Source organism: Sus scrofa, chromosome 2 (genome assembly GCF_054392235.1).
Source record: "Sus scrofa isolate SSC_HxYL_T2T_F1_AM1 chromosome 2, Sscrofa_HxYL_maternal_Yorkshire_Landrace_v2.0, whole genome shotgun sequence".
Taxonomy (NCBI): domain Eukaryota; kingdom Metazoa; phylum Chordata; class Mammalia; order Artiodactyla; family Suidae; genus Sus; species Sus scrofa.
This window is the reverse complement of record NC_139384.1, coordinates 161,804,372-161,925,585: the sequence shown is the minus strand read 5'-3', so window position 1 is coordinate 161,925,585 and position 121,214 is coordinate 161,804,372. Positions and strand designations below refer to the sequence as shown.

General features: G+C 60.4%; 3 protein-coding genes and 1 long non-coding RNA gene across 9 annotated transcripts; 2 read left to right on the top strand and 2 right to left on the bottom strand.

The window, feature by feature from the left end:
• Positions 1-8,266: 8,266 nt before the first annotated feature.
• Positions 8,267-97,286, bottom strand: NDST1 (N-deacetylase and N-sulfotransferase 1). Of its 4 annotated transcripts, none has more exons than XM_021085025.2 (15): positions 97,229-97,286; positions 40,611-41,449; positions 34,504-34,998; positions 31,241-31,328; positions 30,133-30,287; positions 29,320-29,505; positions 28,061-28,189; positions 27,143-27,325; positions 25,881-25,977; positions 24,565-24,688; positions 22,290-22,464; positions 20,389-20,559; positions 19,442-19,551; positions 17,712-17,814; positions 8,267-9,292 (listed from the first exon to the last, which is right to left on the bottom strand). In XM_021085025.2, the coding sequence occupies exons 2-15, from the start codon at positions 41,121-41,123 to the stop codon at positions 9,173-9,175; spliced, it is 2,649 nt and encodes an 882-aa protein (XP_020940684.1). In that variant the 5' UTR covers positions 41,124-41,449; positions 97,229-97,286; the 3' UTR covers positions 8,267-9,172. The 4 variants fall into 4 exon arrangements, 3 of the variants coding, with proteins under 3 accessions (XP_020940684.1, XP_020940682.1, XP_084871215.1); XM_021085023.2 differs by lacking the exon at positions 97,229-97,286 and adding an exon at positions 68,207-68,400; XM_085015089.1 differs by lacking the exons at positions 31,241-31,328; positions 34,504-34,998; positions 40,611-41,449; positions 97,229-97,286 and having other exon boundaries at positions 8,827-9,292; positions 30,129-30,269.
• Positions 69,042-78,790, top strand: LOC146405840 (uncharacterized). Its single transcript, XM_085015120.1, has 2 exons — positions 69,042-69,235; positions 78,288-78,790. The coding sequence occupies exons 1-2, from the start codon at positions 69,190-69,192 to the stop codon at positions 78,650-78,652; spliced, it is 411 nt and encodes a 136-aa protein (XP_084871246.1). The 5' UTR covers positions 69,042-69,189; the 3' UTR covers positions 78,653-78,790.
• A 105-nt stretch (positions 97,287-97,391) lies between the features above and the next one.
• On the top strand, positions 97,392-101,184 carry RPS14 (ribosomal protein S14). Of its 3 annotated transcripts, none has more exons than XM_021085027.2 (5): positions 97,392-97,425; positions 98,002-98,152; positions 98,649-98,810; positions 100,166-100,242; positions 101,067-101,184. In XM_021085027.2, the coding sequence occupies exons 2-5, from the start codon at positions 98,004-98,006 to the stop codon at positions 101,132-101,134; spliced, it is 456 nt and encodes a 151-aa protein (XP_020940686.1). In that variant the 5' UTR covers positions 97,392-97,425; positions 98,002-98,003; the 3' UTR covers positions 101,135-101,184. The 3 variants fall into 3 exon arrangements, with proteins under 3 accessions (XP_020940686.1, XP_020940685.1, XP_020940687.1); XM_021085026.2 differs by having other exon boundaries at positions 97,979-98,152; XM_021085028.2 differs by having other exon boundaries at positions 97,392-97,527.
• On the bottom strand, positions 99,401-106,379 carry LOC146405839 (uncharacterized). The gene is made up of 2 exons (XR_014839181.1): positions 103,690-106,379; positions 99,401-103,233 (listed from the first exon to the last, which is right to left on the bottom strand). It is a non-coding gene; the product is annotated as an uncharacterized LOC146405839 (long non-coding RNA).
• Between the last annotated feature and the right edge of the window lie 14,835 nt (positions 106,380-121,214).

Genomic DNA, 121,214 nt, shown 5'->3' with positions numbered 1-121,214 from the left:
TTGATTTGCTAGTATTTTGTTGAGGATTTTTGCATCTATGTTCATCAGTGATATTGGCCTGTAATTTTCTTTTTTTTTCTGGTATCTTTGTCTGGTTTTGGTATCAGGGTGATCGTGGCTTCATAGAATGAGCTTGGGAGTGTTCTTTCCTCCGTGATTTTTTGGAATAGTTTCAGAAGGATAGGTGTTAAACTCTTCTCTAAATGTGTGAAGCCATGTGGTCCTGGACTTTTGTTTGTTGCAAGTTGTTTAATCACAGTTTCGGTTTCAGTACTTGTGATTGGTCTGTTCGTCTTTTCTGTCTCTCCTTGCTTTAGTCTTGGAAGATGGTACCTTTCTAAGAATGTGTCTATTTCTTCCAGGTTGCCCAATTTATTGGCATATAGTTGCTTGTAGTAGTCTCATGATCTTTTGTATTTCTGTGATGCCCGTTGTAACTTTCCTTTATCATTTCTAATTTTATTGATTTGAGTCCTCTCTCTCTTTTTCTTGATGAGTCTGGCAGAGGGCTTATCAATTTTGTTGATCTTTTCAAAGAACCAGATTTTAGTTTCATTGATCTTTTCTGGGGTTTTCTTTGTTTCTATTTCATTGATTTCTGCTTTGATCTTTATTTCTTTCCTTCTGCTAACTTTGGGTTTTGTCTGTTCTTCTTTCTCTTGTTGCTTTAGGTATACAGTTAGGTTGTTTATTTGAGATTTTTGTTTCCTGAGGTAGGCTTCTATTGTTTAAACTTCTCTCTTAGAACTGCTTTTGCTGCATCCCAAGGTTTTGGAGTGTTGTGTCCTTGTTGTCATTTGCTTCTAGATATTTTTTAGTTTCCTCTGATTTCTTCAGTGATCCATTGGTTGTTTAGTAGTATGTTGTTTAGTCTCCACATGTTTGTGTGGGGTTTTTTTCTCGTTGATTTCCAGTCGTATAGTGTTGTGACCAGAAAAGATGCTTCATATGATATATCAGTTTTCTTAAATTTACTGAGGCTTGATTTGTGGCCCAGAATGTGATCTATCCTAGAGAATGTTCAGTGTGCACTTGAGAAGAATGTGTATTCTGCTGATTTTGGATGGAATAGTCTAAAAATATCTATTTTTTGGTATCACTGTGGCATGTGGAAGTTCCTGGGCCAGGTATTGAATCCTAGCTGCAGCTGCAAACTACACCATAACCGAGGCAATTCTGGAACCTAGCCCACTGTTCCAGGCTGGGGATCAAACCTGCACTGCCACAGAGACAGTGCTGGGTCATTACCCACCGTGCCACATTGGGAACTCCCTCCATATTGTGAGGGGTCATTATCAGTGTGCTAGATTATTGAACCAATGAGATTTTAGGGTTCCAGAGTGAGTGATCACATGCAGTGATTTTCCACTTTGGCGGTGCCTCCTGACCCATCAGCCTCATCCTCATCAGCTTCGGGACAAAGATGCCAGTGCCATCTCCAAGCTCAGGCATGGAAGCTGCAGGAGACTGATGCCAAGAACAGATTCCGGGCTTTACCGAGCACTTGGTGGGAGGTGGGCTCATGCAAGGGCTTTTCAAGCACTGTCTTCTTACTCTTCACAACAGCCACGGCACCTGCTACCCATTACTGCTCCCATTTCACAGATGAAACAATAGCCTCAGCCATGACTTACTTGCCCAAGGTCACACAACCAACATGGACCTATTTGAAATCAGGTTTGCCTCTCTGTGTGTATTTCAACAACCGTCCTATACAGCTTCCTTCCCTCGCAGCAGACAGCTGCCCGGATGGGCCAAAGGCTGGAGAACCTAAGCTCCAGCTCATCCCTCCCTCCCTACAACGGAGCCCCCCGCCCCCGTGTCCCCAGCAGAGGAGCAGCTCCACCTGCTCCTACGCAAAACAGCAAACAGCCTCCACCCGGTGCCCGGAGGTATTAGTGAGAAAGCCCCCCCTCTGCCTCATGACAGGGGGCAGGACCACCCGCTGGGCTTTAGGCTGTGGCGTCTCACAGACCAGGAACTAGAGCTGGCTCTGTGCCCCTGGCAGGATTACTGAACCTCTCTGAGCCCCAGAGTCACCATCTACACAATGGGAATGATGATAATATCTACCTCAGAGGTTGTTGCAAGGACTGAAAGAGAAAACACTTGATAAGCAGAAGAGCTGGGAGTTCCCATCACAGCTCAGCGGTAACAAACCAAACTAGTAATCATGAGGACACAGGTTCAATCCCTGGCCTCACTCAGTGGGTTAAGGATCCGGTGTTGCCATGAGCTGTGGTGTGGGTCACAGACGCATCTCAGATTCTCTATGGCTGTGTCTGTGGCCAGCAGCTACAGCTCTAATTTGACCCCTGGCACCTCCATATGGCACAGGTGCGACCCTAAAAAGCAAAAAAAAAAAAAAAAAAAAAAAAGGCAGAAGGGCTTCCTGACAATGTGAGAAATAGTTCATTATTCATGTCATTGAGTGATCTATAGTATATTTCTTCAGCACCATTAACCACCAAGCCAGTCTCTTGCGGGGAGGGTCACGCTATCTAGCCTGAGAGGCTGGGCTGACAGTGCCCCCTGGTGGACACGTCTTGAACTGCACCAGATAATTTTGACCTAACAGAGAAAGAGCATGAGTCAAAATTCAGCTTTATTTCTTCCATTTTAGGCACCAGTATTTCAGCATATACCACTTAAGAGCAATGATATACTCTTGCATAACAGTCCAACAATGAAAATCAGGAAACATAGCATCGATACAATGCCATGAGCCAGTCCACACAATCCATTCACAATTTGCAGTTAGCAGCATGGTGCTCTTTCTAGGCAACTGCTTCCCTCCAGGGTCCCAAAAGAAGTGTGACTGCTGGGTCTCTTCGGTCTCCCTTCATCTTGAACCACTTCTCAGCCTTTGTCTTCTGCGACCTTGACGCTTAGAGCTCAGGCCAGTTACCGCGCAACCTGTCCCAGCGCGCGGACGAGCCGCTGCTCCTCTCGGCTGGATTCCTGTTGCGTGTTTGTCGGGAATTTCACGGGCATCAGTTATGTCCTTCTCGGGCGTGCCATGTTTGTCCCAGCCCTGGTGGTCACTGCGCATGTGTCTGCGAGCGTGTGGGAGCCGAGCAGCGCGCCGTCACACTGCCAGTCGGGCTCCTCAGCTCGGGCTCCGTCAGAGCTCGGGGCGCTGCCGCAAAGCAAGACCCCTAGGCAGGGGCATCCTTGGACCCTGCGGTCTGGCTGCCCACGGGTGGCGGCCGGGTCGCCTTCATGGCACAGCAGTCCAGCTGCCCAGACCCCCCCCAAACCCCACTCTTTCTGCTTCACCCTTTTCTAGCTACTTTTTTTTAAAAACCGTTTTCATTCCACAGAGGACACGTCATCTGTGCTTTAACTCAAACATTTCAGCCGAAGCTCAAGTCCTCTGTGACATCCACTGCTCCCCTTTCCCTCCCCCTCTTTCAGAAGGAGCCAGTTCTCAGTTTGGTGAAAGGGGGGGGAGGGAGGGAGGGAGAGAGAGGGGGGGAGAGAGAGAGGGAGGGAGAGGGGGGAGAGAGAGGGAGGGGGAGGGGGGAGAGAGAGGGAGGGGGAGGGGGGAGAGAGAGGGAGGGGGAGGGGGGAGAGAGAGGGAGGGGGAGGGGGAGGGGGGGAGGGGGGAGAGAGACGGAGGAAGAGAGAGAGGTGGGGGGAGAGAGAGGGAGAGAGGAGGCGAGGGAGAGGTGGGGGGGGGGAGAGAGCGGGAGAGGGAGGGAGAGCGCGTGCTTCACTGCTGGGGTTGTAAGTACCATGGCGCGAGTTCTCTTTCTACAAATGGTCACTGTAAGTCCGTCTTGGAGAAACGTAGCGGCAGGACGCAGACACTGGGCTCAGTATTCTCGACCGCGTCACCACCTTCCAGCAGGCGGCCACACGAGTGGCTGTGGAGCTGACCCCTGTGGCTGGACACCTTGCTTTGCTATTACGAACCTCGCTGCGGGGCACCCCATCAAGGACTCTTCCAGGGAAAGGGGCACTTCCCGGATGTGGGGCCACTCCTGGGGCGCCACGTCCCCCGAGGGGCTGCCTCACGGGGATGGGGAGGGCCCAGGGGCCCTGAGATCTGCAGGCCGCCTGGGACCTCGGGGAGCACCTGGGCTGGGCCTTCAGTGTTTCTGGGGCTCTCAGGGTTCTGGGGCCGTGGGGAGTTCCCGCTCTGGCGCAATAGGTTGAGGGGCATGTCGGCAGTACCAGGGTGCAGGTCTGATGCCCAGCCTTGCCACAGAGGGTTGAGGGATCCGGTGCTGTGGCACAGGTCCCAGCTGCAGCTTGGATCTGAACTAACTCCATGCGCCGCAGGGCGGCCGAGGGGAGGGGAGGTTTTCAAGTGGAAACTCCTCAGGTTTCCTGAGGGCTCCCTGGGCAGAGACGCCCGTCTGTGTCTCCCAGATCCCCTGCGCCCATCAAGGCGGCCTCCACACGGGTTCTGTGGTGGCCTCATGACCCCTGCCCCTTTGGGAACGGGTGTCTGCAGGAGCCGCCCTTGTGTGCGCAGCTGTGTCCCGGCTGCGTCCCGGCGCACCCACGGCAGCCGCCACGTCGTGGCCCTTCTCTGGTTCGCACTCGAGGGCCTGATTCACTGCTCCCCCCACTCACGGTGCAGCAGCGAGCCTGCTGAGAAGCCGCAGCTCTGGGTCGCCCTCGCAGAGGTTCCGACTGAGTGGACGGGGCCGGGGAGCCTGGGCGTGTGCAGCTTGGAGAGTTCTGCTGGGGACTCTGCCGGAGCAGCTCCGACCCCCTCGCTGCTCCCTGCCTCTGCGTCTGCCTCTCCCTCCATCAGGCTGGACGGGCAGGAAGTCGCTTGTTTTTCCCAAAGTTGTTCTCTGCACGCTCCTCTGCAGGAGAACCCGCGGGAACCACGCAGCCACGCGGGGGTTGCGTGGAGTGGGGTGTCTCGCGATGCGGGGGGCTGTGCCAGGGCAGGTGCACGGGTCGCACCCCACTGGGCTGTCCCGGCTCAGGCCTCTGCCACCCTGACCCGCTTGGTTCCGATCCACGGGGTGGACCTCTGGTTTTTGACAGTCCCCAGACGGGCCGTCTGTGCGAACACCGCCCTCTCCGACCCCCCCTGCGGCCTTGCAAAGACCTCAGACAGACAGACAGACGGACAGACAGACGTGAGTGACCACTGCGTACAAACAGAACGCCGCTTTATTAGCAGTTAGTGCGAGGTGGTACATGAGCGGAGGAAGGTTCCCACTTTGAGCTCAACCCCAAACGGCTGGTTTAAGGGGCCTGGCAGGCGAGCAGGTAGCACCTCCCCACCCCTCCCCTGCGTACCCACCCTCTGAGGTCAGCCCTCTCCTCTCCCCCGAGACGACCTGGACTTCATGCACAAGCTACCAAGGAGCCCTCTTGCTGCTCAGAAACCGGCACAGTCAGACCCCCCAGCCCGCACTCAGAGTGGGAGGGAGGGACTGGCGAGGAGGAAACACAGCTGCGTCTCCCCTGGCCTTCACCTCGGACCCCACCCCAGCCCACACCTGCCCCCTGGGTGCAGCTCAGGCAGCCGGGGCCGGGGACAGGGACCTCAGCCTTACGCAGCTGGAGCTACCCGCCTCCCTCTCTGCCGCCTGGGCATCTGCCGTAGCCCCGGCCACTCGCTGTCTCGGTGGGCATCAAAGAGGCCGCTAGGCGCCTGCGTGTCCTGGGATGCGATTCATGTCTCCTGCCTCCAGCCCAGCGCTCTGCTCACACCACAGCCGGGAGGGCAGCCTGCGTGCGGGGCAGCCCGGGGCGGGCCCGGCTCCCGAGCACAGACCACGGGCCCCACCGCAGAGACAGGGGGAGGGGCTGCTTGGTGCCCAGTGGCCATCACAGGACCCAGGAGGGCACCACGTGATGCAGCCGCCACCCCCCGGAGCTGCCTCTTCCCAGACCCATCTGCGCTGCTGGGCGCTCGGCCGACCTGGCACGTGGTACGAGTGACAGCAGAGGGCATCTTGGGTGGGGCGGACGTTCTCAAGCCCGCACAGAAGGTGACAGCCCCCACAGCCCAGCCTGGGGTGGGAGGGACGCTCCGCGACACCACCCAGAAACTGGACGATCCAGGACGCGGGTCTGTAAGCCAGCAGCTGCCAGCCTCTGAAATCGCTTTGTCATTTAAAAAACCACAGTGAGCAGATGGGAAAGTCGGGCTTCAAAGCGACCTTAGGAAACAGGCCCGAGGGCACCGCGTGTACCTCTGCTAGTTCCTGATGCCAACGCCAGGAGGGAGTTACCGGGGAAAGAGGAGCATGGACCGAATGGCGGGGGTTGGGGACACCTCTGTTGTCTCGGGTGTGACCTTGGCCCAGGGCCAGAGCGCGTCCTCACGCTTAGGAGACGCAGGCGGAGGCGTCTGGGGTGGAGTCGCGGGATAGACCTGCAGCTTCCCAACTCGTTTGGGAAAGATACTCTGGTCCCGAGAGGGACAGGGTCAGAGGGACTGCGGGACAGAGGGAGGTTTTTAAAAACGGGGCGAGTGTGGGCTTTGAAGTCCAAGTGGAGGAGGAGGGGATTCCCTAGCAAAGTCCTGGTACAGACTGAACTGTACCTGCTCCCATCCAGCCCGTGGGGCGGCCCTGGCGGGGAGCCTCAGTCTCTGGGGGTCTGCCCCGTTTTCTTCGACAGGGGACAGACCTCTGGCCCCCCGCTGGCACCGGGGCACTGGCTGTTCCTACTCAGGGACGTGGCAGAGACGCGTCTTTGAACCTCTGCCTCTTCCTCCACGCGCCAGCTGCCCCCACCGTGGGCAGCGCTGGAGCCCCAAGTGACAGACGGCAGCACGCGATGCCCCCACCAGCGCCGGCCCTGGGCAGAGGCACGGTTGGGTCATGGATGCAACTTCAGCTCGTGCCCTCTTTCTCATTCAGACAGTGACTTGGTGACAGGGAAGCCGCTGGGGCTGCGCTGCACTGCGCTCCGCTCTCCGCCGGGGCTGAGGGGCTGTGTGCTCACAGCGGAGGGCACCCCCGCCCCACCGCTCACCCCCGTGGGCAGTGGGTCCTCTAGAGGTTTGTTAGCAGGAAGGGAAAAAGGGGCAGGGACAAGACAGACCGGGGACACGTGACAGGCCGAGTCCCGGGATCCTGGAAGGGCCTGGATAAAACCTCCACTGTTTCCTCTGCTCCCTGAGGGCCGCGAACCTGCCTGTCCCCTCGTCAGGCCAGGGGCTGGGGACGCGGGCCCGCCTGCCCGCCCATCGAGCAGGGCACCGGCAGCCGGAGGAGGCCTGTGAGCCCCCGATGCGGGCGGGCGGCCGCGCCCCGGCACTGCGGGGCAACTGCTGCTGGGGGCGCTTCTTGGGACGATGGCAGCACACGCAGGCCCCGACCTCTCCCTTCTTCCCTCCCCCGGAGAACCTGGTGCCTCAGCCGGACACGGGCTCCCGCGCTGGGGAAGGCGCTTTGGGGGCAGCAGGCCCGAGATACAGATGCAGGTGTGGACTGGAGAAGGCTCGAAGGCACCCTGGCTGGGAAGGAGTGGTTTGTCCCCACATCCTGGAATGACCACCAGTTACAGAGGCAGGGACAGGGACCTGGCACAGAGGAGGGCCCAGGATGGGCTCAGAGACAGTGTGGCATTGGGAGAAGAGCCCTGGGCTCGGACTCCAGTGCCTCTGGTCATTGCTCGGCCCTGCTGGTGACCAGGTCTGTGACATCAGCCCAGGAGGCCACCTCCCCTTCTGGACCTGGGCTCACACCTGCTAAGCACCCTCACCCCACATGCTCGAGGCTCCTGAGTTGGCCCAGGCTCTCCAGAAGGGCTGTCCCAGGAGAACTGAACTGGCAGCGGGAGGGCCGGGGAGGACCCCCAGCCCCCCAGCCGGAGTCGCTTCACATTGTCAAAGGGGGAGGGGCAGGACTCCCCCCCTCCACCGAGGAAGCCCAGAGACCCCCTTGTTGGCAGGGGCCCGAGACAGCGCTCTGGGTCCCAGGGGCCTCCCGGGACGGCTCCCAACTAGCACCGTGGGGGGGGACAGGCCTGCCTCTGGCGCCAGGGTCTCCTACCCCAGCTCGGCTGTTTGCTCTGGCCACTGCACTTCCGGAAGCCAGTTCCCGGACAGGGGGGGTCTTCCCTCTGCATCTCACCAGCCCCGTCCGCCGAGCGTGGCCCGGGCCGGCCCCAGCCCTTGACCTCAGCAGGGGCACTTCCATCCTGTGTCCTGGAGGCCCCGACGCGTGAAGACACGCCCTCCCCCCAACCCGTTCTCGGCACTGAGATACGACAGCCTTTGGGACTGGGGCTTGCCACTGCTTTGTACAACTTAATTAAAAACAAACCCAACCAAAAAAAATATAATATAATATATATATATATACACGTTATATGTATATATGTAACACAGTGCGACCCCAGCACCCAGGGTATAAACTCTGGCACCAAAAAAAAAAATAGTCAGATCCTTTAGCGTCTTAGTACTGGGGAGGTTAAGGGCCACAGGAGGCTGAGGCCCCGCAGGGCGGGGGTCGCCCCAAGCCCGCCCGGCGCCTGCCAGCGCGGGGCCGGGCAGAGGGGCACGTCTGCACAGGGGGGTGCGGGGGGCAGACTCCCGCCACCTCAGCCTTTCACCACAGGAGAGACACCACGCCTGTCAGTCCCGTCCCTGGGAGAGGGGGCTGGCTCTTGGGCTCCGCGTGGCCTGGCAGTGCCCCGGGCCCTGGAGGAGGCCGAGGACGGGGTGGAGATGCCCGCAACCCGTTCTCTCCCCGGGACAGAAGGCGAGAGGCCACCCCGCCTGGTTGGGCAGGGTCCCCGTGCTCGGAGCCGGCTGCGCCCGTCCAGGCGAGGGGCTGCCGCCGCCGGATGCCCAGCGGGGACCGCTGAAGAGCCTGGCTCGAGACCTCCGGGAAGCGGCCCGTCTCCCCCGGGGTTGGCAGAAGGCCCCGCGGGGCCCCTCCTGCCTCCCGTCTGGAGGGCCGGGAACACGCAGCAGCTGATGCCAGCGCGTGGGCGCCGGGCCGCGGGCCGAGCGAGCGTCTGGCGGCCCCTTCCAGTGGGCAGCGGCCTCCCCTTCGGAGACGCAGCGGAGGGACCCCTGGGGCGGCGCGGGCCTGCGGCCACAGACCCGGCGGCTGCGCGGCCGCTCGCGGGGCTGGGTGCGGCCGAGGGCTGCTCCCAGCCCCGGCTCCGCAGGTGCGTCGGGCTCGGCGTGGGGCGGGCGGGCCCTGGCGTCACAGTCGGTCTGGCGGGGCGGCCGCGGCTACCTGGTGTTCTGGAGCTCCTCCCGCAGCCAGGTGGGCAGCGTCTGGCCCATCTTGTAGAGCAGCTTGGAAAGCTCGATGTTGTGGTCCCGGTAATAGTCCCTCAGGAAGGCGCGGGACTGCAACGGGAAGCGGGGCTCAGGGCGGGCCGCGGGCGGGCGGCCCTCCTCCTCCAAGCCCGCAGCCTCCGCCACTAGCGTCACGCACGGGCTGCTGCCACACGGAAGCCCTCCAGAGAAAACATGTAAGAGGAGCAAAACCATAGCGCCCACAGGGTCAAAAATCTTGTGATAGGAGAAAAGAGAGCATTCGTCAAAACCAGGGGCCGCACGCAAAGGGGGGCACGTAGCAGCCTCCCTACGGCACCCGGGAAACGCAACCGGCGCAACGCCCTGGGCGCAGGCGGTGACACCGCAGGACTTCCAGGAGAGAGCACGGGTCTACAGCCTCTGACGGAGATCACAGGAGGGCTTTCTGACGCCTTTCTCCCAAGGCAAAAGAAGTAAAAGCAAAAATAAGAGATCCTGTCGTGGCTCCAAGGAAACAAATCGGACCAGCGTCCACGAGGACACAGGCTTGATCCCTGGCGCACTCGGTTGGGGATCCAGCATTGCTGTGAGCTGTGGTGTAGGCCAGCAGCTACAGCCCCAGTTCAACCCCTACCCTGGGAGCGTCCAATGCCTCGGGTGTGGCCCTAAAAGGTGGTAAAATAAAATAAATGGGATCAAACTGCAAAGCTTCTGCAGAGCAAAGAAAACCATCAACAAAATGGACAGACAGGTACTGAATGAGAGAAGATACTTGCAACGGATGCAACCAACAGGAAGCTGCTTTCCAAAACATATGAACCCAGTATCAAAAACACAACCCAATCAGAGTTCCCGTTGTGGCGCCGTGGTCAACGAAGCTGACTAGGAACCATGAGGTTGCGGGTTCAGTCCCTGGCCTCGCTCAGTGGGTGAAGGATCCTGTGTGGCTGTGGCTGTGGGGTAGGCCGGCGGCCACAGCTCCGATTCAACCCCTAGCTTGGGAACCTCCATATGCTGTGGGCGCGGCCCTAAAAAGACAAAAAACAAAAAACAAAACCCACAACCCAATCAAAAAATGGGCAGAAGATCTAAACAGACATTTTTCCAAAGAAGGCCTACCTGGAAAAGACGACCCTTGGATCATGTCCTAAACGACGCTCCACATAGAATAGGAGCTTCTGGCCTTCTCTCATAAAAGCAAAGCAACTACAACCAACTGCCGCATAAGCTTCAACACAATGGACTGGAAACTGTCATGAAAGACATCCCACTTGAGAGGACAGAGAGGAGGCCGTGTTGAGAAGTGGGGAGAGGCAATTACGCCCTATAGGCAACACCATACCCGCCGGGTGGGCAGCCCGCAGACTGGAAAGAAACTGTGTCACAGAGGCTCCACCACAGGAGAGAGAGCTCTGAGCCCCACCTCAGGTCCCCACGCCTGGGGATCTGGCACTGGGGAAGAGGAGCCCCCAGAGCATCTGGCACTGAAGGCCAGTGGGGCTTGTGCACAGGAGCTCCAGGGGACTGGGGGAAACGGAGACCCCACTCTTGAAAGGTGCACACAGACTTTCCTGTGCCCTGGGTCCCAGGGCAATGAAGAGACTCCACAGGAATCTGGCTTGGACCTGACTGCAGCTCTTGCAGGATCTCCTGGGAAAATGGGGGGTGAATGGGGCTTGTTGTGGGGGTGGAAGGACATTGGAGGCAAAGCTCTCGGGAATATTCATCAGTGTTTCTCTGGAGGTGGCCGTTCTGGGAAAATCCGGCCCCATCCATCAGCACTGAGAAGCCCCAGGCCGAACAGTAATCCAGGTGGGAACACAGCCCCACCCATCAGCAAACAGCCTGCCGCAAGACTCTGCAGGCACAGAGCCGCCTCCAATCTCACCCAGAGACAAAGCCCCACCCACTGGAGGACTAAGAATCACCTCCACCCACCAGTGGGCAGACACCAGTCCCTCCCATCAGGAAGCCTACAGCAAACCACTGTATCCACTGCAGCCCAAGGGGCAGACATCAGAAGCAAGAGAGGCTTCAACCCTCCTGTCTGCAAAAAGGAGACCACACCAAAAATCTACACAAAATGAAAAGGCAGAGAATGACGACCCAGATAAAGCGACAAGAAAAAACCCCAGAAAAACAGCTCAGTGATGGGGAGATGACCAGCCTCCACGAAGACAACTAGATGAATGATAATAAAGGTGATTCAAGATCTGGGAAGTAAACTGGAGCCAGAGACTGATAAATTGCAAGAAACACTGAACAAAGAATTAGAAGACTTAGAGAGTAAACAAGCAGAGATGTGAAAGACGACAACTGAAATAGAGCAACTCACTGGAAAGAGCCGACAGCAGACAGCAGGAAGCGGAAGAACGAATAAGCGAAGTGAAAGACAGACTGGAGGAATCACTGATGCAGAACAGGAAGGAGAAAAAAGACTGAAAAGGAGCAGACCATCTAAAGGGATTCTGGATCAACACTAAACACACCACTCTCCACGATGCAGGGGGGCCAGAGGGAGACAAGAGCAAAAAAGGGCCAGAGAAAATATCTGAAGAGCTAATAGCTGCTAACTCCCTAACGTGGGAAAGGCCCTGCTCACTCAAATCCAGGAGGCCCGAGGACCATATGAAATAAACCCCAAGAGGAACACCCCGAGACACATACGTTAATCAAACGGACCAAAATGAAAGACAGAAAAATCTGGAAAGCAGCTAAGGAAAAGAAACAAATAACAGACAAGAGAACCACAACAGGGTTATCAGCTGATTTTTCAGCAGAAACCCTGCAGGCCAGAAGGGAGCGGCCTGATATACTTAACATGATGAAAGGAAAAAACCTCCAACCAAGGCTACTCTCCCCAGCAGGGCTCTCATTCAGATCTGCAGGAGAAATCAAAAGCTTTACAGACAAGCAAAAGAGCCAAGAGGATTCAGCACCACTAAACCAACTTTACAACAAATACTAAAGGAACTTCTCTAGGCAGAAAAGAAACGGCCACAACTCAAAACAAAAATACCGCAAATGACAAGGCTGACCAGTAAAGGCATGTATACAGTAAAGGCAGGAAGTCCCCCCCACACAGATATGCCACCAAAACCAGAAACTGTGAGAAGAGGAGGGTACAAGTGCGGGACACTGGAGATGCACCTGCAATAAGAGACCAACAACGTGAAACAATCTTGTCTATACCTAGACTCCTACATCCCAACTTCATGGAAACCGCAAATCGCAAGTCTACAGTAGATACACAAACAAGAAAAAGCAACCCAAACACAACACTAAAGATAGTCATCAAACCACCAGAGAAGACAACAAGAGAAGAAGGGAAGAAAAAAGAACAAGAAAAACAAATTCAAAACAATGAATAAAATAGCAGCAAGAACATACATATCAATAATTACCTTAAATGTCAATGGACTAAATGCCCCAACCAAAAGACACAGGCTGGCTGAAGGGATACAGAAACAAGACCCATACATACGCTGTCTTCAAGAGACCCCTTCACTTCTAGGGACACATACAAATTGAAAGTGAGAGGATGGAATACCCCATGCAAAAGGGAATCAAAAGAAAGCTGGAGTAGCAATACTCATATAGACAAAATAGACCTTAAAGAGCATTATACGAGACCAAGGAGGACATTACATAATGATGGAGAGACCAATCCAAGAAACAGATACAACTATTGTGAATACATACGCACCCAACACAGGATCACCTCAATATATAAGGCAACTGCCAACAACCTTAAAAGGGAAATTGACACTAACACAATAATAGTGGGCGACTTTAACACCCCATTACAGCAATGGAGAGATCATCCAGAGAGAAAATCAGGTCTTACACGGTGCATTACACTGGATGGACTTAAGAGGTATTTTTAGACTATTCCATCCACAAGCAGCAGAACACACCTTCCTCTCAAGTGCACACAGAACAGGCTCCAGGACAGATCACATTCTGGGCTACAAAATCAAGCCTTGGTAAATTTAAGAAAACTGAAATCATATCGAGCATCTTTTCTGGCTACAACGTTCTAGGACCGGAAATCAACAACAAGAAAAAAACTGCCAAAACCCACAAAAACGTGGAGACTAAACAACATGCTACTGAACAACCAATGGATCACTGAAGAGATCAAAGAGGAAAATACCTAGAAGCAAATGACAACAACAACGCAACACTCCAAAACCATGGGATGCAGCAAAAGCAGTTCTAAGAGGAAAGTTTAAACACTATGAGCCTACCTCGGGAAACAAGAAAAATCTCCAACAACCTAACTGTATACTTCAAGCAACAAGAGAAAGAAGAACGACAAAACCCAAAGTTGACAGAAGGAAAGAAATCATAAAGAGCAGAGCAGAAATCAATGAAATAGAAACAAAACCGCAGAAAAGATGAATGAAACTCAAAGCTGGTTCTTTGAAAAGATCAACAAAATCAATAAGCCCTCAGCCAGAGTCACCAAGAAAAAGAGAGAGGACTCAAATCAATAAAATTCGAATGAGAAAGGAGAAGTTACAACAGACGTCACGAAAGGATCGTGCAAAGGAAAATAAGAGAGTACTACAGGCAACTACATGCCAATAAAGTGGACAACCTAGAAGACATGGACACATTCTTAGAAAAATACAATCTTCCAAGGCGCAACCAACGTGAAATAGAGAAGATGAACAGACCAATCCCAAGTACTGAAACTGAAACTGATTAAACAACTGGCAACAGGGAGTTCCCGTCATGGCACAGTGGTGAACGAATCTGTCTAGGAACCATGAGGCTGCAGGTTCGATCCCTGGCCTTGCTCAGTGGGTTAAGGATCCGGCGTTGCCGTGAGCTGTGGTGTAGGTCACAGACTCGGCTCAGATCCTGTGTTGCTGTGGCTCTGGCGTAGGCTGGCGGCTACAGCTCCGATTCCACCCCTAACCTGGGAACCTCCATATGCCATGGGAGCAGCCATAGAAAAGGCAAAAAGACAAAAACAAACAAAAAAACCCCCAGAAAACTTGCAACAAACAAAAGTCCAGGACCACATGGCTTCACAGGCAAATTCTATCAAACATTTAGAGAAGAGCTAACACCTATCCTTCTGAAACTATTCCAAAAAATTTCAGAGGAAGGAACACTCCTGAACTCATTCTGTGAGGTCACCATCACCCTGATTCCAAAACCAGACAAAGATAGGAGAATAAAAGAAAATTACAGGCCAATATCACTGATGAACATAGATGCAAAAATCCTCAACAAAACACTGGCAAATCGAATCAGCAATTCCTTAAAAGGACTGTGCACCATGACCAAGTGGGATTTATCCCAGGGATGCAGGGATTTTTCACCATCTACAAATCAGTGTGATCCAGCACATGAACAAACTGAAGCGTAAAAACCCTATGATCCTCTCGACAGATGCACAAAAAGCTTCTGACAAAATCCAACACCCATTTCTGACTTTTAAAAGCCCTTCAGAAGGTGGGCATATAGATCCACGTAGTAAAGGCCACGTATGACAAACCTACAGCGACCATCATCCTCAGTGGCGACAGCTGGGAGAATTCCCGCTGAGATGGACCCAACGAGGAGGTCCACTCACCACTGCTTTTCAACACGGTTCTGGAAGTCTTAGCCACGACAATCAGAGAAGAAAAAGAAAGAAAAGGAATCTACACTGGAAACGAAGAAGCAAAACCATCACTGTTTGCAGATGACATCACACTGCACCTAGAAAATCCTAAAGAAGCTACCAGAAAACTGTTAGAGCTCATCCACGAATTTGGTAAAGTTGCAAGATACAAAATTAATACACAGAAATCGACGGCATTTCTCTATACCAACAATGAAAGAAAGAGAAATTACGGAAACAATCCCATTTACCATCACATCAAAAAGAACAAAATACTTAGGAATAAACCTACCTAAAGAGTCAAAAGACCTGTACTCTGAAAACTGATGACGCTGATGAAAGAAATGAAAAATGACACAAATGGATGGAAAAATATACCATGCTCTTGGACTGAAAGAGTCAATATTATCGAAATGACTATACTACCTAAGACAATCTACAGATTCAATGCAATCCCTATCAAATTACCAAGGACATTTTTCACAGAACTAGAACAAAATATTTTAGTTTGTTTGGAAGCACAAAAGACCATGAATAGCCAAGGCCATCCTGAAAGAAAAAGAAGAAAAAACAACGGAGCTGGAAGAATCAGGCTCCCTGACTTCAGACTATACTACAAAGCTACAGTCATCAAAACCATATGGTACTGACACAAAAACAAAACTAGAGATCAGCGGAACAGGAGAGAAAGGCCAGACATAAACCCACACACCTATGGTCAACTCATCTATGACAAAGGAGGCAAGAATATACAGTGGAGAAAAGACAGTCCCTTCAATAAGTGGCGCTGGGAAAACCAGACAGCCACATGGCAAAGAATGAAATTAGAACACTTCCTAACTCCACACACAAAAATAAACTCAAAATAGATTAAACACCTAAATATAAGACCAGATACTACAACATTTTTAGAGGAAAGCATAGGCTGAACACTCTGTGACATAAGCCACAGCAGTATCTTCTCAGATCCACCTCCTAGAGCAATGACAATAAAAACAAAACTAAACAAATGGGACGTAACCAAACTCAAAAGTTTTTGCACAGCAAAGGAAACCCTAAACAAAACCCACCAAATGGGAGAAAATATTTGCAAATGAGGTGACTGACAAGGGGTTAAGCTCCAAAACATACACACACCTCCGGAAGCTCAACACCAAAAAGCAAACAATCCCATCGAAAAATGGGCAGAGCGTCTAAACAGACAGTTCTCCAAAGAAGACACACAGCTGGCCAAATACACATGAAAGAAATGCTTATCACCACTAATTATTAGAGAGATGCAAATCAGAGCTACCAGGAGGTACCACCTCACACTCGCCAGAATGGCCATCATTAGTAAGTCCACAAATAACAAATGCTGGAGAGGGTGTGGAGAAAAGGCAACCCCTCCCCGGTGTTGGTGGGAATGGAAACTGGTGCAGCCACTTGGGAGAACAATATGGAGATTCCTCAAAAAACTAAAACCAGAACTACCGTATGATGCAGCAATCCCGCTCCTGGGCATCTACCTAGAGGAGACACAGCACCCCAACGCTCACAGCGGCACTCCTGACGACAGCAAAGGCCGAGAAGCCACCCGAGTGTCCATCAGCGATGGATGGACCACGAAGACGGGGTACGCACACAAGGGAATCTCTGTCAGCCCCGAAAATTCCCATCTTGGCATTCGCAGCAGCATGCAGGGCCGAGGGCCATCGCGCCAAGGGAAGCAAGGGAAAGGCAGGTTCACGTGCTGTCGCTTAACACGTGGGACCCCAGAAACAGAGCGCATCATTCCTGAAGCAGAGACAGCTTTGGAGAACAAACCCATGTTACCAAAGAGCAAAGGACGGGAGAGGGACAAATTCGGAGGGTGGAATGAGCAGACGTGCACCAGGCCACCAAAAAAGATAAGCCTTAACTTCCTGTCCCACACAGGTGGCTGGTCGCGGTATCTAATAATAACCTATAATGGAAGATAATCCGAAAATATACATCTATCTCATTGAATAACTGCCACATGCCTCAAACTATTGATCAATTATACTTCAATTTTTTTTTAAAAAAAGAGCAAAAGGTAAGGAAAAAAGGGGAACCAACACTCGAGTCACAGCGTTTGTCTTTCCCTGCACTGGCTGTGCAAATGCTGTTCTCTCCCGCAAAAATGCCTGATCCTGGAGCTCCCCTCGTGGCTCAGTATCTCTGAAGATGCGGGTTCGATCCCTGGCCCCGCTCAGAGGGTTAAGGATCTGGCACTGTGAGCTGTGGTGAAGTTGCAAGACGCAGCGCAGATCCCGCATGGCTGTGGCTGTGGTGCAGGCCGGCAGCTGCAGCTCCGATTGGACCCCTGGCCTGGGAACCTCCACATGCCGCGGGTGCGGCCCTAAAAAGACAAAAAACGGAGAAAAAAGAATGCCTTATCCTTCCACTCCGGAGGTCTAAAGGCCAGCCCATCCTTCCAGCCCCACCTCGAGACCCCCGGCTCCTTCGAAGAGCCTTCTTTACCGGTCCAGCTTCAGTGGCACGTCCTGCTTCTGACGCCCCCACAGCACCTGGGCACACACCTCCCTAAATCGAGCACTTCCTGCCGTGTGTTCTGCTCCCTGGCACATGGGCCCCGGTTCCCGCCCAGTCTAGGTGCTCCTTGAGGGCAAAGCCCACGTCTGATTCGTTCTCAAAGCCCCACAGCATCGAGCTCGTCAGCTTTGATCAGAAGGAACTACTCCCTGGACCAAATCATTTGACCCACCACATCCCGGCCCCATCCCCTCCTCCTAAGAATACCCTCCAAGGAATGCCAAGGCCACCGGGTGCTGGGTGTCAGGTAAGGAGAAGGCTTCCCCGCCCCTGCCCCTGGCATGGGACCCCCACCACTCATGCTCCTGCCACAGGCAGCAGGTCTGCACTTACATCCGGGTCCATGTCTGGGTACTTGCGGCCCTTGCTTCTGCCCAGACACTTGGTCTTTCCTCCTTCAAGCAGCTGGCACCAAAATCCTTTCTTGGGATCAAACCTGTGGAGGTGGGAAGCCTGCGGATGCGAGCTGGCCCCACCAGCCCCTTCCCACTCAAGGCCAAGCACCGGGACCTCAGGAGTGGCAGGGCCTGGACGGCCCGGGGTCCCCCCCGACCCCGCCGCCCGCCCCAGGACCGCAGAGGTGGGGTGGTGCTTGCACCTGTTCTGCCTCTGGGCTCCACTAATGGCGCCCCCGCAGAAGGCAGCCCGTGAGCTCGGAGCCCTCTCTTCTCCCGGCTGCGCGGGCTCAGTCCCTGCAGCAAATGCCAAGAGGGACGCTTCCCGCCCTCCCTCTCCCGGGAATCTTCCTGGCGCTCAAGGGCACGTTCTTTCCAACCCGAGCGCCCAGGAGCGGGGGTGGGGAGTTGAGTGGAGGACCCTTTGCTTTTTAACAAATTCACCTCTCATCAGAGAACTCTATCTACTGCTGCGTTTGAGCATGCGCATCACTGCAAAGCCTTTTTCTTTCTTTAGCACATTTCAGAAGGGACAGAGCAAGCCTGCCTTCAGGATACGGAGTCACGCTGGGCCTCGTGGGTGTTCTGGGGAGAGGAGAGCGGATGCTCTCGGGGCGGGGTGGGGACCACAGCAGCATCCGAATTCCGTCCCAGGCCGGGCACCACTCAGACGCTGGGGCGTGAGGGCAGCAGGAAAAGAGAGGGAGGGGAGAGGGAGACGGGACTCCGAAGGGGGCACAGAGCAGCTGCAGGTGCGGATGAGGGCAGCTGTCACTTCCTGGGATCAGCGGACGCCAGGCACAGAGCCACGGGCTCCCGTGCAGTGGCCCCGGGAGGCAGGAATTGTGACCTTTATGCCCAGCACATGGGGAGGAGAGTGAGGCTTGAAGGAACTCAGGCACATGTCCAAGGTCACAGAACTAAGGAAGTAACGGACCTGGGACCGTCACCCAGGCCTCGCTGCTGCCACAGCCGTACCCACGGCAGCTGCCTCTTCCTCCCTCAGAGCAAAGGCCCGCCTGCCCTTTGCCCCTTCGCCTTCCAAGGTAGGGAAGACAGAACATTCTTACGGCAAGACTTTCCTCAGAAGGTCGCTGGGGAAGGTGGCTTTACCTCCCCTCCTCTCGAGACCCCTTCCTCCAGCTGAGTGTGTGACCTGCCTGTGATACACACGAGGGGACAGGCTCTCCCCGCCCTGAGCCCCTCAACACCAGCTGGCACGCACTTACTTTGGGGGCATTCGCAGTGCACCGGCAGTGAGTTCTGAGCGATGGGGATTATTAGCCATCGACGGTACTTACGTGGTGTTTTTCATGAAACTGTAGGTAAATTATAAGCTGATGCTAAGAACCCTTGTGGGAGTTGGAGTTGCCCACTGTGGATCTAACCTACTGGACAAAGCCCTCGGAAAGTGTTTAGCCCAGACCGCAGAGCACACGTCGGGGAAGGACTGACCAGAGAACAGAGTTATCACCTCCCGTTCTCCTGAGTCAGCACCTTTACCAGCACGACTCCAGCCGTCGTTACTTTTCTGCTGGACTGCCGTCAGGGACACGCGCACTTCCTCACACGTGCGGCTCTAACTACTGTGCGGCACTCCCGCGACCACGCGAGCTGTCGGCTTTTGGGCCCCCGGGGGAGGGGAGTGCTGGGCCGCCCCGCACTTACGCCAGGGTTTTGTGGTAGTCGATCGTGTTGGTCACCCCGAGAAACTTCTGCACTGTGTCCATCACTCTGGCAGGTTCTGTGCGCAGCAGCTTGCCATCCAAGACGAGAATCTGGCATTTTGAAAAGGGAGAACGTCAGCTGAACCTACTGTTTGTCTGTTTGGTTTTGGTTTTTTTAGGGCTGCGGGTGTTCCCAGGCTGGGGGTCGAATCGGAACTGGAGCTTCAGGCCTGGACCCCAGCCACGGCAACGTGGGATCCGAGCCGCGTCTGTGACCCACACCAGCGCTCACAGCAACACCGGATCCTTAACCCACGAGCAGGGCCAGGGACTGAACCTGCGTCCTCACAGATACTAGTCTGGTTCGTTCCCACTGCGCCATGATGGGGACTCCTGCTGAACCTGTTTTTGCCCCGGTGGCAAAGAGGGCCCCAGGCTTCTGGGCCCCCAGCCATGGTTGTAAGGCTACAAGGCGGGAAGCCAGCCCTGGGCACTGCCTGCCCTCCCCCTTTGGACGGGAGGGGTCCTGGGCAGTCTCAGAGTTCAGGCTGTCACCAAAACGCTGGCTCCCCTTGCGTCCCCACCGCGCCCCTCCCCGCCTCTGCCCAGCACCCGGCCCACACGTCCCCGCTGCCTAATCCTGCCAGGGGCTGCCCTCGACCGCTCAGCGATCCGGCCCTGCCCGCCACTTCCTCCATCACTCGCCCCTGCCCCCGCCCCTGCCCCAGGGGCCTATTCCAGGGCTTTCTGGGTCCCCTTAGGGGTACAGAGCCTGTTGTGAGGGGCTAAGGGCTCGGGATGAACAAGACTGAAACCTCTGAGGACCCCAAAGATCTACCTCTTCAGTACGTCTGGCTTTGTAACGGGTAAAACGGATTCTGAGCTTCTCTGCTAAGGGCCCTAAGCTGGGGCCGGACGGCCCTCCTGAGGCCAGGGGCAGGCAGCTACCTGGTTGGCGTGAAAGGCGCCGAGCCAGCGCTCGAGGTGGGTGGCGTACCAGCCGGGGACCAGGCAGCGGTTCTGGAGGGCACGCAGCTTCAAGGACGCATCAGGCCCGGCGGTGATGACCTCGTGGAAGGTGTACCTCAGCGCTGCGGGGTCATCGTGGGCGCGCTGGTGCTGCGGGTGAGGGCAGAGAGGCCCAGCATGTCACACGGAGGACGGGGCTCCTGGGGGACGGCCACCGCGAGGCAGCCAGGAGACGCTGGGCTCGCGGCGGCTGGCTGACAGCCCAAGGCGAGCTCTCGCCACCAACCAAGTCAGCTGGCACCTTGACCCTGGACTTAGAGCGCTAGGCTCCGGGACTGAGAAATGGCCTCTGTGCTCAAGGCCCCTGTCTCTGTTTTGTTCGGGCGCCCCGACTAAGACGGGGGCTAGGGAAGGACTGGAAAGGGGAGAGCACCTGGCCTGAAGCACCTGAAACACTGCCACGGACCGCCGGCACCTGCAGAACCCCAGTCCAGAGGTCAAGAACCCGAGCACCGGGGGGGAACCCTCAGGAGCCCACCAGGATCACGCGCAGCCGGGGGGCTCCATCAGGGGGCCCAACGACCCTCCTCTTGGCCCCCTCGGAGGCCCCCTGTCCTTCCTCCCTTCCTGCATCCTCGTGGACCGTCCGGTGGCGCTCAGCCCCTCTCCGGCCTCTACTGCGGACAGAAGCAAGAACGGGGCCTTAGACTTGGAGGCCCTGGGTTAAAAGGCCAGCAGGTGGACCTGAGCTGGTCATCGGGCTGTTGCTGAACCTGGTTCTCATGTGTGAGGAGGGGACGCGCAAAGCCCCCTCCCCTCTAGAAAACCGCAGTGATGCTGCAGGGGTGGGGCGGGGCGGGGGCGGGGCGTCAGGGCAGATTGACAACGGCTTCTCCCCGAGCCGGCTTTCCCTCTGCAGCGCCCCCTCTCCGGATCAAAGCAGCCAGCCAGGCTCCGCTCAGTGCAGGAGCTGGTGTGTGTGTGCGCTCGGCAGGTCGGGGGGCTCGGCCGAGCACAGAAGAGAAGTGGCCTTTCTTGCCCCGAAGACAAAGGCCAGAGGTAGGGAAACTGCGGGTATCTGCAGCAATTCCTACCCAAACAGGAAGAGCGGGGCGGGCCTCCGGACGCGCCAGGCCCCCAGGCTCGGGAGGGAGGGTCCGAGGGAGCAGGCAGGGTCTGCACCTGCCTCCCGCCGGCCTACGGTCACAGCGAGGCCCCAGAGAGGCAGGGGGCCTTGAAAGCGTCCCGGGGAGCAGGCTCAGAGGGTGGGTGGCCAGGCCTCTCGACCAGGAAGCCCCCACCCGGGTGCTGCAGCATCCCGAAGACTGGCAGGCGGGCCGAAACCCCGAAAGGCCGGAGCCCAAGCTCTTCTGTGAGCGCGGTGGAGGGGTGCTCAGGAGACGTTCAAGAATGTTCTGGCTCCTACACAGTCAGCGGGACCTGGGAGTCACGCTCTCGCACCCGCCGCGGTCCAGGCTACGTCCGTACCTGACCAGGCCGTGCAGCCTCCATGAGGCACGGCCACTCCGTGTCCAGTCCTCCTCTGAATTCCCACCCCCCCCCCCGCCCGGCCCAGCCAGCGCCCAGTGTGAGCCCAGATCACCGGACAACCCATCCCGCTTCATCAGCGGGGACCCGGCCTCCCCTCCTGTTGGTGCCTGAATCAGAGGCGAATCCCCAGACAAAGCTGGAAACGGGAGCAGGCAACTCGGCCGGCCGTGCAGACGATGAACTCTCCGCCAGGCTGGAAGCGCAGTGGAGACGGGCCCCTGTCCCCACCCACGCCCGCACTCCTGGCGCCGGGCCGAGGTCTGGCCCGCGGGAGACGCGCGGGCCGGGCCGGCCGGCAGGTGTCGCCGCGGGGCCGGGGCCCGGCTCACCTGGTACCAGGAGTAGGCGCGGTCGGCGGGGTTGATGAGGATGGTCAGGACCTTGGCCTTGGGCAGCAGGGCGGCGGCCCGCCGGGGCGCCACGTCAGAGTCGAAGTAGTTGGCGCTCTTCTCAAAGTAGAAGTCGGAGGTGGTGTTGGAGGGGATGGGGAAGAAGTCCATGTACCTGCAGGAAGCCCAGGGCGGCTCACGGGCTGGGCGCACGAGGGCGCGGCGGGGACGCAGCCCGGGGGGCGCGGCTCCCGGGGGCGTCCGGGAAGCAAGACGGCACCACCACCGCCCCGCGGCCCCCGCAAGGGTCCTAGGCGCAGGCCGCCAGGCGGTCTCCCTTCGGTGAATTCACTCCTCTCCAGGGAGAGCCCGGGGTCAGGAGGAAGCTGCAGCCCGGGAGGGAGGGCGGGCGGGCGGGCGGTGTGGGGGGTGGGCCCGGGCAGGGCCGCGGCTCCATCCCGAGCAGGATGCCGTCACTCTCACTGCCACTGGGGGGCGAGAGGGGCCGCCTCTGACTCAGGACCGCCAGCACCGTGGGGAAGGGCCCCCTGGCTGACCCCAGAGCCAGGCTGGCTCTCCACCTGCCAGGGCTCTTGCTAAGCTGTTCCTGTGGGACCGCGAGACAAGGCGGGAAGCCACCCGCCCCCACCCCGGCTCACAGGGTGAGCCTGCCAGCTTTCCAGATGGACGTGCCACAGCCGTCCAGAGTAGCTGTCACACCAGTCCCTGGAGACCACCTGTGGGCTGAGGACCCCTGGGAAAACTAAAAGACCACTCCAGACCCCCCAGAGGCAACCACTCCTGCAAGACAGAGGTATGACCTCAGGGGTCGTGGAGCCGAAGCCCATGAGGCCCACCGTAGTTAAGGGGGCAGGATTGCCACCCGTCCCGGGTCAGCGTTCCTCCAGGGGGGTCCCAGGGACCCTCTATCAGAATTGCCTGGGGCCTGTGAGGCCTCTGCACCACCAGATATAAAATTCCAAGATTTATGTTGGAAACCAGGCCGAGACAGTGCTAGCCCTCTCGTATTCCAAATTTTCTTTACAAAGCAGCATCTGGGAGCTCCCCGTGCCGATCAGTGGTAACCAACCCAACTAGTATCCGTGAGGACGTGGGTTAAAGATCTGGCGTGGCTGAGGCTGAGGCTGTGCTGTAGGCTGGCAGCTGTAGCTCTGATTCAACCTCAGATGGCTGATTCAACCTCTGGCGTGGCTGTGGCTGTGGCTAAGGCTGAGGCTGTGCCGTAGGCCGGCGGCTGTAGCTCTGATTCAACCTCTAACCTGGGAACTTCCATAGGCTGAGGGTGCGGCCCTAAAAAGTATTAAAAAAACAAAAAACAAAAAACAGCACCTGTATGTCCACAGTTCATTGCTTGTTATACCTAAATGGAGGAAGCTCTCCGAAAGAAGCTCTTTACCTAAGTTTGGAGCCAAGTCATTTGGCAGCAAGCCTGACTTACGAACCTTACTTGGCATAAATATTCACACACTTGTCTACAGACACGTTCGTGGATTTGCTAACGGCTGCTGCCCCTGAACTTGAGAAAGGTGCTGCTAAATGTAAGGGGATGCCTTCCACAACGCATCTGGCTACCGTGGGCTTTAGCTGAGAGACTGTGGCACTGCGGCGGCCACAAACAGGTGGGCAGGTAGACAGACAAACGACTGACAGACAAATGAATGCGAGAAAAACACCAAAATGCAAACAGCAGAATGCCTGTGCTGTTTCTACCCAGGTAAACCACTGCCACAAAAGTAAACAAGACTAACACAAGTGTACGTTTAGAAAAAAACAAGTAGGAGAGAGAGGCGACCTGAAAAATCCGTGTGTAAAACCACCCCACCGGCGCCCACCCCCGAGGGAACCTCCGGAGACGGTGCTGGCGGGAAGCTGTGATTCCAGCCACCTCCCCAGGAGACTCCCTGAGGCTGGCGAGCCACCTGTGAAGGGCTCCCAAGGACGTCTCCTGCTCCACAGCCTTAGTCCCTGCTCTGCCCCCAGGTCTCTTCTCCTCTGGGAACCGGGATGCTTCTGGGCCTATGCGGACTCTCCGAGCCCAGGCGTGACATAAGGAGCAGAGGGGGTCCCCATCCCGGGTCCCATCTGTGACAAGGCTCCTAGAGCCTGACTCAAGGGGCGCCACGCGCTGCCCCTATTTACAGGAACTTGGGCTGCGTGGGAGCAGAAGCGCCAGCTGCTTCCTGCTGTGGCCGCCCTCCCGCCGGGCGGCCACCCAACATCCATCCCGTCCCGCCGTGGCAGAAAAGCCACTTACCAGTCGATGCCTTTGTGGTAGTTGTGGCCGTTGAAAAACTGGATCTCCTCAAAGGTCTCCGAGCTGGGGTAGTTGCTGCTGAGATCGGGGTGCAGGCCCAGGAACAGGTAGAGGGCGGTGGTGCCTGCGGGAGGGAGGGCGGCTGAGACCCGGGCCCAGCCCCCAACACGCCGGGGACCCTGCAGCCCCGGGGCTGGTCCTGGCGCCGCTGCTCCCTGGGAGACACTGGAAAAGCTCCCCCTCGTCTCAGTTCAGCTTCCTCCCTCCGGGGAAGGAGTCCCAGGGGAACTCAGGGCGGGCGAAGACGTGGCCTGCATGTGGCCCCCCAAGCCCACAGCCGCTGCAGATGCCGCCAGCTCATCACAGCATGCTCTGCGTCACTGAACAGGGACTTGGCCTCGGGGTCACGTCACTGTACCCCAGCAGTCACGCGCACTCAATGGCTGGCTGCTCAGAATCCAGCAATCAGGTGGCTTCTGCCAGTTCCCTGTGGCTCCGGGCCTCAGGCCTCTCCAGCACTTGGGGGGAGCTCGGGGAAGGGGGGGGCATGCTCTCCAGCCTGATGGGAAATTCCTGAAGGGCCAGGAAGCCCGGCTCGATGCCTCCTCCGTGGGGACCCTGCGCTCGTCCACCCCCCACTGCCTGAAGCGCAGGCCTGCCCCCCAGAGAGGCCCTTCCTTCCTCCGTGCGCGTCCACAGCTCATGTCCTGCGGTGGGAGCTTCCAGCAGAGCTGCTCGGTGATTAAGGGTGTAAGTTTTGAGGTCACAGAGACCAGGGTTCCAGACCGGCACCGGCCGTTTCCTGAGTGTGTCAGGGAAAGAGACTCGGGGCTCCGAGTTGTGCGTGCTTTGTCTGCAAGGCAGGAGGAGGGCCCATCGATGCCCCACGGGGGCGTGAGCCACCAAGACCTGGCCATTCTGTCGCCACTTCTCCCTCCGCACCTCCTGGCAGCCGGGACTAGCTGCTCGCTCTCCTTACTGCCCTGAACCAAGTCTGCCTGGCACTGCTCAGACGTGCAGAGCCGCTGATCTGGGCTGATCTGCTTTGACCAGAGACTCCCGGGAGGACACAGGGAGAGCCCCCTGAGGCTGTGGTTCAGGACAGACGGGAGAACTCAGCGCCCAGCCTCTGCCCGCTACCCACGTCCACCCGGAAGGGCAATTCCCCTTCACCCCAGCTTCGCTCCAACTTCCTGCGAAAGAGGGGGCAGGGCAGGTGGCCTGGGGAGTGGGAGCAGGGCAAGGTGGTCCCCAGAATTCTGTGGCTGGGACAGCAGGCAGCTGGGGGAGGGCTGGTCCAGAGGGGAGAGACCTGCCTGTTTTCTGGGGGCCGATGATGAGAAGCTTGGGGAAGCGGTCACATGTCTTCTCCTTGGACCAGATATCTTTGTGACGCTTGTCCTCGCAGGGATCCTGCAATGACAGAGGGTGGTGTCGGGGGGCCTGGACCTCAGTGAACGGCTCCCCTGCGCACAGGACTACGTGGCTCTCACAGCCCCAAAGGACACGCCTAACGACAGGTGCACTCGTCACACCTCCACCTTGGGACGTGGGGATGCTGGCAGGCAGGGGCCATTTCTGGTCAGTTTCACGCTCCCAGACAGAAGCTGGCGCATCACAGCAGCGCGTGAGCTCCTACTGCTGAACGTGGAAGTTCAGCAAGGGGTCAACAGGCTTTTCCTACAAAGTGCAGTAAATCTTTTGACATGTTTAGTAAATATTTTAGGTTTGGCTACCATCTGGTCCATTTTAACTTTCCCTTCTTTTTTGACTTTCCTGGGCCACGCCTGCAGCATACGGAGGTTCCCAGGCTAGGGGTCGAATCAGAGCTGCAGCTGCCGGCCTACACCACAGTCACAGCCACGCGGGATCTGAGCTGTGTCTGCAACCTACACCACAGCTCACGGCAACGCTGGATCCTTAACCCACTGAGTGAGTCCAGGGATCGAACCCGCATCCTCAGGGACACTGGTCAGATCCGTTTCCACTGAGCCATGACAGGATCCCCTGTTGTAACTTTTCAATTGTGCTGTTGCAGCTTGAGAGCAGCCACAGGCACTACGCACAAGCATGAGCACGGCCATGTTCCAATGAAACTATCCACCGAAACAGACCGCAGGCCAGGTCGGCCCACGAGCCACAGTTGGTGGACCCCTGGTCTGAACTATGAGACCAGTACCTTCCAGCTGCTCCTTCCGGTTTGTGACAACTCCCTGGGGCAAACTTCCCCAAGAACTGTCCCCCAAAGCCTGCCATCTGTCCCCCTCCCCAGGCTCAGCGCTGCAGTGAGCAGGGGACAGAGGAAGGCCGCGTGTCCACCCAGCTGGGCTGCTTCCACACTCGCTTATGCCGCGGTCACTGCACCGCCGGGATACCGCTTCGCGGAGGCTGGGCGAATGCGTGTGTGCGGGAGTGAGCGAGCGTGCCCACGCTGGCGAGCAAGCCTGCCCCTGAGCTTGCACTCAGGACAGGCAGAGGGCACGAGGGCCGCGTCCCTGAGCCCCTGCCTGGAGCGCCCGCTGTGTGGGGCGGGCCGTCCATCCCTGCAACGAGGCGCCCAGGCCACCCACCCACCTACCTGCCAGAGCGGGTCCTTCTCCTCGGAGAAGATCTGGAAGTACTTCTGGGCCAGCTGCACGGGTGGCAGCGTCTGCAGGCGCAGGTTGGTCCAGGAGTGCAGGAAGCGCGCCAGGTGCTTGAAGGTGTACAGGCCCAGGCGGTCGTTCCCGTAGTTGGACAGGTGCGTCATGAAGATGCTGATCTGCTCGGGGCGGGGGGGGGGTGGGGGGTGGGGGGGTCAGTTCTGAGCCGCCCTCAATCCCGTGGCCCCCGCCGCCGACCCTCTGGTCTTGCTTCGGCTCGCGGGGCCGCCCGATGAGCAGTTCAAGGCTCGCCGGGGCCACCAATGACCTCGCTGTGTGACCCTGGGGTCGGCACGGCCCGGTGAACCCCGTCTGAGCGACACCGACCATGGCAGCCCCGCACGGGGAAGCTGGCCCTGGGCAATCGTGCAGGGGCTCGTGTGCGTCTGTGGCAAGAGGGTGCGGGGGTGCGCGGAAGAGGAGGGGTACACAGTTACCCCGAAGAGCTGAACAGCCTCGCCCTCGATACTTTGGATGACACCGGTATCGTCAAAGCGTGATGCCCGTTTCCCTTCTCGGGATTCGGAAAGAGAGGCCCGAAAGCCTCAGAACAGCTTTAAGGGCCTTACCCACACGCGTGGGTCCCTGCTCTGGGCGTATCCACGGCTTGTGTGGACACTTTAACACTCACACCGTGAAGGTCCCCATGTAACATGCACGGGCGCACACACACACACAAGGACCAGACCGAGCACAGACACACGGCCTCCTGCCGTGAAGGGCAGTAAGGCTCCACGAGGGAAACGGAAGCGCCCTCGGGCTCCGTGACGAGGTCATGCGGCCGGGCGGAGACCAGCCAGGGCTGGGCGGCCGCCACGTCCCGGCCCCCGCCCCCGGGGCCGAGGGGCACTCACGGGGTTGAGAAGCACCGTGAGGAAGAGCTCGCCCCCGTGGATGATCTTGTCCAGCTCGCCGGAGCCGCCGGGGTACTCGTTGTGGAAGATGGTGTGTGTGAAGAGGCCGCAGGTCTGCCGCGGGAGGACCTGGGGGGAGATGGGGCTGTGGCTCCCCTGGCAGGGTGGCGGCCGGAGGGCCCCGCCTCGGACGAACACCGTGGCGCCTCCTCCGGACCGTGGCTCCGCCTGCGGGTCCGCTCCCCAGGGGCCTGCACAGCCTGGACGGTCCCCAGGCGCGAATGTACCGCATTGCTACGTGGGGCCTCCCTGGATTTCTCTGCACAAAACGCACGGATCCCCAGCAAACAGAGGCAGGCACGGGGGACCGCTGGTCCCGCGAGGGCCCGGCCATCCCCAGGGCAGCCGTCTGGGGCACAGCTCTGCGACCTCTCCCTCGGCTTCGGAACCGCCTCCAGTGCGGGTCCACGGGCTCATTTTGCCCAGAGAGCAGGGAGCCCACGTGTCAGGCCCAGAGTCGGGGGACGCCTGGGGTGCGGGAGGCCAGTAGAGGCAGGGAGGCTCGTGTCCGGCCTCCCCAAGGGACTCTGGGAGCCCGCGGCTCGGCAGCATCCCGGAGTCGCCCCCGAGGGGCCCCTCTGCCAGGCCCCGCGTCCTGCTCCCCAGCAGCCCCTGAGCCCAGGGTCTGACCAGGTGCCGCCCTGGTCTCCCACAGCCCCCTGTCCCTGTAGGCGCTGCCACTCACGGCAGCCCAAGCGTGGAAACCCCTGGGGCGTGGGAGTCGGGTCACAGCAGCACTCTGTTCAAAAGCTCCCCTCACAGCCTCAACGCTGAGGTCCGTCGGGAGGCCAGTCCACCGTCACCTCTGCGACCTCCCCCGCCGGCTCCCCTCCCGTCCGTCACCCCCAAGCGGGGCCTTGTTCTTGTTCCCTGCCGCGCGCTCTTCCCCGGGGCAGCGGGGCCCACTCCTGGGGGGGCTGCCGCGCCACGGGGGTTCAGCTCCTCCTGTCCTGCCCCCACCCCCCCATGCGCCCCGCTGGTCCCCTCCCTGGTGCGCCGCCCAGTGGCCACCCCGAACGTCACATGGGGACCCGCCGCCTCCTGCCTCTGGAGCGTCAGGTCCGCAGAGGCCGTGCAGGTCAGCACCCGGCGGGCAGAAAAGGGGCAGACGCGCACCTCGGCCCGAGGCCCCTCGCCAGCTCCCAAAGCCCTGCTCCCCGGGCCGGCGGGTGCACACGCCCCGGCTCGCGGCCGCTCACCATGATGCCGTCGTGGATGAAGCCGCGGCGGTGGCGGGCCGGCTTCAGGTGGGGGTACTCCTCCGTGCTGGTCACGCGGATGCTCCACACCTGCTTCCAGGCCTCGTACAGCTGCACGTGCACGGGGTACACGCCCGAGTGGTGGGGCGCCACCGCGTACCCCATGTCTGTGGGGATGCCGTGCTCCTGGGGAGGGAGGCCGGGAGGGTGAGCACCTGGCGCCCCCTCGGGCCTCAGCTCGCCCTTTGCACAACAGGGAGAGGAAGCCGAGGCTGGAATGCAAGGCCCTGGGCTTGGGCCCTCGGCTGGGCAAGGCCCCTGGGGGAGGAGGGACCAGCCGGGCGGGACGCCAACCTCGGCCCGGCCTCCACTTCCTCCGGCACCGGCACCAGCACCGGGAGTGAGGAGCAAGGCTGGGCCGCGCCTGCCTCTCTCGGCCTCTGACCGGCAGGTGCGCGCGGGCTGAGCCGGCACCCGGGCCTCCTGCCTCCTTGCTGGGCACTTCCTCCTCCAGCTTCTCGGGGCTCCCGCTCCAGCCGGAAGATGAGAGCTCGGGCCAGGAGACAAGCAGGCCTGGGTCTCACTCCCGGCCGGATCTCTCATCAGTGGGTGGCGGCCTCGCTGAGCTTCAGGTTCTGCCTGAAACGAGGCTGCTGAGACATGCCTCTTGGGGTCTCGGGGAGGCGTCCGTGACGCAGTGTCAGTAAGATGCCGTCTGACGGAGCTGCGAGAGCAGCAGCGCAGGCCAGCAGTTCCAAGCCCGCCCCCAGCCCCAGGCCTGCCCGGCCCGGCCCCGGAGGGCATCTTACTCACGACAGCGAACTTCTTGTTCAGGGCCATCTGCTCGGCCAGCACGGACTGGTTGTGGAACAGGTGAGGCTGCATGTGGCTCCACATGTGGGGGAACCACCAGAACTCCTCCACGTACGACAGCAGCAGGTCGTCCCCCGCATCCTCGGCATCCGTGCCTGCGGCCCAGCGCCGGCGGCTCAGCCCCAGGCCCGCAACGGGCGTGCAGGCCGCGGCCCCGAGCCACGGCGTGAGCAGAGCCCCAGGCCAGGGCCCCGGATTCAGGTGTGGCCTCGAGTCAGCGGCTGACTCTGCTGACTCTGCCGGGGCCAAGGCCCCGAGGGGTCCCTCCAGCTCAGACCTGCCTGCTCTGATCCTCCTGTTTTTCTACCGAGTCGCGTCTTTCACTGACTGACTCGAAGATGCTCTTTGCGTCCAGACGCGACCTGGGCGCCCGTCCTGTGTGATCGCCACAGGCACCGCCGACGCATAGGGGTCAGGGACACGGAGACACGCACAGACGACCCCGTGCTGCTCTCCCTCGGCTCGGGGGCTGAGTGGCACCCTGACTGGGTTTTGCCCAGGCTTCTAGAATCTGTCCTCACTGCAGCCCGAGGCTGAGGCAGCTCCAGGGAACACTCAGTGCAGCTAACAGCTCAGGGGCTGTTCCCTCCTGCTCCGTCCCAGAGGGCGGCATGTGGGGAGCTTGGTCAGGTCCCCAAGGGGAAGGCAGGCAACCCTCGGCCTTCGGCCTCAACCGTTCAGACTCGGGGTGGGTACAACTTCAGGGCAGTTCCACCTTTTCTGCTACATGCTCTGTAACGTTCTCAAAATGCACCCCATTCCTGCTTGAAGCACAAGCAGTACAAATCACATCCAAAGGTGGGGCGAGCAGGAGACAAGAGGGAGAAGCGCCCACCCTCAGGACGGCAGCGCCTGAAGGCTGGGGACGGGTGAGTGGCAGCCATCGTCACGTCACTGCTGGGGCTGTGACTGTCCCGGGAGCTGTCTGGGGGTCACATGCGGCCCGACGTGGGCCCAGGGTCCCGCGGGCTGACCCTCCGGCACGGCGCCCGAGGGTCTGGATGTTGAGGCCCGGAGGCGGGGGTGGGGCAGAGCTGGGCCCACTTACCTGTGTGGAAGAATTTCCCCGAGTAGCCCAGGTTGAAGGTGAAGTTTGGGATGTGTGTGCGGAGTTCGTTCTGCGTCTCAAACAGGGCCTGGGACAGGCAGGGTGGGAGAAGGGGTGAGGGGAGGCCGGGCGCCCCCTGCCCCTCCCGTGAAGGCCCACGAGAGCCCGGCTGCTGCAGGACCAGCTCGGGGTCGTAGGACCCAGCAAAAAAGGAAACGAGGGCTCCTTTGCTCAAAACTGTTAAAAATGCCAAGAGGACACAGGGTGGCGCATGAACCAGGAAGGGCCGCTCTGGGCACGCGGCGGCTGTACTGTTCCCACTCGCCAGACAAGACCCAGACCCCAGCCTGGTTCTGCCGCGTCCTCGAGAACCCTTTGCGTCCCTCCAGGCCTCAGTCTCTGCAGGTGGGGGTGGGGAGAGCAGCAGCTGCCTCGGGCTCTCGGGAGGGTGGAGGCGCTCCTGCGTGTCAAGCCGTCTGTTTTGCTAAGTGACGAACAATGGGGGGGGGGGTTCTCCTCACTGGTGGCTGGAAGGCTGATGCCAAAGAACCCTGGCTCTCCCAAAGAGGCTGTGCGTGCCCAGCAGCGCGGTGATCCCGCACGTGGCCCAGCCCTGCTTCCAGGTCAATGACAGCCCAGCGACATTCATGAAACAAACATACAGGTGTCCTCTGCAGTCAAGACTCAAAACAAATCCCTGCCAGACATGGTGCACAGGCTGCAGGAAACCTGCAGAAAAGCCACGCTCAGAACACGCTGCCAACCACGTCCTGGCCCTCCTGGGGTCACCACCAGCATCTTGCCAGGGCCACACTCTACCTGACGGAGAGCCATGCCCCACTGTGCGGCCCTGGGCAGGTTACCTTCCTTCGCTGAGCCTTAGAGCTGCCTCTGCAAAACGGGAATGAACACCAACAACCGCCTCACAGAGCGGCTCTGAGGGTCCGCAGAGGCCACGCACAGAGAGAGCTGCACACGGAGCCCGGTCGCCAGGACGCAACCGGGTGCCACCGCTGCTGTAACCGAAGCTGTCCCAGCGCCCGTCCGTGTACCAACTCCCTGTGCAGGTGGACGAGGAGACGGTCGCGTCTCTGAGAGAAACGCTCGGCCGCAGCCAGTGCTTGGCATCCCAGACGAGCGAACCACACCGCCCTCTGCTCTCTGACTCAGAAGGACGCTTAAGGCACGGGAGACCTGGCTGGTACCACGCGCGACAGCCTGCCTGGAGCGCAGGGCACGGAAGAGGCATCTGCTGGCTTCTCCTACAGAAACGGCTCCCAAGTGCTCACATCCTCCTCATTCTAGAAACGGGGAAAGTGGGACCCAAGAAGCACAAGCCCAAGGTCACAGGAGACACAGTGAGCCTGGCAGCCTGACTTCCTCCAGGGGTCGACCCCCGACCCGTCTCAAGGACTCACCCTAATGGGCAGCAAAGGCCTAGGTTATAGCCGGGGACACCAAGATTGGGCCCCGGAAGAAGGCCCTACGCAGAAACAGAGCAGTCTACTTTGCCAGAAGCGGTTTGCAGCATGTGCCACGGAGCCGCAGCGCTGAAAGGCTCAACAGGAGTCATCTCAAAACTCTCCCAGGAGCTCCGCTTGGGGCTCAGAGGAAACAAATCTGTCGAGCATCCATGAGGATGAGGGTTAAGGATCCGGCGTGGTCCTGAGCTGTGGTGCAGGTCACAGACAAGGCTCGGATCCCACACTGCTGTGGCCGTGGTGCAGGCCGGCAGCTGTGGCTCCCGATGAGAGCCCTAGCCTGGGAACCTCCATAGGCTCTGGGTGTTTTGTCTAAAAAGACAAAAAATAAAACAAACACAAAAAACACTCTTCCTCAGCAGAGCCCCTGAGGAAGTAAAATCTCAGGGGCACACCCGATGGGAAGAGCAGATCAAAGCCACTCTGCTCTATCTGAGCAGAGAAGCCCGAAGGGCTCAGAGCCCAGCACCTGCACACGCCCAGCCCCCAGCCGCCTCCCAGCGGCCCACGTGTCTTTTCACCACCGAGGCTCAGACAGGGGATGGGACGTGCCCACGTCACCCAACGAGGGTCAGACTGGGACTCGAACCCAGGTCTTGAGGCCCTAGATGGTTCCTGCTCCACAGAAGGTGGCACCTGCTCTTCTCTGGAGGCATAAGGAGAAGCAGCGTCCACGCCCAGCCACAGCAGGAGGGCGACTTGGCCCCGACCCAGCCCAGCGCCTTCCTTCCAGGCCCCACGGCCAACCCCGAAAGCGACTTCCGGGGGACAGAGACACGGCACCCACGGGAGGAAGGCTTTCCTCTTATGTCTCATTTTCTGCCTCCTCCTAACGTCAGAGAGACGTCTGGGTGCGGCACTGCCGCGGTCCCGGCACAGCGGCCCAGCGCGAGGACCGGGGCCGGCAGGCAGCAGCGCCTCTAGGCATCCGTCCTGTTCCGCTCGCGCTGGATCTCCTGTGACGGGTGCCCCCTGCTCCCCACGTGCGCGCTATCGCGTCACTTCCTTTGTGTTTGATGCTGAGCCAAGAGCGAGACAACGGAAACTGCACTTCAAAGGCCGCCTGATGGCCTCCGTGCGCAGGCCTCTCTTTGACAGTGACATGGGGGTGAAATTTCACGATGGGCAAAAGGCTTTTACGGGCAGCTGGTTCAGTAAACGTTTTTTGAATTAAACACATGCATTCTGCCATCTACACAGACCGCAGGTAAAGTAAGCCTTGTGCACGACTTAAGCCCTAATTCTCCTTTCGTGTGTTTTGCAGGTTCTGGTACTGACAGGCGCATTTCTGGGAGTTCCTGCTGTGGCGCAGTGGAAACCAATCTGACAGGTACCCACGGGGATGCAGGTTCGATCCCTGGCCTCACTCAGTGGGCCGGGGATCTGGCGTTGCCCTGAGCTGTGGTGCAGGTCACAGACACAGCTCAGATCTGGCGTGGCTGTGGCTGTGGTGCAGGCCGGCAGCTGCAGCTCTGGTTGGACCCCTAGCCTGGGAACCTCCATATGCCGTGGGTGCGGCCCTAAAACCAAAAAAAAAAAAAGAGAGTTTGTATTAAAAGGTAGGTAACCAACTCTGCAGGGCTCGCGTCCCCCGTCCCCCGTCGGGATGCTCTTGAGTGCCAGCTCCAGAGGCCGAACGCCCCTACAGCCAGCACGTCACTGTGACCTCCAGCGGCACGCGCTTCCGATCAAACCGTGACACCCAAAGGGTGGGGACGTGCCGCGGCCAGGTGCCGGGAGGAGGTGAGGCCCGGCCCGCCCGCCCGGCTCCCCTGGCCGTACCTTCACGTCCTCCACCTTCATGCGTGTGCCCTCCTTGCCCACGAAGATGTCGTCAATGTCCACCAGGATGTAGCGCTCCAGGGGCAGCGCCAGCCGCTTGCCCGTGAGGAAGGCCACGGCGTCGACGAAGACGAGCTTGTGCAGCCAGAAGCTGAGGTTGTTGCCGAAGAGCACGCGCTGGATGCCGTCGTGCAGGCCCAGGTCCTGGACCACGGTGGCGTGCAGCGCGGCGTGCAGGCCGGCGTCCGCGCCCAGGTGCGGGATGGACTCGGCCGAGCGCGTCTTGGCCAGCAGCACGGGCTCGTAGGTGGAGTGGTTCCACTGGAAGACGGTCCAGTCCTCGCCCGGCAGCACGCCCTTGTCCACCTCGCTGGGCCGGGTCACGTAGAGCAGCGGGGACTTGGGGTTGATGCTGCAGTCCTTCAGGCCCAGGTTCGAGTGCAGGAACAGAGGGAACCCTTTGAGCTGTGCGCTCAGCAGGCTGTTCTCATTGGCCTACAGCCGGGGGGGGGGGGGGGGAGAGGGAGGGGGCGAACGGAGGGGAAAGGGGGGGGAGGGGTCGTCAGAGCCACACCCCCAGGGACCACGGCACCGCAGCGGAGGGCGCGGAACACCGAAGTCCACGGCGCTACCACGCACCACAGGCTCCTCACGCCCCCAGGCCCCAGGCCGACCAGGCCGTGGCAACCCGGCTCCGCCTTCCCCTGCCGCCCCCGCTACCAGAACTGAACCCTCAGCATGTGCCTTGCCCGCCAGCAGCGCCATACCCGCTGCCAGTGCTACCCCCTCGGGCGCGAAGGACATGCTCACCAGAGCCAGCCGTCAGGCGCGTGCACCACCCGTGAAGGGGTGCCACAGTCCTCAGAGGGGCCCCCGATGGAGGCGTCACTGCCACTCCCCCGTTACCCGTGAGGAAACCAGGCCCACCAAAATCACGGCCAGGAGAGTCTAGCCGCGGAAAGCATGGACTCTGCCACCAGACTGTCCAGCCTGGGGCAAGACATGAGACCCTCCCGCGCCCCAGCTCCCTGGGCCGCAGCACGCGGCCAAGGATGGCAAAGCCCTTGAGGGCAGCGGAGGCTGATGTGTGAACGGCAACAGGGCGCTGACAACAGCCAGGGTGTCACCCACAGCTCCCTCAGCAGGCCCTGAGAAATCCCACCTCCCAGCCGAGGCGCGAGGCACAGTGGTTAAGGAGCCACAGCTCACAGACGGATGACTGACCCCAGAGCCCACACACCGACTGCCAGGCTCTGCCACCTCAGGCTGCCAGCTGGCTTCTGCCACACAACCCCCTCTGGGAGAAACCCCGGCAGGTGCCAGTGCAGAAGAGCAAGGAGGAGGCACCCACTGGGGGTGCAGAAGCAGATGCCCCGGAAGCACTCCCGAGGCCACGGCCACAGCAGTCCACCGTCTGTGCCTCCTTCTCCTGAGTGCCCACTGCCGCCAGCAAGCTGGGGGCCTGCAGGCAGTACCCACAGCAGCCCCTTTTCTTTTCTCAGCCCCTGCTCCTCATCCCTCACCCTCCCAGGATAGATACAGTACAATTTGTCCTTGTCCCTGTGCCATAGCTCCTTTCGGTCTTTCTGGCCTGGCAAACTCCTGCTCATCCTTCAAAACCCAATGCAAAAAAGAAAAAGGAGTTCCTGTAGTGGCACAGCGGAAACAAATTCAACTAGGAACCATGAGGTTGCGAGTCTGATCCCTGGCCTCACTCAGTGGGTTAACGATCCTGCGTCGCCTTGGTTGTGGTGTAGGTTGCAGGTGCAGCTCAGATCTGGCGTTGCTGTGGCTGTGGTGTAGGCCAGCAGCTGCAGTTCCGATTTGACTCCTAGCCTGGGAACCTCCATGTGCCACAAGTGTGGCCCTAAAATGAATAAAATAAAATAAAACCCAATGCAAAGAACCTCCTCTCTCCCTGGCCTCGCTGGGACCACATCCAAGGCCCGCTGCCGCACTTCCCGCCACCCTGACTGCTGCCCTGACTGTGCAGGGTCCCCGCGACCAGTCTTCACCTTCTCAAGGACAAGGACTGTGTCATTTCTACCTCGGATCCCTGGCGCCAGCACAGGCTTGACAGTGGGAGTAAACACACGTTTGATGAGTAAGCGAATTTTTAAAAAGAAAGAGGAACAGGCCGATCCCAAATACCTGGCACACGACACCTGTGCAGTACGGGCTTCATGTGTTTATCCACAGCGATTCACTGTGCCTGGCACTGCGTCAAGTGCCAGATATGCAGTAAGCAAAACAGACCTGGCTCCTGCCCCCCTGGACCTTCAAGGCGGGCAGGGGAGAGAGCGCAATCGAACAGCAGAAGGACCCGAACCTTCCAGGAGGCACGTGTTACACAGGAAGAGGTCCCGGTTCCGGAAAAGCAGGTCGCGGGGCCGTCAGCTGGCCTGGGGAGGCTTCCTGGAGAAAGGGACTCTGAAGCAGGACTTAAAGACCGAGTAAGAGCCCCAGGGATGGGCCAAGGGCAGAGGCCCTGAGGTTGCGAAGGGCTCAGCACAGCCAAGGGGCAGCGAGAGCCAGCAGAGTGACTGAGAGGGGAGGAGACGAAGCAGGAAGGTCAGCTGGGGCCAGACCTGCAGGACCCCGGAGGCTGGAAGTGGCAGCGGGAAGCCGTCAAAGAGACTCCATCAAAGGGTTGTGAACAGAGAATGACAGGTTCCAACGTGCATTTTCCAAAGATCCACCTGGCCGCTGTGGACAATGGTGGGGGCTCAAAGGTACCAAGTGAGGTTGGGAGGGGGGCAGGGTGGTGCCAGGCCCACCCTGGAGAGCTGGCCAGGGGAGTGCGGCACAAGGGCACAGCCCAGGCGTCTTTAGCGCTCACCTCCACGCAGAGGGGCTGCTTTCCAGTTCCCCGGCAGGCCCTGCAGAGCCCGGCCCTTATCAGCCAAGCTGAGGGGCTTGCATCTGACTCTCCACTCACCAGGAGTACCTGCCACCTCCCCACCCGGCCCTGAGCCAGCCTCTGGGGTTGAGAACCCCATCCCGAGAGGCCCCCCCGCCCCTGTCCCAGGCCCCCCACAACTCCCAAGCCGGCCCGGGACAAAAGCAGTGTGGCGCCAGCGACGTTTCAGGCCCCGTCCATCCCCTGCTGTGGCCTGAGAGGCCACACTGGACCACCAGCCCCTGGGGATCCCATTTCAAAGCCCCGACCTTGAGCTGACTGCCAGGAGCTGGCGGCTCAGCCAGCGGTCGGGCTGGAGACATCGGGGAAGGGAGGAAGCCAGGGCGCTGACCGCCCACCGAGATGACGCTGGAAGGAGCAAGGCATGGAGAACGAGCCCCGGCATCGCAGCGACGGAGCCCCGTTGCGGGCCTCGGCTTTGGGGGGGAAGCCCTCCTGTTTTTCAGCACTGGGGCCCCGCATGAGACGCCAGATCTGCCAGTGGGGTCACGAGGCAGGGGAAGGAAGGGCCTTGACCCGGGAACAGGGGTGCCCGGGACAGACTAGGTGGCAGCCAACAGCAACTGGCTGCACGACCTTGGCACAGGGGACCCCAAGGTCCCACCTCTCTGGGCCTCAGGACTGGCGCATGTGGGTCGGTTGGTTTTGACACACTCACCGGCGGGCAGGTGAGAAGCGACCAGCAGAGCTGCCAAACCCTGGCTCTAACCAACTAGCCACGTCGGTCTACTCGGAAAGCCAGGGAACTTTCCGAGCCTCAGCTACTCATCTGAAAATAAAGCGGCCACCTCACGGGGGAGCTGTGACAGTCACACGGCAAAGCCTGCAGAGCAGTGAGCTCGGGCGCGTGGGAAGCGTGCAGTCTAAGGGGCCTCTGCCAGGACGTGCTCAGCCCCGGGGCCCCTGGAGCTGCGACGCAGAGCCGGGAAAACGGGGCTGTGGAGGAAGATCAGCCCCCACCCTCAGGGACCTGAGGGCCACGTGCTGGCCAGAGCCACAGAGATAAAGAGCTACCACCAGCTGGCTTTGCCGAGGCGAGAGGACAAGGCGTGCCAGCTGCCATTTACTGGCGGCTCTGGGTGCGGGCACGGGTGAGCGCTCCCTGCCCGCTGTCCCACCCTCCGCCTGGCACAGCGAGGCAGGTGCTGTGATCGGGCCCACTTGACAGACGGGGTGAACACCCTCCCCAAGGCCGCTGTGCCGCTAAGTGACAGGAAGAGCTGACCCCAAGTCTGGACTTGCCAGCCCTCCCCTGACCTGGGAGCTTGGGAAGGCAGGGTCCCCGGGCCCGGGGTCCCAAGCCCACGACCCAGCCCCACGCAGGCCTGGCAGAAGGTGCAGCCTGACCACCAGGTGGCTCCCACCAGAGCCCCGAGCCCCAGGTCCCCGATCAAAACCGAGGAGGGTCCTGTCGGACACAGCGCCGAAGGCAGCCTGGAGACCCAGAAAAGGCCACGGAGCCCCGTGAGACTCGGAGCACGACCCCGTCCCTCCCGGGCCTCAGAGCAGGGCGCCAGCGCCGGCTGGGAGCCAAGCGCTGCTGCACCGCCGCGCCCAGCGAGCAAGCCCACAGCCTCGTCCCCAGAGACAGCGGGAGCGCTGTGCGCTGGCATGGCCTCTGGGGCATCGCAGGGTCCTGGAGTCACTCCACAGTAGCAGGAATAAAGCCTCTGGAGCCAGAACACCTGGGTTCAAACCCCAGCTCGGAGCTTCTTAGAGGCGCTCCAGCCCTCCGCTTCCCTCCCCCCGGAATCCGGATGACGCCCCGGCCTGGCGGGGGCTCAGTGCTGACACAGTGTTAACTCGCCTGAAGCCCACAGGCGCGCCCGGTGCTGGAGGAGCACTCGGGAGCCTCAGCCGCTGTGGCGCGTTTCAGGCCTGGGGCTCTGCATCCAGGTCCTGAAGTTCACGGCAGGAAAGGGAACAGAGGCAGCGAAGCCGCCGGATGCCGCTGCTTGGCCATCGACCAGGCCGGCGCTTCCCGGCGGGGAGCCGTGGAACACAGGGCTTTGTCGCCAGGCCAGTGGGGGGCAGACCTCACCGGCTTGCTCTCCTGCAGGACTCCTAAGGGCTTTCAGCGTCCCGGCCCACAACCCTTTTCAGGGGCAGAGTAATCGTCCGTTTAGCGCCTGAGAGAACAGGCCGTGAGAGGCCCTCAGCCAGGCCCGGCTCCTGCCAGCGCGGAGGGAGGGGGCAGGGCACGGCAGTGCCGCCAGTGCCTGGGGACACAGGGCAGCTGTCGGAGACACAGGGCACTTCTGACCCAGCCCCCGTCCTCTCGGCAGTCACACCCAGCAAGAGCCGGCCTCAGAACCCATGTGCTTCCTGTCACTTCTGCCGGGAAGGCACCTCTCATGCCCTCCCAGCCTCCCCGGCCACTCCGTCCGAACCACCACCAACAGCCCCACCCCTTGCCCGCGTGTCCTGCCCTGCTCTTTTTTTGTACTTATCACCACCTGCCACACGGTGTTTGTTTGTTCACTGTCTGGTCACCCACCCCACCCACTGCACTGAAATGTCACCTGCGAGACAGCAGGGACGCGGCCCCGTTCGATCACCGCTGCGTTCCCAGTGCCCAGCGAAGGCCCTGGGACGCGGTGAGCACTCGGGAAGTATTTGCCGAACGTGGGACCAAACACCCCGCACCCATCGCGCAGGCCAGAGCTCCCTGGCCGGGGCCTCTGCAGCCCCCTCCAGCTCCTCCCCGAGGACAGCTTCTCTGTGGGACACATTCAGCCAGGCCTGGGGTCCCAGCAGGTGCTGAGTCTCCCCCGGAGCCCACAGAAGAAACCCCGCTGCCTCCTCAGCCAAGGGAAAGGGCGGAGAGCCCCTGACCCCGCCTATGGCCAGGTTCGGGCCGGGCTCTCCCGCTCACAGGTGGCACAGCTTCAGACCCATACTCAGGCCTCCCGAGCCCCGGTTTGCCCGTCTGCAAACAGGGGGCCCCCCCATCCCTTGGGAGGACGGCGGGACGGGTTCGGGGCGTCCGTTCTCCTCCCCTCACCCAGCCCTGGGGCCTGCTATGTGCGGGGCCCCGGGCACGGTGGGCGACGCCCCAGTCAGGTGTCCCTACCGCAGGCGCAGGCGCTGCCATCCCGCCACCTCCCAGGTAAGGCAAGGCAGGCGCTCGGCCAGCGAGTGTGCAGCGGAGAGCCACGCCGGCCTGGCGCGCCCCGTGCCCTCGTACCTTGAAGAAGCCGATGATGCCCACGCCGTAGGCCACGCAGTACTTGTCCAGCAGCTCCCGGTTCCAGGCGTCCAGGTTGACGTACTTGAGAATGTTCTCGTAGATGATGAGGGCGAAGCGGCCGCGGCCCTTGTCGGTGAGCGTGGGCATGTCGCCCTTGCCGGGGGCGATCTCCGTGCGGTACTTGAAGCGGCTGGACTCCAGGATGGCCACCACCTCCTGGCCCAGCTGGGAGTAGAGGCTCTCCACAAACACCAGCACCAACGGGTCCGTGCGGGACGGGGCGGCCGCCTGCACGGGCTTGAGCGGCAGCAGGCGGCTGGGGGCCACGGGCGGCGGGTCCCCGCAGTCAGGCTCGGGGGCGTCCGCCGAGGGCTCCAGGCCCCGCTTCCAGCCATACAGGTAGTAGGCCGAGACAAACACGCTGAACAGGCAGAAGACGAACAGCAGGAAGAGCACGGCCTGTGGGGACACGTGCCGACACAGCCTGCGGAGGCGCGCCGGGACGGGCATCCCGGCCCCCGAGGCCGCCCCAGGGCCCCGCGCGGGAGGAGACACCGAGCCGTCCACCAGATTCGCAGAGAGTCGGGGCACGGGAGCGGGGGACGCGGGCCCTGGCCCTTCCTCCCAGCCAGAGGCGCGGTCCGCGGCTGGGTGCGCTCCTTCCTCCCTCCGCGCCCCTTATGTCACCATGGCAAACCCCCACGTGGTCCTGTGCACAGCAGAAGCGCCCCAGGGCGTCAGGGCCTCCTGGGGGGGCTGGGCAGCCGGCCGCAGGACGCTGGGCAGGCCCGGGGGCGCCGCATGCCGCTCCCTCGGTGGGGTCCCGGGGGCCGAGGCTGCGGAGAGAGGAGCAGAGTCAGAAGACGCCAAGGAGGTGCGCGGGCTGTGGGGCTGCGGGCGCCCGGGACCAACCAGCTGGGCCCAAGTTCAACGACGGCGGCCCCGCCTGGACGCGTGTCCCGGGGCCCTGCTCCCTGACCCCTCGGAGCCTCCGCCTCCCCACTTGCTGCCAACAGTTTCCGCCTCACACGAGGCTGGGGGGCGAAGTCCAACCCTGTGTGGAAATCAGGCAGGGCGGCCCCGCGTCTGGCGTCCACAACAGTCGTTTCTCCTCATTACGACTCGCGGAGGCCAAGGCCAAACCAAGAAAGCTCCAGAAGCTGGAAGGACCGAGACAGCAATAAACACGGCAAGGCCTGGGAGCTGGAGCCAAAGGCCACCCCACACTGGGCCCCTCACCCCCCGCAACGGTGCCCCCTCTCTGGACACCGGCCCGGCGGCCCCGCCGGCAGAAGAAGGGAGCCGGCTGTGCGGCGTGCGCGGCTCGGCTGAGCGGCAAGGCCCCTCTCGAGCATCACAGGCCGCATGGGGGGGCACGGGGGGTGGGGAGGACGGGCGAGGAAAGCCGTCTGAGGAGCCGGACGGGAGCAGCTGCTGCGCTCGGCCCTGGCGCAACAGGCCTCGCTCACCCTCCACCACCTGCTCTCAGGCAGCACGTGGCCCTCGCCCCGCAGGCACGTGCCCACAGTGACACCCAGCAGCCCGGGACAGCAGGGAGCTGAAGGCCCTGCCTTGAGGGAGCAACGCCTTCGGTGGGCCGTGTCCCCCAAGCAGCCAGAACTCTGGGTCCCAGCCTCCCCGCAGCCCCGTGCCCTGCCCGGGACCCCACCTAGACTGGTCTCCCTGGAGGGTTAACGAGGACTTCACACCCACACCCGCTGCGCAGAGACCCCAACGGCCTCGCCCAAGCGGCGCCCCCACCACGGCCCTCCGTCTCCCTGAAACCCGAGCGGAGGCAGCCGCTCACGGGGGGCAGCCGAGCTCCCTCGGGACGGGAGACAGGGACGAGGGTAAAAGGCGTGAGGGCTGGGCTGGCGCAGCCACTGAGGGGACGTGGGCCTCGAGCTGGAGCTGGGAGTGAAGGTCAAAACCCTTCGGAGCCCCAAGGTTGCAGGGCGTACTCGGCGCAGGCACAGCACACGGAGACCCTCCCGTGCTTCCGAGCCCTTGGCCTAGAGGCAGCAGCAGCGCGAGTGTGCAAAGGTTCGCCTGCAGAGCAGCCCAACAACAGGCGCTGTCTCAGTGGAGCCAGGCGGGCCCAGGAAGGAATCCAGGCAGCCGCCGACGCGGGGACATGGACCGAGCCCGAAATGAGGCGCCCCGCAGGCCACTGAGAGGAAGACACTTACCGAGCACACCAGTCGTGTTTTGTTAAACTCGTGCGCACGGGCCACAGACTGTTACTAAATCCAAAACAAGGTAACCGTCAGTTCTGATTTTCCTTTTTTGGTTCCTAAGTTTCCTACAATAATCACTTATTAATTTTGCGAATATAAGAAAACCAATGTTTCTAACAGATGTGCTCAGAAGCCAGACGTGGCCGAGTCTTGGTGTGAGGCCTGCTCCTGCTTCGCCACAACGACAGGACAACAGCAACGACGACGGGCTGTGTGGCCCCAGGCACTCCCCCCCCCTTGCTGGGCTTCGCGCCTGCCAGACGGGGCCTGGCCCAGGTGGCATCCGGGGCTCTCCCACCTCTGCTGTTCTGCAGCTCAGTCTCTACCGCGTGCCAGCGCCAAGGGGACCCACGGCAGCCAAGGAAATAGGCCCCTGCAGCGCAGGGGGCTCGTGCCACAGCGGGAGGGCAGGCATCCGAGAGAACCGAGGGCCTGAACCCTCCGGGAGGCAGAGGGGGCACAGCCCAGGAAGGCTTCTTGGAGGAAACAGTACCTGCCTGGCCACAACGCCAGGTAAGGGTTGACCAGGAACAGGAAGACAGAGGCAAGTGTGCAGCCTGGCGATGAGGGGGCGGCAGAGCTTCCCAAGCGGTGCCTGCAATTCTATCTGACAGCAGGGCGAGCCAGGAGAGCTGGGGTGACTGGTGCTGCTCATTCCCAAGGGGCCCCGGCGTCCCACTTCCCATCGATAAGGGCAGCCCCCCTTGCCCAGCAGCTGCAGGGAGTGCCCCCTGCCTCCCACCCAAAGCTGCCCGCCGCTGCCGATGCCTGGGATCGACCGCCCACTTGGGCCACTGGCCTTCCGTCTATGGCATTAAAAACCTTTCAGCATGTGTGCGAATGAGGCAGCCAGCGGAGGGCCAGGACTCTGGGCGGCACAGGCCCTGCGAGAATCTGACACTTTCCCATTAAGAAAAAAAAAGTGCACATACGCTGGACGCTGTTGTAAGAGGCCCAGAGCCCAGGCCCAGGCCCCCAGCCCAGCCGGGACCGAAAGCACTCGGTTAACAGAGCCCGAGAGCTACGCGGGCAGACAAGAGCCACACCCAGCCGCATGCCGCACGCGTCACCTTCCCGTGCCCCGGTTTCCCAATCATTATCCCTGAAGCAAGCAGCTCCTGCTGCTTAACTAGGGTGCACTCAACACGGGGGACACCCGAGCCCACAAAGCAGGTCACGCTCCAGGCTCACTCGCTCTCGTCTCTAGCTGCACTGAACCCCCCAAAGCCACACTTTCAGAAGCCAGGCCTTGCCCAGGAGCTGGGTGGAGGGGCAGAGGCCCGACAGAGGCCAGGAGGCTGGGGAGAAGGCCATGCAAAGCCCAGGCCGGGGGTTGGGGGGAGCCTGGGGTTAAGAGACGCAGACTCTGGCCTTTGGAATGGATGAGCAACGCGGGCCTGCTGTGTGGCACTGGGAACTATGTCCAGTCACTTACGATGCAGCCTCATCATGTGGGGAGAAGAGGCTGTACGTGCATAACTGGGTCACCAGGCTGTACAGTAGAAAAAAAATAATGTGCTGGGAAAGCCAAAAAAAATGTATTCGGATCTCTTTAAAAAAAGCAAAAAAGCCCAGGCCTGAGAGAGGGTACAGGAAAAGAGAGGGGGCCACCTGGCCCCCGACCCCCCGGCACAGGGCTGATCGCCCGCACACTGGCCACGGGGACCTCCAGCACGGCAGCCCCTCAAAGGCCCGGCACCAGCCACTCGAGGCCCCTCCACACCACCCTGAGCTCCTGCACCCCTGTGGCTCAAGGCTGGCAAATGCGGGGGGTGGGGGCCTAATGGCCCTGGACCCCCCCAGGCTTCAAGACAGCTGGGGGCTGAGGTCTCAGCACTTCCCCACTGCCTAGGCCTTGCCAGCATCGCCAGCCATTTTGCTAAACTCCCGTCTCGCCCAGCCAGTCACCAGTCTTGGTCGGCAATGAGCTTCCCCTGCCTGGAAGGCCTCCCCTGGCCCCTTGGGACACTTACGCACCCTTTTAGCGTCACCACCTCTCTCAAGTCACCTCCACCCCTCACTCCCTGGCCTCCCCACGTCCACAGTGTGGAAGCTGCAAACCGGGACCCTCAAGCCAAAACAGGAGGCAGGAGCGGGTGTCGGTGTCAGCTGCTGGCGGCCGGGGGGTGTGTGCTCGGTGTCCTAAGAATCGGCTCTTTGTAAAGCTCAAATTCCGACAGCACTTGTCTTCAACTGGAGATTAGTTACCAGTATCTTTTTGCTGCCGGCCTACACCACAGCCGCAGCCACACGGGATCCGAGCCGTGTCTGTGACCCATACCACAGCTCCCGCCAACACCAGATCCTTCACCCGCTGAGCCAGGCCAGGGATCAAACCTGCGTCCTCATGGGTGCCAGTCAGGTTCTTCAGCACTGAGGCACAGCAGGAACTTCACGATCAGTTACCAGCACCTTACCATCAGGAGATTCCACATAAAAGCCAGAACCTCACCTTCCATGAGAGCGCTTCCCTGAGATGCTACGAGCACCCCCACTGGCTGCCAGCGGCTGCCGAGGTCAAGCGCGGCCTCAGACGGGCGGGCACCCGCCCACGGCTCCCCTCCCTCTCTCGGGGCTTCCTGCCCAGCCCCTGCGCACACCTGAGGATGTGGAGCTTGCGGACCTCGGGGGGACTGGGGCTTACCCAACCTGCGTGAGGGCAGGCCCTGCCTGCTACCTGGCACCTGCACCCAGAGGCCCTCCATGCATGCACTCTCTTCTCTTGCTCCTTCCCAGGTGCCTGACGCCCCAAGCACAGGGCCAAGTGGGGACACTCCCAGCGCTCTCCCCAGCACGGGGCCCTGCGAGCTCACAGGGTGTGTACGACGGAGCCGCTCTCATTAGTCCCAATTTACAGATTAGGCAACCGAGGCTCCAGACGAGTGACTTCATTCGTCCACGAAGCCCAGGTGTTCCTACAATAAAAATAACACCATAGTTATCATTATTGTTTTTTCTTTTTTTGATGTCTTGTTGCCTTTTCTAGGGCCGCTTCCGCAGCACGCGGAGGTTCCCAGGCCAGGGGTCCAATCGGAGCAGTAGCTGCCGGCCTACGCCACAGCCACAGCCACGCGGGATCCGAGCTGCGTCTGCGCTCACGGCACCGCCGGATCCCTAACCCACCGAGCAAAAGCCAGGGATCGAACCCGCAACCTCATGGTCCCTAGTCGGATTCGTTCACCACGGCGCCACGACGGGACCTCCATCACTGCCGTTTTTACTGCGCTCCGGGGAGCCTGGCACGGGCAGGGCGCTCACATACTTTACCTCGCTCACCCTCACAACTGCTGCCACCCTTCCGCACACCCACAGCTGCGGAAAAGGAGGCTCCGGCCTGACGTCGCACAACTGTCGGTGGCAGAGCCGACACCTGAACCCAGGCCCCATGACACGGCCCCGAGGGGCATCTCCGCGGGGGGAGCTTGAGGGGCCTCGGCTACCGAGCCCTCCAGCCTTCAGGTGGGCTCGCCCTGGGCTCTCCCAGCCCTGGGCCCAGCCTTCCCTGCCAAGGTGCGAGGGATAATGAGATGCTCTGGTCGCCATGGAGACGCCATGGCAACGCCGCACTTTCGGGAAATACCACGGTAGCGGTGGCCACTGCTCTGGAGTCGAAGTCACCGTTTCCTCCACCCCCACCTCCGAAACGCTCTGGTGCCCCCGCCATCCTCTCCAGGACCCAGAGAGAAGGGAGGCCGAGCTACAAGGGACTTCTGAGACCAGCGGAGACAGCAGGACTGCGGAGGCGGCCGGGCTCTGCCCTGGAGGGACAGGTGCGCTCCGGCCGTGAGACCGAGAGCCCCGGGGCCTTGTGTGGGACCCCCACATGCCCACGCCTAGGGCGGACGGTAGGTCTCCTGCGATGGGCTGCGTGCATCGTATGCGGTTTCGCCCCAGACCCTCCAAGAGGCAGCAAGGCCGCAGCCGCCGGCATCTGCTCCGGGCTCAGACGGGAGCCCGCGGAGCCTTCCATGCTGCCTCCGCGAGGCGCCAGCTGGCGACCTCTGGGCAAGTCGCTCAGCCTCTCTGAGCCTCCGTCTCCCCAAGCACAGAGTGGGGTGCTACGGCTTGTCATCCTCCGGGGCTGCTGCCGAGGCTGAGAGGATGCGCGTGACACCGCTCGGGGCCGACACGTGCTGAAGAAGGCCATCCGCTGCAGGGGCCTGGAAGCTGAGGCCCAGGGAGGAACCGGCCCGGAGCCACACGGCACATTCACAGCGGCTCCGAGGAAGGACGAGGGGCGCGCGTGGGAGCGCCGGGCTCGGGCCACGCAGGTGACCCCTCCCTGTTCCCTCGCTCCGTCCCTACTGAGCCCCGCGGGTCCCCAGTCGGCTGCTGGCCACTGAAGACGCAAGCTTTGGGGCTCCGAGGTTTTCTGGGTCGGGGGTGATGCTGGCACTGGTGAATGGAGCAAGACCCCCCCCAGCCCGCAGGCTCCCCCAGCCCAGACGTTCCGTCCCGCCCGGGCAGCGCGACCTCGTCCTCGCACCTCCACGCGCCAGCGCACACGTGCGCTCAAGTGGCGTCGTCCCGGGGAGCTGCACCGGGTGGGGCTGCAGGGAGCCTGGCGAGCAGGCTACAAGGCGTGAGAACGGGCACCCGGCCTGGGGGAGGAGGAGGGGCGACGGCCAGGGCCTGGCAGCCCCGTAGGCAAGCCCAGGGCCGCTCGTCACAGCTGACACGTCCCCTCCCAGCCCACCACACCCCCAGTACAGTCATCGCCACCACCCATGACCCAGCCGCACCCCGCAGCCACCCTGCCGGAGCCCGGTGGCGCCCCCCGGGCGGAGCAGAGCCCGCCCTCCGCACCTGCTCCCTGCTGTGCGGGAGGGGGGCCAGGGCGGCAGCAAAGCCCTCCCTTTCCCTCCGCCGGAACCCGCCCCACAGCCCCACGGGGCCACCCGGCCGGGGGCAAGATGCTGCCCACCCGTCACCTGAGGGACGGCGGAGTGCGCGGCCCACGCTGCGGTGAGCATGTGGGGACCCTGAGGCCCAGAGGGAGGGCCCGCGCTGGTGCCGCCAGCCCCCCCACACTTGCCTCGGCCCGTTTTCTTTTCTTCATCTTTTTTTAAAGGAGCTTCCCAGGAGTTCCCGTCGTGGCTCAGTGGTTAACAAACTCGACTAGCATCCACGTGGACGTGGGTTCGACCCCTGGCCTCGCTCAGTGGGTTAAGGATCCGGCGTTGCTGTGGCTGTGCTGTAGGCCGACAGCTGCAGCTCTCTGATTAGACCTCTAGCCTGAGAACCTCCATATGCTGCAGGTGCGGCCGTGAAAAGACAAGAAAGAAAGAGAAAGAGCGGAAGGAAGGAAGGAGGTCCCAGGCTAGGGGTCGACTCAGAGCTACAGCCGTGGGCCTACACCTCAGCCACAGCAACACAGCATCCGAGCCATGTCTGCGGCCTACACCACAGCTCACGGCAACAGTGGATCCTTAACCCACTGAGCCAGGCCAGCGAGCGAACCTGCGTCCTTGTGGACAGCAGTCGGATTCACTTCCACCGTGCCACAACGGGAGCCCCTCGGCCCATTTTCTTGTCCCCTGAGCCCTGCGCGCCCTTCTTCAAGGCCAGCCTCAGCCCCGGCCGAGAGCTGGGCCCTGCCAGCTGCGGATCTGAGACGTCCTCGGCGCCGCTGCTCTGACGCCCACCAGGCTGCGGTGTCGGCTGTTCTCACAATGAAAACGCTGGTGCCCAACTCCACTAAGAGCCGTCCAGGCAGAAGGGCTCGGAACCCAGGGCTGATGAGCCCTTCCCCTTCCGCGTCTGCCCTGAGCAGCCACCAAGCTAACGTATGAACCATGAACCTCCGTCGAGGGGACGTGGCACAGGCCTGTCCTACACGCTGTCACGTACCCCCTCCCCCAGCACCACGACCTACCGCTCCTCCGTCTCACAGGCGAGAGGCTCAGGCCCCGAGGGACCGGCCAGCCTCAGGGCTGACGCGTGCTTACTGGGATCTCGGCACGGCAGCACCGGAGCCCCATGTGCCGCCCCATCCGACAGCAACGCACGCCCAGGGTCACCCGCGCTGGCACCCAGGCCAGCACCCTGCACCCCCACCCTCCGCCGCTCTTTGCGTTTCTGTTTTCATGCATCTTGTGTGCGTTTTAACGTCAAAAGCAGCCTCTGACGATCCTTCTTAGAAGCAGACCCACAAATGGGCATTAATCAACAAACAAACAAGCACAAAGCTTGAGTTCGCGCCCCAGGGCTCCACCGGGGATGTGCTCTGGCTGCCCTTCCCCGAGGGCAGCGCCCCGCAGAATCCCCACGAACGTAGACCCCTGCTTATTGAGAACCTGTCTCTCTCCCAACAGGGCCGGAGCTGAGTTTACTTTTGCACCAGGTCTGAAAAAGGACGTACTGCGTACACAGGCAAGGCAGCTGGGGGTGGGAGCGGGACGGGGACAGGAGCGGCCAGGACCGGCCGCTCCCACGTAGGCCCCTAGGGCAGGTCCCTCGCGGGCCGGCTCTTCCTTGGCCCACGGCGCTCCCCAAAACAGGGCTCTCTGCCCAGCCCCCAAACCTATCCATGCAGAGTCAGGTCCACAGCTATTCCTCCTCGGCTCTTGATCACAGGCACTTGAAAACAATGAGTCTTTCCTTGCAAGTATCACAACCTCCCTCGCTGTCAGCGGCCGGCACAACCAAGCTCCTGGGGACCCGCCAGGCCCCACACCAGCTTCCCCCGACTCCCCAGGCCTCACACCCGGCGCGGAGGTGTCACTGACCGGCGTACTTCGTGGACCAGGAAACCTAGGCTCAGAGAGGGTGCAAAGCGACCAACCCAAGTCACAGGTGGGCGGGGTGGAGCCAGGACGGCCCCCCGCGGCCCACCCTGGAGCCCCTGCTCGTCATGGCCATGCGGCTGCCCAGTGCGCCAGGCATTCTTGCCCCAGGTCTGCAGCCCAAAGGACCCAGGGAGAGGCTTCCTGCAGGTACCCAGCCTCGCCACCTATGTGCAGGCTGACCGGCTTCTCCAGCAACGGGAACGCGTCCTTCCTGCGTGGACAGGCGGGACCTCGGCCACAGGGCCCTCACGGTGCCCTGCCTGGGCCTCCGCCCTCCCAGACGGACAGGGACCCCACGTGAGAAAGGGAGGCCGCCTCTAGGCCCCAGGCAGGAGCCTCACGCCAAGGAAGCGGGGAGAGAGGCAGGACCAGGCGATGTCCGCTACCAGGGCCGACACCAAGGACGCTGGCGCCTCACGGGCCTCCTCAGTGCGGGTGCTGCGGTGGGCGCTACCCCATCCCGACGCGTCACGCGCCACCTTCTCCTGTCGAAGCAGAGGCAGGTTCCCACGCCCTGAGCCCCTCCCGTCTGCCCCACCGGGCGGAGAGGTCCCGGGCCCTGCCCTCCCCGCTGCGGCCCCCGGTTGCTCTGACTCCCGGGAGATGCCAACACAGGGGTGCGGGGCGGTGGGCCAGGGCGCCATCTCCGGGAAACGGAAGCAAACTCCACCGGGCTGGCGTCCGGGTCCCATCCTCTGAGCACCTCCAGGCCCTGCCCTTCCCGCCTCTGAGCCTGTCCCCGCAACCGGGCAGTGAGGCTGGGCCCACATCAGGGGCGTGACCTCCCTGGGCCGCAGACCCCGTCGAGGGTCTCAGGAAGGCGGCCAGCGGACTCTCCCCGACACCACACCCCCCACGAGGTCCCCGCCCAGAGCCCCGGGAAGAACATGGAAGCCCCGCGGCGGCTCCTCTGGCCGTGCCGAGCCGCAGCCTCGCGGCCCAGACGGGGCCGAGGCCACCCACGCGGCGTGGCTCCAGTGTCCCCCGTGAGGCCCGCTGGCTTCGGGGGGACGGGTGGGCTTGCCACGCTGCCCGCAGCCGCCGCTGAGCCCTTCCTGCCCGGCCCCCGGCCCCAGCCTGCTCCGTCTCCCAGGGGCAGCGCCGAGGGCTGGGTGCTCCAGGGACCCGCTTCCTGTCCTGAGCAGGGACAGGACCCTGTGCCCCCAGACTCCTCCTGCACGAGCATGAACACGCACACACTGTGGGTACGCGCTTCAGACAGACCTGGGAGGACGGACGAGGGCAGGTGACACGGGCCGTGGGGAGAGAATGACGCAACCCCCCACTCAGCTCCAGGTCACTTCGCCGAGTCCGCCTGACGGCTCCACACTCCTCACTCAACATGGCCGCGCCCCGTCCCACAACCGGGACAAGTGGCATTACTGCCCGCCCCGTCCCCTCCCTGGGGGGGAGGGGTGGCCCCAAGGCACCCCGAGGCACCCACCGTGTTCCCGGAAGCCTCCCACCCCCATGTCCCTCCCTCCCAAACCTCAGGAAGAGGGTGTCTTACCCAACCCTGCCCCGCACCCGGGGACCCCGCAGCAGGCAGGGGCTCCCCACCCCGCCAGAGGCGCCCCACACCATATCTCGGGACACGTGTCGCCCCTGAAGGCGTCGGGCCCTCGGGGTTCCTCTCAAGAGAGGCGGCAGCGGGGCTGGACGAGCCCCCACCAGCAGCAGAGCTAAGCAGGGGCTGCAGCTCTGCCCACCCCTCCTCACAGGAAGAAGGGCCCTACCCGCTTTGGGACCAGCATCTCTGACCGAGGCTTTGGGCCCCGCCCGTGGTGGGGGGAGGGTACGTGCCAGAGGGTGGGGGTCACAAAGCCCAGAAGGAGAAGCAGCTCGCGGGGGACGCGCAGCGGGTGGACCAGGGCCAGGCCAGCCTGGGCCTGCTCTTCGGCAGCACACGCCAAGGAGCGGCCACCTGCGAGTGTATCTGCCTTTGCCCAGGACGCCAAGGAGACCCCAAGCAAACCTGCTGCAGCACGATTTCAGGCCCAGCGGCGGGGGCAGCGGCGTATCGGTGCGTGGAGGGCCCGGGGCAGGGGACAGCCGACTGCCCAAGGCCCCTGACACCACCCCATGAGGGCGGCCTAGGCTCCGGCCAGCGCGGGAGGTCCCAGGGTCCCTGGTTGGGATCGGCAGCTGGGGCCATCTCCTACCACGTCACCCCAGGCCCAGGCCACAGGCCCAGATGGACGCCCCGAGGCCAGGCCTTCCAGGAGCCATGAGAGGCTCCGGGAAACTGAAAAGGCTCCAGGCCCTCTGGCCAGGGGACAGGGAAGCCAGGTGCTCTGGGGACAACAGAGGAAGGGGAAGCCTTGAGGCACTTGGAGCCGCAGAAGTCCCCTGACCTCCTAGAGGCCTGGTGGGCACAGCCCCACCTGCTGAGACCAGGGAAGCTGCATCGGGGCTGACGCGAAAGCGGCCTCACCCCTCCAGACTGGCTGTGGCTTGTCACCGCAAGAGGAGCCCGCCGCCAGCACGCTCCCCTCCGGGGTGAGGGGCTCCACGGGAGGTGCAGCCGGCAGGGGGAGGGGCCCGCAGGTGGGGAGGGGCGCGAGGGCCAGGCTTTCTCGGCACCCCAGACGGCGGAGAGCAGAGACACTGAAAAGCGGGGCAGGTGACCGACTTAACACAGGCCTTTTGAAGAGGGGCCACGGGGCCTCGGTGAGACCCCACCAGGTAGCCCGCAGGTTCCCCACATCCCCGGGGTCCGCAGGACAGCCCCAGACTAGGCTGGGGTGAGGCATCCAGGGGCGCCCGCCAGCACCATGCCGGGAGCCTGGAGGACGTGGCCCTGAGCAGGTGCTCCTTAGTCTGCCAAGTGCCCCGTTCGCCTTGCCCTCGACCCGGCCTGGCACTGAGCCCAAAGGGACCCCGCCAGGCCCCCTCTCCTTTCAGGCAGGCCCGCCGTGTCCTGTGACATGGAACAGTGCCTGATGACCCCGGGTGCCCTCCGATCTCCCAGCTGGTCACCCTGCAGCGGCGACACTGACCTCCACAGCTCACCCCCAGGCACGGGCACAGTGGCCACAGCCCCACCCTGGCAGGAAGCATCTACTACCGTCTCCCTGTGACCCGTGCGCAGCGCCCTCTGCTCGAGGCTCGGCTGGCTTCGCCAAGGCCCCAGTTGATGAGAACGGAACTAAGGCTCGTGGCAGGGAAGCGACTAGCCTGAGCTCCCGGTTCCAGCTGCTGAGCCGAGATTCAAACGGATGTCTGGCCTGAATCCTACATCCCATGGCACGGAACAGATAACCCCGAGCCCCTGGGGCTGGGTCAGGGAGGTGCCGGGGGTCTCTGCACCTCCCGCGTCTTGGCACAGGCGAGGCTGAGGCCCACGCGAGAGGCAGGCGGGCGGAGGCGGGAGCGGGCAGGGCTGGGCGCCCGTGTGGGCGCGGAACACCTGCAGACTGACCAGCACCCAGCCACGCCAGCTGGCCATCGCCATGGCTACAACGTCCCCACGGCCATCGGCAGCCCCGGGCACCGCCGTGCCACTGCTAACTCACTACACAGATGCAGAGCGCTTTCAGACGCCGCCCTGGCATCACGGGACACGCTTCCCACACCACGGCAGGGACTTCCTCCCTCTTCCTCAGACGAAGAGGGACGCCCCCGAGAGGACACAGCGAGGCGCCTTCTCTCCACCCCCGCGCCCTTGCCTCTTCCCCAGCGCCCACCGGCCCTTCTCTCGAGGCGTATCCTGAGCGGCCCCGCCCGTCACACCCCATCTCCGTTCACCCTGACAACAACCCGGGCAACCCAGCGCCGCCACTGCCTTCATTCCACAGACTGACTCCGGGGCTCAGAAGCGTGGCCTATCTTGCCGCAGTCAGGAAGCGGTGGAGCTGGGATTCAAACCCAGATCGGTCTGGCCCTGGGGCCTGCGCCTGGAACCTCCGTGCGGCACGGCTCTGCCGGGGGTGGAGGCAGAGGAGAGTGGACACACTCAAAGGGCCCATGTGCCCGGCAGGCCGCGGCAAGATGACAGCAGCAGGCAGGAAGGGTGCTGGAGGGCACAGATGGAGGCGGCGGCCGGGAGTCTGAGCAGGGGACGTGGGAGCAGAGGGAGGTGACAGACAGGAGGCGGCGGCCGTGGCAGGTTTGGTCAAGGGGCTTGCTCTCTCCGGATTGCCACTTACCAGCTGTTAAGCAAAGTTCCTGGAGTACGTCCAGGGCCCTCTCCACCCCCAAACCCTTGGACCCTGGGAAACAAGCGATGCCTGCTGCCAGCCTGGCTGCCAGCCCTGGGGGCATCTGGAATGTCCTCGGCTGTCCTGGCATGATTCAACCACTGGGTACCAGGCTGGCAAAAGCACAGGGCTCGGACGGCGTGCCTGGGCACCACTGAAGTGTGGGCCCTAAGCGGCCACCTCCCATCGCTGTCAACCTCTCCGTGGCCCCACTGGGGCAGGCACCACCCAGCCTGGACCCAGACCAGGAACCGTGGCCATATCAAGCGCCCAGAGAAAGACCACCCCGGCCCGTGCCGCCCTGCGGACCTTGTCCAGACCCCCGCGCGCGCCCTACCTCAAGGCCCCTCAAAGCCCCACACTCATGTTCCCTAAAGGCAGCCACTGGGCTGGAGACAGAGGGACCTGCAGGGACCTGTGCGGGCAGAGGCTGCCCACGTGAAGCCAGGGAAGACCCTCAGCCAAGGAAGGCTGGGTGAGGCCACCCGGGCTGGCCCTCAGTTTTCACTCTGGCAGGTGGGGGGGCTCAGCCCAAGTGTCCACACTGGGACCACGCGTGTGCCATGCTCCAGCTCTGTACCCTTCATGGCTCCCACCACCCTCCAGGCAAGCCCCCGAAGCTGGCCGAGGGCGCCATCCCTGCCCCCACCAGCTCTCCCAACTGGGTGTGCTGTGTGCCAGGCCTTTGCTAAAGGCTGTGTGTGCCTTTTCTCGTCCAACCCTCACAGTAATTGGGACGCAGGTACCATGCTTGGTCCATTGCCACGACAAGAAAACTGAGGCTCAGAGCAGTGACACCACGGCCCGGAGTCACAGTGGCGACAGAGCCAGGGTCTGAGTCAGCCTCCTCACAGCCCCCGCCACCCTCATCCACGCAGGCAGGGAAAGCCGGGTGCAGGGGGGCCTCTTAGTGGGCAACTGGGCCAGGAAAGGTCTGAGGCCTCTGGCCTCCCCTTCCAGGGCCCCAGCGCCCCCGGCCCAGGAGGAACTGCCACTCGAGAGGCACACGAGGCGGAGGCCTGACGGACAGCGAGTCCTCAGCGTCTGCCTGTCGCCTTTGACCAAAAGGAAGAAAAAGGCACGAGAAGGTTTGCAAAGATAGAAGGAGAAAGTGAGGGGTCCCCGGGAACACTTGATCTTATACATCCTCAGAGCTGGGGGCGCCTGCAGGCCCCCTTCAACAAGAGGAACGTGGGGCCCAGGACCCACCTCTACCCACGTGTATGTGCCAACCTGAAATCTCCATTTCTCTCCCCAAAGCTGCTGTCCTACAGCCTTCTCTGTCTCAGCACGTGTCCTTCCAGTCCCTCGGGCCAGCAGTCTTGCGGCTGACACCCCCCCCCCATCAGCACACCCTGCACGGCAACCCAGCCCCGACCCCTGCACCCTGCACGGCGACCCAGACCGGACCCCTACTCGCCTCCCTCGTCTGCCCTGAGTGGCCTCCTCACCTGTGTGACTGTGGCACTGCCCACCCTCCAGGCAGCCAGCAGGAGCCCTCACACAGCACAGCCCCAGCCCCTCAGCAGCGTCCCCTTCACTCAGACTAAAGAGCCAAGTCCTCTCCAAGGGCCAGGAGACCCCGGGCGACCGGCCCCCGACCTCCGCTCAGGACGCTCTCACTCTCTGACCCGCCACAGGGGCCTCCTTGCTGCTGCTCCTGCCTCAAAGCCTTGCCCTGACGTTCCCTCCGCCCAGAAGGCTCTCCTCCCGAGGCCCTGGGGCTCCCCGGTTCCCTCCTGGAGTTGGCCGCCCCCTCCAGAGACTTTCCACGACCCCCCCCCCCAGCAGAACCACGCCGTCAAGTCACAATGTCTGCCCCAACCCAACCTGATTTTTTTGCAGGCACCTGCTGTCTCTGGATAAAGAGCTCGTGGTTGCAGGTCTGCTGACTCTCTCAGCCCCACCAGAATGTCATCTCCAAGTCCCGTACAGGAAGCTGCCCAGAAAAGCGCCTGGAGCAAAGGAGAAGCTTGAGAAAAACGTCACCTAAGGGACTATGGCTTCCCTCACCTGGGCACTTTTGGTTCCTGCAGGGACCGGGGTGGTCTGGAGGCTGGCACGACACTCTGCCTGCGCCAGCCGGAGCACTGAGGGCTGTCGCAGGAGCAGGCCTAGGACAGGCGATTGCTTGGACCGGAAGAGGACCTGCACCTGCCCCGGTCAGAGGCCTCTGCCCACCTTCTGGCCACTTCTGGGTCAGGCCACTGGGCCCCAGGGGACAGCTCTGGCCCCAGTGGGCACACGGTCTGGGCTGCAGCTGGGCTCCCTCCCAGCCCACCAGCGCTGCAGGGTCCAGCATCTGACCAAGGCAGCCCGTGCTCTCAGCTAGAGGCGGCGGACGAGGGAGGCCCGGTGCCACGCCTGCCCTTTTCCTGTCGTCAGCGGGAGGACAGTCAGAAGGAAGCTGTGTTCTCAGAACAAGGAGCACGAAGCCCAGCGCCCGGCGGAAACGCAGAGGCAGCGGGCCCATCAGAGGCAGTTTAAGGAAAAACAAAAAACTGGGATGGAGGGTGTTTGAGAAATAACACGCACACCCACCTGGCCTCCTGCCTCCGGGGTGGCTGTGACCAGGGTGGCTTCACTTTCACAGACCCCAGCCTTGAGATCAGCACAATCAGATGACTGTCTCGCCGGGTGACCTGGCACTGACTCCCCCAGAGGGAGCTGAGGACACGGCAGCGTGGCCCTGCCTGGGTGTTGGAAGACCTGGGCTCCGAACCCTGCTCACCACACACTCACAGGCCACACCGGGGAGTCCAGCCCTCCAGGCCCCTCACTTTACCCACGTGTCCATGGCGCTGCGGCCCGTGCGTGAAGCCTCAGCTTGCGGGCCACAGGACCTCAGCGGGGTGCCCCCAGGCCGGTCCTCCAAGCTCCTGGGCCCAGGCTCAGCCCCGGCTGCTCTGACCCAGGCGTCCAGCCTGCCTCCTGCCCTGACACCAGGCCAGCCCTCACCTACGCGCTCACCTGAGCAGGAGGAGCCCTCTCTGGGCCTGGCCAGGGGGAGGTCAGGGCTGGGCGCCCTCTCCCCAGACACTGGCACCTGCCCTGACCCCCCGTCATCCTCTCCAAGGATGGTCTGCCAGACCCTTTCGGCCACACCTGCCAGAAAGAGCCCAGCGTGTCAGTGCACAGAGAGCGAAAGAGAAGCCCAGAGAGGGAAAGGGGCCCTTGGCACAAATGCCACCCAGGGACCCCCTGCCCTGGCCACCCTGACCTGAGACGGGGTCCTTGAAGCGTGTCTACAGACCCAGACCTTCAGGTCTGACTCTTCTCAGGAAGAAGACCCTGGACCGAAGGACTCAAAGGGGGGACAGAACACTGCTCGCGTTTTTAAAACGAGGTTCCCGGTGCCCCGAGCTGCAGCAGTGACAGTGCCAGGTCCTTAACCTGTTAGGCTACCGGGGAACTTCCCAGGTCTTTCTCACACCCAGAACAACTGTGCACTCCCAGCTAAGACCTCCTCCAGGAGGAGGCATCTTAGCTGCCTCCAGGGAAGATGAGAATTCCAAAGAGAGTGAAACAAGCTTTGGACAGAGGGCAGCTGGACAAAGGAAGTGATGGCTAAAGCGCAGACACCAGGAGACGCCTAAAGCAGAGGAAGCCTGGGGGGGGGGGAGCCCAGCCCAGTAAACACCTGATCTGATTCCCTCCCCCTCCCCCAGCCCCCAGGATGTGGAGCCCTGCACCCACCTGATGCCCCGAAGGCAGCTGGTCCCAGCCTCCCAAGCTCCTCCAAGCCCCCTTGAAAGAGTGCAATGCGGGGACAGCTGCAGGGGAGAGGTCCCTCTGCAGGGCTATACTGCAGTGTGGGAACAGCACTTCGAGAGACTGTTTATCCGAAGCTTAAGAAGCTGCCTGGGTCAGTGGCTAAGCAGCCGCGGCTTATCTGGGAGGAGGATTCCAGGCCACGGGCAAGCTGATCCAGAGGCTTCTATTAAATGGAATCTTCACAGCTAGCAAAGAGCACCAGGGCCCCGCCTGCATTCATAAAGGAAGTGCTCATTATGCTCCTACTGTGTACACAGCCCCGAGCCAGAGACAAGGCTCTGAGACACAGAGGTGACTCAGCCTCCCCGCCCTCCGAGCGCACAGAGCAGACAGGGCATCTGACCACAATGCGGGATGGAAAGAGGCCTTCGGGACAGCGGCAGAGACGCAGATGCCCGGGGGCTGGCAGGGCTGTGGACGTGCTTCATCTCCAGTAGCCGCCACTGGAGAATGAACGCGGGCTCAAAGTTTTATGACGTTCTCATTTCTGAGCTGAGGCCAGAAGTTGGGATTCTTACGTAAAATCTCCTGTTGGCAACTAGCTCCATATTTGACATGGGCCAAACAAGATCGCCGTGGGCCAGCCGTGGCCTGCCAGCTTGTGGCCTCCGTTTTCTTAAAGCGAACAGAACGCGAAGCTTCAGCAGAGGAGGCTTCCCTTGCAGCCGGTGTAGCAGGGAAGCTTCCTGGGAGAGGAGGCGTGGTCCTGGGCGGCCAGCATGGGGAGCTCACTCCTGGGGAGGCCAACCTGCTGGAACCACGCAGGCCGTGGGTCAAGGCCCCCTCAGCCCGCAGCCCGCCCCTTGCCTGTCGCCATCCCCAGACACAGAGGCATCCACTCTGTCTGCCCCCAGGTGGCCGGGGAAGAGGGCATTTGTCCAACCATCCTCCCGACCAAGTCGAGTGGCGGCGGAAGAGCTCGGCTTCGCCCCTGAAGCTTGAGGAACAAGTCAGCTAACGCGACAGCCCCGAGGGGTGGGGAGACAGAGACAATGGCGACCAATGAGGTTGAAAACCGTGTCGGCCTGCCTGGCCAGGCCCCACTGTGGCATCAGCCTCCTCAGGATACAGCCACGTGCAAGGCACCAGCAAGGGCCTGGGCTCCTGCGCCCTCCCCTGCCCACCCTGCCCTCGCGCCAGCCCAGCCCTGCAGCTCCCGGAAAGCCCAGCGGAGCTGCAGGTGGAAACCAGGACCCCAAGATAAGGCCCCTTACAGAATCACACAGCAAATGAGCACTGCGGCTGAAACCGGTCACAATGGCCAGCTTGAACCAAGTGATGGCTCTGTGCCGGGCGCCAGGACAAAGCTGCCCCCACGGCATCTCACTGAGAGTCTCTGTCACCGCGAGACCCCTCTTCTTCCTTCTCCCGTTTTACAGATGGGGAAGCTGCAGCACAGACACAGGGACTCAGGCCAGGTCGCACACGGTCTGGCTTAGAGGAGGGCCAGCTTAGAGAAGCCAGCAGGGGCCTCCAGGAGCACACAGGGGCCAGGACACCGCGCCACCACCAGACCCCTCTCTCTACCGTGCCTGCCTGCCGCCCGCCTGCCGCCGGCCACACCCAGGCCTCCGACACACTGTCACCGTCGCAGAGACGGCCACACACTCTCTGCGGAAGGAGAACCCACAGAAATGCCTACAAAATGCTGCCCAAGCGTCAGGGGCCTCTATGAGCCGGCGCTGACGAGAGAGGCTGGATCCCGAGCCCGGAATCCTCCAGAGAGCGGGGCGGCAGAGGCCGGGGCTCTCCCAGGCTTCTGCTCCCTCGTATCTGAGCTGCGGGTCCGCAGGCGTGGGCCCGAATCGGGACTCGGAGCCCAGTCGTCCCTCCAGCGTTGGGAGAACAGAATGAGTCAGGACATGCGCCCGCCCTCGCCTCTGCACCCACCGGCTCTGACTCCCGGCACCCAGCTGCTGGGCAGACGGCGCCCAGCCAGGCCCCAGCACCTGGACAGGGGAGCATCCCCAGGCACACGGCCACGCTAGTCACCATCCACGGCCCACCCAGCTGAGTCGGCGGCCCTGAGTACGGCCAAGGGGGAGCCCTCCACGGTCTCTGCCAGCCTCCTGGCCGGCTGCGGCCATGAGAGCAAAAAGTTGCAACAACCGCCCCTCACCAGGCACCGAGAGACCCAGGCTGGTCCCAGGCCTCCTACTGCCTCACCGTGCGACCACCCCTCAGGGCCTCGGGTTCACCTCGGTGTCACCATCAAGTGCGGAGGGCACCCTATCAGGTCCTGCTCGGCTCCACAGTCCCGAGTCTGTAAACAGGAGCGTGGGACAGACCTCAGAGCCCTGGGAGCCAGCTTTTAGGAAGTTACATAAACATCCTTCGGAGAAACAAAAGTCAAACCTGAAAGCCCCGCGTTTTTTTAAGGATGTCAAGAAGCCCTTTCTACAGCGCGGCTTCCCCATCCCAACTCCATTGTTCCAGCATCCTCTCAGGACTCAGCAAACGCGAGTGGTTTCCGTCTGGGGTCCGGGCTCCTTGGTGCCCTTCCTCCTGGAGGCTGCCCAGCTCCTGGGCACCCCCCCCCCATCTCCGCCCCCGGCCTTGGTCTGGGCTTTCCATTCTGCGGGGGGGGCGGGGGGCTGGGACAGTTTTCCCGACACAAACCCTCCCCTGATCGGAACAGAGGGCGCTCTGAGTCTAGCCCCGATCCCAGCATGCCGGGGGCCTCTGTTCCGCTTAGAGAAATAAAGGGGTTCTTACACTGTGGCAGGAAAGCCTGGGCTTCTGGGGACACCACGGCAGGAAAGGACAGCGGGTCTGATCCCGACTCCCACCCTCCTGCTAGCAGCGGGGCAACCCTGGTTTCCTCTCTCTTGCCCTCGCTGTGGGCCCTGGACTCAGCGCTGTGCCTCTTTCTGCCTCAAATGGCCCATCCCTAAGACAAGCAGCATCCACACGTCTGCAGGGGAGGCCCCACCTTGGAGGCTCAAGCCCAAAGGACCCGGCCAGCCCCTCCGCACCCGCCCCCATCGGCAAAGCCCAATTCCCGCGTGTGAGAGCACGCTCGGCTCCAGAGCCCGAGGACGCCGCCAACACGCCACATAAGCGCCCGCCCCCCTTCTCCAACGAGATCGAGTGCCCAGCCACCCCACACCATTCCCAGATCCAGCAGCTGTGGCGACGTGCCCTCAGGGTCACATCTGCAAAATGGGGCCGACACGGTGCCAACCTGACCTGATTCCTTTGGCGATGACCCCAGACCCCATGACAGGGAAGCGCCTGGCAGGCGCGGCGAGCTCTGCGCAGCGTGGGCAGCAATTACGTCCCCGCCATCCTTAAAGTTACGGAGACGCTAAAAAGCACGGGACGGAGGACAGCCACGGCCCCGAGCCCTCCTGGGCCACATCTGGTCCCTGTTTCCACACGTGCACACGCGGACCCCGGCCCAGCACTCTCTCCTCTGAAGCAAGAGCCATGCTCTGCCCTGACCCCAGCTGGCCCGTTCCTGGAACTGCCCCTGGCACCGACACAGCCTCTCACCTTCAAGCCCCCCCAGGCCTTCCTTCTTGGAGGGCCCCGCACCGGCCCCTGTCCCCCCCACGTGTGGTTCTGCTGGGTCCTGGCCCTGCAGCAAAGGCTTGTTTCCTGGGCAGGGCAAACTGTTAGCAGATGCGGCACCTGGGAGACAGGGCAGAAGGACACTGGGCCCCCTCTGGGACCCCCGCATTTGCTGGGTGTCTGCTTAAGAGCCCAAAGAGAGAAGAGTTTCTGGAACTTCGACATGTGTCAAAGCTGCCTGAAGAACTTCAGACAGACTGCTGGCGGCCCTCCCCGAGCCCCGGTTCTGATTCGGGAGGTCTGGGGTAGGTCTGAATGTGCATTTCTAGGAAGTTCCCAGGCAATGCCGTCGCTACCAGGCCAGAGACCGACTTTGAGAACCAGTGACAAGCGACAGGCCAGTCAGGGTCAGCCGACACCCTGGTAGACGCAGCGGGAGGAGGGCACCCCGGCAGAGGCATGGCCTGAGCGACGGTCCGCGCGATGACACTCGCTGCGCGGCCCCGGGCCCTGCCCAGGCAGGCACCGCACACCTGCGGCGAACCACCACCCGGACCTGTCCGGACAGGCTGACGGATCCCGGGCCAGCCCGGGGGTGAGGAGAAGCCACGCCAGGCCTGGTGCAGCCAGACCTCGGGTGTGAACGAGGCCGAGTCCCCACCACTGGCGACCCGGCCGACCCCAGGGCTCTGCTCCACGTCCAGACTCGGCGCTGGCCGGCGCCTCACACGTCAGCTCCCCCTGACCAGAGCAGCCCCCAGGAGCCACAGGACCCCTCCAGGCCGAGCCATCCACCTGCTGGGCCCTCGCTGCCGCACCTGCAAGGAGGGGTGACGGCAGTGCCCACCTCCTCCCGCTGTCGGGAGGATGACAGGGAGCTCCCCGGGTGACGACACCAACCCCGACCGAGGGGCTCTGAGCCTGGACTAAGCCCCTACCCACACCACCTATGAATGCAGGGAGCCAGGGGCAATGACCATGCCCCTGCCCAGATGCAGACACCAACGGCCCACGAACAGGAGCTGGACCCAGATCACCCTGCTCCAGCGCCTTGTTCCCAGCCTCTCTGTCCTGCATCCCCGTCACCTGCTCTGAGATCGGCCCAGGTCACCTCTCCCGGCTACCACTTTCTCCCCATTCTGGGGCTCAGGCAGGCTGCAGCCCATAGCGCCCAGGGCCCAGGGCGTGGGTCTCGAGGGCAGCTGTGGGGCCTGCTAGCCAGGCCAACTCATCTGGCCCCAGTTTTTTTAGTACTAACTCATTTGTCTATTTGCTTTTCAGGGCTGCACCTGCGGCACATAGACGTTCCCAGGCTAGGGGTTTAATCAGAGCTGCAGCAGGTGGCAGACTGACGCCACAGCTCACGGCAGTGCCCAATCCTTAAGCCACTGAGTGAGGCCAGGGATCGAACCTGCGTCCTCATGGATGCTACTCGGCTTCATGAGTGCAGAGCCACGACGCGAACTCCCAGCACCGGTTTTAGACGCCACTTCCCACAGCCACCAGGGAGGAGGCTGGGACCACAGAACTGGCAGCACCTTAGCTTGATGAAAGAAGGCAAGAGGAAAAACAGGTGTGACCGAGGGAGAAGATCCTGCCAGGCTTCCTGGCTGAGACGGGCGGCTCCCACAGCCCGTGCGGACCGCCCGCTCTCCGGGCCCCGGTTTCACCTGCACACGCCTCCTCAAGCCCTCAGACAGAGAGTTTAGAAACTCAATCTCGGAGTTCCCATCGTGGCACAGTGGAAACGAACCCAACTAGGAACCATGAGGTTGTGGGTTCAATCCCTGGCCTCGCTCAGTGGGTTCGGGATCCGGCGGCGTTGCCGTGAGCTGTGATGCAGGCGGCAGACGCGGCCTGGATCCCATGTTGCTGTGGTGGAGGCTGGCGGCTGCAGCTCCGATTCGACCCCTAGCCTGGGAACCTCCACATGCCATGGGTGCGGCCCTAAAAAAACAAAAGAAAAAAGAAAGAAAGAAAGAAAGAAACTCAATCTCCAGAGAGTCTTCCCTCTGTGTCTCGAAGGGCAGATCGGCTCCCAAGTACCGACAACAATCACGACACCGCTGCGATCTCAGACCAGCTCCTACTGACCGGCCCTTACAACGGGTCGGGTCGGGTCGGGCCACCCCGTCTCTGAGCAAAAGAGGACTAACCCTACCCTCAGTTTGCAGCTGAGGAAAACGCGCCCTGAGAAATTTAGGGGATTTGATGTCAGGTGCGAACCCAGGACTTCTAACTCCACTCCGCAATGCTGCCCACCCCCAGGGGGACAGAAATGGCCCCCTGACAGCCACTGCCTCCAGAGCACGGAGCCCCAAGGAGACGAGACAGGTCCCTGAGGAAGCAGGATTCAGAGCAGGTGTGCGAAGGAGCCCGCAGAGGCCCAGACGCCAGGCTCCGCTGGTGGGAAGCAGGGAGTCGGCAGCGCCCGCTCTGCGGCATCAGGAAGCAGTCACACCGGAGCTGGGCAGGATTTCCGGGTGGGCGAGGGGCAGCACCCTCACCGTGGGAGAGAAGAGGCGGGTCCCTGGGGCCACACGGCAGGCCACCCCCCTCAGCTGCCCTCGTTTGCAAGGCGCATTTTAAATGATATTAGTTGCATCTGTATCAATACATAAAAGAGGCAGGAATGAAAAAGGCCAGGAGGCAACTCACACAAACCCTCATCTAGAGAAGAGCCTTGGGCCCCTCTGTGACTCCTTGGGACACAGACTAGCTTTAGTCCGGAGGCTGCCGAGTCCAAGACACCCACACCCACCCCTCCCGCCAAGCTCCCCACCTCCAAGCTGAAGCTGCTGGGCAGAGCTTTACGACAGCCCCCCAGGCAGGAGAAGGCGCCTTTGCGGAGACCCCCTGAGGCCAGGAGACCCTGCTTTAACCTCCCATGAGGGGTTAGAGCAGGTCCCCACACCCCACCTGCCCCGTCCTTCTCACCCCTCACTTTCAAGCCTGCCAGCCCTTCCCGCCAACTCCACGGATTCAGCGAGAGGCAGGATTCAGCCTTCTTTCCTTACGTTGGAGGAGAGAGAGAATGGACCCATTCCACAGACGGGAAAGGGAAGGCACAGGCTGCTGGTCCTCTGTGGAAACACGGGCCCTGGCGGCCCGGCTTTGGCAGCCGACCCAGCAGTGCCGAGGGGCTCGCCCAGGCACCTGCTGCAGGGACCTTGCCCAGGCGCACAGGAAGGGGCAGCTCCGAAACACTACCCGGAAAACGGAGTGGAAGTGGGCCGAGCACCAGCCCGCACGCTGAGGTGCTCTGGTGAAAAGGAAACCGAAAGAGGGCCCCCGGGCCAGCCTCCCCATCCTGGGCTCTCTGACTCCATCCTCTTTGCATATACCTCGCACACAGCTTACTCCCCTGTTGGCTTCCACGCCACCCACGGGGCGGCCTTTGCCGTTGAGAGCCGCCCAGGACGAGGCTATGCCCTCTGCCCACCAATAGCCCTGCCGGGAACTGAGCGGCAACACGGCCACCTAAGGGTCCTTCCCCGAACACCACTGATGACGACCCCCTCGCCAAGGCACGGACCAGGTCCTGCACCCCCTCCTTCCCTCTGAGGCCTGTGGCCTGAGCTGCTCCGGGACCAGCCTTCTGCTGGGGCACCATCAGCATCCCATCTGAGCTGGTTGCAACCCCGCCCGTCTTGCCACTACCTTGGATCAAGGGACCCCTGAGAGGAGCAGCCCAAGTGAGCGGGGCCAGCCTGGCCCTGGCTGCCAACGCAGTTCTCGAAGCGGCTCCACGTGCCCATCTCGGGGGCGGGACGGGGCTGGGCGTGAGCAGTGGGGGTGGCCGCGCGGCTCGGCGGCTCCTCCGTAGGCACCGACTCAAGGCGCTGCTTACAACCCTCTGTCCTCCGCACCAGCCACAGAACAAAACCCAAACTTCTGAGCAGGACACAGCAAGCTCCCGACCCGGTCTCACCTCCCACCGGCCCTGTTCCCACGGACTGCACCCTCACCACCGCCTCCTCCCCAGGAAGCCCTGCCGACGCCGTAGTAGCCGGAAGAGCTTCTCCCTCCGCTGACCATCCAAAGCCCATCCAGCACGGGTCCCACCCGCCTCTCTGCCGTCACCTGAGCCTCGCCGTCCCTCCGCCAGCAGCTCGGCAGCTCCTCCAGGCAGAAAGCAGGACCTCCGTCCACTCCACGCGCCCCAGCACCGCCTCCACGGACACTTTCCGCACGTATTTAACAAATTACCCCAAGGTTCCGTCTCAAGGAGAGAATGTGCATGGCCTCCAAACAGCCCAGATGTCTCAAGCCATGCCCCAAACCGAATTCAGGCCAGCAGGAGTCTGCCCAGTCTCTAGGGACTTGCAGGCCTGGCGTTTACCCCAAAGAATGGAAGACGGGCCAAGCAGGTCCAAAGCCAAGGGCAGACGGAGCTCTGCGCTGCTGAGACCAAGTCCACGTCGAAGTCTCCCACACGCAGCGTTTCTCAGCTGGCCCCCGGGTCAGGCTCCAGCCTGGGACTGCATCCTCTTAACCGCAGCCCCAGTTTGTGACTGGACGACTGTTCTTCACTTGCCCCTTGCGATGGGAGACTCACTGCGCACCTCTGCCTTCTAGCTGGCTCCTCCTCCCTCGCCTTGGCGTCCCCTGCTCTGGTCACAGACAGGGTGGGGGCAGGGGATCTGACCACACACCACCCCTCAGGACTCTTCAGCTTTTCGGCTCCTCCGCTCCTTCCCCCACATTTCTGAGTCCCGTCAAGGTCCAGCTAAGCAGTGGGATTCCCACTCTCGTTCACCACAAACTGGCAGGGACCTGTCAGCCCAGGGCCCAGGAAAAGCCTGCAGATGCCGTCAGAGCAGCTGGAGCCCCCAAGCGCAAAGCCTTCTCCCCCAAACACTTCTTTCACTCGCTACTCGCACCCATTTTTTAAAATGTCATTTACTACCTGGCAATCTGTTTCCCATTTTTTAAGAAATTACTCAAGGCCTCCACCCCAGAGCCTGATCCACAGTCCCGAGATGGCACCTCCGCTAAAAGACCAAGACCGGGCCGGCGCAGGGCACCAAGATGCGTCAAAGTCTGGGCCACCCAGGCTCCCCCCCAGGCTCCTGCCCGAGGGCCTACCGTGTGCCCTGGGCTCAGAAACTCGTGAACTCATGCATCTCCCATGAGGATTCTGCCATCGAAAACCCGGGCTCAAAGTCCACCTTCCCTCTGTCCTCAAGAACCCCTGGGGCTGGGGCACCTGGAGTGGCCACTGCTTTGCAATGAGCACCCTGCCGCCAGTCACACCAGAGGAGCCCTGGAACGTGAACCCCTTGGCCTTAGGTCTCTCGTCACCCCCGCCCAGGACTGCTTCTGGCCCTGCCTCTGCCCCCTGCTGATCTGACAGTGACCTGGTCTGAATGGAGCTGAAAGGCTCTGCAGTCCCCTGGGTGCTGGGAGAGGCCTGTTGACAAAGCCACCAGCTGTCCCCAGCCAGAGGGGGCCCCTCCCTGCACCACTCGCAGTACAAGAGCATTCCTGCCACGGACACGGCCAGCGACAGAACTTGGAGCGTCACGAGTGCCAGGCCCAGGCTCCACTGCCCCCTAAGACGAGAGCCAGAGCAGAACCCCTTGGCCCGCGCCAGTGCCTGGCCGAAGGAGCATCACCTGGGGATGAGGGTAAAGCGAAGGGGCTGGAGCTTCCTAATTCCCACAGAAAAGGACCCCACGAGCCCTGTGGCAGCAGGACCTCAAAGAGCCCTGCAGGGACTCGGGCTGGGGGGAGGAGGCTCCAACCCAAGCTCCACCATGTTGCACCCGCGGGGCCTTCAGGCTCCGTGCCTCAGCCCCCTCTGTAAGAGGCGGCTAAGAGAACACAGGAGAATTAAATGAGATAATGCAGGCCAAGCAATTAGCCCAGGGCCTGGCGCGGGGAAAACGGGCAGCAAATACTTGTTGAATACAAACAGGCCACCATTTACCAAGGTAACCGCGGGTTCTCATTGCACCCTCCAATTGTGCCCATTTTCCAGGTGAGGAAACTAAGGCAAGGGCCGCTAAGGAAGGAGCCCAAGGTGACAGACACCCAGGTCAGCCTGACCCCCGACCCGGGGACTCCAAACGCTCTGGGCGAGGCGGCACCGCACCGAGTGTGATGCGGCTTCTGAGCCGCGCGGCTCCTCCCGACCCGGGGGCTCGGACGTGCGCAAGAGCCCGGAGGCCGGTCCCCCGTCCCCGGGGCCCGGGCGGCCCCGTCCGCCCCCTCCTCACCCGCTCCCAGAGCGGCACAGGGCCGCGACCCAGCGGGGCTCTCCTGCCCGCAGGACCGGGGGGGGAGGAGGAGGGGCGCCAGCGACCAGGCCAATCTCGGCCGCGAGCAAACCGGTCCGGCCGCCTGCCCCCGCCCGCCGCGGCCCGGCCTCCACCCCTCCCGCCGCAGACAAAAGTTTGCCCTGTGCGGGGGCGGGGGCGGGGGCGCGGGCATTCCTCGCGAGTGACATTATCCGTGACCTCCAGCTGCCGCGCTGCCCTCCCGGCACCCCGGGCCCCGCGGCCCCCGCCCGCTTTGTCCTCCCGCCCCGCGCGGGGCCCGGCCCGGCCGACTCTCCCCGCCCGGCGCCCGCCCGGCGCCCGCCCGCACCAAACTTGCGCGGCCGGCGGCTCGGGCCCCGCGCGGCCTGCACGCCCGGCGCGGCAACAGGGGACGGGCCGGCCCGGCCTCCCGGCTCCTTACCTGCCCCGGCGGGGCACCACCCCGGAGGAGCCGCCGCCGCCGCCGCCGCCTCCCGCGCCCCCGGCCGTGCGTGCGCCGCGGGGCCCCGGCCCGGGCCGCGTTAACCCCTTCGCGGCCGCCTCCTGCCGCTCCCACCCCCGCTCCACGCCGCCGCCGCCGCCGCCGCCGCCGCCCCGCCTCCCGCTCGCTCTCCGCCCCCGCCCCCGCCCCCGCCCCGGCGCCCAGCCCCCAGTCCCCGCCCGGCACGGCGCCGGGGCCGCGCGCAGCCCCCCCCACCCCCACCCCGCGGCAGGAGGTGGGGGTCGCCCCGACGACCGGAGGGCTCGCGGAGGGGCGAGCCCGCGCTGCGAGGGCCCCCCAGCCAGTTTCCCCTTAGCCGCTCGGGCCCCTGCGCCTACCTCCCCGAATCGCAGCGGTGGGAGCAGGGTTCGATCCCGTGATGGAGCGTGGGTGCCGGCCGGAGATCGGCTCGGGAGGCCCGGGCGGCGGGCGGCAGGCGGGCGGGCGGGCGGCAAGCACCCCGGGGCGGGGGCCGGGGCGGGACCGGGCGCTGCTCTCCGGGCTGGGTTTCTCGGCTTCCACCCGGATTCTCCCTCGGCTCTCCCGGCCGATTCGGTGCTGCTCGGCGACCACGTGACGCGGGCTGCCTTTGACCCCAGGCTCGGAGCGGGTAGGGGGCGGGGGCCGGAGGGGGTGTCCGATGCGGGACCCAAGAGGGCCCGGAGCAGCTGCCGGCAGGCCCGGAGGCGGTGACCCCGGGGAAACAAAGCCCGGGGGAAGCCAACAAGTTATCCGGGGTCAAAGAGGGAACAGCGCTGGGGGTCGAACGGGCTGCAGAGGGACGGAGGGAGACAAAGACCCGCGGCCGCCCCTCCTCCGCGGGCCCTGGGAGCGCCCTGGCCGGCTGAGGGGGCCTGCTGTCTGCTGCCCCTGGGCCTGGGACAAGCCTCGAGGGCCTGCTCAGACGGCTCCCCAGCACTCCGCTGGGGTGACCCTCCTGGGCAGGCCTTCCTGGCACCCCTCGGCCCTCAGCCTGGAAAACCCCTTCATTTCCTTTATGGTGATTGGCTGGCTCACTTTCAGATTTCCTTGTTGGCTAGAATGTCACGTCCCCCAACAGGTTGTTCCCAGCTGAGTCCCCAGCGTCTGGCACATGACAGGCAGATGACACTGCCTAGCTCCTCTCCCACGAGCCTCAGTGTCCCACCCGAGTGCTGTTTCCCCCATCTCACCGACCCGGCAAATCAGGCAAGATCACCGCTCATCCCCATTAAACAGATGAAGACAGTGAGGCCTAGAAAGACCAGGTGGTTCTCTGAAGCGGCTGAGCGCCCCAGCCTGCACTCGCATCTGCCGGTGCCAAGGCCGGCTTTTCCCGTCCATGAGCCTGCCTGTGAAGGGGGGCTGGATCCCGAGTTCGCTGGTTGGTGAGTGAGCCAAAAGGAGCTTGCTAAGTTCGCAAGTCCCCCAGGCTCTTCCCCTAGAGATCCTGAGTCTGGGGGCCTGGGGCAAAGCCCGCACGCTTGTAAAACTGAGGACCTTCAGAGGTTCAGGAGGAACTCGCTGTGGGAGCAAAGCTTAAAAATCCATGTGAGGAGTTCCTGCTGTGGTTCAGCAGGTTGAGGACGCAAGAGGGTCTCTGTGAGGATGCGGGTTTGATCCCGGACCTCACGCAGTGGGTGAAGGAGCTTGGGTTGCTGTGGCTGTGGCGTAGGCCGGCAGCTACAGCTTCGCTTCGACCCCTAGCCTGGGACCCTCCGTGTGCCGCAGGTGTGGCTGTTATATATATAAACACATACACGAGCAACCAAAGCAGAGCCAAGAGAGGTAGAGAAGCCAAGCATGACCCGTGAGAGTAAGAGAGACTCGCCCCGCTTCCCCCAAAGCACAGCCTCCCTGTGCTGAGGGCAGGGGGTCACATCTCAGAGCGGGAAAGATACCGAGACCCGAGCAAGGTGTGATGCTGGGCCTGGACCAGGCCCTGACCTCCCGGCGAGCTCCCAGGACAGTCAGTAGGACCAAGCCTGAGGGTGGCGACCACAGGCCCAACCTGCAGGCCGTGTTCAACTTCCTTCTGACTTCCTAGCACATCCTCCAGCCGATGCCACCGGCCTGGCCCGGAAATCGGCATCCATCAGCAAAGTCTCCTGCATAATCCATGCTCCTGGGAGCCACAACCTAAAGTCCTTGAGGTTCCTGTTAGGGTTCAGCGGCTTAAGAACCCACCACAGGGAGTTCCCTGGTGGCGCAGTGGTAATGAGCCCGACTAGTATCCATGAGGACGTGGATTTGATCCCTGGCCTCACTCAGTGGGTTAAGGAGCCGGCGTTGCCGTGAGCTGTGGTGTTGGTTGCAGACGTGGCTCCGATCCTGCGTGGCTGTGGCTGTGGTGTAGGCCGGCAGCTGCAGCTCCGATTGGACCCCTAGCCTGGGAACCTCCATATGCCGTGGGTGCGGCCCTAAAAAAACAAAGAACCTGACTAGTATCCATGAGGATGCGGGTTTGATCCCTGGCCTCACTCAGTGGGTTAAGGAACTGTTATGAGAGCTGCAGTGTCGGGCATAGACGCAGCTCAGATATGGCTGTGGCTGTGGCCAGCAGCTGCAGCTCTGAGTCACATCCTAGCCTGAGAACGTCCATGTACCGCAGGTGTGGCCCTAAAAAGGAAAAAAAACCTACCGCCACCACACGATCTAAAATCACGGACTTTGGTCTGGGTCTTGGGCCGGTTTCAGAAGCCCCTACAACCGTATCGCGCTCGCCTCTGCCCTGGAAGGCCGTTTTCATCCGCATGAGGTCCTGAGGGCATCTTCTCTGTGCCAGGCACCGTGCACGTGGTGACCGAGCACAGGGTTGAAAGGGACACGGGTCTTCACGCTCAGGAAGGGTCCCGGCCCGTACAGAGAAGCTCTGCACGTGGTCGGGAGGCCGGGAGAGCTGTGGGCCTGCCGGGAGGCCCCAGGTGAGGGCTGTGGCCACAACCAGAGGGGGCAGATCAAGGGAACCTGAGGGCAGGCGGCCTCTGAGCAAGATCTGGAGGGCCCAGAGGGGATGGGGTGTGGAGGTGGGCGCTCCTGGCACAAGGAACAACCTGTCAAGGGCCGTGCAAAGCAAAGCGTGCAGGAAAAGCCGGGTGTTGCACGGTGGGGTGGGGGTGGGGCAGGGGAGGGAGGAGGGAGCAGGAAGGAAGGAAGGAGCAGGAAAACTGGAGGGTGGGTCAGGAGCAGTGCAGGGGCAACCTTCGGCGACAGGCCGGTGGACGGGACACGGCGGAGGGCCGGGTGGAGTGAGAAGGGCTAGGCGGGTGAAGGCGGTGGCCGGGGCTGCGGCGAGGGTGGAGGGCAGCGGAGGCCCGTCGGGGCACAGAGCCTCCCTCTGCCCAAGCGGAGCGAGAGCCAGCATCTCGCAGACGGGCTGCAGCCGGGGCGGGGGGACGGGGAGAGCGGGGCTGACCGCCCCCCCACCCGTGCCAGCTCTTTCTGGGCTTTTCAGGTCTTCAGTGCTGCTGTTCACCAAGCTGGGCCCAGGGCCTCCGGCACACTGGCCTCAGAGCCTGTGAAGGGGCGAGGCTCAGGCCCCACCCAGGATCCAGGGCCTCTGTGGGTCTGGGCGAAGCCGAGGGCTCGGGAGGCTGGCGAAATGCCCTGCTCCTCATCCCCGGCCCCCCCCCACACACACCTCCCAGAGCTTTGGGGACCGTTTTTGTGCTGGCAACTCCCCCGGCTCAACCCAAGCGTCCTCCCCCCTGCCCACAGGACGTGCTCCTTGGCTGCCCCGAGGTCCCCTCTGTCCAGCTTCACGAGTCAAAGGCTGAAGTCGTGCCCCTCCACCCAAACCTGCTTCTTCCCTTCTCATCTCATCCCAGCCACGTGTCCGTCTGGACACCTCCCGCCAGCCCCTTATCCCCACGGCCCATCCATCAGCCAGTTCCACTGGTTCTTACTCCAGGGTTTTTTCCCTAACCCAGCCCCGTCCCTTCCTCTCATCAGCGCCAGGCCAGGGCCAGCCCCCACCCTGCCTCCATCCCGGCCTGTGTGAACCGCCTCTGCTGCTCTCTTCCCTCCTGTTCTGTCTCCTCCAGTGCAACCTCCTCAGGCCCGTGTCTTCCTTCCTTCCTTCAGGCGGCACCCGCAGCACATGGAGGGTCCCAGGCTAGGGGTCCAGTCGGATCTGCAGTCGCCGGCCTACGCCACAGCCACGGCAACGCCAGATCCTTAATCCTCTCGGCGAGGCCAGGGCCTGGAGCCACATCTTCAGAAACGGATGTTGGTCAGATTCTTCACCCACTGAGCCACAGCGGGAACTCCCATCGCTTCTTCCTAAAACCACCAATGGCTTCCCACTGCTCTCCGGCTAAACCCCCCCGTGTGGCGAGGCTCCTCTTGTGCTGCACGGCCTCACCATCGCCTGGCTAAGCGCTCCTTCGGCGTGTGGACGGCCCAGGTTTAGATGCCGGCTCTGCCGTTTCCCAGCTGTGTGACTGTGCTCAGCTCTCAAGGGGGATGATAACAGCCCGGACGTCACGGGGCCGTCGCGGGAATTAGCGTCGAACACGGAAAACCCTCAGAGTGGTGTCTCTCGCAGAATAAGCACTACCAACGTGTCTGCTAAGTGGTTAATTTCCATCCTTTGGGCATCAGGTTAAATTTAACTCCCCCCGGGCCTTCTCTGTGTTCCGGTCCGGACCACGGCCTGGCCGGGGCATCCCAGTCCCTCCTCCTCGTCCTCGGGGCACCTGTGGTGGCCTTGCTGGAGCGGGACGCCAGGTGTGGGCAGGCCCGCATGGGTCTGGGCCACAGGCGGCTCCAGAGCCCTGGACGGCGCTGGGCCCGCACGTACCGCTAACTGGACAGGTCAGTGAGCCCAGAAGGGGCTCGGAAAGCAGAGAACACTGTCCGCCGCCCCCGCGCAAGGGGCCCGTCCCTGGCGCGTCGCTCCTCCCTTCGTCTGACCTGCCGAGCGCCTCTCCTGGTCCTCCTCCCGCCACCCTGCGGGGCAGGGGAAGCAGAGGGACAGCGTCCAACAGACGGGGTGTGGCCCCCGTCGCCAAGGGACGATAAGGCTCCGGCAGAGACCAACCGGTGACCGCATCCGAAGGCGTGGGAGGCGCCCGGCCAGCGGTCTCGCGGACAGACGGACCGACGGACAGACGCCCTTGCCGGCTCCACCCCCACGCCCGGGTCCTAGCGGGTTTTCCGTCCATCGCGAAGGGCAGGTCCGGTGCCAAGGGCACCAAGGCCACCCCGGCCCTGCCTGGAGACCTCCTGTGCAGCTCGAAGGCCTCGCTCAGGCAGCAGCCCCTCCCGGAAGCCCCCCCCCCTCCGGCGCCGGCCTCCGCCCGGGCCTCGCTCCCGCCCCAGGGATGTCCCGGGACTGCGGTGGTGGGACCGGCCGGAGACTCCAAGTTCCATGTCACCCGCGTCTCCAAAAAAGTAAAAGGTGACTCCGAGAATGTGTAACTACATGTGATTTCATGTTTGAACTTCAGCGGAGGCAGAAAATAGCCCCTGTCAGACCACACGAGCGGACGCGGGCTTTGCAGAAGCTGCCGTAATTACGGTGCTGCCGTAATTACCGACGGCGCGGGCCTCCCGGCGCGGCGGCCTCCTCTCTCCCCCTCCCTCTCTCCCCCTCCCTCTCACACACACACTGTCACACACACTGTCACACACACACACCCTCCCTCTCACACACACTCTCACACCCTCTCACACACACCCTCTCTCTCACACTGTCACACACACACACCCTCTCTCTTACACACACACCCTCTCTCACACACACACCCCTCTCTCACACACACTATCACACCCTCACACACACCGTCTCTCACACACACACACACCCTCACACACACTCTCACACACATGCCTCTCTCACACACCCTCACACACACACCCTCTCGCACACACGCACACACACTCTGTCACACACACACACACCCTCACACACACACCCTCTCATACACTCACACACATGCCTCTCACCCTCTCACACACACACGCTCACACACACACACGCCTTTCTCACACACACCTCACACACACCCCTCTCAGACACACAGTCACACCCTCTCACACACACCCTCTCTCTCACACACTGTCACACACACACCCTCTCTCTTTCACACACACACTCTCACACCCTCTCACACACACACCCCTCTCACACACACTATCACACCCTCACACACACACACCCTCTCTCACACACACTGTCACACACACACCGTCTCTCTCACACACACCCTCACACACTCACGCACACACACCCTCTCGCACACACGCACACACACTCTGTCACACATATACACTCACACACACACCCTCTCACACACACACCCTCACACCCTCTCATACACACACACATGCCTCTCACACTCTCACACCCTCTCTCACACACACACCCCCTCTCTCACACACACCCCTCTCACACACACACCCTCTCTCCCTCAAACACACACACACGCACCTCTTTCTCACACACACACACCCTCTCACACACACCCTCTCACACATACCCTCTCTCACACACCCCTCTCCCTCTCTCACACACACACACCCTCACACTCTCATGCACACACACTCTGTCACACACATACACACTCACACACCCTCACACACACTCTCATACACACACATGCCTCTCTCTCACACACACTCTCACACTCTCTCACACACACACCCTCTCTCTCTCTCTCACACACACACACACACGCACCTCTTTCTCACACACCCTCTCACACACACGCCTCTCTCACACAACCCTCACACACACACCTCTCTCAGGCACACACGCACACACGCCTCACTCACACTCTCACACACACACACCTCTCACCCTCACACACACCCGCACACACACACCTCACACTCACACCCTCACACACCTCTCACGCACACACACACACGCCTCACACACCCTCACACCCTCACACCCCTCTCACACACACCTCTCACGCACACACACTCACTCTCACACACACACCCCATGTTCGAGGACAGGGTCTGTTCGCTCCCCGCAGCCGTCCGCTACACAAATGAAGGAGAAACATCCGTGAAATGGGAAGCTACCCACGCCCCAGATGGACGGAAAACAACCAAAGGCTGTCTGCGGGGGAAACGGGGGCCGCGAGCGGCAAGGCGTCCCTCGGTCAGGGGCTGCTCCCCGCTCTCTGCCCCTCGCAGCCCCCCCGGGCCCCGGCGGCAGAGGCAGAAGAGGCTTCAAAGCCGGTCCACCCACAGCAAAGGCAGAGCCCGCGTCACCGTTCATGCCGACCCGCAGTCCCCGAGCGGCGAGTCAGCAACGCGCAAGACGCCTGGGTTCCGGGGCCTCCCCGCCGCCCCGCCGGGGCTGTGCACGGAGCAGTCCCACCTCTGGGGCCAGAGCAGGGAAGGACCCGCGGCCCGTCCCTTCCTCGGGCAGCGTCCGCCTGGGCCTCCACAGCATCCTCCTCCCGCGGCGTCGCCCGACTCCCGTGGACTCCACGACATCCTGCCCTTTTCTGTTTGTTTTTTGGTTTGTCTTTTCGGGGCCGCACCCGCGGCACGTGGCGGTTCCCAGGCTAGGGGTCGAATCGGAGCTGCAGCCGCCCGCCGGCACCACAGCCGCAGCCACGCCAGATCCGAGCCGCGTCTGCCACCTGCACCACAGCTCGTGGCAACGCTGGATCCTTAACCCGCCGAGCGAGGCCAGGGATCGAACTCGCGTCCTCGTGGATGCTGACCCACAGTGGGAACTCCCAACACGACGTCCTGCTTCTCAGAGGGGAGACTTTTCATCTCCGTTTTCAGGAGGAGGAAATGAAGGAGCCGAGGGAGCCCAACCCACGTCCGCCCCCCGCCCGCCTCCTCCCAGGTCCCAGGAGGGTTCAACTTGACCCGAGAACCGAGAACCGGGTTGGAGGATGAAGGATCCTGAGACTCCTCACGCAGAGAAGATAATGGCTTCCGTGAACAAACGTAACTCAGCTAAGTTCCCTTTTTACTGCGTCCATTGTGATGCAGCAATTATAACCCAGCCGAAGAAAAACACTCCCCAGCACTTGCGGTCTCTGAATGAGACGACAGGCTCCAAGGGCTCGGAGGCGGCAGGGCCCAGGGCCCAGGGCCCGGCTCCAGGCGCCCGGGGCAGAAGCCGAGGCCACGCGGGATGGCCCTTCCCAAACCTCTCAAGGCCTTGTCCTTGCCCTCACCCCAGGCCAGCTCCCATCCGCTCCTCCTGCAGCAGCCTCCTTATGCTTCCGTTTTCTTCACCGGGTCAGCAAGAGTTAAATACTTTTTTTTTTTGCTTTTTAGAGCTGTGCCTGCAGCACATGGAAGATCCCCAGCCACATGTGCCACCCACACCACAGATCACAGCACCGCCGGATCCTTAACCACTGAGCAGGCCAGGGATCATCTCACATCCTCAGGGATACGAGTCGGGTTCGTTACGGCTGAGCCACGACGGGAACGCCAAACACTTTCCTTTAAATTGAAGAAGAGTGATTTCCAATATTGTGTCAATTTTATTTATTTATTTTTTCATCTTTTTGCCTTTTCTTGAGCCACTTCCACGGCATATGGAGGTTCCCGGGCCAGGGGTCGAATCGGAGCTGTAGCCGCCGGCCTACGCCAGAGCCACAGCCATGCAGGATCCGAGCCGTGTCTGCAACCTGCACCACAGCTCACGGCAACGCCGGATCCTTAACCCGCTGAGCAAGGCCAGGGTCAAACCCGCAACCTCATGGCTCCTGGTCAGATTCGTTAACCACTGCGCCATGACGGGAACTCCTATTGTGTCAATTTTAGTGCTACAGCAAAGTGGTTCGGTTACATATATTTTTTCAGATTATATTCCACTATAGGTTATTACAAGATATGTAATATCTGCTACACAGGAAATCTTTGTTACTTCTGTATTTTCTGTGTAATGATATTTGTTAACCCCACGCTCCTAGTTTACCCCGCCTTCCCTCTCTCCCCCCTTTGGAAGCCGTAAGTTCATTTTCTGTATCCGTGAGTTTGCTTCTATTTTGTACATAGATTCATTTGTATTCTTTTTTTAGATTCTGCATGTACCTGATGTCCTGTAATGCCTGTCCTTCCCTGTTTGACTTACTTTGGCAAGTACATTTTCCTAGGTCCACCATGTTGCTGAAAATGGCATCACATCATTCTTTTTCATGGCTGAGCAATATTCCACTGCATATATTGTACCACATCTTCTCTGTTCATTCACATGCTGTCGAACACTTCGGGAGCTTCCATGTCTTTGCCATTATAAATCGTGCTGCTATGAACACGGGATGCGTTATCTTCTCAAATGAAGAGTTTCATGTTTTCCAGATAGAGGCCCAGGAGTAAGATTAATCGATAAGATGGTAGCTCTAATTTTGGTTTTAAAGCACCTCTGTACTGGTTTCGGGAGTGGCCGAGCCGCTTCACGCCTCCCCGAACAGGGTATGAACGTTCCTCTTCTCCGCCTCGCCCTGGTCGTTACCATCCGCAGCCTCTGATGATGGCCGTTCTGTCCAGTGTGGGGTGGCACCTCGCTGTGATTTTGGTTTGTATTTCTCTGATAATTAGCGATGCTGGCATCTTTTCCTGTGCCTGTTGGCCACCTGCATGTCTTTGGAGAAAAGCCTAGTTAGGTCTTTCGCCCATTTTTTTGAGTGGGTTGTTTGTTTTTTTGGTATTGTGTTGCATGAGCTTGGGGCTAAATACTTTTTTCTTTCTTTGTCTTTTTAGGGCCGCACCTGCAGCATATGGAGGTTCCCAGGCTAGGGGTCAAATCAGAGCTACAGCTGCCGTCCTACACCACAGCCACAGCAACACCAGACCCAAGCCGCATCTGCAACCTACACTGCAGCATGTGGCAACGCCAGATCCTTAACCCACTGGGCAAGGCCAGGGATCGAACCCAGCAGCCTCATAGACACCAAGCGGGTTCTTAACCCGCTGAGCCACAGGGGAACTCTACTATATCCTTTTAACACCACTCGAAACAAAAGACTGTAGTCATCAAAGGGGGGCCAGAGCAGTTATTCCAGTTCCTTGTCTCCACTGCTGGGGGGTAGAGTGGGCATTACAACCCCGGCTTTCCAGTTAAAGAAACTGAGGCACAGGGTTCCCGTGCCCCCACCAAGCGAAGGGGGGAGGACAGGCCAGGGCCCCTGGTCTGGAGACTGCCGTCCGTTTCTTCTGGGGGCCCACAATCTATGCGCGCGTGCACGCACACACTCTCTACACACACGTGCACACACACACTCTCTACACACACGTGCACACTCTACACACGTGCTCTACACATGCGCGCACACCCTACACACGTGCACATGCTACACATACTCGCACACACCCTCTACACACATGCGCACACACACTCTACACACACACTCTCTACACACACGCACACACACACTCCCCTCATTCTTTCCTCCCGGGCTCCCTTGCTATCTTAGTTCACCGTCTCTGCACTAATCTGCCTCCTTACAGAAGTGGAGAAGCTGCGGCCCAGAGAGGAACGGGGCCCTGCCCGTCGCCAGCTGGAGTCCAGCGAGCGCAGCCTGGGGACCCTCTGCCGGCGGCCCTTGGCCACGGCCCCGCTGTGGGCACAGCAGAAGCTAAGAAGGAGGCGGCGTCGGAGGTCCAGGACGCCCAAGGTGGAGTCTAGACGCGACTCCCGGGCCTGGAGGAGAGCCCGCGTGCGCAGAGGAACGGGCGGTGCTGGCCCCGGTGGGGAGCTGGCTCTGGAGCGGGCCTGGGGGCCAGGCCCTTGGCGGGGCCATCTGCTCCGACAGGCCTGCCTGGAAGTTCTTATCGTTCCGAGGCCCCCTCTTCACACAGACCCGCCGGGCTAGGCCTGTCCTGCGGTGGAGCCAGGCGTCAGGGACGAGGCTCTCCGCCCCGCGCCTGCCCTCCAGCCGCTGCTTCAGCTCCGAGGTCAGCCCTCCCGCACCGACCCTCGACTCGGCTTCAGGTGTTTATGTGCAGAACGGGATGATGTCACCCAGGGGTAGGAGGAGATGCCACGAACGATCAGGAAGCCACTCGGCACCGCGCCTGGCACAGCTATGCTCGTTAACGTTACTTTACCCAGTCTCCCCGGTTGCTCACTGGGGGCCCCCTTCTCTACCGGACACGCACCCCTCCCTCCCCAGAGGCTGACTCCCAGGCTGCCCTCGGCCAGCCGACCCAGCCGCACAGCCCAGCACCCTCTGACTCCCCCGGACCCAGCACCCCTTCTGCCAGGGATGCCCTAGCCTCTGCCTCGTCACAGCCCCGAGTCCCACCTCCGGCCCCACCTCCTCCAGGACGCCCTCCCCGACTGACCTCTCCTCCTCCTCCTGGGAACGGCGGCGGCGCTGCCTCGGAGCCCCTGACTCTGCCGGGCAGAAAGTCTCTTCCTTCCTCCTCCCCACGGTCTCTTCACACCGAACAGGGCACTTTTCGGGCAGATCTGAGGCACGTAAGTCAGCCTCCTGCCTCCTGTGCCCCCACATCCCACCCCGCCGTCACCCATCTCCCATCCTCCTGGAGCCGGGAGCAGGCAGCGCCGAGAGACCCCGCGGGGCGGGCAGTCACCCTGACAGACGGACGGTCCGCCACGAGCCGGGAGAGGCGGAAGGACCGGCATCGTCACCCATCCCTGGGGTCCCGGGAGCGGCTCTGCCGAGGGGCGGGGAAGCAAGCGGGTCACCCGGAGCTGGGGCTCCCTGAGGCGCACCTGACGAGGGGGAACGGGTGTCGAGGGGGGCCCCGGAGCCTGTGGGACCGCGGCCTGGGGGCGGGGGAGGCCGCCTCCACAGCTTCCGTGGGGAGAAGGGTGGAGATCTGTCCGGAGAGGCGCTCGCGACCAGCCACGCGGGTGGACGTGGCTGCAGGGAGCAGACCCCACGAGATACCCGGCAACTGCCACCATTCCGGGACCCGGAAGCCACGGGGGCAGGGAGGGCAGGGGTGCGTGGTGAGGCTGGTCAGCGCTGGTCACGGTGGGTAGAGGGTCCTCGCGCCGGGTGGGAGCAGGACCAGGACTCTTCCCAAACTCTTCCAGGCTCTGAGACGTAGCGTCGAAGAGTCTAGGTCAGCTAGTGCTGTAGAGATCTGGAAATCTGATTGTAAAATTCTGTCTCTTTACAATTCTGAAATGAAACATGCAGGAGTTCCCGTCGTGGCGCAGTGGTTAACGACTCCGACTAGGAACCATGAGGTTGAGGGTACGATCCCTGGCCTTGCTCAGTGGGTTAAGGGTCCGGCGTTGCCGGGAGCTGTGGTGTAGGCTGCAGATGTGGCTTGGATCCCGCGTGGCTGTGGCTGTGGCGTAGGCCGGTGGCTACAGCTCCGATTCGACCCCTGGCCTGGGAACCTCCATATGCCGTGGGAGTGTGGCCCCAGAAAAGGCAGAAAGGCAAAAAAAACAAAAACGAAACATGCAAAATGGAAATTTTTCTAACAGCCAATTTTAAAGGTAAAAAGAAACAGGTAGATTCATTTTAGTAACTACATCACATTTAACTCCGTATGCTCCAAATTTTATCACTTTGACATGTAATTAATACAAAGAAATTATTAATGATTTGAAATTCTTTCTCTTGTGTCAAGTCTTCCAAAGCTACTATGTGCTTTACCCATGGAGCTCACCTCGGCTCGGGCCGGCCGCATTTCAAGGACTCAATAACCGCATGTGGCCGGTGGCTACAGCGCTGGACCGCACAGTTTAGAAACCTAGAGTTTATGACTCACTTCGGGGATGCTGTGCATGGGAGAGTCTAGAATTTTGCAGCTACTAAGTTTCTACAATGTAACAACTGTGATTCCACCAGATTAAAAGTCTGCTTGTGAATCAGGTTTCTCCCAAGTCTTTGTGTGGAAAGAAATCCCTGCCCCGCAGAGAGAGGGAGCAAGCAGCCCTTCCCTCGGCTGCCCCCGCCATCTGGCCCGGCCCTGGGCCCAGGCCCTGGCCCCTCCACGTGGAGCTGCCTCCCCACCGGCGCCCCCCCACCTCTCTGTCTGCGTGCACAGGCCTGGCAGTGAGTCCTCCTGGGGAGGGGGCTGCCCCCGCCTCCCGCCCTGGGTCTCCGTCCTCTCTGGAGAGCACCTGGGGGCCGCGGCAGCAGATGGAGCTGGGGAGGGTGGTTCAAATCCCCATGGGAGCCCCGGAGGGCGGAACTGGGCTGCATCTGCTCAAGGCCAGGGCCTGGAGGTCTGAAGAGGCGGAAGTCGGAAGTCAGAGGCCCGCCCATTGAACCGCAGAGGGCTCTGCGAGGTCCTTGAACCGGCAGACAGGTAAACTGGGCCCAGCCCGAGAGCAGAAGGACTTCCTGGCAAAGGTGTGAGGCCTGCACTGTGACCTGCCAGGACGCCTCCTCAGGAGCCACGGCCTCCTCTTGCTCATCTCAACCCCCCGGTGTGTGTGCAAACCCAGGGTGCGGCGAGGCCGCTGGAAGCCCCACAGGGGCTGTATCGACATGGGCGACCTCTCGGCCTTGGGGCGCTTGGGCCAGACTCAGAGATGGCCTGCTTCTTCCCTAGGGTCCTCCTGCCCAGGCCCAATGGGTCCTGCAGAGGGCCTGCAGAAGGGACTGGCGCACAGACACAAGTCTGGGGGAGGCAGAGGCTGGAGCTGGGCAGGGAAGTCTCAGCCGACAGCATGGGCTCGTGCCTCTGCCGTTACCCATTCTGTGGGCTTTTCCAAGTCCTTTGGTAGCACAGACCCTCGAGCCCCACGGCGCCCAAGAAGAAAGGTGGCCCGGGGGACTGGCCACCAGCGCGTCAGCTCCCAGCGCAGAGGCGGGGCGATGATGAGCTGTCTCAGGGGCCCAGGCCTCTGGGGAACCACTGGCTCAGCGCCCACTCAGGGAGCCCTGCTCCCAGGCACCCAGACAGCTCTGCAGCTGAGAAGGGAGTGGTCAGGAGTCGCCCACAGCCACACGGTCCCGGCTGGGCGGCTTCCCGGCTGGGCTTCCCCTCTGGGGAAAGCCCCAGGGCTGCTCTGCGTGGTCAGGCGACCGGACGGGAAATGACAGAAATCCTGCTCCGGAGGCCGCAGCCAACAGCCCGGCCTCGGCCTCTAGGGCTCTGGCTCTGCCCAGGCGGCGGCGTGGGTGGGGGCTGGGGCGGCGCAGGAAGACAGCCCCGGAAGCTTGGTCTGCAGAGGCATCAGGTGTGGAGGAGGGCCAGCCTGGGTGACCCGTGCCCAGGACACCCCCGGGCCCCTCCTCCGCCAACGGGCTCATGACCATCCAGGGCAGTGGGCGTCTGACTGGACCTCAGCTACGCCCACCGTCGGCTCTCCCTCAAAGGCCCTTCCAAGAACCGGGCAGCACTGGGGCCCATCTGCCAGACTTTGCCGCCATAAACATCTTCTGAATAAACCAAAGAATGAATGGTTGTTGCCAGCCAAGACTGCAGCAAGGGGTAGGGGAGGCTCTGATCTAGTCTACGAGGCGATCTGACAGCCGCTGTCACAGCTCGCTGGGTGGCCCCATTTCTTACAGCCCACGGTCACAACGAGCCTTTCGAAAGCAGTCACCGTGCAGCAGGCTGTGCTCGGGACCTGGAGCTCCCAGCTCTCCCAGCAGCACGCAGAGCAGGTGCGACGTGACCCACCTTCGGACGAGGGAGCTGGGGCAGCCCCGAGGTCACGGTGCTGGTTTGCTGAGGCCTCGACGTGGCCCCAGAGCCCCTGGCCTTCACCAGCAGACGTCTGGCCAAGCACCCTCTGGCCAGGACCCCTGCCGGGAGGGGGCCTCCCTTCCCGGGCTGGTGCTGGTATGCTCAGGGCTTCCCAGGGATCTTGGGGGCCCCTGCCGATCAGCCCTTGGGGGTGCTCGTGGGAGATGACGTGGGGGCTGTACCCATGGGGGCCCTTTGTCAGACACTTGTTGCCACAGCTTTCAGGCTACTTCTGGCCCCGAGGGAGGCAGGCAGCCCCACCACCGAGGACCTGGGCTCCAGCTCCCTCGTTCCCTCAGCCCATCCTCCCTGCCCCGCCCCAGCTGTGGACCTTCCTCTTCCTGCCCGACCTCGACCTCGGACCTTGACCTCTGCTCCCAGTGTGAGGGCGACAGCTCGGGGCTGGGAATCCACGAACTGGGCTCCATCTGCTGCCAAGAACTGGGCGGCGGGGTGGGGGGGTGGGGTGGGGGGGGTGGTACTTTTTCTCCGGGAAGGGGGCCTCTTTGGAGAAAATCTGCCCCAAGGTGGGGCAGGGGGCTGGAGATGTGCCCAGGGCTCATCCGGGCTCGTCGGCTCGGCTCACAGAGGAGCTCCGGGCGCGCGTGCGGGCAGCGAGGAGCTGGCTGGTTGTCCGCCCAGCTGGGCTGGTGAGGAGGGTTACATGACGGGTTCCCAGTGGCGCAGACCCTTTGGGCCGGGGGCACAGCCGCCCGTGTCTCCAGAGCTGCGTGGTTATGACAACGCATTATTATTGAATGCCTGCCGAGCTCTGACTCTGCCGGGGTCCTTCCTCTCCTCACCTCATCGGGTCTCTCCACAGTTCCAGGAAGCGGGGGTCCTCATTTTACGGACGAGGAACCGGGGCTCAGAGAAGCAAGGCACCTGCCCAACGCCCACTTATTTGCACCCTGGTCAGAGGGGGAAGGCGATCTGAACTCAAGTCTGTCTGGCTCCAACATCTCAGGTCTCACGGGCGAGACAGGGCCACCTCCACCTGGGGTGGAAGAGTCACCTTATTTCCCAACCCGGGGCTGGGGTGACCTGGCCGCACCATCCCATTCCCGGCGCTACTTCCGGCCCGGGCACGCAGCCCTGGGCGCTGCTCTGGTTACGGGCCGGAAACCCAGCGGGGCTGCGGGACTCGGGGAGGGGGGGGCAGCCGCGTCGAGGGTGAGCAGCGCCCGGGTCTAGGCCTGCGCGGCGGGCGACAGCCTCACAGATAAGCTTGCACTCGCGCCCCCAGGCTTCCCTTCCTTCCTTCATTCAGCAAACACCAGCCTCCCTGCCTTCGCAGCTCGCGCAGCACAGACCGAGCCCCGAGGAGGGCCGGCGCTGGAACGACGGGCCCAGAGCGAAATGGAAACGCAGAGCCCCGGCTGGAAAATCAAGACGTGCGAGACAGGCCGCCCGGGACAGGCTGGGCCCCCCGCTGCCCCAGCGCACACCGGCCTCTCCCACCACCTCATCCTCTCCAGGTCCTCGCGCGGCCCACCACCCTCTCCAGCTCAGGGCTGTGGCAGAGGCCGCTCTCCCTGCCCGCACTCTTCTCGGTCATTCTCCGACGAGCTCCTCCGCAGCATTCAGCTCGCTCGCCGCCCGAACGGCGCCTCCTCAGAGACGCCTCCCTGGTCCCTCAGCCTCCAGCACACCTGCTGTCTCTCGCTTCCTAGTGGGCATCGATCTGCCACCTCAAGGGTCCTTGTCCGTCTCCTTTTTGCTGTCCGCCTCCCCAGGGCAGGGCCCTGTCTCCTGTTCAGCACGGAAGCCCGGGGGCCTAACCCTGCGCCTGGCCCGCAGCGGCCGCTCAGTAACTCTGGGTAAGACGGGGAAGGAACAGCCCTCTGCACCCCAGGCGCACCCAGGGGTGCTTCCCGAGTGTCCCGCCGCTGCAGCATCCCAGCACAGAGAGCTGACGAGCCCCCGGCCTTGAAAGGAGGCCAGAGGAAGAGGCAAGGCCTGGAGAAAAAGGGGAAAAGACTGGGGGGGGGGGGCGCGAGGCGAGGGCGGAAAGGAAGGAGAAAGGACGCAGAGCCGGAGGAGGAGGCGAGGCAGCCAGAGCGGGGAAGGAGGCGGCCCGGGTCGCCCCCGTCTCTCTTCGTCAGCGCCGCGACTCATGACGACCGCCACCCAGCCCCTCCCTGGCCCTTTCATCCAGGCTGGTGGGGAAGTTGTGAAGATGAAGGGGGGCCCTTCTGCTTGCATGTTCTGGGCTTCGCGACCACTAATTAAACGTGGCAGCCCCGTCCAAGGAGCCCCTTCGCCGGGAGGCTCTGCCACCTGACCCCGCGTCCTTCCAGGTGGCACTGTGGCTCCCTGGCCGGCCCTCCCCCGGGAGGCTCGGGAGCTGCAGCTGCGGGAGGGGTGCTGTCAGCCAGATAGTCACGGGGCGGGGGGGCAGAAAGAGGAACCTCACACCAGGTGGCACCCAAACCCCGACCTCTGCCCTCAGCTGAAATTACAGAGGCTGCCCTGCCCCCGTCCCAGCCAGGGTCTGTGTCTCTGGCCTCGGCCAGATGGCAGTGGGGGAAGTGCCTCTGAAGAAAGCTCTCCCCAAAGAGGCAGCGCCAGCATGTCCAGCTCCTCCACGCCATCCAGGGCCACGCGGAGTCCTGTCTCCAGTATGCTCCAGGGCCGTTTCGTGCTACCTCCCGCAACGAGGGCTCCCCCCCAGCAGTCAAGAGTGCCCTCGGCCAGGCGCCCCGCACACCTGCAGCGAGGGGCCCTGACTGCTGCCCTTACTGAGCTGCCTGGCCTTTGGGCTCTGGGAGCCCATCTAATGCCGTGACAGGAAGTACAATCGAGAGGCTCCTGAGGATTTACCAGCAGCCCTGACCTTCCTAATGAGCCCCCACTACCTGCTTCATCCTTCTACCAGGATGTCACGTGAGTGGCTTCCAAAATGACAGGCCTAGGCAAGAACACGCCCTGAGAAAGGACAGCCCCTTCAGTAAGCGGCGCCGGGAAGACTGACAGCCACGCGCAGAGATGGAATCAGAACCCCTCCTGACACCACAGGCAAAAATAACCTCCAAACGGATTAAAGACCTCGATGATACAAGACCAGACACTATCAAACTCCTAGAGGAAAACACAGGCCAAACACCCTCTGCCATAAACGACAGCAACATCTCAGATCCACCTCCTAGAGTCATGACAATAAAAACAAAAACAAACAAATGGGACCTAATCAAACTTAAAAGTTTCTGCACAGCAAAGAAAACTTTAAACAAAACCAAAAGACAACCCACAGAAGGGAAGAAAATATCTGCAAATGAAGTGACTGATAAAGGGTTAATCTCCAAACTTTACAACCACCTCCTGCAGCTCCATACCAAGGAAACAAACAAGCCCATCCAAAAATGGGCAGAAGATCTAAACAGACAGTTCTCCAAAGAAGATATACAGACGGCCAAAAAACACATGAAAAGATGTTCAACATCACGCATTATTAGAGAAACGTACCTCAAAACCACGCTGAGGGACCACCTTACACCGGCCAGAATGGCCATCATCAAAAAGTCTACAAATAGCAAGTGCTGGAGCGGGTGTGGAGAAAAAGGAACCCTCTTACACTGTTGGTGGGATTGTCAATTGGTGCAGCCACTGTGGAAAACAGTGTGGAGATGCCTCAGAAGACTAAACATAGAACGACCATTTGACCCAGCAATCCCACTCCTGGGCGTCTACCCAGAGAAAACCACAACTCGCAAAGACACGTGTACTTCAGTGTTCACTGCAGCACTACTTACAGTAGCCAAGACATGGAAACGACCTAAATGCCCATCGACAGAGGAGTGGATCAAGAAGATGTGGTCCATACACACAATGGAATATTACTCAGCCATCAAAAGGAAATAAAAAATGGCATTTGCAGCAACATGGATGGACCTAGAAGTTATGCTCAGTGAAGTCAGACAGTGAGACACCATCATCAAATGCTGTCGCTTACATGACACGTGGAATCTAGGAAAAGGACACAGTGAACGTCTCTGCGGAACAGACACTGACTCACAGACTTTGAAAAACTCATGGTTTCCCAAGGAGACAGGCTGGGGGGTTGGGATGGACCTGCTATAAAACTGGGCTGTGACGATCGTTGTACAGCCATAAGTGTAACAAACTTCACTGAGTAAAAACAACGAAATAAAAGTAACAGAGCCTGAGCGGGGGCCCAGCCTCCACGCAAGGCACGGCCTCCCAGCTCTCCCATCTCGGGAAACGGCCCAATGGCCGCGCCTTGCTCAAGCCTGGGAACTGAACCACCACCCTCACCGAGGTCCGATCCGTGTCAAAGCGGGACTGACTCCACTTCCAAAGCATCTCGCAAGATGGACACTGCCTCCCCCTCCACGGCCTTTTCCACCTGACTCTCGGCAGAGCCCGACTGGCCTCCGAAACAGACAACTCACAGCACGCGGCGCCCTGCTGGAAGCGCTGCGCCTTCCCACGGATGTGGATTCCAACGCCCCCTGCTCTCCAGGGCCTGCCAGCCCCTGGCCTCCAGGGCGACTGGCCTCTCGCCCCTCTCCTCAGCAGCCCTCACCTCCGGCCAGTCCCTCAGCTCCTCCCACCCGGCAGCTTGTGCACCAGCTGTGGCCTCTGCCCGGATGCTGCTTCTCCTGCCCCCTCACGGCGGCACCTTTGCACCCTCTGGTCTGTTCCTCAGAGTCCTGCCCCGGCTCTCGAGTGAGGCCGCCTGTAACCTTCTTGGGTCTGCTGCCTTCGCACCACTCACTGTCATCTGAAATGATAAAGATGCTGGCAGGGAGTTCCCGTCGTGGCTCAGTGGTTAACAAACCCAACTGGCATCCACGAGGACGCAGGTTCGACCCCAGCCTCACTCAGTGGGTAGGGATCTGGCATTGCTGTGAGCTGTGGTGTAGGTGGCAGACGCAGCTTGGATCCCATGTCGCTGTGGCTGTGGCTGTGGTGTAGGCCGGTGGCCACAGGTCCGATCTGACCCCTCACCTGGGACCTTCCATATACCGTGGGTGTGGCCCTAAAAAGACAAAAGACAAAAACATAAAAAAAGACGTCGGAGTTTCCTGGTAGCTTAGTGGTTAAAGATCTAGCATTGTCACCGCTGTGGCTCAGGTCACTGCTGTGGCTCGGGGCCGACCCCTGGCCTGGGAACTTGTGCATGCCACAGCGTGACCCCTTCCCAAAGATGGGTTTCGGTTAGCGGGTTCGCTGGTATGATGTCTGGCTGTCTCCTCTACCAGACGTGCCTGCGGGTCTCGGCTGCCCGTCGCTGTCTCGCTCACTGACGCCCAGCGCAGTGCCTGGCACACAGTGGATGCTCAACAAACGTGCTGCATGGATAAATGCCGAGGATCTGTATCCTGGTGCCACCAGCCCCCCGGGCTTTGTTCTTCCACTTGGGGCAACGCCGAGCAGGTCCTCACAGGCAGGTCCTGCCTGTGGCAAGGGGCCGGGGCCAGATCTGGCTTTGAGGCCCAGTGCCATCTCCGTCCCCTTACCCCTCCGGCGGCCCAGCAGCCTTGGGCATGTCCCCAGTCTTTTGTTGCCCTAGCCCCCCACCCTGGCAAAGGGGGCAGTAATTGGAGCTCCTGGACTCCTGGAGGTGCGACCGAGCACCAGGGCAGGACGTGCACAAGGCCACATGCCAACGACATCCCGGGCACATGTCCGAAGTACAGACTCACTCACACACAGTCGCACACACTCACACTCTCTCTCACACACACACTCGCACTCTCACTTAGAGCCCTCAACCAACCTGAGGCTCAAAATGCACAAGGCTCCTTCCTAAGTCCCCAGCCAAGGCCTGTCCTTCACGAGCACGGACATCCGCCGCCATCTAGTGGCCACTGAGGTGCGCGGGGCGTCCAGCGGTCTTTGCCACCCCTGGGCCGGGGGGGTGCGGCAGCCGCCGGCCCCAGCCGCCCTGCCGTCCTTCGGCCCCAGGAGCACCCAGACGGGCTGTCCTTCAGGGCGCTCGCCTCTCCATAGCCACCAGGGCCTGGCACCCCGAGCTGTGAGTCCACCTGCCACCATTCCCTCCAGCCACGCGGAACGTCCCCCCAGAGACCCCGAAGAAGGTCCGCCCGACTCGAGACGATGCCCCAGGCTTTCGCGTCAGCCCCCGTGCTCTCCTCCCGTCCTGGCTGACCCCACTCCCACCTCGGGCCCCTGACAGCTGCCACAAGAGAGCAGGCGGGAGCGGCCCTGGGGCCCGGCCCCGCAGGAGGCCTGGTTTGCACGTTGGGTTTCTTGCTTCTTCTCTTCCCCGGACAAAGACACTGATGGCAGACCCTGGACCGCTCCCCTCTGCATGTGCCACGCCGGGTGCCCAAGGGTCCAGAGCCCATCCCGCAGACCGCAGGGGGGCTCTGTAACATCCCAGCCCGTGGAGGACGGAAACGGAGGGCTTCCAGGAAGCAGGCAGGGTGCTGCTTCGGGCGGGCTCCACGCCCCAGGGCGCACAGCGCTGCAGCCAGTCTCTGACACCTCGCCTGCCGTGCTCCTCTGGTGAACTAATGAACTAATGCAGCTTCTTCTCCCCACCCAGCCCTGCCCCCTCATGCAAAACCTCCCTCCAGGGGAGGAACCCCAGAGGCAAATCAGAATATGAACCGTCCTAAGGATGGGACGCACAGGGCCTCCGGCTTTGAGGGTCCGGGAGAGCCTGGGACTGCGCAGATCAATTTCCTGTTCTCCCTTCGGCCACTCAACAGACACTAGAAAATGCCTGGATCCAAGGTTAAAAGTCTCAGAGCTCCCACTGTGGTGCAGTGGGTTAAGAATCTGCCTACAGAGGCTCAGGTCACTACAGAGGCATGGGTTCGATTCCCCAGCCTGGCATAGCAGGTTAAAGGACCCGGTGTTTCTGAAGCGTCAGCGTAGGTCACAGCTCTGGCTCAGATTCACTCCTTGGTGTGTCCAAAAAAAAAAAAAAAAAAGATGTGGTACATACATACAGTGGAATACTACTCAGCCATAAAAAAGAATGAAAAATGCCACCTGCAGCAACAAGGATGGAACTAGAGACTCTCACACTAAGAGAAGTCAGTCAGCCAGAGAAAGACAAATGGTGTCACTTACACATGGAATCTGAAACACGATACAAAGGGGCTTATTTACAAAACAGAAACAGACTCACAGTCTTCCAAACAAACTTAAGAGCAGTTCTCCTGTGGCGCAGTGGGTTAAGGACCTGGCGTTGTCATTGCAGTGGCCTAGGTCACTACTGTGGTGTGAGTTCAATGCCTGGCCTGGAAACCTCCACAGGCCGTGGCCAAGAGCGAAAGAAAGAAAGAAACTTATGGTTACCAAAGGGCCTTATGGTTACCAAAGGGCCAGGGCAAGAGAAGGACAAACCAGCAGTTAGGGATTAGCATATGCAAACTTCTAAATGTAAGATAGGCAAATAGGAGTTCCTGTCGTGGCTCAGTGGGTTAAGAGCCCAACTAGCATCCATGAGGATGTGGGTGCAATCCCTGGCCTCACTCAGTGGGTTAAGGATCTGGCATTGCTGTCAGCTGCGGCTCTGATTTGACCCCTAGCCTGGGACCTTCTATGAGCTGCAAGCGCAGCCCTAAAAAGGAAAAATAATAAAAAAATAAAAACACATGATAATAACAATAAAATAATAAACAGATTTTTTAAAATAACAACAACAATAAAAAATAAACAAACAAGTAAAACAGGCAAAGGAGGTGCCACTGCCACCACAGGGAACTATACTCAATAGCTGCTTTTTTCTTTTTGTCTTTTTAGGGCCACACCCGTGGCACATGGAGGGTCCCAGGCTGGGGGCTGAATCAGAGCTACAGCTGCCGGCCTACACCACAGGCACAGCCACGCCAGATCCGAGCCGCGTCTGCGACCTACACCACAGGTCCTGGCAACACCAGATCCTCAACCCACTGAGCAAGGGCAGGGATTGAACCCAAGTCCTCATGGATGCTAGGGTTCATTAACCACTGGGCCGTGATGGGAGCTCCCACATGCATCATCTCGTAGCTTAATGGAAAGAGTATGAAAAGGACCATGAGCACACACGCGTACACGCGGAACTGAGTCACCCTGCTGTGCACCAGAAACCAACACAACACCGTCAGTCAACTACGTAAATAAAACCTCAATAAAGAAGGAGCGCCCGTTTCGCCTCAGACAGGGAAAACCGGGTCAGACCGCCAGGCTTCAGAGGCTGGCATGACTGCTGATGGCTGCTGCCCGCCTGTCTCCCTGGTTATGAAGTGTGGGGATGCCAGTTTCTGCCGCACAGGGTACAGAGAGGAGCCACTGCCAGGGTGTCTGCACCTCGCTCGGCACAGGGTCTGGCCTGTGCTCAGGGCTCCAGGGAAGGGAGCCCGTTGCTGCCACCATCCAGGCACTGACCTCAGGTGGCCTCCCTCCTCCTCCGCACTGGGGGCCCCCCTTCTTTCCAGCTCTCCAGCCCCTGGGCCTGGGCAGCCCCCCCCCCCCCCGCCCCCACGGGGCTCCCCCCAAGCCCTGCTGCCCTCGGGATCCCAGAAGGCCTGCAGCGGAAGCTCCCCCATCCCGGTCGCTCCTCTCAACACTCCCGATCGCCCCGGGAGACCTGCTCTCCCAGAGGCTTCTCCCCTCTCCTCCGCAGCCCGTGGACAGGAGGGAAAGGTGGGGGGGGCAGCCATGGGGATGCTGCCCTCCCTGCCTGGCACCGTCCCTCCCAGGCCATTCCCATTCCTGCCCCTCTGGATCCAACCCTGCAGGATGCCCGTTTGGAATCGGGTCTCTGCACCACCCACAGCTCCACGTGGACACAGACACGGCCCGGCACGGGTCACACCCTCCCGTCCTTGAGGGCGTGCCCTGGACTCAGGGCCTCTCGGTCAGGTTGCTCCTACTGTAGTTCGCGGCCACCCCCACACTGCCGTGGATGGCGCTGTTGTCGCCCTGGTCTCTGGTCCCTGACCCGCTTCACCGCCCCCATCTCAGCCCCTCAGCCCCACGGGCTGAAACGCCCTCCCTAACCATCAGCCCAGGCACCGGCCCCAGTCCCTGGTCCCAACTCAAAGCTGCAGCCGGCCCTCGACTTCAGCCATCCCTGCCCCATCAGGCGCCACCATCCTTATGCCCCCGCGTCTCACTCCCCCCACTACCTGGCTTCAGGGCCACGCTCAGTGGTGACCCCTGCTCCTGTACAGTCACCCTCAAGACCCCCCACTTCCTCTTGGAAAAACCACACCCCTGGTTAGATCCGATCCCTTGTACCCGAGCATCTGACCGCAGCCAGAGAAAATGTCAAGGGGACCCAGAGCCCCACTCCTGCCCTGGCCTTGGTGAGATTTCACCCTCTCCCCTCCCATCTTCAAGTGTCCCCCCCCCCCCCGCCTCCCAGCTGCTGGCTGCCTACGTCTCTCGTCTCTCATCTCTCGTGAGACGGTTCTCCCCACCCCCACCCCCACCCCCCGCGCGCACCTCCAGCGCCTGCCCACTCCCCGTTTGTCCCCGTTTGCAGATGGACCAGGCAGGCTCCTCTGCGAAGCTGCTGCCTCCACCTCCTCCCACTCAAGGACACGGCTCCATCGTGACTTCCCGCCCCCCGCCAGGCTCTTCCTACCCGGATGCAGGTATCTGTTAGTGAGGCAATCCTAACACAGAAAACAGAAGAGGGCCTCTGGAGCTCCCGTCATGGCTCAGCAGTAGTGAACCCTACCAGCACCCATGCGGACGCGGGTTCAATCCCTGGCCATGGCGTTGCCATGAGCTGTGGTGCAGGTCGCAGACGTGACTCGGGTCTGGAGTTTTGGTGGCTGTGGTGCAGGCCGGCAGCTGCAGCTCCGATTCAACCCCTAGCCTGGGAACCTCCATATGCTGCGGGAGTGGCCCCAAACACACACACACACACACACACACACACACACACACACACACAGGAAAAGAAATCCCGGATCCTACTTCCTCATTCTTCCACCCTTTTGCACAGCTTTGCAGCAAAACTCCAGCACTGTCTACACTGCTCTCTGTCTCTCCTTTGGCCAGGCCTGCCAAAAAAACGGCACGCGGAAGTTCCTGGGTCAGGGGCTGAACCTGGGCCACAGCAGGTGGCCAGCAGGTGACCACAGCAGGTGGCCAGCAGGTGACCACAGCAGGTGACCTGAGCTGCTGCGGTGACAACAGTGGATCCTGAATCCACTGTGCTACACGGGGACTCCCTTCTCCTTCTCTCCTAAATCTACTCCCCTGGAGCTTGCACACACGCACACCCCCGCCCCCGCTCCCCACATACATACACAATGAAACTGCTTTTGTCAAGGTCCCCAAGGGCCTAGAGCTGCTGCAGCTGCCATCCCCAGCCTCCGTCTTCTGTGGCCTCCCGGGACGTGTGCTCCTACAGCTGCCTGCTTCCTTCTCCCTGACGCTGCTCTGCACCTGGCCCCCGACGTCCCCTTGGTCCCCGCTTCCTGGTCCCTGCTCTCTCCTTCTCTTGTCCCCAGGCTCTGACGCTCTGTCCCTGGCCCTCTTCTCTGGCTATGCTCATTCCTCGGTAGGTACGTGCGGCCTCATTCAAGGGGCCATCTAGTTGCTGGGACCCCAGATTTACGCCTCCTTAGCCCCAGACTCACCCACCCCAAGACCCCTGGACAGCTCCACGTGGACGCATGATAAACGTCTCCAGCACAGGCCGCACAGCGAGCACAGCCTCTCCTCCCGCAAGTCTCCTCCGCCCTCCCAGGCCTCCGGTCCCAGCTGGGGGCGGCTCCCTCTCGCCTCCCGGCTGCTTGAGCCCTGAGGGCCAGGCCCGGCTCCGGCAGCACTGGCTCCCACACCACGTTTCATCCACCAGGAGGTCCCTCCCGCTGGATCTCCTTGCAAAACACGACCACATTCTGACCACTACGTTCCACCCCCGCTCACGCCACCTTGGTCTCAGCTACCCGCCGTCTTTCACGTCCCAGCGGTGAGCCCGCCTCTGCTTGAGCCCCAGGCTCATTCCTGCTGCCAGGCCTCTGGCCGCAGAGCAGCGACAGCGACCCCATCAAAGTCGAGCCCGAGTCCATCGCTCCTCTGCCCAAACGCTCCGCGGCGCCACTGGGAGTAAAAGCCAGGGTCCCTCCGTGCCCTAGAGGCCTATGCCGCCCCGTGCCCACGCCTGGGCACCCGCCCTCCCCTCCCTTGCCCCACGCCACCCGTGCTCTTTCTAGAACGCGACAGGGCTTCCACCTGTAGGCCTCCGGCTGCGTTGTCCCCAGCCTGTGACAACCTTCCGCAGGGGCCGGCAAGGCAGGCTCAGCTTCCTCCCTCACACCTCTGCTCCGCCAGGCCGCCCCGCCGCCGCCCTCCCCTGCCCCCGACACCCCTGACGCCTTCTCCGCTAACAGGAAACTCACTGGGACGGTGTGTCTGCCCTTCTTGCGGGGGTGGGGGGGACTCCAAGGCGCGGGGACCACTGTCGGCTCTGATCTGAAGGTCCGTGCGCTCGACGGCTGCGCATCCACGGGGACCGGGGACGGCCCCCCCGCGAGCCTGGGGGCAGATGGCGCCCCTGTGCCGGGGGAACCACAAGGTCGCCTGCCCGCAGAGGGGGCTCCTGCTCCGCCTCCAGCTCGTCTCCCAGCCTTCCTCCCTCCCGCATGACACCGGCTGTACCTTAAGAGCCTTGAGCGCTCCGAGCCCCTTCCCGCTCTGGACGTCTGGGCACACCAGCCCTGTGCAGCCCATCCTGTCTGCCGGCGTCTGGCTGCCCCTACTCTGTTTTCCGGTCTTAGCTTAGATGACGTTATTCTTGCATCTCAGAGCCTGGCATCAAGTAAATGCCCAATAAAGCTATGTTTCAATGTACATTTCCTAAAAATCCCGTTACTATCCCATTTTGCAGATGAGAAAACCAAGTCCAGAGAGGGTACAGGTTTTGCCCAAGGACCCACACCTAATAACTTTTTGCTATAATAAACATGCTGATTTTAAAAAATCAGCATTCCCTGATGGCTTGGCAGTTAAGGATCCAGCATAGTCAGGGCTATGGCTTGGACCACTGCTGTGGTGCGGGTTTGATCCCAGGCGTAGCCAAAATAAGAAAAAAAAATCTCAGTGGCGTTTGAAAGCAGCAACTTCGATGGTTTCTGGGGTGAAGACCAGATGGCTTCTGGCGCTTTCCAAGGGCAAAATCTGCCCCAAGGGGGGACCAGCTTCGGCCATAAGATCAAGCCACGCTCCCTTCACCAAGCCTTCCGCCACTGAGGTGCGGAGAGCTGACTGTTGACTGTAACTCTTACCCAAAGCTGAACTGACAACACACAAGTCCACTCTCCGTTCGCATCCCTCCTCCACTGGGGAAATCACTACCTGAGAACAAAAAGGTCTTTCTTCCAAAGAATACAGACAGACTACTCACAGGAGAGACGCAAATATGAAAAACAATCATCAAGAGGTGTCTGCTCTTGTTTTTGTTTGTTTGTTTGTTTGTTTGTTTTGCTTTTTACTGTCATACCGACAGCACATGGAAGTTCTGAGGCTAGGAGTTGAACTGGAGCTACAACTGCCAGCCTACGCCACAGCCACAGTGATGCCGGCTCCGAGCCGTGTCTGCGGTCTACACCACATCTCACAGCACCTTAACCCACTGAGCGAGGCCAAGGATGGAACTTGCATCCTCGTGGATCCTCGTCGGGTTCATTAACCCCTGAACCAGGAAAGGAACTCCAGGGTGTCTGATCTTAGTAATTATAGAATACTTACAATACACCAAGGAGATACATTCAGTTTCTGTGTTTAGTAGAAATGCAAGTTGATATCAACATTCTGGGAGGCAGTTTGGCAACAAATGTCAAAACTTAAGATACACATTCCTTTTGATTTCTGACAACCTACCCAGAGGAAAGAATGGCACATGTGTGTTCTTGACAGTTTGTTTATGTTTGAAAATTCTAGAAATAACCTACATGTCCAACAAAGAGAACTGGTTAAATAAACAACGGTTCTGCTATACAGAGAAACACCATATAGTAAAAAATAAGGCAATACAGGTATTACCGGTTGTTGGCCAGAGAGAGCACCGCGTGGCTGGAGACAATGACAGCAGGTTTTTTAAGACATACTTTTTTCAATCCCTGGCCCAGGAACTTCCACAGGCCATGAGTGAGGCCATAATAACAATAACAACCACAACAATAATGATAAAATGTCGGCGTTCCTGTCCTGGCTCAGTGGAAATCAATCTGACTGGTATCCATGAGGACGCAGGTTCAATCCCTGGCCTCGTTCAGTGGGTTAAGGATTGAGCATTGCCGTGAGCTGTGGTGGAGGTCGCAGATGTGGCTCCGATCTAGCATTACTGTGGCTGTGGTACAGACCAGTGGCTACAGCTCCAATTTGAACCCTAGCCTGGGAACCTCCATATGCCATGGGTTTGGCCCTAAAAAGACAAAAATAAAATACCATTAAAAATAAAATATATTTTTTGATAACGCTGTAATTTTTTTATCTGCGTGAGCACATTTAACACTCAAAATTAAAAAATGAAAACTTCATCTGTACGAACATGTGATAGATCTCTATCGGCTGTCCTGGGATGACGTACACAACGTTGAGTCAAAAAGAAGCGACTGACGTTGGAGAGAATATCACCTCATTTACGTAAGACGGTATATCACACGCTGAAAACACAGGAATATATTAAGTATAGATAGTTACCTCTGCAACGATGCTCCAATTTGACGACAGAAAAAAGAACTTAGAGATGACTTTTACTTTTTGCTACCCACTTTTTTTTTTTTTTTGGCCACACTTGCAGCATGCAGAAGTTCCCAAGTCAGGGAACTGAACTCGTTTACCCCTGCAGTGACAGTGATGAGTCCTTAACCCAATGCACCACAAGGGAAATCCTGAAATCCCTTTCCTTTTGGGGGGGGGTAGTCTTTTTAGGGCTGCATGGGCAGAACAGGAGTTTCCCAAGCTAGGGGTCGAATCAGAGCTACAGCTGCCATCCTACACCACAGCCACAGCAACACCAGATTTGAGCCACATCAGAGACCTCTACAGCTTGCAAGTGATGCCGGATCCTCAACCCACTGAGCAAGGCCAGGGATTGAACCCACATCCTCATGGATGCTAGTCAGGTCTGCTGAGCCATAACGGGAACCCCCTGAAATCCCTTTCTTTAAAAGAGAAATCAGGAGTTCCAAAAAAAAAAAAAAAAAAAAAAGAAAGAAAGAAAAAAGAAAGGAGTTCCCATTGCGGTTGAGCAGCTTAAGAACCTGACTCCTGACTAGTATCCATGGGATGCCGGGATTCGATCCCTGATCTTGCTCAGTGGGTTAAGGACCCAGCGTAGCTGCAAGCTGCGGAGTAGGTCACGGAATGTGGGTTGGATCTGGTGTTGCTGTGGCATAGGGTGGCAACTGCACCTCTGACGTGACCCCAGCCCAGGAATTTCCACATGCCACAGGTGCCATGAATAATAATACTAAAAGAAAAATCAAAACGACGTCTTTGATAATGTGGTAAGGATTAAATGGATCAATGGCTATCGGTCGCTTATCCCGGCCTCGTACATAACGACAAGTACTGAATAATTTACTCCTATTTTGCCCAGAACACAGCGGATGAGACTTTCACCGCTGCTGCTGTTCGCCTCCGCGCCACGCGGTGCGCTGTCGCCTCCGGGCTGGCCGGGCCGGGGACGGGGCGCCGGACGTTCGTCTAGCTGAGGCCTCCGCCATCCCGGACGCAGGCCCGCTCCACCCACCCAGTGCGGCTGCTTCGTGCAGCTTTAGAAGCCGACGCGCTCGCTGGGACACCGAGCCCCTTACCTCCTCAGGCGCCCCACTGAATCAACCGTATTCTCGAGGGCGTCTTCATCTCGGAAACGCTAAAGTCGGCGTCTTCCGGAGCAGCCGGCCTCGCCCCGTGACCTCAGACGTTCACTTCCGGGGATACGGACGTGACCCGTCGCCCCGCCTCCTCCCACTCTCTCTTTCCGGTGGCGGAGTCTGAAGGCGACGCGCAGGTAGGCTCCCTGGGCCGGGACAATCGAGCGGCATCCTGCGGCCTGGGGGCCCAGCGAGATTCGGGGCGCGGGCCTGAGGTTTTGCCGCGAAAGCCAAGCCAGGTGCGGGGCGGGAGGCGCGCGGCGGGTCGATGCAGACTCTGGTTGGCGCTGTCTCGGAGGCGGAGGTTTTGGCTCGGAACCGCCTGTAACGCGGGGTCCGCTCGGGGCCGGGCCCAGGGGCACAGCCACCTCCGCCGGGCCACGGCGGGGGGCGGGGAGGAGCGGGAACGTCGTCCCGGGAGCGAGCCTCGGGTCTCCCGCTTGTTTTCGGTCTGGGAAGTTGGGGTAATTGCCGCACGGGTCCCGTGGGGTCTTGGGACGGATTCGGGGCGGGAAGGCAGGGGACGCGGCCCCTTCGTGGGCGGTTCCTGGATCAGTGATGCCAGGGCGGGCGCTGCACGTGGCGGCTGCAGGGCGGCCTCGAAGCCGGGAAGGGGCCGCAGCCGCTGGGGAGGCCGCGCGGCCTGGGGGGCGGCCGAGCGAGTGCGCGCGCCCGCGCTCCTTCCCGGAGCCGGGGCTGTTCCTCTGCCGCAGAAATGGCACCGCGCAAGGGGAAGGAGAAGAAGGAGGAGCAGGTCATCAGCCTCGGCCCGCAGGTGGCTGAAGGGGAAAACGTGTTCGGCGTGTGTCACATCTTCGCGTCTTTCAATGACACTTTCGTCCATGTCACCGATCTCTCGGGCAAGTGAGTATCAGGAGAGGCCCAGGCCCCCGCTCGCAGGGCCTGGGGTTAGAAGGGGGGGAAGGGACCCCGGGGCTGGGCGGCAGGTGGAGGGTCTCTTGTGAGAATTGGAGCGAGCGTTCACTCAAGGAAGGTGTGGCCTCCGGGTCCCGGGGTGTAAGAGGAGGCACGTGTGTCCCTCAGCGGCTTCCCAGCCTGGGGGGGGTCTCTAAACCCTCGGGGTGTCCTGGTACTTACAGGGGCGCTGGTGGCCTGGCGTCACCCCGGCGGCAGGTCTCGCTGTCTCGGCTGGCTGTCCTCGTGTGCAGGGGTTGGAGCGGCCGGTGCGGCGGGTCACACGGGGTGTCTCAGGCCTCTGGAGCCTGTCCCCGCAGAGCTCGCGGCTTTCCGGTCCCCGGCGGGGACGCCTGCCGGCCCCGAGCGGCGGTGCGTCTGTTGGGGCCTGACGGACACTCTGCAGCCTCGCGGGTGAGAGAGGACCCTGTGCTTTTGTCCCCAGGGAGACCATCTGTCGCGTGACGGGCGGGATGAAGGTGAAGGCCGACCGGGATGAGTCCTCTCCGTACGCCGCCATGCTGGCTGCCCAGGACGTGGCCCAGCGCTGCAAGGAGCTGGGCATCACTGCCCTCCACATCAAGCTCCGGGCCACGGGCGGGAACCGGTGAGTGGGAGTGGCTCGCGGGCTTGAGCGCCAGTGCGCCTGATTTCAGTCGGCTTGGTTTCTCTTTGGGGACTTCGTACCCCGCTGCCTAGGTTGGTGTGTGACTAATAGGACACGGCAAGAGCTGCTGTTGCTGTGGGTTTGGTTCCAGGCCGCAGACAGCAGGTAGCTCAGGAAAGCGAGTCACCTGGGCCTTCCCCGCGTGTGTAGAAGTCAGGTTTAAATGAGGTGTCACGTCATTTAACAAATGCGTACGCTTTCACCTAAAACACCTTCCTGCCGGAGTTCCCCTTGCGACTCAGTGGTCACAACGAACCCCGTTACTCTCCGTGAGGACGCAGGTTTCATCCCTGTCCTGGCTCAAACCCGCGTGGTGCCAGGTTTGAGCCGGTGTTGCCGTGAGCTGTGGTGTCGGTCACAGACCCAGCTTGGATCCTGTGTGGCTGTGGTTGTAGGCCGGCAGGTGCGGTTTTGATTCAGTCCCTGGCCTGGGAACTTCCATCTGCCCCAAGTGCGGCTCTTGTTAAAAAAAAGATCTTACTGCTAGAAAAATCTAATTCTCTGACAAGGATTGTCCTGAACCTTATTCGTTTTTTTTTTTCTTGTTTTTTTTTCTTTTTTTAATTAATCTCGAGCACGGTAAAACAAGGCATGCCTGTGATTGCTTCTCGCCTGAACTTGCGTGTTCAAGGAGTCCTCACGGCCCTGTCTGTTCGTTGTGTGCGTTAGCAGAGGGTGACCGGAGGAAGGAGGCAGTCTCCATCCGCCTCTGTGGCTCTTAGGCTGGTGGGGAGTCACTTAAACAGCACGGAGGCAGATGGGCACATGCCGGGACGCGAAACCCCTGTCTCCGGGCTAGGTTGGTGATACAGGTGAAACCCACGCTTAAATGTGACGCTGGGGTTCCAGTGAGGGAAGCACAGGGCAAGGTGTTCCAGCCAGAGATGCCGGAAGGAGAAGGTCCCGGGTGGAAACGAGCTCGGCGTGTCTGGTGATGAGATAGGCAGACCCAGGGAGGTGCTGCTGGGTCTTGAACCTGGTAAGGGGCGGGGGCGCATGGGAAATGCCAAGTTGGGAACAGATGCACGAGGACGTGGTTAAGGTAAAGTGGTCCAGGCAGAGGTAGTGGTGTCTTGGTCTTGGGATGATGGAACAGATGACCAAAAAGTGTGACCCAAAGGGGCAGTAGCTTAAATGGGCTGCAGGCAGAGCAGGATGCAAACTGGGACCCGTGGGGCCGGGGATGTGACAACCTTCCGTGGGCCCGCGAGCCTGAAACAGTCTTTGACCTGGAGTCGTGGGATCTTGTGATGACGTGTCCAAAGCTGTCCTTAACTCAGACCTTCGTTTCCTAGGACCAAGACCCCTGGGCCAGGCGCCCAGTCAGCCCTCAGAGCCCTCGCCCGCTCGGGAATGAAGATTGGGCGGATTGGTGAGTGTCGCTCTTTGGCTCACGCGTGGCTTGGCTCTGAAGCACTGACCCCTGGCCGCGTGGTCCGTGTGTACAGTGGGTCCGGGGCCTGGTTGGCCGGCCTCTGGCAGTTGGGTTTGTTAATGGGAGCTGCCAGGGCCTCAGGTGACCCGAGCACCCTGTCGCCTTGAATGTCTGCTGGGACAGCGCCTTCCTGCTTCTGAACTTTGGTGCCCAGTGGTGGCTGATGGAGCTGGGGGTGGGGGGGGGGCTTGTCTCTTGCTCCCAGTGTTCTCGCGAGGGTTGTTGCTGCGCGTTAGAGGGGGCGTCTCCTACGGGGCCCTCGACTGCTGAGTTTCCGTACGGCCGCCGGTCAGTGACAACCTGGTCGTCGAGCGTCTGCTCTGGTGGGCCCTTACGGCTCAGGAAGGCGGTGACCCTGTGTGTTCTTCCCTTGGTCTGACGGTCCAGCCCTCCGGATTTTTTGGAATGTTTTCAACCTTTTCTTAACCTGTTAAAAGGATGTATTCTTGGGTTACCCTCTCTGGGAGTGTTTTCCATTAGGGCCAGTGGGCCGCGTGTCAGAAACCTGGATTTGTCGCCTGCCTCTGGCGTCCCGTGCACGCTCCCTGCTGTCTCTGGGCCTCAGTTCTCTTCGAGGAAAGTGAGCTGAAGCTGCATAGACGTGCTGAGGACACCACGGATGGGGCAGCTCCACACGCATCTGCTGTGTGCAGAGGGCTCCCTGGAAAGCAGCAGAGTCCACTGGACGGCAGGCGGGGGGGAGCAGGTGCCTGGCCCCTTCCCACCCTCCAGGCCGTGACGGTTTGTCTTCCTCCCCACAGAGGACGTCACCCCCATCCCCTCCGACAGCACCCGCAGGAAAGGGGGTCGCCGTGGTCGCCGCCTCTGAACAGGACCCCTCGTGTTACTTTCCGTAATAAACTGCCTTCGCTGAGCTGAGCGCTCTGTGACTCGCGTCTTCTCTCTGTTCAGGGCCCCCCGCCCCCAATCCTGGACTCCTTCCTCCCGACTCCGTGAAGCAGGTGCGGGGCTGGCTGGAGGTCAGAGGTGCACGGACGGGCCAGCAGCCTTCGGGTAGCTAGGTGGCTTCTGTCTCGTGAGCAGGGACATGGGTGCTGTCAGTCCGCTCCGTGAGACAGGGTGCTGTGGGCCTCTCCTGGGAGGGGACCTGAGGGCGGGGAGGGTCTCCACTTCGGTCACGTCTCCACTGCTTGTGGCGGCCCCGAGTTAGCTCAGTCATCTAAGGCAGGCCAAGGCCTCGGAGACCTTCTTTTGCAAGGGGAGGCGTTGGTTCCAAAAATGGACCAATTCTTAGAGCTGGAGCGGAGTAGAAACTGTGGAAGCAAGTGTAGCTTGAGCAGAAGAACCTTCCAGATTGAGCCAAACTTAAACATCTGTGGGTGTCTGCTCGCCCCCCACACCTTCTGGGCAAGAACGAGAGCGCAGTCCCTCTGCGTCCTCTCCCTTGGCAGATCTTGGAGGTGGTTCCACATCAGTCCAGAAAGAACAGAGCGATCCTGCCACCCACAGATCCGCCACAAGCCCTCTTGTCATCAGCGATGGGAAAGTGGCTGCGTTCCGGAAGCCTGCGGCCAACTCCAGGGGCCTGTGGTGCTGAGCGATGTACCGCTGCCCAGCCTCGGGCCAGTGACGGTGACCGCAGCCTGGGCAGCGCGTTCCGGGACTCTTCCTTCTGTGGCTCGCGGAGGGGATGCTCGGTCCGTTCACAGCTCTGCCCACTTGGAAGAGCCCTGCACGGGTGGGTCTAGCCATGGCTCCTGCCCGCGTGTCCTGTGGTGATAAGCAGTCCTCTTGATCTGGTTTCTTCATCTTAAAATGAGGTGGTGACACCCCAGAGCGTAACATGGGCCCGTGCTGGCCGATGAGGGTCCGGGAGGGAAGCACAGGTCTTCAGAAAGATTATAAAAGTAGATGCTCCTGCATTCCCATCGTGGTGCAGCGTGAACAACTGGGCTGGTATCCATGAGGACGCAGGTTCGATCCCTGGCCTCTCAGTGGGCTCAGGATCTGGCATTGCCATGAGCTGTGGTGTAGGCCTACAGTTTCAGTTTGACCCCTGTCCTGGGAACCTCCATGTGCTGAGGGTGTGATCCTCAGACACACAAAAAAAGAGTTCCACCTTCTCGTAAGTGGAACTCAGTTTTCCCTTCCCTTGAGTGTAGGCTAGACTTAGGGACCGACCTTGCAAGGAGCAGAATATGGAAGAGAGAAAACGGCTCTTAACGAGACCCAAGGCTGCTTATCCCTTGCGACAAGTCATTGGTTCTGATTTGACCAGGTGATGGGCACTTCACTCTCTGGAAAGCCATTGTCCATCTATCCGTCCTGCGGCATCGGCGTTCACGTTGTCAAGAGTTGTGGAAAACAAGGGCTTCAGACAGAGGCCCTGAAAGGTGGTAACGCATTCGCGCCTGGACCGGAAGAGGCCGTCGGTGTGAACACTGACAGGCCCCGGGGATGGAGGCCGGTCTGCAGTGTTCCCGTGTCCTCAGCTCTGCCAAGTGTGCAGCTTTCCGGTGAATCTGCAAGTATTTTCAACGTGGGGTGGGGGGTGCTCTTGTCCTTGCTTTTAAGGTAGGATGTGGCGCACGGACCCTCGGGGCAGGCATTCCTGGATAGAAAACGTCACTGTAGGCAAATTGTTTAACCCTCAGCCGTTTAGTGAAAATTACTGTGATGACGGCGGCCTGATGGGCTTCAGGAGAAGTAGGGAAGTTGGAAGCCTTCAGCATTGTGCCTGGAGCCGCAAGGCTGCCGCTGTCCCATGTCTGTTCAGTTCTGCCAGCAGCGTGAGTGACAGCCGCCTGCGATCCCGGTGGGAGAGGCTGCGCTTCCAGGAGCACGGTTTCCTGTGACGGAACTTGGCCTTCGGTTTCCTGGTAACCAGGCTGCAGTCAGCCGGGTCTTACGGAGCAGTTCATTTCTGGGTTTTGTAGGCAGGTTGCAAGGAGAGCTCTCTCGGTGTAGCTGGGGTTGGAATGAAGCAGCCTGTTGGCCACTGGGGTGCAAAGGGCGGGACCCAGGAGCTGTTAGGTGTCTGAAACTGCAGACCGCGGAGCCCGGCCTGGTGGAAGGCCTGCCGCCACCAGCTGTCCGTGCAGCCTCGCCCGGGGCCGCGGAGGTGTCCCCCCGTTCCTCTGCTCACCTGAGCCCCTGCAGGTCTCGGCTCACAGGTCTCCCCGTCCTCCCTGTGGCCCTGCCGCAATTAACTGAATTGCTCCCTCCCTGCTGCGTCTCCCTGCCCCTCTCTTGTCTTCAGTCCAGAACCCAAGCTCCGTGAGCCCCCAGGGTGGAATCTGGCCCTGCTCTACCCTTCACCCTCTGCCCAAGCCACACCTTGGTGCCCTCTGTCTTTGCCCACCCCCCGCTCGGCTCCCTTCAGTACCGCCTCTCCCGGCCTGGGCCTCACCGCCTTCTGCTCACCTGTTGGAATCAGGTTGTCTGTCTCCCAGCTGTCTTCCTCGCTGCCTCGCAAGGGGCCTCTGCTGAACTCCCACGGCGCCCGCCCCCTCCCCTAGCCACCAGTCTCCTTTTATCGTGGCAGCCCGTTTCCCAGTGACCTGCGAGGTCTGAGGGCGCCGAGGGTGTGTCCTGTGCCGTGCCTGCCAGCCAGCCGCTGGCTCCGTCTGCAAGCAGGGGCTCAGTAAGGGTGGGCGGAGGCCGCTGAAGAGTGGATGAGTGGACGTCCGCCGTCTGTGGGTCGTCAGATAGTTGAAGGGCTTTCCTGGATCCAGGATACGTTAAAAGAAACATGGTTCTCGGGCTCCAAGGCGTGAAGGGGCTTCCCAGGGATTAAAGACATCCATTTGAAATGCTGAGGGGTCAAGAGCTGTGGGCGGGGAAAGTTGGGGTAGCCCTCCGCAGAGACGGGAGTCGGTGCCAGCAGGTGGGCGCAGGCTCTGACCTCGGTCGCACGCACAGCCCCGAGGGGAGGGAGCGCAACCCGACCTTCACGTTAGGCCAGGAATCCGCGTTTCAGAGCTAGATGGTCCCAGGCAGGCGTAGAACCCTGGGTTCTTTGCAGAAGAGCAAAATTCTCTTGGGAGAAAACCGTCTCAGTTGAGGTCGGGCCAGTCGTTTCAGCTTCCAGGTACCTTCTCAGACCTGGGCGATGGCGTCGTGGCTCCTTTTTGTCCAGGAGGGTACTGTCAAGGCCATTCGCCGTCTCCTACTGCAGAATCTGGAAAGCTTTTCCCCAAACAGGGCCTCAGGGGAGCACTGCTGACCATCGGTGGTCCACAGAGAGGACCCGGAGGGACCTCGAGGAGGTGAAATGCCGACTCGGGGAGGAGGGAGCGGGAGCCTTACTGCACATGGTCGTGAGGTGCTAGAGCGGGGCCAGGGGCTACGCGGGAGCTGCAGAGAGGTCCTAGCATCACGTAGAGAAGAGGTTTCTGAGCTGCTGAGAGGGGCTCCATGGCTCATGAGAGCCATTGCCTCGTGGTTGAAGGCGTGCCAGCGTGAGACCCCAGAGTCTAGTTATGTCGGGATGGCTTCGTGTTTCCCAGAATGCTTCGTCTCCCATTGGGAACAGCAGCCTCGGTTTTTAGCTGGACGTGTGGTTGATGGGAAGAGAGATCCCAGTTCCCGACGTCGTGCCCCGGCCGCGTACCGCAGCCCAGGGCGCGGTTTGTAAATGCAGGAGGCGGCTTAAAGGGGACGTACCCCCTTCCCGCTCCTCTGCCTGCTCGCTTTCCGATCTTTGCTGGAACCTGGTACCGTCTGATCATCACGGATCCCTCTGTGCTCCTGCCTCCTGCCCTCTCGCCATCTCTCGGGCTGGTTCCCTGCCACATTCATGGCCCTTAACCCCGCCTGGTGGTCCGGAGTCTGTGTCTCCGAGTCAGGGGTTCTTGGCCCTGAGCGTGCGGCAGACGCCGTGGACCCGGGCCGGAGGCCTGAGGGTGGTGCTGGTGCTTGGGGGCCTGTCTGTCTGGTCTGGTCTCTGCCGTACCCTGGCCCGGGGTGGCACACTCCGTCGTGGTGCCTCTAAGTGTCTGTGGCCCGGGTTGCAGGTGGTCTCTCATTCGGTGCCTTCAGCGAATGCTGACAGTGTCTGCATCTCACAGGTGGGGAGACCGGGGGTCAGAGCAGCGAAGTGAGTCCAGGGCCCAGAGCTAGGAGGGGCCTGGCAGAGGTTCGGAGCTGTGCTTGCCTGTGACCGCGAGCGTGCCGCCTCTCTCCCTGGCAGCCCGGGGCTCTGCGCAGTCAGGCTGAGGAACAGGAGGAGCCCTCTCTGCCGGCCGCTCCTCAGGGGAGCCCTGGGGCTGGGGTCTGCAGTGTCCACGGGTGCCCGCCGGGGGGCAGCATCGCCCTGATGGGGTCCACCTGGGATGGGGGAGGTGTCGGCCCTGCCACCATTAATTTCTGTGGCCGCAGACACAGCCCCTGTCTTACCGACCTCGTTCCCTATGCTCTTGGATGGGAGGTTGGGTCTCTTAATATCTGATATCTAGGCGACAGGTGCAGCCACTGAAAACCAAATGCCCCCAAAGCAAATACACTGTTTCTTGTCTCCCACACTGAAAAAGACCAAAAACAGAAAACCCGCCACCCACAAAAAAAGCCCCACAAAACTCTAGTCTACTGTCATTGTCCAGAAGAAATACGCAAACCCCAAAACTGAGCCCTGTGCGTAACTTCAGACTGCCTGGTGGTCATGGTAACAGACTCTAGTGATGCTGACACTGCCCTTGACCCAGCGTGTCCAAGATATTTTCACTCCAGCCTGTGAGCGACAGAGAGAAGGTTATCAAGACGTTTGCCCTTTCTTCCTGGACGACGTCTGACGGCTGCTGTGTGTTTCGCACGTGCTGAGTGAGCACAGCTCAGTCGGACTTGCCATGTGTCAAGGCTTCACCTGCTCCACGTGGCTAGTGGCTTCCCCGTCGGGCACCCCAGCCCTAGACTATCAGTGGCAAACACGTGCCGAGGCAGGCGCTGGCCGGGGGTCCCATGTGCTTTATCTCAGTCCTCACAACACCCTGTAAAGGGAAGACGGTTCGGGAAGGCTTCTTGGACAACAGCCCACAGCGGGTAAGCAGCGGAGTTTGGGTTCGCGCTTGGCTTTGTCTGGTTCAAGGCTGGGCTCTTCATCTGGACCACGTCCTGCCCTGAGGGTAGATATTTAGGATGTGGCGTCCGTGGGCCCACTGGCAAGGATTCTACATCCAGGGCATGCAAATGCCTGGGAGCTCCCAAGGCTGCAAGGGCAGGAGGCAGAGGCCTCGAAGCTGCCCTTCTCCCACCCCTGGTTCCGCGTCTCGCAGTGTCTCATGTGCCTGACAAACAGCCAGGGACCGTCAGGGAGAAATCCTGTTCTTGGGAACGTCCTGGCGGCATGACAAGTAACCAAGCTATAGCCCCCCGGAAGAAAAGCACGTGCCATTCAGGGAGAATGGAGATGGAGAAAACAGGGCAGTGGACATGGAGGGTGTACAAGAGGGTCGGGCTCCAAGGGGCAGGCCCGAGCCCGGAGCGGGGCGGTTACAGGGACCAACTGGAGCTCTGTCCCCTGTCTCAGGAAAAGGGCAGTGATGACAGCGTCATCGGCTACAATCTCTTACGTGCTTCCCGAGCACCTCGTTAGCACCCTGAGAAGTAGGTGCTACTGTTACCATTTCGCAGATGAGGAAGCTGAGGCGCAGGATGCTAGCAGGAGGCAGGGTTGAGATCCCACCCACTAGGGCCCACGCTGTCCCACTGCCTCGACAGGCTGCTTCATGGAGGCGCTGAGCTCTGTTCCGCGGGCGGGGAGCAGGTCTCCAGGAACGTGGGCACCGTTGTGAGTGGACAGAGCCAGTGAAGGGATGCTTGTCTGGAGAGCAGGGCAGGTGCCCATTGCCCACAGAGTGAGCCTGCCGTTCTCATGCGTCCCTTGGGGGCAGGGCTAGAGGAGGCCGTCTTCCCGAGGACGAGGCAGAGGGAGGAGGGGACTGGGAGGCAGCGTGGCATGGGCTCTGGGAGTTCCCGTGGGCTCAGCGGTAACGAGCCCAGCTGGTACCCATGAGGACGCGGGTTCCATCCCTGGTCTCACCCAGTGGGTTAAGGATGCAGCGTTGCTGTGAGCTGTGGTGTAGGTGGCAGACATGGCTCCGATCCGCCGTGGCTGTGGCTGTGGTGCAGGCCTGCAGCTGCAGCTCCGATTCGACCCCCAGCCTGGGAACTTCAGATGCCTCAGGTGTGGCCCTAAAAAAGGCAAGGAAAATAAAAAGAGAATGGGGTCTGGAGACAGCTTAGACCTGGGTCTGAGCCGCGGGTTTGCACTTGCTGGCGCTTAGCTGGCACTCGTGCCTCTCATCTCCTCTCCCTGGGACCCCAGGGCTTTTGTACAATAAAATGAGGAAGCACATGGAGCAGTCTACACTCGGTCAAAGAGATGAGATGGAGCCCAGGTCCCGAAAGTCAGGAGCCAAGGCCTTGGTGTAATTCAGAAAGTCACTCTTGGAGTTCCCGTTGTCACTCAGTGGTTAACGAATCCGACTAGGAACCATGAGATGGCGGGTTCGATCCCTGGCCTTGCACAGTGGGTTAAGGATCCAGCGTTGCCATGACCTGGGGTGTAGGACGCAGACGTGGCTCGGATCCTGAATTGCTGTGGCTGTGGTGTAGGCCGGCGGCCACAGCTCCGATTAGACCCCTAGCCTGGAAACCTCCACATGCCATGGGTGTGGCTCTAGAAAAGACAAAACAAAAAAACCAAAAAGTCACTTTTTCCTTAAGCCCAGCAGACAGAGTGGCATTTGGGAAATGAGCTGCCAGGCAGAGGCAGCGGGTCCGAGAGCTGGCGAGCAGGAGAGGTGGCGGGGCCTGGGGTGGCTGTGTGGGGACAGGCAGTTCGGGACGGCTCCTGCCTTCGGCGGGTCAGCACAGCCGCCCTGCTTGGAGGGCACCAGGGCCTGGCTGTGCTGTGCAAGAGCTCGCGGGGCCTCCACCCTCCAGAGTCCCCCCTTCTGCACAGACGTGTTCAGACGCCCTGTCGTACGTCCCCGCCAGGGGCTCCCCACCCTTCTGCGCCTGCCGAGCTGGCCTCACGTCCTCCGTCCCAGGCACCTCCCAGCTCTTGTCCCTCCTCAAGCCTGCTCTTGTCACCACCTCGTGTGACCGCCACGCGGCCCCGTCCGGGGGTGTTCCTCGGTCCTGCCCGTGGTGGCTGGCATGCCCGACGCTTGTGCAGCCCTGCACTGGCGTCGCCCCCTTTTCCTTCTGCTCCCTGACCTTCCTGCCGTCTCAGCCCTGGCCCCTGGTTTAAGGTGCCGGCCGCAGGGCCATCGCTTCATTCGTTCTTTGGTTTCAGTCTGGTTCCTTCAGCCTCTGCTGGAGTCCCCTGGGTGGTGGCTCTTCACACAGAATCCGCTGGAATGAATCGCCGGGCTCTGCCTGTCTTCCCCGCCCCGGGCACTGCCGCCGTCCACCGTGTGGCTCTCGGCGCGGGCACACCTGGGACCTCCCTCCCGTCGCGAGTCCTGCCACGTCTGTCCTCCGAACAAGCTGCAGAGCCCGTGCCCTTCTCCCTGCGTCCACCTGCCGTCCTCACTGCCTCTCACCCACCCTCCTTTCCTCCCGCCCTGGCACAGCCGCGGGCCACGCACCTTGAGACGCAGGCAGCCGCGCCCTCGCGGCCCCACACGTCACCAGCTTCCCGTCGTTCCTGAAGTAACCCCTCAGCCGCATCGGCCCTGGCTGCCCTTCGCCAGCCTCCGAGCCGCCCGCCTCCCTCTCTCGCTGGTCTCAGACGCACGGCCCTTCTTTCTGTTCCTCAAAGCTGCTAGGGACTTCTCGCTTCTGCGGGGACGTCACTTTCTCTGTCACCCGGCAGCAAAGCTCAGCAGCGTCTTGGTCTCACCTCTCTGTCCACACCCAGGTTGGCCCGAGTCCTGCGGACGTTGCTGCTGCTCCCAGGGCTCCCGGCCGCAGTTCGCAGCGGGCCTCCCTGTCTCCCGCCTCAGCTGTGACCTGACCCCTGGCTCCCAGCCGCAGCCTCCGCCCTCGGGGGCCTGGTCTCCCACTGAGACTGGGGCTCGCCCTCACCAGCTGTCAGACGCCCTGTCACCTAGTGCCCCGCCCAGAAGTGGCGGTGGCTCGTAGCTGATGCACGAACGAGTCCCGGGGGAGCGCTCGGTCAGTTCTGCTCAGCGGCCCCGGCTGAGGTCACACGTCCGGAGGCCATGCTGCCAGCCTGCCTGCCACGCGGCCGCTGGGAGAAGAGCGGGGGAGCCCCGGCTCCTCATGGGTTGTAAAGATCTGACTGGGCCCGTCGCGCCCGCTGCTGGCTCATGGTCCCGCAGTAGGACGGGGAGGGACGGAGTAGCTGGTCGCTCCCAGAAACACTGTCCTGCATTCAGGGCCTTTGCTACAAAATCCCCGCACCCAGGCCCTCCCGGCCTTCACGGCGGCTCTCCCGAGGCCGTGGCCCCATCGGCCCCACTGTACAGGCCTTCAGCCCAGCCCGCGCCACCCTTTGCAACCACAAGTCAGGTAATGACGCTTCTCTGCTCAAAGCCTTTCCCCGGCTCTGTTTCCCTCAGAGTAAAAGCCAGAGTTGCGACAGTGGCCACAGGTTCTGGCCCCGGCCCCGACTGACCTGAGGTCCCCTCAGGGTGCTCATCAGTGGCTCCCTCCAGCCACCCTGGCCGCTCGCCCTCCGCCGTCGCCGTGCAGCCCCACCGTGGAACCTCTGTTCTGGCTCCGCTTCTGCCCCGGTTCCCTTCCGCCAGGCGTGGGCTCCCTCACCTGCAAGCCTGAGCCCAGCCCGCACCCTGTCAGCTACCGCAGCCGCCCCGTCCCCCCAAAGCTCTGGAACAACAAGTCCCCCTGTTTCCTGCTGGAGTGTAAACTCCCTAAAGGCAGGGATACTTTTTGCTTTGTTCATGGATGTAGCCTGAGCTCCTAGAACAGGGCCTGGCACAAGGTAGGTGTGTAGTTAAAACTTGTTGAGGAGCTCCCGTTGTGGCTCAGTGGCAAGGAACCCAACTGGCATCCTTAAGGATAGCCCTAAAAGGCAGGAAAAAAAAAAAAATGTTCAACAAGTAAACGAGTGAAGGAGGCAGCCTGCCCAGGCCTGGCACAGCTGAGGCAGGACCACAAAGAGCCCCTTTCCCGGCCCTCTGTCAGGGCCGAGGTCTGCCAGGGTCCATGGGATCCCCACACAGAAAGGCTGGCCAGGCCGTGCTGGACACGCACCCTGCCACCTGCAGTGGCTCTTTCCTCTCCGGGACCTGGGGACCCAGGAGGAAGACGGGGTGGGCGGAGGTCCTGGAGGGGTCCCACCTCCTGGCTCGCCCAGGCAACCGGCAGGGTCTCGTGCCTCGGGCTGGGGTGCTCAGACCAAGGGCGAGCAGGCCTCTCAGCCTGGATGAGCCCACGGGGCCACCGCAGGAGGAGACGCCCAGGAGGGTCCAGAGGGGGCAGGGAGGCCCCCACCTCCACGTACAGGTGCAGTGCCAGGCTCGGGTTTAGGAAACTCGCAGGGAAGCCGGTCATCACGGGGCGGCCGGGTGTTTACCGCGCGCTTGGTCTCCGCCTCGGGCAGGAACTCGGTCCTTCAGGCCTCCCGGCGGCTCAGCGACGGGGCCCTCTTGGCACAGGCCCGTTTTCTAGAAGCAGAGCCGCAGAGGAGTTCGGGGACCTGCTCCACATCCCGCGTCCGTAGCGACATCGGAATTGTGATAGTTTCTGAGAAACGTCAAGGGGAGAACAAGGCACACTGGGGGTTTGTGCCGCGGAAGGGCCCCGTGTCACTGTGTGATGAGGGACCGTGTGTCCTGCGAGCAGCCGGCAAGTTCTTCCGGGGAGCCGATGGGATTCACACGCAAGGGCCTCCCGTTTTCTTTCCAACCATTTTTTAACTCAAAATCTCAGACACACAGAGAAGATGATTGTACACGTATCTCCCCCTGGGTTCAACTCCTGTTAGTTTTGTCTATTATCTTTCTTCTTTTCCTGAACCATTTTGAAAATAACCTGCAAACGTCACATCGTATTACCAAGTACCTCATTCAGCCTTCAGCCCCTAAAAAATACTTTTCCAGCAGACTAAAATTCCGTCATCGTACCTAAGAAAAGCAATAATAATTCACAAGCATCAGCTGACAGTCAGTCCATATTCAAATTGCCTGAGCTTCTCAAAAATACCTTTTATAGCTTTTTTCCCCCAACAAAATCTGGTCAAAATTCACAGGTTGCATTTGATGGTTCTGTTTCTTTCGTCTTTTAAAATACAGAACCCTCTCCACACACACACACACCCTACCTTTTTTCATGACATTGACTCTTGGATGGGTACAGTTGTCTGCAGACTATCTCTGGATTTGTCTGTTTCTTCGCAGTATTATTTACTTAGTTCTGCCTTCTGTAAACTAGAATTTCGGTCCAAGGCAGATTCAGGTCAATGATTTTTTTAGCAAAGATGCTGAGTGAGTACCAGCCCCGTCCGGAAACACGCAGGGTCGTGTCGCTCCAGTGCTGGCTGCTCGAAGTTTGATCATGTGGTGGGGACGGCAAGAGGGCACGTGGTGGGGTACCTTTTTCTCCGGGCACCCAGCAAGGAACTGGGGGTGGTGCTGTGGCGTGTGGGCACCCTCTTTTCCTCCACCCTTCATCTCATGATTTGGCACCCATGGGTGGTCCCTGCTCAGTTATTATCACACTGGGGGTAACAGACGGGTGATTTTCGAGTGGTCTTTTCTTTCGCATGACTTGGCGTGCATGCTTTGTGAAGGGTTTTTCAGAAGTTCCTGTGTGGCGCAGCAGTTAAGGATCCTGCATTGCCACATCTAAGCTCAGGTTACAGCTGCAGCCTGGGTTCAGTCCCCGGCTGGGGAACTTCCACATGCTGTGGGTGCAGCTCCCCCCCCCAAAAAAAGTTTTTTTTCTCATCAACTAGGATTGAACTATATAGTTCCTTTTAAAAAGGCAGGGTAGGAGTTCCCATAGTGGCTCAGTGGTAATGAACCTGACTGATACCCATGAGGACATGGGCCTCGCTCAGTGGGTTAAGGATCTGGCATTGCCATGGCTGTGGTGTAGGCCGCAGAGGAGGCTCCGATCCTTTGTCGCTGTGGCTGTGGTGTAGGTGACAGCTGCAGCTCTGCGTTAGCCCCAAGCCTGGGAACCTCCGTATGTCGCAGGCGTGGTTATAAAAAGACGAAAAGAGAGAGAGAAGGCAGAAGGAAGGGGAAGAAAGAAAGAAGAGGAAGGGAGGAAGGAGAAGGGGCAGGGTCTTCCATTCTCAGCGTTGCCGAAATTGTCTCACACGTGGCTGGCAGGGCCTTCAAGGGGCTCCCGGGTCCCTCGGAGCACGTCCTCGCTGTCGGGGGAAGGCGCCCTCCAGCCCACGTGTGCTTTCCCTCCTCAGCCCGGTGCTCCGCCCTTTGGGACCTGGGATGGAGGCCCGGGAGCCGGCCTCAGCGCTCCCCTGTTGCGATTCGCCCCAGGCCTGCGCGCCCTTGCCCGTGACCCGGGGCCGGAGCCTTTTTCCTGTCGGAGCCACACTCTCTTGCTGTGACCCGCCGCGGGTGGGAGCTGGGTCTCGGGCGGGGCGGATACCGAGCCTCCCCGGTGTGTCCGGCTGTCTGCTTGCCGCGCGGGAGGGCGGCGGGGCCGGGCGGCGCCCCGACCGCTTGCCGAGTGACCTCCGGGGGGCCAAGGGGAGCCGTCCTCAGACCCGGCCCGCTCCCTGGAGGGACCCAGAGCCTCGTCCTTCTGAAAGGGAGGAAACTGAGAAACAGTTCCTCACCCTTCCTTTTTTCCTTTTTCTCTTTTTAAATGATTCCTTTTTCCATCATACGTGGTTTACAGTGTTCCGTCCATTTCCACTGCACAGTGAGGCGACCCCGTCTCTCTCTCTCTCTCACACACACACACACACACACACACACACACAGTGTTTCTCACGTTGTCCTCCGTCGCGTTCCAGCACAAGGGACTAGATACAGCTCCCTGGGCCACACAGCAGGACGTCGTGGCCCGTCCACTGCAGACGCAGCTGTTTGCACCTCTGAACCCCAGACTCCCCGTCCCTCGCCCTTGGCAACCACACGTCTGTTCTCCAAGTCCATGAGTTTCTTTTCTATGGGAAGGTTCGTCTGGGCCGTGTATTCGAGTCCAGACAGAAGGAAGCTCATATGGTGATTGTCTTTCTCCTTCTGACCCACTTCACTCAGCACGAGAGTCTCTCGTTCCTTCCATGTTATTGCGGATAAAAGGCCCATCTTTAGGGCTGCACCGGTGGCATATGGAGTTCCCAGGCTAGGGGTCGCATCAGAGCTGCTGCTGCCAACCTGCACCACAGCCACGGCCGCGCCTGGTGCCCGGCCCACTGGGCGAGGCCGAGGATGAAACCTCAACTTTCCTTCCAGGCGACGTTAAGAGGTTTCCTGCTGACTCTTTTGGTCCTACCTCCATATCTCTGAGTAACTCCTCACGGCGTTACTTACAGCTTGCTCTCAGTTTGGAGGGCTTGGTCGGCTTTTCCCTGGGGAAGGGGGAGCACTAGCCTTCTCTCCTCCCCCGTCGCCTTCGGTCGCTCTCGCTGCCCTCCTCCAGGCCTCCGCTGGACGTTAGGGCAGGAGGCAAAGTTTGCCCTGTCGATGACAAGGTAAACAGCACTTGTCGCTGCGCTGCGTGATCGCACGTGCTGACTGTTCGTTGCATGTATAACTTTTGTTTTCCAAGAGTTAACAGTTGTCTTAGTTTTTCATTTGCTTAATGTTCTGTGAAATGATCAGAATTCACCCTCGTCCGCTCCAGGAATGGTCTCAGGCTCCTCTCGGTGTGTTAGACACACCAGCGACCTGTCAGCCTTGTCCTGTTGGGCCGCTGTCCTTCAGAGCCCTCGGGTCTCATCCGCGCGGTCTGTGGCTCTTCTCCGGGACCCCGCTGTGGCCTCAGCTCGGGTCCCCAGCCCCTTTCGTGAGTTGAGTTTGTCTCCTGTGTCCCAGTTCTTCCCTTAGTTCTAGTGAACAGCTGCGTTTGGTGGATCACACCCTCTTAGCCCTTTCTGAGAAGGGAGAAGTTTTGGGCGCACGGACTGTCTGAAAACACCCTCCTGACACCCTAATGCCTGTCGAATGAGGGGCTCAGTAAATGGTCTCGGCTAGAAATTTTCCATGGAATTTTGAAAGCGTTGCTCCACTGTCTTCTGGTTTCCAGGGTTGCTCTTAAGAAGTCCAAAGGGGGAGTTCCCGTTGTGGTGCAGCAGCAACAAATCTTGCTGGTATCCATGAGGAATCGGGTTCGATCCCTGGCCTTGCTTGGTGGGTTAAGGATCCCGTGTGGCTGTGGCTGTGGTGCAGGCCGGCAGCTGCAGCTCCGATTAGACCCCTAGCCTGGGAACCTCCATATGCTGCGGGAGCGGCCCTCGAAAAGGCAAAAAAAAAAGAAAAAAAGGAAACAGTCCAAAGCCATTCCGATTCGTGGTCCTTTGTATCTGTCTTGTTCATTCCTCCTGTGGGATCTTCTCTCTGTCGTTATTTTTCTAGAACTTCACTTGATGTGCTGTGGTGTGAAATTATTTTCCTGCCTTTTCCCTGCTATTCACTGGGCCTTTTCAGTTTGGAAACCTACGTCTTTGAGTTCTGGAAATTGTGCCGACTTTTCCCGCTGATTTCTTCCTCTCTGTTGTCTCTGTTCCCTATTTCTGGAACTCTGGCTGTGGGGCGGCCTTGTCTTGGATTCTCATATCTTTTCTATTTCTTTCTTTTATTTTTTGTGGTCTACTTTCTGGGAAATGAAAAAAAAAACTTCATCTTTTATCTCTGATTTTTTAGTATCTGCCACCGTAGCTTTCTTTTTCTTTTTTTCTTTTTGGCTGCACCCTGGACCTTCTTGGGCCAGGGGTCAAATCCGAACCACAGCTGCCACCTGTGCCACAGCTGTGGTAAAACCAGATCCTTCGTCCACTGCACCAGGTCAGGGATCAAACCCCACTGCCGCAGAGACAACTGCAGGTCATTAACCCACTGAGCCACAGCGGGAACTCCTACCTTTGTATGTATTCTTTAACCTTTAAGAGACTTGCTTTTTGGCCACACCCGTGGCATGTGGAAGTTCGCAGGCAAGGGTTTGAACCCAGCCACTGCAGTGATAACGCCGCATCCTTGACCTGCTGCGCCGCCAAGGCACTCCTTTCATCTTTGAGAGGTGGTGGTTGTTGTTCCCCTAACAGCACGTCTGTCTTCATGGCGCCGCATCCGTGGTTCACGGGGACAGTACCACCCTCTTCTCCCCGAGGCTGTTCGTGACTGCTGGTTTCCTCCACAGCTCCTTTTTGGGGGTTGGTTATTGTTTTGTTTACATACTGGCCTTCTTTGCCCCTCAAACTATTCTTCATTTTAACGTCTATTTTGTCTGATGTGAGTGTTGCTACTCCAGCTTTCTTCTGATCCCCGTTTGCATGAACTATTTCCTTCCATGCTCTCACTTTCAATGTGTATGTGTCCCCAGAAGTGAGGTGAGTCTCTTGAAGGCAGCATATATGTGGGTCTTGTTTTTGTGTCCATTCAGCCAGTCTATGTCTTTTGGTTGGGGTGCTTAGTCCATTACCATTTAAGGTAATTATTGATATGTATGTTCTTATTGCCATTTTATTAATTGCTTTGGATTTGTTTTTGTTGCTCTGTTTTCTTCCCTTCTTCTCTTGTTCTCTCCTCTTGTGGTTTGATGATTATCTTTAGTGTCGTGTTTGAGTTGATGTTTCCTACTTTTTGTGTATCAATTGTAGATCTTTGGTTTGCAGTTATTCTGATGTTTTGATATAAGAGTCTACATATATATATATGTATATGAGATTGCTTTACGTTGTTGGTCTCTTAACTGTAAGTTCATCTCCAGTGTCCCGCATTTGTACCCACCTCTTCTCATGATTTCTGATTTTGGTGGTATAATTGTGCAGGGATGATTTCGTATCTTTACTGTGTATAGACCTTGACTGGTGAGCCTTGCCATTTGTGGAATGTTTGTTTCCTGTTGCTGTCTTGTCTTTTCTGCCTAGAGAAGTTCCTTTACTATTTGTTGTGAGGTTGGTTTAGTGTTGCTGAATTCTCTCAACTTTTGCTTCTCTGTGAAGGTTTTGATTTCTCCTTCAAATCTGAATGAGAGCCCTGCTGGGTAGAGTCATCTTGGTTGGAGGTTTTTTCCTTTCATCACGTGAAGTATATCAGGCCGCTCCCTTCTGGCCTGCAGAGTTTCTGCTGAAACATCTGCCGATAACCTTATCGGGGTTCCCTTGTATGTTACCTGTTTCTTTTCCCCAGCTGCTTTCAGTATTTTCTCTTTGTCTTTCATTTTGGGTCTCCTTGGGTTTCCTCCTTGGGTTTATTTTATATGGTACTCGTTGTGCCTCCTGGATTTGAGTGAGTGGTTCCTTTCCCATGTTAGGGAAATTTTCGGCTCTTATCTCTGGGAATATTTTTTCTGTCCCCTTCTCTCTCTCTTCTCCTTCTGGAGCCCCTGTAATACGGATGTTGGTGCGTTTCACATTGTCCCAGAGTTCCCTGAGACTCTCTTCATTTTTTTTTTCAATCTTTTTTCTCTTTTGTGTTCTGCATTCGTAATTTCTTCTAATCTGTCCTCCACCTCGCTTATTCGTTCTTCTGCCTCCCGTATTCTGCTGTTAGCTGCTTCTAGTGTGTTTTTTATTTCCGTTATTGTATTCTGCATCTCTTCTTGTTTAAGTTGTATATCTTGTATCTCTTTGGTCAGTGTTTCCTGTAAGTTATCCATCTTTGCCTCCAGTTTATCTCCAATGTCTTGCATCATCTTCAGCATCGACAGTCTAAAGTCTTTTTCCTGGAGGCTGAGAATCTCCTCATGGCTTAGCTGATTTTCTGGGGTTTTTCCTTTCTCCCTCATCTGAGTTATAGTTCTCTGTCTCTTCATTTTTATAGGTTTTTGGTGTGGTGACCTTTTTACAGATACTAGAGTTGTAGCCTCTCTTACTTCTGGTGTCTGCCCCCCTTGTGGCTGAAGTTGGTAGGGGGCTTGCTGTGGGCTTCCTGATGGGAGGGGCTGGTGCCTGCACCCTGGTAGGTGGAGCTGATTCCTATCCCTCTGGTGGGTGGTGCTTTGTCTCTAGATGGGATTAGAGGTATGTGTGTGTGTGTGGGGGGGTGTCTTTAGGTAGCTAGTTTCCTGAGGGGTGGGGCCGTGATCCCACCTGGGTTGTTGTTTGCCCTGGGGCTTCTCAGCAGCTGACTGATGTCTGGTGGGGCCAGATTTTCCCCACATGGCCCCCTCCAGAGAAAGGCAGCTGCTGAATATTCCCGAGAGCTTTGCTTTCCATGTCCCTCCCTCACAACAAGCCACATTCACCCCTGTTTTCCCAGGATGTCCTCCAAGAACTGCAGTCAGGTTTGACCCAGATTCCTATGGAGCCTTTGCTTTGCCCTGGGACCCAGTGCACGTGAAAGTCCGTGTGCGCCTTTTAGGAATGGGGTCTCCGTTTCCCCCAGTTCTGTGGATCTCCTGCGCATAAGCCCCACTGGCCTTCAATGCCAGATGCTCCAGGGGCTCTTTCTCCCAGGGCCAGATCCCCGCACATGAGGGTTTGTTGTGGGGCTCGGAACGCTCATGCCTGTAGGTGTGTCTCTGTGAACCAGTCAGTTTCCAGTCTGTGGAGCTTCCCGCCCGGAGGTGTGGGGTTGTTTATATCACGCAATCGCCCCCTCCTACCTCTTGATGTGGCCTCCTCTTTGTCTTCTGCAGTAGGGTAGTTTTTCTCCTGCTTTGTTTACCTTCTTTTATGTTAGAGGTTTTCTTCGGATGTCCTCTGAGCCTTGATTATTTAAAACATCAGTGGAAGCTGGAGTTCTGTCGTGGTTAATGAATCCAACTAGGAAGCATGAGGTTGCAGTTCAATCCCCGGCCTTGCTCAATGGGTTAAGGAGCCGGCGTTGCCGTGAGCTGTGGTGTAGGTCGCAGACACGGCTCGGATCCCGCGTTGCTGTGGCTGGGGTTAGGCGGGCAGCTACAGCTCTGATTCGACCCCTAGCCTGGGAACCTCCATATGCCGCGGGTGCGGCCCTAGAAAAGGTAAAAAGACCAAAAAAATAAATAAAAAAGAATAAAACATCAGTCGAAGCTGTGACTGATGCTGAGGGCTTCCTTAAGGGGTGTCTGACTGCTCTATCTCACTGTTGCTCCCCAGGGCCGGCGTCTTTAGGCTGTTCCCTGTGGGTGGTCAGGCTCTCCGGGGAAAGGTCCCCAGAGTTGTTTATCGCCTGGCGCCCTAGGGTCCGGCTTTGGGCCCCCGGGGCCGGGCGCAGGGGCGGGCTGGGCTCTCAGCCTCAGCGCTGGGTCTGGGGGTGACGTCCAGCGTCCTCTCAGGGAGGGAGGGAGGGTCGGCTGGCAGGGGGAGGACCTGGATGGCCTAGTGACCGCTTCGGCTCCACCTGTACTCCTGCCCTGGCGCCTCATGGCCTCCGAATCTCAATTTCGGAGTCCCTTCTAGCGTGTCAGACGTAGGCTGGCTCAAGTCCCCTGTGGGGTTAGGGTTAGGGCTGCATCTTCTGGGCTCTGCTAAGGACTGCTTCTAATCCACCTGCTTTCCGGCTTCCAATCCACCTGCTTTCCGGCTTCTAATCCACCTGCTTTCCGGCTTCCAGAACTCTGCTGCCATTTTCTCCTGTTCTCTTTGACCTTCATCTCTTTTTACTCTTTTTTTTTTTTTTTTTGTCTTTTTGCCATTTTTCTTGGGCTGCTCCCTCGACATATGGAGGTTCCCAGGCCAGGGGTCGAATCGGAGCTGTAGCCTCCGGCCTACACCACAGCCACAGCAAGGCGGGATCTGAGCCGCGTCTGTGGCCTACACCACAGCTCACGGCAACGCCGGCTCCTTAACCCACTGAGCAAGGGCAGGGACCGAACCTGCAACCTCATGGTTCCTAGTCGGAGTTATTAACCACTGCGCCACCACGGGAACTCCTCTTTTTACTCTTTTAAAAAAAAAGGCAACTCCGTCATTTTAGTGACAGAAGCCAAGCGAAAGAGGAAGCAAGGAATATATGTGTTCTAGCTCTTGTTCCAAGAAATGGTCAAGTTCTTTTCCAAAGTGGGTGCTTCATTGGACGTTCCTGGCAGCAGTGAGTTCCAGTTCCATCCTTGTCAACACTTGTCATTCTGTCTCTGTAGCTGGAGCCGGCAGAGTAGCTGTGCAGGGCTGCCTTCTCGTGGCCTCAGTTTTCGTTTCCTGGACACCTGTGGTGCTGGGCGTCTTCGCATGTCCTTAGTGGCCACCTCTGCGTCTTCTTCGGAAAAAGGTCTCTCCAGATTCTTTTTCCATTTGAGATTGGATTGTCTTTATAGTGTTGATTTTTTGTAGCTCTTTATATATTGTGGGTACCCTTGGCAGATATATATATATTTGTCAGTATTTTCTCCGGTTTTGTGGGCTGACTTCACTCTCTTGATAGTGCTCTTTGAAGCACAATTTATTTATTTTTCTTTGCTGCTGTACTTTAAGAAACCTTTTTATTTTTTAATTTTAAAATTAATTCATGTTTTTGGCCCTGCCTGCCCATGGCATGTGGAACTTCCTGGGCTAGGAATTGAACCCATGCCAGCGACCCCAGCTGCTGCAGTGACAATACTAGATCCTTAACCCACTGCACCACAAAAGAACTCCAAGGAACTTTTTAAAAAGTCATTTTTTGGAGTTCCCATCGTGGCGCAGTGGAAACAAATCTGACTAGGAACCGTGAGGTTTCAGGTTCGATCCCCGGCCTTGCTCGGGGGTTAAGGATCTGGCATTGCCATGAGCTGTGGTGTAGGTCTTAGACACGGCTCGGATCCTGTGTTGCTGTGGCTGTGGCGTAGGCCAGCAGCTACAGCTCCAATTTGACCCCTAGCCTGGGAACTTCCGTATGCTGCAGGTGAAGCCCTAAAAAGACAAAAGACAAAAAAACGTCAAGGCAGGTGTTCAAAAATGTCTCTCGTGGTTCAGTGGGTTAGGGATCCAGCATTGTCACCACAGTGGCTTGGGTCGCTGCTGTGGTGCAGATTTGATCCCTGGCCTAGGAAGTTCTACATGCCCTGGGCGTGGCCAGAAAAAAAAGTCGAGGGACTGGCTCAGGTCACACAGCCAGAAGTGTTTGCAACTCAAGATTCAAAACTGCGTCCGGCTTCGTCGAAGACTACGTCTGCTCTTCTCCTTCCCCCAAACACACATACCGCCTCCCTGACTCCTGAAATCTAAAACCCGTTGCATCTTAGAACTACAGAGCCTTTAAATTTAAAACAACTTTATTAATGAAAAATTTTAAACATACAAAAGACCTAAACATACAAAAGATTAATAAAGCAAGTGTGGTCTACAAGCCACAGCTGGTGAGAAGTAAAGCCCTGCCAACCTCCAGGACCCTGCCCTGGCTTCCCTTTGCCAGGGCCTTCTCCTTCCTTCCCCGTGTAAAGTGGTGCCCCTCTCAGTGTGAGCATCAGGAGGCAGAGGGTACAGGGTCAACATCCAGGCTGTGATGCCCGGATGCGTGATCCTGGGCAGGCCCAGAGCCTCTCGTCGTCTTGGCATCCCGGTCCGTAGGTGGAGAGAAGATAAAACAGCTCTCGAAGGGGCACCGGGAAGGTTACATGGAACAAAAAGCATGACAAGCGATTAGCTTGGTGCCTGGCCCGAAGGGCGGCTCGCCAGGTGGGGGCAAGTAATGGTCGTAGAGCCTTCGAACCAGGGACTCGGGTTCATGAGATGCTCAAGTTAGACGAGAGAAGAGGGAGCGTCGACTCCAGCTTTCCTCCCCGGCCTTTGAGAGGACAAACCCGAGCCAGAGAGAAGCAGCGGAACTTGTCCAAGTTCCCAAAGGGGGAGCAGCCCCTTTCCGTGCCCCCGATCTGTGAATGAGGGGAGACAGTTTTGGCATTTTTGCAAAGCCATTTCCTGTCCAGGGAGTGAATGTTTGCCTGTTTCTCGAGACCTCCACAGAGCCTTGTGAATGCAAAGG

Bases quoted from the DNA above. Each gene is read 5' to 3' on its own strand.
- LOC146405840 (XM_085015120.1), top strand. From the start codon at position 69,190: ATGAGCCTGCCTGTGAAGGGGGGCTGGATCCCGAGTTCGCTGGTTG. The intron at 69,236-78,287 runs GTGAGTGAGCCA...GCCTCCTTACAG, and splicing joins GATCCCGAGTTCGCTGGTTG to AAGTGGAGAAGCTGCGGCCC.
- RPS14 (XM_021085027.2), top strand. From the start codon at position 98,004: ATGGCACCGCGCAAGGGGAAGGAGAAGAAGGAGGAGCAGGTCATCAGC. The intron at 98,153-98,648 runs GTGAGTATCAGG...TTTTGTCCCCAG, and splicing joins GTCACCGATCTCTCGGGCAA to GGAGACCATCTGTCGCGTGA. The intron at 100,243-101,066 runs GTGAGTGTCGCT...TCCTCCCCACAG, and splicing joins AATGAAGATTGGGCGGATTG to AGGACGTCACCCCCATCCCC.
- NDST1 (XM_021085025.2), bottom strand. From the start codon at position 41,123: ATGCCCGTCCCGGCGCGCCTCCGCAGGCTGTGTCGGCACGTGTCCCCA. The intron at 28,190-29,319 runs GTGAGCGGCCGC...ATCTCCCCCCAG, and splicing joins TCATCCACGACGGCATCATG to GTCCTCCCGCGGCAGACCTG. The intron at 24,689-25,880 runs GCAGGTCTCTCC...TCCCTCCCGCAG, and splicing joins CATCGGCCCCCAGAAAACAG to GCACCACCGCCCTCTACCTG.